Below are 121,896 nucleotides of genomic sequence, written 5' to 3'. Positions count from 1 at the left end.
TTGAAGTGCTTCATCTTAATTTGTACTATTAGACCTGCAGTTTTGAACCTGATATTGTAGCAGAAAAGACATTTTTTGCCTCCCTTAGGAATTGCAGGGTGGGTTTTTTTCATCAGTTCCGTATTATGCTGGAGGTACAATTGGTAAGATCTGCTGTCTACATATTTTAGGTGGCTGTTAAGGCTGTTTGTATTTTAACTTGCACTGGCTACGTTCACCATGGTACTTACTATTCCTGTGGGTCTAGCCACTTCATTGTTTTTAGATTCCATTCAGGGTAGGGCATTTAATCTCTAGAGGTCTGCGTATGTTTAGTTCTATGTGGGTAACAATTTCTTCTTATTTAGCTGTTAAGACAGCTACATTTATGGACACTTAAGCTAACAGGTGCTAACTTTTAGGTTAGAAATATGTCAGCAGGATGTTTTCTACAACAGATGCGGAACTTTCAATATGCTTTTCATGATTTGTCAGACAGTCTGTTTCATCCAAAGTATTTGCTGAAGGAGGTTTTGTTGGAAAATGAGAAAAGGAATTATTTTTAATAATTTTATTTTCCTTTTGGTCATCAGGTCAAATAAGATTACCTTGCTTTCTTTTCTTTATAATCTTCATTTAGGGAGTGATTAATTCATGTCATGGTCCATTTCTATGAAGGAGAAAGTAGGAGATAGCAATAAAGCACTCTGATTTTTTTTCTTGCCTTTTGTGGATTAATGAGCACAAAGAATGGAAGTTCAATTTAGCGTAAAGTGCATAAGAAAAATATGTTCCTATCACCCTTTAGAGGCACATAATATGTGTTCTATACTAGGCTGATTTTTCATTTCCTGCCGAAACAGGAAGGAACATATAAAGGAGAAGCATGCTTACGAAGAAATAAAAGTCTTGTCAAGAGCTGGTTTATTCATACATAGGATGAAAAGTGAGCAATTTAAACCTGCAAGTCAGAATAATAGTATGAATAACTGTAGTGCTATGCTGTTGAATAGCAAACGAGGGCATCGAGAGAGAAATGAACAGAACAGCCTTGTTCTGGTATGCCTGTACCTTTTTACAGACAATGAAATAATAGGGATCACAAAACATTATGCAGCCCTTAGGAACAGGTTTGCTAGCTTTTTCTTCAAAATGTCTGTTTAACTGCTGTAACTTGCTCTGACAGCTACTATGGAGCTGAATCCTGAAGGGTCCCGTGTACCTCAGCATGCCAGTAGGAGTTATCTAGAATTGCAAAAGGCCAGCTGAACTGCGATTCACAGGACTTGCACTAACCTGACTCATCCCATCTGTAACTTGCTCCGATAAGTATGAAAAACAAAACAGATGGACGATATTTGGTACTTGAAATTAAGAATAAACATTCTACAGAGTTTACGCATGATTGAATTCAAGAGTGAGTTTTCTATTACTAAATTACTACAGCTGATGTCAGGCAGAGGCTGTAGTTCTAAATTTTTGGTGATCTCAACTGGATGCCAGTACACACAACCATTTTGTCTTCTGTGTGTCTGGATTTCCTTCCCACACAGATTAGTGTTTTTGAAGGGATAGTCAGTGCTCTGTCACCCTCCCAAATGTCAACAAGAACTCCTGTCCAGACCACAGGTGCTCTGCAGGGCTCCTGGATCTGCTGAGCACAGGTAGTCAAAACTGAGTAGAACATACAGTCATTAGAAGCATGCCATTTGCTTAGGTAGCAGTACTAGAAGCTCTGAATGATTAATTTGGAGTACATCGGCTGCTTGGCCTTAAGAAACTATAAATAGTAAAAAACTATTGGAATTCTGACAATTTTCAAGATGCACAGAAGGCAACGTAAAGAGTGGTAGGCAGGGCAAAACAAAACAAGGAAGTTGTTGGTAAGGCGAGGCAAAGCAGATGTAGGCAAGGGAAGCAGAGCAAGGGTAGGCTAGGAAAATCTAGGCACAGTACTGAAGGCAAGAAAAAACCAAGTGACTCAGACTACCTTTTCTTGGGAAGCAAAGGACATAGTGCCAGTGTTGGTGGAACAGATGTTAAGGTACCATGGGAAGGAATAGTCCAGCAAGATACTTCTGTCCTGGCACCTTCTGTGTGAGAGCAATTGTTGGACATATGCAATATGGGAGGTAGTATGCAACTTTGGCTGGGAAAGTTCCTGAACGAGAATGGCAATGCTCTTTCATGGGAAGGAAAGCACATAGCCCCAGATTTGGAGGTGCTGATAAGACACTGCCTCGTGGAGGTCAAGGGCGGCAGCAACTTTCTGTCCTGGTATATTTGGTATGGAAGCATTGCCTCAATTTGTGCAATTATAGCGTTGGCATCCATCTTTGGAAAGTGGTCTCCTGAAAGATTCAATTTCACATGTGGTTTCCACTTCTCAGAGGTGGTCTTCTGAAATTCTGGCAGCACACATCTTTTGGACAAGGTAAACAGCTACACTGAGTCTTGGTGTGCAGCTGATCTAGTGCCCTGGGCAGGTAATGCCCAGTAACAGTGTTCTGGCACCTCTGTATGGGATCAAGCACTGGATGTTTTGTACTTTGGAGGAGGGGATGCCATTTCTTTTGAGATGAGTTCCTCTTTGGCAAAGAAAGCAAGTTTGGATCTGCACATTGGGTGCTCTTAGTGAATTTAAAGGCTTTTCCCACTTGCCAGTTCTCTGGGTTAGAGCTGTTGAACTGTTTGTGGGAATGCAAACACCAAACTGTTGAGCTTTTTGTCCTGGTACCTTTAGTGTGTTAGCAGTCCCTGGTGCCGTTCTGGTCGTATCCTGACTCTATGAGACTGAAGGCTTAGGATGGTACCTAGAGCTGAGAAGGAAAGTGCCGATATCAGGGTGGGTGCGGGTGAATTGATGGGTGCAGTTGAAGTTGCAGACAGCAAGAGCTTTCTCAGCAGGCGCTTTTGTGAGCTCTGTTTTTGCCAGATGTTTTCAAGTTTGTGGCCAGACTGGGAGAGAGTGAAAAGATTTGTTAGGGCACAGGAGTTCATGCTGCAGTTTGAGTGTGGTGCAAAGAAGAGTTTGCACTTGGAAGAGGAAGAATAGTGAAATCTTTTTGTCCTGACAGAGCTTATTTGAGGGCAGGGACGTTTCCAACTTGGCTCTGCCCTCGGGGTGGTTTCAAGCTGGGCTGGGTGCGCTTCCTTCTTTTGCAGGTCAACAGCGCCATCGTGTGGTTGCTTTTATGAGCGCTGACAGTGCCCCGGAAAAAGCCAAGCTCTTTTCTGGCCGGGACCCATTCGTGTGGGAGCAGCTCGTGGAAGAGCTCTGCTGTAGATCCTAGCTCTTGGAGACTTGAAAGAATGTGATCTTGCATCTAGCAAGAGCAACTTTTCATTGGCTGTTCACAGGTTGCAAAAGAAAAGACAATTCCAGCACGGCCTCTTTCTTTTAGAACCTTTTCTGTGTGATCAGCTGCTCAACATGTAACTCGCACACACTGTTACTGCATCAGACTCCCTAGACACATGCACTTTCTCCCGAGCTCTATGTATCATCTTACTCTCTCACTCATGGAGACCCCAAACCCCTTAAAACATCCAGCATATGCTCCCAAAGAAAAACTCCAAGAACAAAAAGCCAGGGCTGGCCTTTGTATTCCCTTTGCAGTTTGTAAACTAGATGAAGCACACTTGTGACCCGCAATTTCCTTCTCAACTATATATGTACCATCAACATATTCTCTCAAGGTGGCAGAGTCCATCATTACAGGAAAGCGTTTCCAGCTGCAGTTTGGACTGAGAGTGTACCAGAACAGAAAGCATTTACGGACCTTACCCCTTCTCCGAGAAATCTGATGCCCAGGGCAATCACTTTCACTCATCTTCAGTGTGGCCAAGTAGAAACAGAGAGAGCTGACACAGATGGAACAGTAAGGACAGAAGAAATTCCTAAAGTAGCCATTTTTCCTAGCAGCATTTAAATTATGCAAAACGTACCAAGACTACGCACCTTCCTTCTCAGATATATGAACTATCCTTTTTATCCATTCTCACAGATCCATTGCAATCCTCCAGCACTGACCCCCATAAATATGATCTAGAAGTAAAAACCAGTGGCGGGCAGCACCTTCCCCTGGCGCTTCCCTTCAGTATCTGAGTTTCGGAGACCATGACGGCAGGATGCAGCGGAGAAGGGAAGTACATAGAGAGCGCACCACTGAGCTTGCTGTTGCTTACATGCGGAAGGCGATGCTGCAGCCCGGCACTGGCTTCTACCTCCACAGCCGTTCTCCGTGAGAGCAGCTGCTGGAGGTCAGCAACAGAGCGGCAAGAGTGACAAAGAAGGCAGATGTCTGTCTTGGGAGAAAGGCACGGAGCCTCCGAGTGCTGTGCACTTTTTGAAGGCTGCTCGGAGAAGTGGTGCTTTGGGAAAGCCTTCTGCTTTTGACGCCTGCAATGTGGAACAATGAAGAAAGTGCTTCTCTGCACGCTGTGGGACAAAGCCCGACGGCTGCGCATTCCTTTCCGCAGCAGCAAGAACAAGTCTTGGCTGAGTGCGGTTGGGAAGGAGCGCTTGCTGGACTTCTGCAATTCGGTGCGCTGCACACACAAGCCCGGTGCTCTGTGGCTTCATTCTTCGCCTTGCTTTGTCTGCACACAAGAGAAGCCCAGCTATGGCATTCCACTTTGCTGCTTCTCATCATGCATGCTGCACGCAGAGCCACCGTGTGCTGTGCACAGTTTTTCCTCAGCTCGAGGTCAAAGAATAAGGCCTTTTGGTTTCGCAGAGTGCACGTTGTCCATGTAGCTCTTGCTCAGTGAACTTCGCCCGGGGAGAAGCCCTTGCTTGGAGGAGTCTTTCAAAGTGCAAGACATTTAACACAGCAGCCACAGGCTGGGCCACGAGCAGGGGTGGTGAAGAACGTGCTTTTGTCCTGGCACCTTCTTCTGTGCGAGACGTCCATTGGGATCTTTGCTCCTTGCGAGACTTGCAGTGTGTGCCGTGGTGCTTGGAGCTGCTGCCAAGGACCGGGCAGACAGCACCGCCATCTGACGGCGCTTTGCAGCTTCATAAAGGAAAGAGGACTGGCCCCGGCAAGTGGTGCAAGAACAAGTTGCCACGGGTGCCCGGGGCAAACTCCGGGCAACCCGGTTGTCCTGGCAAGGTTCTCTGTGCGAGACGCAGGCGAGAAGCTTTCCCTTTAGAGTCACAGCAGCAGAGAGGCGGAATGCGCTGGTACATAGCTCTCCGAGGGAGAGGTGCAGGGGCCCAGGCGTGTTTCGGCACAAGCAGTGCGCTGGAGTGCTCGGCTGCAGGTACGGTGTTCCATGCGAGAGAAGCAGGCGACTCTTCGCCTCTGGGGCAGCGAAGGTCTGCGAAGTGCTAGAAAAGGCGAAGAAAGAAGTGACGCAGCACCGGGCTTGCGTGCCCATCATAGGGGCCTTGCAGGACGAGGGTGGCTGCCACTCTCCTGCCTGCTGAATTTGCGTTAGAGCATTGGCAAGGAGGAAGTTCAATGACACTTGTGCTGCTGCCTGTTCCCGTCGCTGTTATTCCCCAGAGAACGGTGAATCACCACACAAGTCCAGATTGCAAGGCATGGCCAAGGCAAGGCCCGTTTAATCACCCATAACCTTTATAGCATGGTTCGCAAAAGAGAAATCACATGTTGGCCTATTGGCCCACCACCTCCGGAGGTGATAGGTTGAGCAGTAAGACACCCAAATATTTCCAAATATTTTTCTTACAAGACAGAAAACAATTCTAGCATTCTCATAACAACCTGCAGGTGCAGAAATGGTTTACATTCTTACAAACTCTTGTCCATCCAGTTCTCATGATAATGAAAGCTTTCACAAAGAAGCTGTGAGAAGCTGTGAGACGCTGGATTTCTCTAACTGCTTTCTTATGAGAAAGGCAAGTTTCATAGGAAGAATCCTCTGTCAGGCCTTGCTAGCATCCACATATTCCTCTTCCTGCTCCATGTGGAAGCAACTGTGCTTCCCTTCAGTATCCGAGTTTTGGAGACCACGACAGCAGGATGCAGCAGAGAAGGGAAGTACATAGAGAGCGCACTGCTGAGCTTGCTGTCGCTTATGTGCGGAAGGCGATGCTGCAGCCCGGCACTGCCTTCTACCTCTACAGCCATTCTCCATGAGAGCGGCTGCTGGAGGTCGGCAACGGAGCGGCGAGAGTGACAAAGAAGGCGGACGTCTGTCTTGGGAGAAAGGCACGGAGCCTCTGAGGGCTGTGCACTTTTTGAAGGCTGCTCGGAGAAGTGGTGCTTTGGGAAAGCCTTCTGCTTTTGACGCCTGCAACGTGGAACGATGAAGAAAGTGCTTCTCTGCACACTGTGGGACGAAGCCCGACGGCTGCGCATTCCTTTCCGCAGCAGCAAGAACAAGTCTTGGCTGAGTGCGGTTGGGAAGGAGCGCTTGCTGGACTTCTGCAATTCGGTGCGCTGCACACACAAGCCCGGTGCTCTGTGGCTTCATTCTTCGCCTTGCTTTGTCTGGACACAAGAGAAGACCAGCTACAGCATTCCAATTCCATGGCAGTTACCCGTGCTGCTGCTTCCCAGTCCTCTTGCAGCTCTCTGTGGAAGCAATTGTGCTTCCCTTCAGAGAACACCATGGTAGTAGCATGCAGCGGAGGAGGGAAGTACAGAGTGCACCGGTGAGTCTGGTGGTGCTTAAGTGTGGAAGGCGAAAGTGAAACCCAGCACTGGCTTCTACTTCTCGGGCCGTTCTCCAGGAGAGCAGCTGCTGGAGGCTGCCAAGGGAGCTGCGAGAGTGAAAGCAAGGCGGGCCTCTGTCTTAGAAGAAAGGCACAGAGCCACAGTGTGATGTGCGCTTTCTGAAGGCTGCTTGGAGAGGGGTGCTTTAGGAACACCTTCTGCTTTGACGCCTGCTCCTGGCTGAGCTCTAGCTGCAGGGACTCTGCAATGCTGAACAACTAGGAAAGTGCCTATGTCCACGCTGTGGGATGAAGTGCTACAGCTGCGCCTTCCTTTCTGGAGCAGCGAAGACGCTCTCAGCTGACTTGGATTGTGAACGAGCCCTTGCTGGACTTGGGACACTCGGTGCACTGCACACGCAAGCCCGGTGCACTGCAGCTTCATTCTTTGCCTTACGTAGTCTGGACTGAAGAGAAGCCCGGCGACGGCAATGAACTTTGCCGCTTTTCTGCATGCATGCTGCACCCACCCACGGTGCATTGTGCACAGTTTCTTTGCTCAGTTCGAGCTACAAGGACACCCTTTCTGTTTCGCTGAATCCACGCTGCCCATGCAGCTCTCGCTTAGTGAAGTGCACCAGGGGAGAAGCACTTGCTGGAGAAGTCTTTCAATGTGCAAGGCTTTGACCGCAGCACCACAATCGGGACACGAGGAGGGCTGATGAAGAACGTGGTTCTTTCTTGGAAGCTTTCTCCTGTGCGAGACGTCTACCGAACATCCTTGCTCCTTGCCAGACTGCAGTGTGCATCAGCGTACACTCTGGCCGAGAAGGAGCTGGCAGACAGCACTGCCATCTGACGGGCGCTATGCAGGTTGTGACGGAAAGCAGACTGCCCCTGGAAGGCGCTGGATGCTACGAGTTCCCGCAAGTGTCAGGGGCAAATGCTGGGTGAGCTTGTTGTCCTGGCATGGTTCTCTGTGCGAGACGCAGGCCAGTTTGAATATGGGCAATTCTTTAAGCCACTTAAAGTTGTGACCACCTCTGTGATACACACTTAAGAATAGACAAGCTCCCCCCCAATCTCTCTCTCTCGTTTCCGGCGCTGGGACAGGTGGCTGCGGGGCCTGAGTGGGGGCCAGTGGGCCCAGCCCGGCCCTGCTCAGGCCAGGCCGGGCTGGGCCACGGCTCCAGGATGACCTCCCCAGCAGGGCTGTGGGCAGCCAGAGCGGCTCGGCTCTCCCCCACCCCTCTCCACTGCGGCCAAGATTTCAGCAAAAAGCATCACCGATGTCCGGCAGAGGTCAGGTGACCAACAGTGATAAGCCACAAAGCTGCAAGGCCGAGGTGAGATTAACCCTTTTAGTGCTGTGAAGAGCTGAAAACCTGAGGGAAGAGAAAGAGGAGATGCTTAAAGCTGAAAGTCTGTTGTGAAGCTATGATATATCAGAGCATCCCGTTGTAATTTCATGAAGATATGGGAGGTGGAGTGTTCAACTCGTAAGCAAAAGCACCTGTGCTGAGATAGGCAGATACTGATGCAGCTGTAATTTCATGAGAAGTTTGGACAGGGAGAGTTGGAAGCAATGAGGACTTTTGCTCCAAATGGGAAAGGAGAAACCTCAGTCCCTAGAGATGCTCCCAGAGATAGTTCTAAAGATGAAGATGAGGAAGACCCTTTGCTCCCAGGGAAGGAGAAGGGCCTCTGTTTTTGTTTCTGAATGGCTCAACCTTAAAACTGTACCCCAAAAACTTCAAGAGTGGACCCTCGAAAGCAGTTGCGGGAAAAGCTGCAAGTCAGGGGAAGGGACTCGCATGCGAGCAGAGAGACTCCTCTTCCTAAATGAACTGAACAATATTTGGAAGTGGGCGGCTGTCTCGTTGTGATAATGTTTTCATAGCACAAGCAAGAAGAGACTTCTCTTTCTAAATGGACTGAACAAGGTTATTATGGAAGTGGTAAACAGACTGAACATCTCAAGGGTTGTCTTTTTACACTGTCAGTGGGAGAAGGGAGGAAGGTGGGGGGAGGAGGAGAGTTCTGAAGGTGTGGTAATAATTTTTTTCCCCTCTTTTAGGTCTGTTAATAAACTTCTTTATATTCTTTCAAAGTTGGTGCCTGCTTTGCTTTTCTCCTAATTCTTATCTCACAGAAGATAAGCAGTAATGAGTATTTTGGACCAAACCACTACAAGCTGGTACCCCCGATCAACTTCTAGAAAGCGTCCACAAATCCGCCTGTCTACAAATGATCCATGAAAGGAAATTGAATCCTATGAATCCCCGATGCAATTACCTGTTAAACCTGAACTGATGACCCCTTTAATTCGAGGCCTTCCAGAATCACTCAAACCTACAGCAATTGTCCTTCAAAAAACCATAGCAGCTGTAGGTCCTGTAGAAAGGCTGGATAGATTCCTTGGAAACCTGAGCGACCAAACTGGATCTACTGATCCTGGGTTTACTCCATATTCAACCCCCTCTCAGCCGCCAGGTTCACAATCGAATTCACCTGCTGGTGATCGCAAAGTTTGGACATGGAGTGAGGTTGCAGAAGATCTGATTAATTACAGTAGAAAATATGGACCTATAAAAATCCCAGAGGAAAAATCAGAAAAAACAAAAGGTGTCAGGTACATTACGGCTTCTCATCGTGAAAAGCCAGAGAACGTAAAACAGATCCCTAACCGTCAGCATTGGTGGTTATTAGGTATCAAAAAGGGGGTCCCCAGGGATGTGATGGATGGCTTACCCCTTGATAAATTGAGTAAGGTAGTGTCTAACTGGCACTGCTGAAAACCCATTGAATTCGTCAATTCAACCCAGTGCACCCTTCCCCCCCCCTCCCCCCCAAATCTGGGCAGTGAGTCAAAGCAACCTCTCCCTCAAAGTCCATTCAGTGAGCCAAAGCAACCTCTCCCTCAAACCAGGGAAACTAGACCCTCTGCTCCTTGTCAGTGGGCGAAGAGATGGAGCATGGGTATACCTGAGATTGCTCACTAAAAATAAAACAGGAGATATAATGATCACAGCTATTACAGGTCCTAAACGGGCACCTGTAACTTTTCTGATTGACACTGGGGCACAAATTTCTGTGCTGACAAAGAAAGATGCCCAGAGGTGTGGAATTGTTCCAACAAAGAACCGATATAGTGTTTTAAATGCCTTGGGAATGACAGAATCTATGAATGTGGCCTTAGTCAAGCTCATTTTGCCTGCAGAGGAAAATCAACTCTCAATTAATATGGTGATTGGAGATATTCCAACCAATTTATTAGGGATGGATGCCCTCATTGGGAGGCAGTGGGAGGACTCAGAGGGTCTTCTGTGGTCTTTTGGCACTCCACGTTTTAACATCAGACTGCTCCAAGCCGCACCCTCTCTACCATTCAGCAAAGTAACTAATGTGAAACAATACCCTCTCCCCCTGAGTGCCAAAGAGGGTGTCAAACCAGTGATACAGGAGCTGCAAGAACAAGGAGTAATAGCTAATATTCATTCTCCTTTCAATTCTCCGGTGTGGCCAGTACGAAAGCCTAATGGGAAGTGGAGGCTGCCAATAGATTTTCGCAGGCTAAATGCCAACACAGACCCTCTTACAGCAGCAGTCCCAAATCTAGCAGAATTAATCACATTGATTCAAGAAAAGGCTCATTCAATCATGACAACTATAGATGTCAAAGACATGTTTTTTATGATATCTTTACAGCCAGAAGATATGGACCCTTTTGCTTTCACATGGGAAGGACAGCAATACACTTTCACTAGGCTTCCCCAAGGGTACAAACATTCTCCTACCCTGGCTCATCACAAGTTCGCCCAAGAGTTAGAAAAAATACCCAAAGCTGACAATGTGGCTGTTTATCAATACATTGATGATATCCTTGTGGGAGGAGATGAAATAGAAGAAGTGAGAGATACCCAACAGAAAATAATCTCTCACTTAGAAAGCCGTGATTTGCAAATTCCCTCAGAAAAAGTCCAAAACCCTTCACATGAAGTGAAATTTTGGGGAATTTGGTGCAAAGGAGGTATGACATGTATCCCACCTGATACCCTAACCTCTTTAGATCAGATAAAAATGCCTGAATCCGAAAAAGATTGCCAACATGCTTTAGGATTATTAGTGTTCTGGAGAAAACACATCCCAGATTTTTCCATAATTGCCAGACCTCTTTATAACTTGCTGAGAAAAGGGATAAAATGGGAATGGACTGCTTCTCAAGAAGAAGCACTGCAATTGTTGATTTTTGAAGCAACAGCTCACCAAGCCCTGGGCCCTATTCATCCTACAGATCCTTTTCGGGTGGAATGGGGATTTGCCTCCTCAGGGCTGTCAGTACGCATATGGCAGCGGGGCCCTGAGGGTCCGACGAGGCCTGTTGGTTTTTACTCCCATGGCTTCAAAGATGCTGAAAAAAGGTACGCTACCTGGAAGAAAGGATTGTTTGTGGTTAGCTTAGCTCTCATAAAAGTGGAGAAGATTGCACAACAACAACCAATTATTTTGAGAGGCCCTTTCAAAGTTATTAAGGCAGTCTCTACTGGGACACCCCCACCTGACGGGGTGAACCAGAGGGCCTCAGTAAGAAAGTGGTATGCTCAGATTGAACATAATTGCAACGTCTTCTCAATAACTGAAGGAGCTGTAAAAAATCTGGCAATCCAAGAAACTAAAAACTTGGGTAGCAGCCAAGACAAACCTGCCTCACGCATGAAAGTAGCCCCTCCTTTTACCCCCAGTCAGCAAATCCTTGGTTTACAGATACTTCTGCCAAGCGAGAAGGAAAGGTGTGGAAATATAAGGCTGTAGCCCTCCACACTTCCTCAGGTGAACGAATTATCACAGAGGGGGAAGGCAGGGCCCAAGTTGGCGAGCTGATAGCTGTTTGGAGTGTTTTCCAAGGTGAGGCACAGAATATTTCTCTTGTCAGGCCAGAAATAAGTTCTTAAACCTTCAATGCTGCAGAGTCCATGCAGCTTGAGCACACCCAGAAGGACGCGTGCAGAAAGAAGGAGTTCTTCAAGTACCCCTTCTCTAAGCAGCCTTGAAACTGAGCACAACACACTGCGCCTCGGGGAGCTTCCTTCTCACATAGACGTGCCGTCACATTATGCGCTCTCGCAGCTCCGTTGCCCACTTGCAGCAGCTGCTACCAAAGAAAAAGGCTCCAGAAGTAAAAGCCACTGCTGGGCAGCACTTTCCCCTTGCCTCACGTAAAGCACCAGAAACTGTCCGCTGCACTCTGTATTTCTATTCTCTGCTGCATCTACCGCTGTCATCTCTGCATCTCAAAGCATACACTTTGGCACAATTCTTTCCAGGGAAAGCTGGAAGAGAAATAGGCAGCAGCACAAGTAGCTGCAAGTTGAACTTTCTGTTTTCAACTGCTTAACATGAATCCGCAAACAAGCGAGTGACAGACACGCTTCCTCTTGCAGCCTGTGCGATGCGCACACCAGTTCAGTGCTCTGCCTTCATTCTTATGCTCTTCGTACCATGTCGTGCTTTTATTCTGCCGGAGTCGAACCATCGTCTACTTGTCGCACAGAGCACTGTGCCGGCAGCAAAATGCTCCAGCCAACTGCTTCTGCCGAAATATAGCTGGGCTATGCACTTTCCCTCGCAGCGACATACACCAGCACATTGGGTCTTTCTTGTCGTCCAAATGTAAAGGGAAAGATTCTCAGCTATGTCTGGCACAGAGAACAGGTTTAGGTCAACAAGCTCACCCAGAGCTTACCCTCGAAGCGAACAAACCTGTATTTGCACCACAGTCCAGTGGCAGCCCTCTTTCCTTTACAGCCTGCACAGCGCCAGCAGATCGCGGTGCTCTCTGCACCTGCCTTCTCACTTCCAAGTACCACCGCATACATTACAGCCTTGCAGGGAGCGAAGACGCGGATAGGCGTGTCGCACAGAAGAACGTGCCAGGACAAAAAGATGTTCTTCCTTTCTCCTCCTCCTTGCCCGAATTGTGGTGCTGTGTTGAAAGTCTTGGCCAGCGAAAGGCTAATCCAGCAAGTGTTTCTGTCCTGACGCATTTCGCTGAGCGAGAGCTACACGGACAGTTTAGACTCTGTGAAACAGCAAGAAAATGCTCATCCATCAAGCTGAGGAAAATCCATGCACAGCACACTGTGGCTGCATACAGTGTTCGCACTGAAGAGCGGCAAAGCTCAAAGCCATCGCTGGGCTTCAGTTCTGTCCAGAGCACAGAAGGCGAAGAACGAAGCAGCTGGGCACCAGGCTAATGTAGTCAGTGGAGCAAATTTCAAATGTCCAGCCAAGAGCTGCTTCACAAGCAGATTCAGCTGAGAATGCTCTGGCTGCTTCAGAAAGTAAGGCGCAGCCGTTGCACTCCATCACACAACCTGGCCAGAAACAGGTTCACCCAACCTCTAAACAAGAACCGAACCACATTCACAGCTCCTAGCAGTAGGACCATCCTGGTTTCAACATCCCAAGTGTATTGAAATTTTTCAAAATTCCCAAATGCCACTGTAATTAGCCGAGAGAAGATGTGGGAGAATATAGGTGTGATTGTTAATAGTTCCCACCAGATGGCTCCCGAGGTTCAAGAGATGATGCAGTGCCAAGCAGGCAGACAGGATCAGGCTCATGAACAGCAATTCTACCACATCACAAGCTAGTAATACAAAGTAGAACAAAATCATAACCTCAGCCCAGCCACCAAAGTTGATAAACAACACATCAGGGAACACAGACTGCATAAGCATAACAGAACTCTGAGAACAAAGGCAATAGCCCTGAGACCAAAGAAGGCTTCCATATGCAAGTAAATTAGTAATATTGTTAATCTGCTTCCTAAGTGTGTTTATCATGAAGCTCAGAACTCTGCTACTTTCTACGGAAAATTCCTGCTTTGCCAAGCTGTCATGAAAAATTTGAAAAGTTCATGACATTTGTGGTCTTAGAATCTGATCTGTGTGGATGCAATTTTACATCAGCTTCATCTACGAAGAGCTAAAGAAGTTACTTTATTATGGCAGGTATAGTTGCACAGGTAAAGTAATGCTAATGATTGAAAAAAAACCCATAAATTTTACATAGTATAACATGAAAACTGGATCAATCATAGCAATTATTTCACATGAGAATGAAGTAAAATAACAGTTTTCACTGAAAAAAAAAGCAATTAAACTTATTACTAAAAAAAAAAAAAAGAGCAATTAAGTACCACAGTCGTTCATACAAATTGACTGGTTTTGTCAGCTCAGACTTCCTCCTCTCTGTCAGAATGATTATGTTATTTGGGTATTAATTATGTTGCTCAGGTGTTTGTTAAAGATTTGATCTTTTTCTTCCATATTTAAAGAACAATCATCTGGCATTGGTTGCACTCCTTTCTTGTAATATTGATGTTAGGGGAGGAAGAGGAAAAAAACCCAAAACCATATTTTTGTGCATCTAGTTTTTTAAATAGTGCTCTGTTGTGCTGAGTTTTTTAGTCTGGATTTGGGTGGGTGTAAAAGGAAAGAGAACATCACCTTGCCTTGTCAATCAAAACCTGGAAATCTTCTTGCCGCTTTCTCACTTCTTCCAGTGAAAGTCCTCCTTGATCTAAAGAGCCAAGATATTTCTTTTGCTCATTTACAAATTACAGTTTTATCTGCATAAAAATACAAAAAAATTGTTTCCCCATTGATCAAATCAAACATACACTCTTCACAAATATAGTGCATAGAATTAGATGGTTTGTTGAAGTAAGTTAATATACTTCATATTATTACTTCATATATTTCTCTCTTAAGAAATTCTACCTCCTTATATTACAGCTGAATTGGTCCAGCTTGACACATTGATTGACCTGATGACTAATTTGTTTTGCATGCTCATAAATTGCTCACATTAATATTAATAGCACTGCACACATATTGTCTCTGAGCAGCACTATACAATGAACAGCGATATACGTAATGTCAGATAAATTCAGCTTTTTAAACAGAGAAAAAGAAGTTTAAAACTGTAGTTTGTTTAATACAATTCCTAAAAGGTAATGATGAACTGGTCACAATCTTCCTCAGATTTTCATGCTTCTCCAAGATTCCCCAGCTGCCAAAGGCCTTTATTGGGCAACAGCAACAGTCTATGGACTTCCTCATCTACTTGATTATACAATCTGGTTACAAACCTCATGCTATCTCTTTTAGATGGGGAGGAAAGATCAACAGAATTCTTCTGATGTGGACTTTGTCAGACAGTAAACTGCCTCCCTCAGGAGGCATCAATCCCTATTTTGTTAAAGAATGTCATTGAAAACAAGCCAGTAACTACAAAATATATTAGCTTATTCAACTTGTCAAATTAAAATATACCTCCTCAGAACCACATTAACATGATGGCTGCACTTTTAAAATGTGTCTGTGAAGGTTAAGAGTATCTGACTCCAGCTGCAAAATAATGCATGGCATAGAAGACCTTTTAAGTCTGTATAAGAAGTTGTCCCCACTTGAGCCTAAAATTCAATTCACCCAAACTGTGTTCTAATGAAACTTGAAATCTATATGCTTAGAAGCAATGGGATTTGCTGAATCAGAACTTTCATACTTTGTCTTTATGGAAAGTGAGCTACAGCTGACTTTTGGAGAGCTCTAAAGCTTCTTTAAAAATAAAGCTGCAGCAGCCATGCATTAGAGGGACTGACCAAAAGACAATGTCAACTTGCAAATGAAATAAATATCTATTTCTACTTCTCCTTAGAGTAGAATAGAATAGAATAGAATAGAATATACTGTTTCTGGAATGGACCTACAGTGATCATTGGGTCCAACTCTTGACGAACTCAGGACTGACCAAAAGTCAAGCATGTCCTTAAGGGCATTGTCCAACTGCTTTTTAAACCTTACCGACTTGGAGCATCGGCCACCTCTCTAGGAACCCTCTTCCAGGTTTTCCTCACCCTCTTGGCAAACAAATTATGACAGGTCCACTGACCTCTGCAGAAGGTCCTATGAACACTTCAAGGTAGACTCAAAACTAGAGTAAATCTGCCAGCTAAATGTGGGATACTTCTATTTGTGTTAGACTAGGAGTCACTAGTTACACCAAATCTCTTGAGATTAAAAATATTGCATCACAGTGAAGTACATAAGGTTCAATGTAGCCAGAGTTCACATAAATGCTTTGACAACTCTGAGCAGTTTTAATTTATCTGAATTGCTATGTCTCAGTCAGGTCTAAAAGCACCCTCCTTATCAATCAACACTAGCTCACTGTGAATGGAATGAGGAATTGCATTCTGGTAGGGATGACGAAATGCAGTTACAGTATATTCATTACTGTGAATACCACACTCTCTTTCATTTGCTAAGATGCAACAGAAAGAAGTTCCCCTGTCTAATTGTCACTCAGAATAAAATCAAGAAAGCAACTTGGTTCACCTGAATCTTGGTCTGTTCAGTATGCCATCTCATCCCATAAAATTCAGGTAAATTCCATGATGCTAAAATAATTCCTACTAAAATTAATGCCCATTTATGGAAGTAAATTTAGGTTTTACATAAATCCATTCATTCTAAGACATAATTAATAGTTATTATTTCAAAGTACCTCAGAATATCTCCTCTTACAAGTTAAAAAAATAATAATTACAATTTCTTCATGCACTCCTTAGCTGAATTTAAATACTAGTTAACATAATGAAAAAATGTCATATTAAGAACTACAGATGTCTCTTAAGATGCACCTTATTATCACTATCATTACTACTGTTAATACTAGTTTTCTGTAAGCACCACTGTTACTGACACCTTAATAAGTACTTTACTTTGCTTGAAATAACTTTCACCCAGTCCTACATGTATTTAATAACATAGGGATGCCATATAATGCAATTAGTAATACAAGGGATGTTAAAAAATTGTTCATCAACAAAACATGCAGCAATTCTCCTCTGGGTATATCATGTTTGGGTTTTTTCAATGTCAGACACTCCCGTACTGTGATTTGAAAAGCTATACTGAATATTTGCAGTACCCAGTGTTCACAAGCCTCTCTAAAAAGCCACTCCTGGGTTTCAAAAATAAGTATTTTAATAAAATGCAAAATGTAAAATAAAGAGTGCAAACTAATAATTTCATTGATATCTCCAAGATCTTATTTATCTTTTCACCTACCAATTATACAGCCATCTGGACACAGTCCTGAGTATTGTGCTCTGCTTGGGCAGGAAGGTTGGACTAGATGACTTCCAGTGGTCCCTTTCAACCTTACCCAGTCAGTCATTCTGGGATTCTAGGATTCTGTTACATAGGTACATATTCACCTATTCCTGCATGCTGCTTTAGAGCTAGTTTATGCATTAGACTATGACCTACCTATGCTCAGGAGAGAATACTCTTTCTTCCTTAAAAAAAAAGGAAAAAAAGGTGTAAATGCAGGAATTTCACTTTGTATATTAACAACAAGACTCCAATTAATTCATGCTATTCATGTCAACAACAATTACTTGTGTATTTCAAACATTTCTGATTCTGTAAGTATTCTACGCTTAAATAAATCTCCTCACATACTGGTTGTATACATCAGTGAAGAGTCTCTGAAAGAGTCTGTTGCTCTGACATTGATCCAGCCATACATTAACTAGTGGGAAGTCAAGGACAGGGAGTTTACTGCTTAGGAGACTTAAACTGCTGACCCCAGGCTTTGATTTTCGTTGTTTTCATGTACTGCCTCTTCATTTGGCCTGACCATCTACTGGGAATTTTACTGGTTGTTTTCACAATGTCACTCATCATGATGCAACAGCCTTCCAGAAGAAACATGCAGAAGTCTTTGTGCCCTTTAAAATCTATCTTTCTCAAAGTGCCCCAGCATCCTTCTTTCTTACCAGGCTAATTCAATGGTTTCTAGATCCTGTTACGGTCTGGATGGCCCTGTTGGAATACATACTGAAACTAGAGAGTGACAGCTCCATGTAGCATAATTGTAGATAACGTTGGCCACTCCAAGCAGGCCATGAGGATACCAAGATATTTGTAAATTAAAATAAGCTACTGAATAAGGATGAGAAGAATGTTCTGTAAAAACAGTTACATTCCATCATCAGGACAAGTCTCTTTTTGATACACAGGGAGACAAAGTTAACCCAGTTTTCGGAAGAGAATGAAATCTGCCTGCAGCTCTGTAGTTCTGAAGTCAGTATCTCAGAGTAAGGCAATAAATACTTCAGATTGCACTGACAACATACAACTCCCACCACAGCTGAGGAATCCTGCCACGTTTCTCCAGCCAAGAGACAGATTATCTAAAATACATGATAAAAGCAGTGCCTGTAGAAAACCAGGCCATAGAATGTCTGCATTCTTCGTGGAAATCTTGTCAAAGACAACTGTGTACAAGAAAACCACTTTCGCGGTAAGCTGAACTACCAAAGAAGAAATAATGGCACTTCATACTGTGTCCATCCATAGAAAGAAACAACAAAAACTGAATAGCTATACAGAACCTTAATCCCTAATGAAGCCTTGCTCCTACTGTTTATGCTGGCTAAGCATAAGCAGCTGCTCTGAAAAACCTAGAAGCTGTGCAAAAATAAGGTATCTAGTTAGGTCTCACAAAAATGTCACATTTCTGAACATTTAAATTCCAACAGTAGTCTCTTATACACTAACTAGAGCCAAAATCTAGATCTGCAGTATTTTACTTTGTCTCTTTTTTTTTTCAATAACCACTCATCCCTCAATTACATCTCTGTATTTGTTAACTAATCTTTTTCTCTAACACTTATTTAAGTTGGTTGATTTGGCCTACCTGCACAACAGGATGTGGCTCCCTTACAGAAAGAGAACTGACAGAGAGAGAGCTCATCTTTCCTGATGTACAGCTCTGTATTTTAACTGGTACAGGAATATTTGAGTGGGTGTGGATTTCAAGCTCAGGAAAAAATGCTTTTCCTTATTCAGTAGACATAGTGACTTCCCCAGGCAGTGCACAGTGCTCCATTTCCAAGTTACAAGATGGTCTGGGGCGCTGCTTCTGTCCCAGTCAGCTATATTTACTGGTGCTCCCCAGTCTTATCCTCATATTCATGGCACATTTCAGAGATCAGTCTTCTGCAACAAAGGGAAGCTGAGCATAGCAGTCAGTAACTCCTCAAACAGTTCAGGACAAGAGTCTCAATAATGCATTACTTTGACCACAATCTTCTCTCCTGTTTTGAGCTTACATGAGAATGTGCACTTTCACATCCTGCTTCTTTTTGGATCATGTATGAATTAGATGCAAAAGAACACTAAACCAGTGACATTGAGCAACAGAGGACAGGTGAAGGACTGAAAGAGTTTATTCCTGGAAATGTTAATAAGGCAAAGCAAAGGACACAAAGAATCACAGCTCTTCCCTGAATGCTATGTTTTGCTGTCTCTGCGGTTTTTTTGGAAACCTGCAGAATAAACTGTCTTCTCATCTAGGCAGTGGGACAGACACTGAATAACCTGATACACCGGCTGATTACCTTGAACTAATTTGGCCAGAAAAACTTGTTCCATTTCATGTTCCAAGGATCAAAGAGAGAATGAATAGATGGGTTGTGCAGACTCACAAGATTCCCAGGCTTAGAACTGGTGGCAAGCCCAAAAACAAATGCTGAAAACATTTGCAAGGGAAAAAACTCTGAAAGTTTTAAAGTAGTTCATCATCCATGTCTTTTATTTTGTCCAAAAGCATAGGATCTAGGCTCAGGCTGTTAATAAATGTTTATAGACACCAAGTCTCACCACCAACTTACTAAAAAGTTGTATTCCCACTTACACTGTCAGCAAAAGAGGTCCAATGACACGTCAAGTTTAAAAAGTTCACTTCCATGAGATTCTGCTTTTAAAGGTAACACCTGTATATGGCTTTGTTCTGCATGACAAACAATATACACTTTGAATAGTTCCCCACAACTTTCCTAATATAATTTATGTATTAACGTATCCATTATTTTTCCTCTCACTTGATATACACGTGATTTGTTAACGCCTGTTTCCAATTACTTCATTGCTTCATTGTACTGGGAAATTAATCTTAGGTAAATCCAAAGAACATAATATTTTATCCAGAGAGTTTAAAGTTTGTTTGTAATGTTGCACATTTGTGGCATCTCCTAATGCTCTTTGCATCCAAGTGAGAGCAATGAGTCACAGAATCACGGAATCATTTAGGGTGGAAAGGACCATAGGACTAAGTGCCATGTCCAGTTTTTTCTTGAATACTTCCAGGGATGGTGACTCCACCACCTCCCTGGGCAGCCCATTCCAATATTTAACAACTCTTTCAAGGAATAACTTCCTCCTGATGTCCAACCCAAACCTCCAATGGTGCAGCTTGAAGCTACATCCTCTTGTCCTGTTGCTGGTTGCCTGGGAGAAGAAACTGACCCCCACCTGGCTACAACCTCCTTTCAGGCAGTTGTAGAGAGCAATAAGGTACCCTGGAGCTTCCTTTTCTCCAGGCTAAACAACCTCAGCTCCATCAGATGCTCCCCCTATGATTTACCCTCCAGACCCTTCACCACCTCCACTACCTTTCTCTGGAGATGCTCCAGCACCTCAATGTCTTTCTTGGAGTGAGGGGCCCAAAACTGGACACAGGATTTGAGGTGCAACCTCACCAGTGCCAAGTACAGGAGGACTATCCCGGTCCTGGTCCTGCTGGCCACACTATTTCTGATACATGTCACACCCTCTTGACCTTCTTGGCTACCTGGGCACACACACTGGCTCATGCTCAGCCTGCTGCCAACCAGCACCCCAAGGTCCTTTTCCACTGGGCAGCTTTCCAATTGCTCTTCACCCAGCCTGTAGAGCTGCATGGGGTTGTTGTGACCCAGCATTTGGCCTTGTTGAACCTCATAAAATTGGCCTCAGTCCATCAGTCCAGCCCATCCAAATCCATCTGTAGAGCTCTCCTACCCTCCAGCAGATCATACACTCCTGCCCAACTTGATGTAATTTGAGACCTTTCTGAGAGTGCACCTGATCCTCTCATCCAGATCATCAATAAAGATATTTAAAAGGACTGGCCCAACACTGAGCCTCAGGGAACCCCACTAGCGACCAGTCACAAACTGGGTGCAATACCACTCACCATATCTCTCTTGGCCCGGCCATCCACCCAGTTCTTAACTCAGCAAAGAGTGCACCTGTCCAAGCCATGGGCTCAGAGCTTTTCCTGGAGTATGCTGTGGGAGACAGTGTCAAAGGCCCTGCTGAAGTTCAGGCAGACTATAACAGACAACACCCACAGCCTTCCCCTCATCCAGCAGGCAGGTCACCCTGTCATAAAAGGAGATCAGGTTGGTCAGGAATGACCTGCCTTTCCTAAACTCATGCTGGCTGGGCCTGAGCCCTTGGTTGTCCTGTATGTGCCTTGTGATTGCACTCAAGATGATCTGTTCCATAACCTTCCTGGACACCAAGGTCAGACTGATAGGCCTGTAGTTCCCTGGATCCTCCTTCTGACACTTCTTGTGGGTACACATCACATTGGCCAACCTCCAGTTGTCTGGGACCTCCTAGTTAACCAGGACTGATTATAAATGATGGAAACAGGCTTGGTGAGCTTTTCCAGCAGCTCCTTCAGTATCCTTGGATGAATCCCACCTCGTCCCATAGACTTAGGGGTGGCTAAGTGTCTCAGCAGGTCACCTGCATAGTAAAATTCTTCCTCACATTCAGGTGGAATTTCTTGTGCATCAGTTTCTGCCCATTGCATCTTGTCCTATTAGTTGGTACCACTGACAAGAGCCTAGCTCCATCTTCTGGCACTCCTCACTTTGATACTGACAGACATTGATGAGGTCTCCTCTCAACTGCTTCTTTTTAAGGCTGAACAGGCCTAGGTCCTTCAGCCTAGCCTCATAAGTGAGATTCTCTAGATCCTTAATCAACTTTGTAACTCTCCACTGGAACTCCTCCAGGAGCTCCATGTCTCTCTTGTCCTGCGGAGCACAGAACCGGACACAGCACTCCACATGGCCTCAGCAGGGCTGGGGTAGAGGGGCAGGATCACCTCCTTGACCTGCTGGCAATGTTCTTCCTAATGTACCCCAGGACACCATTGGCCTTCTTGGCCACAAGGACACACTGATGGCTCATGGGTAGTTTTTTGTCCACCAGGACCCCCAGGTCCTTCTACACAGAGCTGCTTTTCAGCAGGTCAGCACCCAGCCTGTACTGGTGGTCGGGCTTATTCCTCCCCAGGTGCAGCACCCTGCACTCATTCTTGTTGAAATTCAGAAGATTCTTCTCTGCCCATCTCTCCAACATGTTGAGGTCCCTCTGAAGGGCTCATCAGTGAAATTGTTGAGGAGGCATCTGCCCCTTCATCCAAGTCATTGATGAACAAGTTAAACAACACTGGTCCCATTACAGAACCCTGGGGGACACCACTAATGACAGGCCTCCAACTAGTCCCTGTGCCACTGATCATGACCCTCCAAGATCTGCTGTTCAGCCAGTAATGAATTCATCACTTCCAGATCAGGCTGGAAGTAATGAATTCTCCAGCCCAGCCTTACAGATGTTTCACAGAAGAGTGAGCTTGGTCTGGCACTGTAATGATCCGATAAGCTTTACATATCCTGTTTTAAAGTCAGAAAACTAGACCACGGGAAGCAGAGTGACCCAGGGTTGTGTCCCCCAGAATATTTTACAGCACACAGAGTATGCCAGAATCTGTTTCTATATTCATCATTTCTGGTGTAAAATACAAAGATGGTGCTATTCATGTGGAAACATAGAGCATAAAGGACACCTGTTCAGGAAGCAATCACCTCTAAGCAGTTGCTACGCTTCAGGATCTCTCTTCCTTAAAGAGGAGCAAACAGCAATCCTGAGAGTGGTGCCTGCCTCACAAAGAGTACATGGGAAAAGATAAGAATTTCCTTAACTCACTTTCCCACCAGCTCACTCATCTGGAAGCAGGAGGAAAAATGAGACAATCACAGACCTCCCAATTCCTTTTGGCACATTGTACTTATTTTCATTGGCATGCATGCCAAAGAATTCCACACACAATTGGAGTGTACTGATTGGAGACAATCATACAAGATTATGCCAGCCTCAAATTTCAGTAAAAACCTTTGTAGACATATACGAGTACTAGTCTGGGAAACAATTGTTAGTGTTGCTACGTAGATTTAGCCTTTCTCTAAGCACAGTGCTTCAGGTACTTCAAACATTTTGGATCCATCTCCTCATCAGCTGCATCTTAGAGTCTGCATTTATCTCAGAGTTAATTGTAATTCTGTGTTATTTGCTAGCAACAAAGTTATTTTTGAACCTTAAAACCAGGCTTGATGTTGAGATAATATTTTCCAAAGGAGAGGTCCTTTGAGGCAAAAGAAATAGTTTGATCTGTTTTCTAGAGTTAAACGTTAAGTTTTTTTACAGCTATTTCAGCACATACTTTGAACCCTGAAAATGCACAAAACTGAAATAATGTTTGAGAGAGAAAATTAGATTTTGATTGCCTGACTTTTTCAATCCACTTAGTCTCCCTTCTACAAGGATGTCTACTTGTTTCTACCTGCTAGCACCAAAAAGCAGAAAAACACTCTATCAAATACAATTTAAAGAATCACTTACTGCCCCAAGAAGTTTCTATGTGACAAAGCAGTAGGAAGTAAACTTGGTTCACCTGCTGATTAAAGCTCAAAGACAAATAAGAAAAATAAGGTGGTAAGTTCAGTCTTCATACCAAGATGCTGTTGAACTCAAAAAAAAGTTCAAAATGTTCCAATTCTCTCTTGATCTACTGAACTTTAACTTGTCCCCCACGATGAACTGATTTTAAACAGAGGGCTCACAGAGTATAACCACTGAACCGAGTATTGCTATACTTAGAATGTTTCTCAACAGGCATGACAGACAGATTTGTTAAACTTGCTACATGTTGTCTTCCCCATTGCGTACCAGATGAAAGTCAAAGCTGCTGAGCTTCCCTGTGACCCCACAAGAGAGCACTACAGATATTCTTTCCAATTTTATTTAATAGAAATTTGCTTATGCATAAAAGAAGAGCCTGAATTTTCCTCATGGCAAATATTGTATAGTAAAAATATACACTGAATCAGGCTTGAATTCACTATTTATCTGACAACAAGTTATAAACACTGAACACTAATAATGTTTTGTGAATTATGGGGATATAGCAATAGAGTTGCACTACAAGGCAATTCAAACCGCCTGACCAATCAACAAATTGGTTCTTTAAAATTTTTTCTTTAATAGCAATGTTTTTCGATATTAACAGCAATTTCTTCTCCTTTCAAGCCTTTTTCTGGCATTATTTTGCTAGCACACTTTATGGACAAACTTTAGGGAGAAAAAAGCACATGCTTTTCTCCAACAAACATCTGTAAGTGCATCTGTTCTTGTATTCCAAATTTGGTATGCATATAAAATATTGTTGATTAGCAATCTTCATTTACCAAAATATCACCCAATCCAAGCCTTTCTCAAAAACCTGTATGTAAGTAACACTGTTGTATTATTCTGCTTCATTAAGTCATACCTGTTTGTTAAGCCAAGTGCAAAGTTCCCTAAATAATAAAACCCAATGGCTATAATTGAAGTGTGAAAATCAGTATTTTCTCTTTTGAAAGTGAGAAGCAGCCTATTGAATGTACTCAGTTCTAAAGCTGAGGAAAAAAGGCAGAAGCAAGGATGGTGTGTTGCCCCACTTACACACAGGGACCAAGTTACTCTTGAAAAATGTGAATGTTTATTCATATTTATTTTGTTTGTCTCTCATAGGAGAACGAAAACCCGTACAAAATGCAGAATTTACCAAATGCTACCTGAAGCTCTTGATTACTTACCATAATCATAAAATTATCACCAACATCCATCAAAACACTTTTTGTTGTCTCAAGTTCTTTTTTATGGGCACACACAACTGCTATCACTTCCCTGACTGCACTTATATTCAACATACCTTTATGCTTCGACAGCTGTTGGCACTTGTCTTTGGAGCTTGGGTTTGGTGATGCATATTGAGACTTCCTCCATCCTGATTTCAATGCAAAAAAAGATTGCATAAATGGCACTTTGTCAAGACAATGCAAAACACTAACATCCATGTCACTCTAAGATATGCCACTTGACATGTCTTTCAGCTTACACCACCCTTCTTTATGTAATTTTATAAACACTAAATGCTCCCAGGAAACATTCCTCACTGCCAATCACAAACACCTCCACTATATTAGAGTAACTGCTTCCAAATATTGCAAATGCTCTTCTACTGCATCACGATGCATGCTGAGGTAACTCTCAGTTACAGAAAAACTCAAACCAACAACCAAAAAAAATCCAAACCAACAATCAAAAAAAACCCAAAACAAACAAACAAAAAACCCAACAACAACAAAATAAACCCCACCAGAGACAAACAAAAACAAGATAGCAATAACAATACAATAGCTGTTCCACTGCCTTGCCAGGAGCTAAAAGATCCATTGGGGAAGGTAGGGGAAGGCTAAAGGCAAAGGGATAGAGAAAGGGGAGTGTGAAAGAGAAAGGGCAGGGAAAAGGTGAGGGGAATGGGAAGAGTAAAATAATCAGTTGGGCCTCGAAATGCAAATGCACTTGAAATGCATCTGCACATGCACCAATGGGGTGCAGATGTACAGGAATTTGCTATTGGGATCTTTGATATCCACGTGCACTAAACATGGCCTCAGGTGAGAACCAGGCAAAAATCTTTACATGATCCAAGAGCAATATACCAATCAGAAGATGGAAGATAACAGTTTTCACTATCACTAAGCCTGGGATTTTCTCCACTTTACCATGATGACTATAATAAGGCACGAGGTGGCAAGTTGCACTTTATACTATCTAAATATGACTAACTTTCAGCTGAGAAATCTGTCCAACCTTATAAACCAGTTACCTGTCTATAATCTGAGCAATTTGGCTATTCCTCAGGTATATTTTTTTCTTTCATGCGAAGGCACCAAAGTTAATCAAATTTACTTTACATTTTTTTAGCTAGACGCTTGACATTAGAACATAGAAATAAAATAAATTCTCATCACTTAAAATTTAGTTATTCTAAAATTCTGTTAGTCTTCCTCTGCAGTCTCAACAAACACTGTTTGCACATAAGATTGGTTTCCTTCCCTTGCATAGCTAAGTGACAAAGGTAACTGCACTTTCAAACTGTTTAAACTACATAACGTTACATCTACATGTATCACATTTTCATTTGATCAGGGACAGCTAAATTTCACGCTTTATCAAATTTTTTACTGTTTTATAACACAAAAAGTACCACACATAACATCCTCTTTAAATGTTAACAGCATGGAAAAGAAACACATTTGCCTCACAATATAGACTCATTCTAAAAATATACATCAAATTAGTCTATGAAGTTTTACTTTTTAGAGAAAGAAATTAAAATATTCTTTTAGACTATTCATCCTGTTTACAGTATTTTTTTAAAGAGTTCAGCAACAAAGTCAAACCTGTTGGGAAAACCAGGATTCAATGTTACCATTCAGGAACCAAAGGTACAGTATCATGTAAGAAGTAAATATCTGTAAGTTGTAAAAAAGCCTACTGCAAAGCAGCACATGAAATTATCTTCTATTATACTAAAATTAAATTACTCCCTCTCCACATCATGTGTGTGAATGAATGCGTAATATATAATTACCTCTTACTGTTCCTAGCCTGGTATCTCATTCCATTAATTTGATTTTTCACAATATGGATACCTCTGTTTGGTCTTTCGTGCTTTTGCCACTACTTACCACTTAAGATTACTTCAAGGCACTAAATGTTTCAGGTTTTTTAGATAATACCCATTTGTTTGTCAGCCACTGGACATACTTGTTTTGCAATACAAAATCTATAAATTCTGGCAGGTTTAGGTTAGTCCTTTGAGTTAATCTATATATACTAAATCTTAAAGTTCAGTTGCAATTTAACAGTTCAAACTTTTAGATTGTTTTTAAAAGCTTATTCTATAGTCACTTTCCAAGTAAGTAGAAGACACTAAAAATAAAAAATTTATTTGAATGAAAGCAATCACATGCATAGGATCCCTTATTACCTAGAAAGAGGTTATAAAAACTGAAAAATCCAAATGAAAAAGGGTGTAAAAGATGGGAGGAAAGTGATTATCTCATGCTTGCATCACTTCAGAATACAGAATGAAGCGCTGTGATCAATAAACTTCATTGTTACCAAGTTTCAGCAAGACAAGGAGAGTTTAGAATCAGCCATGGAATGCAAAAGCCTCAGACAGAGCAGGAATTCTTGCAGTGCAGAAAAGTTTTGTATGTCAAAAGGAGCTGCGGTGTTTTACTGACACCTTAGTAAATTATTAACACCCTGGTCTGCTGCTTAAAAATGTATTATCTATTTATACTGGTTGACGGTGTGTGGTCTGCAGCTTCAAAAGAGGTAGCTCTGACCGACTCAGACCTGTGGACATGAGATGTAAAGAACAGGTAATCTGTCAAAGGGGAAGAGAGAGTAAAATTAATATAGCCGGGTTATGGAATATAGAAAAATCAAGATACGGCATGCTCTGATTTCTTGATTTTCACAGTTTAAACATAAGAACTAATAGCCTTGAATCTTTATGTTAAACCTGAGGAAGGATGTCTGAAGAAGAGCAGAGAAACTGTTTGAAGGTCTTGAGAGCAAGTCTGATGAGCGGGTGAGGGAGCTGGGGTTGCTGAGCCTGGAGAAAAGGAGGCTCAGGGGAAGATCTTATCACTCTCTGAAGCTATTGAGCAAGGCAGGTGTAAGGCTCTTTTTCCAAGTAAGAAATTATAGGATGACAGGAAACAGCATCAAGTTACACCAGGGGAGGTTTAGACTGGATATTAGGAAAAATTTCCTCACTGAAAGGGTTGTCAAGCCCTGGAACAGGCTCCCCAGGGAAGTCAGTGGTTGAGTTGCTGTCTCTGGAGGTATTTCCAAGACCCATAGGTGTGGCGATTTGGGACATGTTTCAGTGGAGGACTTGGCAGTATTAGGTTTATGGCTGGACTCAAGCTTAAAGACCTTTTCCATTCTATCATTCTAAGGGGAGAAAAAGTTAATGTTATTCACCAACAGTTGGTGAGCAATGTTGTTTGTAGAACACAGGATGCTAATTCCCCAAAGTGTACCTTTCAGGGGCTTATGGTATGAAGAGAACTTTGTTTTCTAAAGCAATGGCAGCATAAAGATTGGAGGTCACGTTGTTTGTAAGTGTATGTGGTATCATAATCACAGCGTGTGGCTGTACTTGAGTATTATAAGTGGAGTCCATTTCTCCATCAAGCACTTAAGAGCATGGGAGAAAAGTGTGCCCTTATTTTTTTCTCCCAAACAAAAGGCCATCACACCATAGTGCAAACGGCTTCCTAAATATTTCACATGAAACTGCAGCTGCCAGTGAGGTTATGTTCATGCCAGTGAAAGAAGACGCCGCGAAAGCCTAACAATTCGGTGTGAACGCAACGGTGTTCAGGACAGTAGGGAGCGCGGTTTAAACGGACGGTGATCTTTGTAAAACCCCTGGAGAACACTGTCTAGGGAAAATGCTAAACCAGAACACAGGGGCGGTTTGAGCCCTGCCATCCCTTTTTCTATGAGAGGTTTGTAGGCCTGAAACCCTGCCAGCTAGGACAAGACTGTTTCCTAAAACTTGGTAGTCCCAGCCCTTCCAGCGCCTTTCTCGCGGAAACCGGCGAGGTGCAGCCGGAGGAGCCCGAGCGGGCTCAGGTCAGAAACCCCCAGCACCCAGCGGGACTTACCAGGCCGGGCGGTGCGAGGCCGGAGAGCCGCGGGGCGCACGGCGGAGGCGGCCGGGGGCGACCGGAGCCCGGGCCCGGAGGATGCCGCTCACCCCGGGCACAGCCGGAGCAGCGCGGAGCGCCGGGCAGGGGCGCGGGCTCCGGAACAGCACTGCCCTGCCCCTGCCCCCGCTCCCGGAGCCCAGCCCAATACGTCCGGGACAGAATCCCGTCTCTCTGGCTCAGCGGCCGGTCCCAGGATACAGGCCAGGCTGCGTGTAAAGCTTCACCTCTTTTAAAGAGCTCATCTGCATCGATGAGCAGCAGGTCCAGTAACTAATCTAATCTAATCTAATCTAACCTTGTAATCTAATCTTTTTCATGCAGTCTCCTGTAGTAAAATTCTAATTGTTTGCAAGGCAAACTGAAACATAAACTCGTAAAGCTACTCAAAAAGTGTTTATCTATCTGTCCATGGATTGCTAACACCTGTCACGTGCTGTACTCTGTGCTTGTGCAATGTTCTCATGTTGAGGGATCTCGCTGTCTAGCCCTCCCAATTGCTCAATACATATTTATCATTAAAAGTGAGCCTAACTAAAAAATCCATTAAAGTGAAAGAAAATACTAACAATGAGGATGTGGAACTAGGTTTATTATTTGCAGAAAAGCCTAAGTATTCATTTCTTCACATGATCTAGATGTAGGTAGTTTCTTAATGCACAACTGCTTCTTATTTACCTATATAAGGATGTTTGAACCTGAATGTAATATGAAGTGGACTCAGAGCTCAGGTGGGTCAGGTGAATACTTGAAATATGCCATTATTTCCTCATTAGGTGTGGCAGACATGTAGACAAGAGTCTGTATTCTCCCATGACAGGTACTTAAGTTGATAATTTTGCACAAAATAATTCTGGGTGTTCAGTCCCAGTCTTTTTGTTTTTCTTTCCTGACCCTGCTGTACAAAGGTTACTACAAACTGTCACAACATCTGATCTGCTGGTCATTGGCTATTCAAACTCATTATTCCATTCCTGCAAACTGGTAGTGTTGCTAACAGCTACAGGTATTAGGAATCCTAGTAAAATCTAGCAAAAATGGTCTATTGGTCAGCACTCAACTAGTTGCTCCCAAAAAAGTAGCTGCTTGTCTCTTCACATATTCACCTAATGTATACCAAAAGTCCCATTACCTTCCTTCATAATAGATTTTTTTTTTCTTCTAGGCCTGTCCAGAGTATATCCAGATCCTACGCAGCAAGACAAATTCATTCAGATTTCTTTTCATGTGGGAATCACCAAATGATTTGGAAATTCTTGAAGATATTGGCTACATGTTTCAAGGTACGGGAGAGGGTAAAAGAGGGGAAGACAGCCACCGCTTCTTTTTCCACCTATGAAATTGGTCGTCTAGAAGGGTGGTGTTTGCATGGGAAGATATATCATAAGTTAAACTCTCGTACTCCTGTCCATTTTGTGTTAGAATTAAACACCATTCTAACATTAAGCAAAATCATAAGCAAAACCAATTTCAGGTAATTTCAAAATTGCCATTTAAAAAAATGTCTAAATTTTTTACAGTGCAAACCTGTTAAAGAAATAAAACATTCACAACACAAGGTTGTCCCTAATGATATGTGTAAGAATTAGAGCTTCATAAAAAGGTATATTTGTTCCAAAACAAGGAGTTATGAAATGTAAAAACTGGATTAAGAACAATAAAAGGACTTGCAGCACTGGAAAAATGTATTCTCTTCTGTCCAAATTAGGTTAGTTTTTGTATCCATATGGTAATCATTATGTATATTCTCATAATTTTGCTTACTCTTGTATAATGAAAGCTGTTTCACTTCACTGTTTCTTCAGCACACTTACATCTCTTGTTAGACCATTCATGCAGCCAAAAAATCTATTTTACAATGCTCCAGAAAGGTTACCTCTGCCATATGGTTCAGCAATCACTTCAATGATGAATCTAACACAGATCTTCTTTCACTGACACTTGAGTGTTCTGTTTGTCCTGTAAAATGTATTTCTACAGCAGACCTACCTGTGTTATGGCATGAGACTTTACAATCTCCTACACTCAATGCTCTCCAACATACCTACATCTCAAACATTTTTAAGCTCAACGTTATGTCCTCATTCCTCAGTGACAGGACAAGAGGAAACAAGTTGCCCCATGAGGCTGCAGGTTGGAGGTTTAGACTGAATATCAGGAAAAACTTCTTTGAAAGTACTGAAAGGACTGCCCAGGGAAGTGTTTGAGTCACCATCCATGGAGGTATTTAAAAGATCTGGACGTGTGATTAGGGACATGGTTTAGTGGTGGACTTGGAAGTGTTAGATTAACTCATTGATGAGTTAATGGGACTCATTGATCTTAAGGCTCTTTTCTAACCTAAATGATTCTATGATTCTGAATGTCTGAATAGCTTCATTATCTTAAGAAATACAGGAAGTGTTCAGTGGATTAAATTTAGGGTTGTACATCACCTGTCAGTTTGATCTGGCTTTTAAACATGTCAAAGAAGTAGGAGTTTGTTGGAGTGAGGTTATAAATAGTATTACTGAAACTCTTACCTGAAAAGGCTAATTGACTAAATTATAATTGCCATTTTGTAATGATGCTGTTATTCTTTATACATGTCAGATGATGGATAGAATCCACCAATTTTTAACAGAAACCGGTTTGGTGCAGGTAACTCTATTTTAACTTGATAATCCCAGCAACTCAAAAAGTACTTCTTATCACACACAAAACCTGACCAGGTCACAGATTTTAGGTCATGTGTTGTAAAAGTAAAAAGAGAGAATATTTTTTTCATTTTAGAACTTTTTTCCCCAGGATCTACCCTGAAACTGTTAGATTATGAAACACAAAGTTCATCTTCACACACACAAAGGAGCACAGAAAAACAGGGATAGCCAGGAAGCCCTTCCAACTGAAGAAGTGAAACTGGGGCACTCTGATCTGTCTTCTTCCAGGGCTGCCAGAGGAGGACGATCAGCCTCACTGTCTGTGTGGTAAAAGCCATCAGGGTCAGTCAAGTGGATGGGCTCCCTCTATCACCCTATAGACCAAGGAGGGTTACTGCCTAAGTGATACATCTTGGAATTCTGCCAGGCATTGTATAAGATGCTTTGAATAGGAAGTAAAGACAGGGGAAGGGGGAGATTAAGGTGTTTTGAGGATGAACAACAGTAAGAACATAGAGAGGTAAGGGTATTTAGGGGACTGGTTGCATATGAACAGGTTGCTGGTCCATCTGCTCCTGTGGTCATGCCATGCAATCTGTTGGTCACTGCAGTCTATCCTGTCTGCTTATCAAAATCCATTTCTATTTCCTGGGTGAGACTCTCTCTATACAGTAGTGTTCTGAGACAGTGACTATATGATGATAGCAACTTCTGTAATCATCATATTGTTTCTTGGTACTTTACTGCGGTCACTGGATAAGTGAGTTTTATGTCTTTGTTAAAGCTACTGTGAAAATTTTTTTCTCACATCTTGGGTTGTAGATCCAGGATTATTTGTGACTACATTAATTGACATTTCTACTGCTTTTACACTGAAGAAAATGTTAGTATTACAATGTCAGCTAAAATTGTGTATTATAGAGTTATCCTTTGAAAATATGTATGTGCGGGTAGGAATTAAGCATTGGTTATTAGGCAGGTGTCATACGTGTGTTTTGCACCTCTCTACATTATCTTCCTTTGAGGTCAGCTTCACCCATTTCAGTTTTCATTGTTTCTATTGTGAACATTCACATGCACATACTTAGCCCACATTTGGTTTTTCCCATTCTTAGCTACTTACACCTTAGCAGCACTAAACTGATCCTTCTGCATCAGACTTCCTTCATTTCTGTTTTCAATCACAAGTACAGCTATACTGCCTTTCCAGGACCCCTTTTATGCATGCACACATGCTTCCTGAAAGCACTGCTCTATTCAGCGATGGGTCTGAAAAGCCTCTTCCCTTGCTGATAACGCTTGGAGGATCACGCTTTAAAATAAACTATAAATACCTCCTAGAGCCAGTAGGGTGTTTATCACCTTTCATGTTTATCACTTAGTATTACAGCTGGTAAGGGACCAGCTGTAATAACTTAGCTTTCTTAAAACTTTGCTGAAACTGATGAAATCATTTTCTAAGACTGGTCAGATCTTTGCTTCTGTGATGTTGAATTGCCCTGATACAGGTGCATAATAATAATAACGAGATGCCATATGTCATTTATGTAAAATTTAAATTATAAATAATTGTTATGATGACATCGCTAAATAAAACTTGACAAAATATGTGCCTTTCTGCTCTATAGATGGAAATACTGGCTTATAAAGTCAATCGGAATTCTGTCATTGACTGCAGTGGGGCTAGAACTACACAAAAAGTGTTATAGTTGTCAGAATGAGCCTTAGGAGATCTACAAGTTTTGTTGCTGCTTTTAATGATTTTTGTTTTATAAATGTTTATAAATGCTGATAATTTTATCAGCAGCGCTCCATTGTCTTTGTTAACTTCGATTTGGGAGCAGAAATACATACTTCTCAGAAGTCTTGAATGGAAAGTCTTCTCTAAGTGTAATAAAGAAATGATTCTCTAAATCACTTGCGAAAGCAGTGTGATTCCACCAAAGTGATACAATTTATTGCCAAACTTCTCATTATGATATACAATTAAAACATTTCTACAAAGACATTAGCAGAACAACTTGACTTGTTTAAAAATATGTGCAGTAAGTTGACACCTTTTGGAAAGTACACACAAGTATCTCCAAACAACAGCACTCCAAAGAGTGACAGTTTAAGGCACGTGATTATTTTGCAACCTTTGTTACATAAATCTCTGACTAGACCATGTATTTGTAAAACATTATTTCATATGTTTCAATAACTAGGTTCACAGCTCAGAGAGACAGAATTCATCTCAATTCAGGCAACACTTCTGGGGTTTTTTTAACATTACTAGGTCATAGTGCAGCATAATAAACATTGCTAAAAAGAACTTTATTCATGGAGTAAAATATATAGAAGGAACATCAAATACTTCTTCATCTTTTTGCAACAAGGTAGGTCATAGTTACTTATTCAATAAATAGCGACAGTGGAATGCCCAGCTTGCCTTTTTTTGACAGAGCATGTCACAAAAAAATTTAGAGACAGAGTTTTCAGGGAAGTAAGAACTGAACTGGCGTCACCAGAGGTGAACTAGCTATCAACTGATCATTCCAATCTAATAAAAAAGGGCAAAAAAAGCTGATACTTACAGCCATATCCTCAGCAGCTCTGAATTTATATTGCTGTGATAGAAATTAGTGGTGCTTGACTGATTAAAGCATGCTGAAGATGTAACCAAACACTTTCACCCACACATATGCATACCACAGGAAATGTGAATGTACAGTGAAAGAGTATGCAAAAAAAGAAAAAAGACAAATGATGAACTGTTATAACCTGCTTTTTTGTATATACCCTGGTAGACATTGGGAGCAATTGCCCTGGGAAAAAAGGGAGCTATAATTCACTGTGTTATAGCTATGAGTATGTTCTCAAATGTGGAAACTGGGGACGTGAAAGCTTTCTTTCATCACATTTCAAATTGAGAAATTACAACAAACAAAACCTTGCTGTAGAACCAATTATACTAGAAAACCACTTCCAGGGGCGTAAGAGCTTCAGAGATTATGTGAGATATTCCAGGGAAAGGTCTCTTCGCTATCAGAATGGCCCAGAATGGCCCATTTTATCCTTCATTTGTTCAGCTGTAGTGATGCAACATATAGAAAATGCCTAAGGCCTTTGAAACAGAGAGGTAAGCCCTTTGTATATAGTGTCTTTCCACTTCCATAGTTTGAAATGGTGTGATGTTCCTCTCTGTTTTATAATAATACAGCCCACAGCCCTCTCAAAACCATACAGGATCCTGCTGATTTTTCACAGAGACTACTGCATTTGTAAATACGGTGGTGTCTATTGATCCTCTTTTCTTTAGCCTAAAAGCTTACAAGAACAATAAAAACTTACATCCTATGATTTTCAAAATTGCATACTCTTGTCTGTGCAACATTTATGTGGTGAAAATTCCCATCTGCTGATGACAGTTTACAAGTGTTTCCTTGAGGTAGCCTGCACAAAAACAGATTGGTAATGGTCTAACAAGCTTGCAGAAAACAGTCCACAGTATGGTTCTCTTTCTAACTGCAGGACAGCAATCACCTCTGTATGACACCAATAAGAAATGAAAGTTTTATTTCAAAGCCAACACCTGATGAGCGTCTTGCCAACTTTGGTGTTGGTACTTCAGCATTACACTGTGAGACAGAAGGGTAGGTTTTGGCACATTGCACTTTATCTGTCCTAACATTTGGAATCAGTCATGGTCCTGTTATATATCTATGCCAATTACTAAAATACTTGTTCCAATTATAATATCTGGAACAGTATTAATATGCTCTACTTCACCAAAATAGTATGTTCATATGTACTCGGTTCACAAAAATTGAATTTACATTATTGAATTTTAACAAGACTAGTTCTGGGTAATGAAGCTTTCCAGTTAGAGACACTGATTTGAATGATTGCCCAAGATGACTGCCAAACAGGCAGCTTCTTGTGGATTGATAAAAAAGAACCACTTCTCTGAATTTAGTCTCTGGAGGTTATGTTTTGTATCTGTCTAGGTCTGTATATGGTATTTGCCATCACATCTCTGCAATTTGCACCAGCCTAACATATAGTTTTAGCATACAGGCCAAAGATAGAAAAAAGATGTGGGCATGAGTTTTCACACATTTCTCCACTCTTTTTGGTTGTCTGGGTAAATCTCAATTTTGATATCTGACACAGAATCATCTTAAACCCATTCAAAATCTGGGTAGGTAGAGTGAAACAATCATTAATTCCTATAGATAAAGTTAAATTTAGCAGATAAAGCCTCTGTCCAGGTTCCAGTCTTAAACAATTCAGATACCTCCCTGAAGGTGACACCTCACTTACAAATGGTTTACACTGATATCAAATAGAAAGTAGGAACACATTAAGATCACAGAAGTGGCTAAGCACTCACCTTCTTTTAATGTCATAGAACCTTTACAATTTATACCACTGAAGATTTCAAGCCAAAATTTCAGGACTGGAATCATCCGAGGCAAAATGGCCAGAGGACTATACACTGGCATGTAGTATTACACATCTGTGAGAGGTCTCTGAGTTTTCACTTTCATTTAGTCTTCATCTGAGTTGGCTTTCACTGATGTCTCCAGCTGTCTTAAAGGTGATGTAGATCTAATTCATATGCAGTAAGTGTCTAGTGCAATCGTAAGTATAATTTGACAGAAAAACACAGACAGAAAAAAAGGACAGTCCTAATACAAATAGGTATATACATGCACAGTAGCCAAACTGCCTCTGTAAAATACTTTGGACCATCAACATCCTGAGTCTTTGTGGCACTTAAACCATGTAGCAAAATGCAGAATACCATCTAAGAGACCACTATCCTGATCAGCTATTGAAAGTGATACATAAATTAACAGGATAATCTAACAGTATTTGGAAGGTGTCTTCCAAAGCAGCAGTAAAAATGACAAATATTTACACTTCTGTCTGAGTGAGGCTATTTAAAATAGAGCAGCTTAATTAAGAATATGAAATGAGTTGCTTGTGACCACACAAATTAAAATTCTGAGCTAATTCTGGATGTTCTTTCATTCCAGTGCTACTGAGTTGAGGGAATGAAGGTGAAAGAAGGAAATGGCCCTCCTGGAGTACTTGATGAAATTTCAAGATGCCAGGACTTTCCTCTCCCTGGAAAGTTATTCGCAAGAGTCAATATTCCACAATTACTCAGTAACACAAATATTCAAGAGCAGGAAAGTATTTTTCTTTAGCTTGCACTTATAAAAGGCACTGACTCAATCAGAGTAGACTTAGCAGGGAAGAGGCTAACCATTGGCTTCTCCTACTTTTATTTCATTTAGCATAAATACTTAATTCCATTACTGAAGCAGCAAATGCAGCCTGTTTCTTTTAATGTATTTTCGGCATAATGGCATAATAAACCATTTCCATGTAAAAAAACCACCAAGGATTTACCATTTGAAAAGATTCTTGGTTTAGCCCTCCAAAAATAATAGATTATTTGTAACAGTCTACGTGAAAAAATAACAAGGAGTCGCAATTCCCCCTCACTATGCACCCTTTCATTATGAATAAGAACTTTAAAATGTAAGTGCAGCAGAAAAGCTCCAGTGTTTTCTGACATCACAGGACCCCACTCCCTTTCCATCTGAAGCCATCCTAGAGCAGATCCGATGAACCAGTGGGTTGCTCTCTATTTTTACAAAAGCCCTTTGTTCACCTTCTTCTTTCAAGTAAGTCCTGGCTCACAATTGTGTTTCCTCCTGTTCTAAGGAATGTGGAGGGACATGGCAAGACGCTGGAAGAGATGCCAGCTTCTGAAGCTTAGGATGATGCAGAGGTTTTGGCCTGTGGAAAGAACGTCGGCTTTGTACACGTCTGGCTGCAGCAGACCTGTAATTCCCTTCTACATCAAGCAACATTTTCTTTTCTTGGGGCTCCGTCATGTAAGAGTCTTCCAGCCCTTCAAACATAAGCACAGTATTCTCTTCTTGTGAATTCTCTGACTTGAAGCTAACTTCAGAACAATAACCTGAGTTTACTGTCTCTTTGTTATTCGTATCTGTACCCGATTCCCAGAAGAGATCAGGTACATTTGGGTCACATGAAGCTATGTACTCAGAGACAGCAGAAAGAGATATATTCCCTCTGTTTTCCAATGAAGAATAGTTTTGTGTCCAAGGCATTTGAAGACAAGAGGGGAAGAAGTGGAGGGGATTCACTGAAACACTTCCATTTTGGTTTAGTTGATCATCTGAAGAGGAGTATTCTGTCATTTCAACATCATGGTCCATATCACCTAGAGAGCACAATTAAATACAAACATTTGTTTTCTTTTTGTACACACTTTATCTATTAGTATGCTGGCTATTGGGCTTTGCTTTCGGCTATTTTTATGAAAGTCTTATGAAAGTGAGTGATTTAAGGGTTTTTTCTTTCCTGAAGAGCTCTACTCTGTATCCTGTTCTATCTTGGACAACCTGAAGTGAGTTAATTAACCTTCTTATTCTTGCTGAGTGTCAGGCCAAACTTAGCTCTGTGTTTGGGATGAAAAACTGCCTGTTTCAGATAGTTAGGATATGGAGCCATCGTCTGGTCACTAAGGTGTATCTTTATCTTGAAACAGTCCTGATGCTCAGCAAGGAAATATTTCAGAAATTTTTGAGACAAATTGTACTCTTTCAATCAAGTAGCAGAGGGTTTGACTCCAGGGAGTCAATCTCTTATTGATCAGAACGTATGATCGGTTTTCTGTATACATTAGGTGTGTAGAGAAACTTAACATTTCCACTCTTGGCTTCCAGCTTCCATTGTTTTTTAAAACCTTTTAATTGAATTTTTAGTATCATTCTCCTATTGGGAGAATTTTATTAAGGAGATCATTCAGAGGACTGTTTCAGAGAGTAATCCTATACTTATTAGCTTGGGAAATCTACCTTTGCAAAACACTTATTAGGAAACACAGCAGTCAAAAATCCAGTGATTTTGACATATCAAAGATACCCACAGATGAACTTACACATACCACTTCCTAATAATAAATTGAATTATAAATAAAGCAATTAAATGGAGGAAAAGAACACAGGTTAGCAAGAAAATGTTCTGCAGGTCATATGTCAATATTCTCTGACAATGTTCTCAGTGGGGGAAAAAAAGTGAAGAGAATTTCAGTGTGGATAAGTGTCAAGGTGAAATTTTCCTTTTGGAATGCTGCTCATTGTTCACACTTTTAATCAGGATATTGGACATTAATTCATAGTCCTTTAATTAATCCAGTGTTTATGTTAAAACACCATTTAAAAAATAAACAAAGACACACCATTAAGGAACTGAGTACTGAAACCAAACACAGACCTACAGGCCACTCCAGTAGTGATGTGTGTCCTCTAATTACCCTTGAACTAGCACATCTTCTGAAGGGACAGAAGCCGGAACAGAAGAAAAATGGAACTTCCTTTTCTATTTCTTTTCAAGAGGTTGTGAAATTCTTCTTAGGTGAAAATTAGCAGTATTCACTCTTAGCCTGAGGTGTTTGTCTAAACATAGTTTCATCAACCAGCTACAGAATACTTTCAACTTACTTTTTTTATTGATGCACAAAGGATACTAAGATATACATTTGTGACCATGGATTCCGCAAAAGTGTATTCACGATGACACTGACTTTCGTGTTTCATTGCACAATCCCTGCAGTGCCCTGTGTTCTATTCAATCATAATATCTGAACTGTGGACCTGACCCACCTCGTTTGAAGCACTGACTGACTTGATTATGGAAGGCTGATTTTATGGTGTGGAAAATTTACACACAGCAAAAGTTAAAGGGCAACTGCAATATTCATTTAAACCCAGAGTCAATTTAATTTTAAGCCTCTAATACATTAGAAGCAACAAGATATTTACTGCATCAGAAAGCTATGCCTTTTTCTAGTTTCAAGATAAAGCATGGATTAAAATAAATTCACAGTTTAAGGATAAAGCTCTAATTTCCTCCACAATACTGTTGTGCAATTATCCCCACAAAGACACTCTGATGCATTTTAGTGAACATGATTAATTTTAAACTCCTTTATTATGTAATTTACTGGTACATCAGTAGTGTCACTGAGTAGTTGTAGCAGTGGGGCATTTTTGCTTCCTGGACACTGGATAAATAATCTGGACAAATGTTCAAAACTAACTCAAGGCTTCTTAGCAATAGAGTCAAAAAATTTTATTCCTTTTAGGGAATTCAGGTACCAATTTTATCATCTAGGACTGGCTAACCAGGAAACCTGAAGCCTCTTGAAAACATATGCCCAATATTCTGGTAGTTGGAATACTATTTTCTTGGCATTTAAATTATTCAAGTGAAAACAAAAAGAAGGACTCTTATCTGCTGTAAAAGTAGCAAGGCATTGGACCCCAAATAGTTGAACAGCTCTTCTGCAGAAGGAAAATAGAAGATGTTTTGTTAATCAAATTGGAGGGAAATAAAAGATGTTTAGTTGTACAAAGAAATCAGGAAGGGAAGAGAAGTTCTGAAAGAAGAAAAAACAGAAAAATAAGTTTACTTCTCAGGATTGATAAGAAGTCTGGTTAAAAAATAAAGGTGATAATATCTTTTAAAATATTACATATGTGTTGATTCTGGGAGAAAAGATCTGGGTCGGTCCTCTGGGCCATCTGCTAGCAGGAAGGAATCTGTTGATTTATTGCTGAGCCGGATTGGAGTGAGCCGTCTGAAGTTGTTTGGAGAATATGGGAGCTGCACTCGGGCCCTTTGAGATGGTACTACAGTATCTTCACTAGATAACCATGGTGAGAACTTCATGTAGATGCTTTGGTCATCATCAGCTGAAAATACTGGGTTATCAATTCCTAAAAAAAAAAAATTATGAGTGACAAATAAAAGTAATCAAAATAATTTCTTGATAATACAGCAAGAGAAGGAGAAGGGCTGTTGGTGGAAAAAATGGGCAGATACACGCCGGTATGGATGTGACTAAGTCAATACACAGACCATTACACACACGTATACCTTGGTTATTGCTAGATATATATTGGATTTCAATTAAAGAGAAAAATTGGAGTTCACATGGAACATGCAATTATGTTAGGGATATCTGGAGACAAAAAATAAAATGAATAAAAGAAGTAATCAGTCCATAAATGTTAAGCAAAAAAAAAAGCAAAACATGAAATCACTGCAGAAAATTCAAATCAAATCCATAAAAAAGAAATAAGAGATGGGAAAAAAATGAAAAAAAACCTTCACCATTCCATAAACAGATGAGTTTGAGGTAGCTATGGCAGGCCACAAGATAGTCAAAAGTAAGATACAGGAGCCTGTTCATACAGTTATCAAGTTTGATGAGCTTTTACATAAATATTTTGCATCTTGCCATCCACTTATTTCTGGGTGTCTTTATACATACTCAGACATAGAATTTGTCATGAAACAGTGTCACGTGTAAAATGCATTTCAGGGTGTCTGCCTCAAGAGTACAGACGTATTTCTTCGCTGTAGGCCTCAAGTTACACATGAAGCATACAGTGGCATGCTGAAAAATTTAAACATAGAAGTGCTGAAGAGAAATACTAAATTTTATAACTCCATAAATGGTATGATGTGCTTTCTGTTATATATAGTTATAAGCTTCCAATCTAAAATTTTGGAGCCTTTCAGGGCTGGAAATCAAGGGCATTGAGTGCTCCAGAAATGCTGTAAATCTGCCCTTTTCAGTGACTTTTATAAGCCTGTAAGGATCTGAAGGGGGTGTCAATATAAAAGGAGAGATCTTGCCTGAAAAAAGAAGAACAAAATTTATCACAATGAAGTTCCAGTGCAAGTGAAAAACAATTCCGAAGGACTAGTGTTGACTGGTCTTCTGAGATAAGACAGTTCTAAAATAACATTTTCTGTTGCTAAAAATGCTTAGTGGCTTTAAAACTGGTTTAGGTAGTCATGTTCACAACTTCTATCAGTTTCAAATGTGATGCTCTCCATACCTCCAGATATCCAAAAATCTTTATGTTAACATTAATATTAAGCAAACGTATTTTCAGATAGAACACATAAAATCACTCAATCAAACAAACAAAAACCCCAGGCTAACTCATCAGCATTTCTAGTAGATTTTGCAATATTTGAGGGGAAAAAAAAACCTTTGTAGGTAATAAATATTTTTACCAGCAGGAGTATCTGTGAAATTTTGTTTCGTCACATTAGCCAGGAAATCAACTCCTTTGCCTAGATGCAAAGTCTCATAATCATTATTTTCTTCTGATTCAGAAAACTCCAAATCTGGAGGGGAAAAAAGAAAATTAAAAAAAAGGAAGTGCAATTTGATTAGAGATTTGTATCAGTTCTAATAGAAAATGCTATTACATGCTGGTTTGATCCTGGCATGGTTATCAAAAATATATCTTTAACAAGGATTTTCATCACTTGACACAGGTCAGCATTAGTCATGACTAATTTCAAACTTAATGAGGTCATTGCTGCTTTTACTGCAGTAGAATAAGTTTTGCAATAGCTGCTAAACCACTTTTAATTGGAAGACTGTCTTCCAATTAAACTTTTTTGATTTTAAGTAGATGATAACATCTCTATGCAGAGTTCTTTAATAAGACAATATTGAATGACCTACTAATAAGTATTTGGAAAGCTCTTCCCATGCAAAGTAGTTCTAGAATCTTACACTTGGGGAGCCAGCCTGTACTGTCCCTCTCAGTCAAACAAAAATAACGGTAAATGATTCAAGGAAGATACATAAGGAAAAATATGTTTGCTTGGAGCTACTGCGAAAAGATAAATCCCTCTCTATTTTATTTGAGGTGTCTTTGAGGTCAAGGAGTTGCAGGCATAAACATAAATCAAAGTTAGTTCAGTGGCATTTAACCACATTTCAGTTTTGAAGCGACATGTATTATTTTATAATTGTATAACAAACATCTTAGCACCCATCACATCTTGCACGCCTGACATCAATGCCAAAAAATGGCTAAGACAAGAAAGAATTAGGAGCTTTATATGCAAAACCAACTTTTGCTAGGGGTAGTCCCTAGGCTGATCAACTTCCAATTATACTTCCAAGCCTAACCCATGTGATAGATCCGTTCATGAAGGGTGAAGCGGTGCTAGAACTGACCTGACTATGGCTTCCTTCCAAAGCTATGCCCTCCTTGAGTTATATCATGCTTGCTTAGCCTCACCTCTGATTCAGACCCTTCGAAAACAGTGGACTTTAACTCAGATAAGAATGTCATCTCACCTACTGAATTTTATATGGCTGGTGTTCTAGGTAGCTATATCCTGCCATTATGAAAAAAAGTTAGCAGCTCCGTGTATCTTATCCAAACAGAAACTGAAAGTTCATTTATATTGTAGCCACTGCATTGTTTTGTTCACAGAATTTAAATTTATTTTAAAAATGTGAGCAAAAAAGCCAATTAAAATTTTGTTTTTCATCCAGATTCCTAAAAAAACAACTTCTAAACACTGCACTTAAGCATGAAGCAGATCACCACTCTGAGTTCTGAACTATGACTAGAAGTAAAGTACCTTTTTACTATCAGATTTGCTGTTGCATATCACAAAATCTTTTAGTGATACTTTACTGGCAATGTAGCTGGTAAAATTCGGTTAATGAAAACGGTCTAAGAGTCTTTTTACCTTTTTCCTTCAAAGTAAAATCTTGTACTGGATTTTCTGAAGGAATGTTTCCATTTGGTATGACACTGCTGTTTCTCTGAAAAGAAAGCAAAAAGTGACCAAAAATGCTAATGTCATCAGATAGCAATGGCAGTGACACCCTTTAAAATGATGAGTCCAGCAGAATAACCCTGAAATCCATTGTAATCTTTGCTTGAGACTCAATATGGATGCCACTAGTTTCCCACCTACACTTGTAGTGTGTACAGGGTGAAAAAAAAGAAATTTTGGCTCTTTTTATGCTGTGTGTTCCCTCTTAGTTTCATACAAATTTGGTTGAATGCTCCATGCTGTAGAGCTACCCTGCTACCTCTATCCTACAAAATCTCCCCAGAGCATTGTAGCATGGTTCAGGGTCTGTTGTTTTTCGAGTGATCAGAAGTCTCTCACCCAGAAGAAGAGTCCCAAAGCATAGAGAAGTGCAGAATGTGAGAAGAAGCCCCTTGAGTTACCTCCTAGTTTAATCTCTTCTTGCTTAGGTCCTCTAAGTTCATGAAGTTTTATAGGATAGAGATAAATGCAGGATCATAGGACCCTTCAGAGTCCTCCCTGCCCTTCCCACCCATAAGTTTGCATAATAGGTGGCTACATCTGGCTCCTTGTGAAAGTATTTTACCCTTTTTTGGCCCCGGTCTCGTTTGTGGATTTTATTGAGCTTCTTGGAATGGTTTATTCCTAGTTTGGTACTCTTGAAAGATTCTAAGCGTTTCCTCATTGTCCTATGGAAAATCTCCTTGTCTTGTTTGTCATCTTCACTGTGCATGATCTCATGTCGACTGTACAGGTGTTTGTGCTGTGGCCAGGAAGGGAAGACAATATTCATTTATTTAGAAATACAAATGAAAGCCCTGAATCAATGCATTCAATTAGTGTCATGAAAATGTAAACAACTCCATAAGAAAGAATGAACTAAAGACTACTCTGAAGGCATTAATGAAACTCCTATTTTTTTTCTTCTTCATTAAACAAGTCCAGGAATTTTAAGTGAGTAAGAGTGGACTGTTATTCAAAGTAAGCCTCTCCCTATATGTGTGTCAATCACTTCAGTTCATTTAATCCTGATCAGAACCTTTGCTGGACACAGTTCTGCATTCCACTGGCCCCAGTGATTTCAAAGGTACTAGTTCTTCTAAAAAGGCATGTTTTTAAATGAGAAATCACACAAAGAGCCTGTCTTCCTCAAGTGTGTGGATTTTGCAGTGAGTTCTCTCCTTCTGAGTTTCACTCGCAAGCTTTGGTTCCTATTTCCTCCTAGTTTTAGACTGGAAAACAGTCTAATGCTAGCCTTTTGCACTCACCTCCTGCCTGGGCTTATACAGGTACTGTTGTAGGGTGTGATGAGCGAGGGTATCTTCTGTGTCCCGGATACTTTTCCTCCTCTGCTCTAAAGCTTGCATGTCAAGGCAAACCGGTCCAGCTTTTTCTCTCCTGAAGAAAAACACAAGCAGTGGTTTTTAAAATCAGTGATTGCTGAAGAGGAAGGAAAAAAAACCAGGAAGACAAGGAATGAAATGGAGAAGAGAAGATGAAGTTTAAAAAGAAAAAAAAGGAAGACTAAGAACTGGCTAAATGACAATGAGTGAGCAAATGCCTTATGGGAAATGTGAAAAGATTATTGGTTTTTGTCTTTCCAGGGGATGTAGTATTAATTAATGTCACAGTTTACATGACACATGGTCTGTTCAGTGACAGATTCATCAAAAAGTAAAAGAAGGGGCAATTATTTTCCTTGCCTCTCTCCTTACTTTTTCTGGAGCAGACACAGAAATAGCATCTAGCCCTATATATAATAGTGGGTGAACCAAAGGCAGATGAAACAACTCTAATGTGGATGTCTGCTTCATCTTACCAGCCTTTACTGAAAAAAATTGTGTGTAAAATACAACTATATAAATCCATATATACCCATTTTCTGTGGGAGAAACTATTAATTAAAGTTCAAAAAATAGTGACTGAAGCCCCTGTAATTTGCATTTTTCAGTTTTTTAGCAGTGTTTCGATTTCCTCTCATATACCACCCCGTCAGTCCACATTACTTACAGTAAATAGGAGACAGAGCTTTCCACAGTGCCCGGGAGTGGAGTGCTGAAATCCACATTTACCATGTTGTCTGTACTTGGAGAACGAATAAATGCCAGTGAACCTCTACGTTCTCCCTGGTCATGGAAAGAAACAAGACATATTACAGCTGTAAACACCTAGGGCAAAATGTGTATCAGAATACAGGTAATTTGTGAGACTGTATTTATGCAAATGGAACAAGAAGCATTGGAGGAGTTGTAACAGATAAAAACCATTTTTTGGTTTTATGGTTTCTTTACGTTGAGTGTCATTATCCCAACAAACAAAGCAACAAGAAAACCTATTGCAGTCTTATAAATTGATTTTGAAAAGGTGAATGATTTCTTGTGCCTCAATAGATTTGCAATTTTACTTTGTACAATGTTGCAAGCCAAGTCCATAGGGATATACATACAGATGTTCATGTATCAACACATCACTACACTATCAGAAGCATTTTCAGACACAACACTAAGTTTTCTGTTCTCTACCAGACTGGAAGCAGCAAATATTAAGTGGTGATAGAAGTCTACAAGACTATTAGAAAGAGGTTGTAGCATGGCAAGATGAGATATTGAAGAGGTGAGATTTGAAGAGGTGAGATTTTCTTTCCATTCTAAAACTAGTGTCACAGAAGTGAACTGCTGGAAAAACTCAGTTTTACGTCTTCATAGTTTTCCTTACACAAGTAATCTCCTGTTTAGCTAAAAAGTGTCTGTTGAGTGACATTGTGGTTACACAGGCTGAAACCATCTATGGTTTTGAATCACAGCAGAGAGAAATCACATAGCAGGTGTCTACATTTAAAACAGTAATAATCAAGAAAATAATCTCCCTTGCAGAACAGAGATTTTATCTACATTTCTCCAACTTTAACTGTACTGTGTTCCCTTTACATTTTCATATTCGTGGAACAAACCAAATAAATGCTTTCTTTTGCTGTGGTAGCCCACATATGTATCACAGTATGTGGGCTACCAATGGGCTTAAGAAATATACTCTGGCCTCTGCAGGCAGAAAATTTGAGATTAATAAAATTGAATTCTGGAAGAACATCATCCCAATCCATTTTCTTAAGTGAACCTGACTTTCTTTTCAAATCAAGTTGAATGTTTTATACATACATCATACCATATCATCAGTGAAGGAATTTTAGCCAGAACAAGTTATGAACCATGAGTATTTTAAGTCACTTCTGTTCAGTTGCTCTGGATTATTTTCATTTTTCTTGGCTGAGGTTCTCCCTTCTGAACTGTAAAGATTTCACTTAGATTGAGACTGAACTCTCTCAACTCCTATTTATTGTACAGATTCAGCATAACAGCAGAGCTGAACAAAGAAAAAGATATAAAATCATTTTTAAACTCCTCAGTTTCTTGCAAGTAAGAAGAGAGTGAGTAGCTGGGAGAGGCAGGTCTTTACTTGTCCTGGAAGAAATATCTTCAATTTCAATGTCAGCTTGTAATTCATAGCTATTTAGTTCAAAGATATATTTGAGAAGTGAAGAAAAAGTTGTTAAAGCAGTGTGTCACTGAACCAAATATTAAAGTGAGAATGGTGAAATGACTTTAGGATTCACAACTCATAATTAATTTCTGCTGGAAGAAAATATGTTACAAAACTTCTGTAGAACTTGGAGATTTTCAATTTCTTTGTCTATTATTATCAGATCAGTACACATCTGCACAATAGAATTTATCTGCAAGAAACAATATACACAAATAGCATTTGGACTAAGGTAACAAAAGGCAGTTCCCTTGTGTTTCATCTCCTAAAAAATTAATAATCTAACGTAATCTGTCTTTACTATATGGGATCAAAGATACTGTTGGATAAAAATTCTGATCCTAAATCTGCATGTGTTAGTGATCTATAAAGCCCTTTGCATCTGTTAAAGAGAAGAAACACTGTAACAAATCTACTGAACAGATTCAGCAATGAATCTGAACATGAGTTTCATGGTCATCCGCATCAAAGTCATTATCCAACTTTCTTCCTCTGAGGTGTGACCCAGAAAGTATCACAAGAAAGAAAATTAGTTCTTGAGCTCAGATGGTCTGAAAACCAAATGGATAATTTAAAAAAATCTCAAAAGGAAGAATTTGTTTGTCTTGTGAACTATTCTCCATCTTTCATACTAACATAATTTCTGAATTTCATCTTGTTTCTGAATTCAATCTCCAAAATTTTATGTTTTCTTGGAAGAAGACTGCCTGGCTGTAGCTCATTTTCAAAAAAAGAAAAAAAATCTTACCAGTAGTAGTAGTAGTAGTAGTAGTAGTAGTAGTAGTATAAATCATAGTAATAGTTTTTTATTTAAATTAAAGAAATTAACTGATATATCACCTGTGAAGATTAGTTCAACTCAAGATTATGGGCATGGATAGATTATAATTTCAAAGATCACTTCTAAAATTATTCCATTTAAATCTATTCTTTACACTGTATCAATACTGCACATTTGTGGCCGTTTGAACTAAGGTGACTAGTTTCCTACTGAAAAAATTAGGAATTCTTATAGAATGTGGCAACACTACTCTGGTCTGGGAATGGTACTCCTGCAGAAAGTCAGAAACTTTCTTCCCTTCTCCTTTCAAAATTTCTCCTGTTGCAAGTCTGATGTTTCCCTAACTTTACAATTCTTTAATTGCATTTGATATTTGTAGTATATTTAACCCTAATTATTGAATTGTGGGGGTTATGATTCCATTGAATTAAAGTTACATTCCCTTTTTTTTTTTTTGTGTGTGTGTGTGTTCCAATGATCTGGCAGACTGAGATTAGCAGTCCCATACTTTGGCCACATATGCACATCCTTTGGAAGAGAGCTTCCTCAAATCAGTTTCATCATCACATAGAACCACTACCCTGCAGGAGCCAGACTCTGTTGACACATTTAGAAAGACAGCGTCCCTCCAGAATTCCAGTATCCTTTTCATGTAATGAATATAGAAGCAAAGATCTTCAGTAAAATCCAACAGAAATGTACACTGACATTAAGTACAATATGCTAGTATTTGGCAATCAGGCACAATACTGAGAGTAGTTCTCAAACAGGCAATACTGACACTCAAAACACATTTAAAAAAAAAAAAAAGCAGAGCAGAGATGGAAGTAGTTTTCCTATAGGCATCTCCTGCAATATATCAACTTTAGGTTATATTATAAATTTTAAAAAATCAAATTCCAAATGATGCTATAATATGTCAACAAGTGTTCATAAGTACCTCAGCAACATAGCTAATTGCATCCTTCAAGTTGAGCTCATGGAAAACATTAAGGATTTGGTCTCTTGATTTTTGGGCAGACCTTCTCATCAGTATTTTTCTGAGGAATTTCCTATCAAAATTGGACCACCTGATAATTTAAACAAACTGTGTTAATGGCAACAAGCAATTTTAGCTTCAAAGCATTTTTAATTTAGCATAAATGATATTTTTTGAGCTAAACACTTTGAAAAAGATGGTGAACAGAGGAATGCAAGGGATTTGTGTCTTGAAGCTTTTCGATTAGCATAAAGAAAGTTAAGGAAAAGCCTGGTACAGACTTACACAGCTGTCACAAAGCATTTAATCGGTTCACTTACCCAACACTACTGCAAGAGTGCTATGATTACAGTATCCCATTTCAGAGTCAGCCACACATTTTATACTTTGGGAGATCATGCTACCTTTTTTTTCCACTTCTGATTATATTTAATTTTTGTCCCTCCTTGGGAAAGTGATCTTCTTTTCCCCAGCTCTATTGTAGGAGCCAGACCAGAAAATGAGTTCAGAGTAGCGGTGCCCTTCCAGAAGTTCTACGAGAGGGCCTTATTCATGCCACTGATGTTCTCTGCTCTGAGGGTTAGTAGCCATGTGTATTTTCAATGAATTACACTTCCAAGATTGTCTGATAGTAGGGTATCTGCCCTGTCACGTTTAGGGTTCAGAAGATAAAGGCTGTTGTACTTTCTTCTAACTTCCTCGACACTTCATCTGAAGGGCATGAGGCAGCTCTGGAGACTATTGCTCAGAGTGACTTTATCCATCTTGCCCAATGGCCATTTTGAGTTTACAACTTTTGATTCAAATTGCTTAAACCCTTCTGTATTAAATATTATTCACATAATTGATCACTATTCGTCTTCTCTAGCCAGAACAGCTGACCAGCAGGCTGTAATTCAGGCTGCCACATCTCAACCCATCAGTGAGGATGCTAGGGGCTGCCATTTCCTTATGGAAGCAGCACTTTCATGTACATAGAGTCCAAACAGCAGGCTTAAGATGGTCTCATTCAAAATACATTAGTCATCAAACCACACACTCAACCATGAATCTACAGTAAGCTACTCCTTCTGTTCTTACTCAAGGGGATTACTGTCTGACATGCAAGAAGTCACACACTAATCTGCCACTTTAAAAATATAGTTTCATCTTTGAGGCAATATATCAAAACACGAGATGTATTCACCTGTATTATATATAGCCTACTCAATTTTATTCCCCAAAATTAAACTACAAACTTAGACCAAAAGAAAGAAGATGTTCTGTGTGGAGTGCCTCAGGAAAATTCTTCACTGCATAAATGAATGAAGAGCAAAAGGAAAGGAAGTAGGTTGTCTCTATAACTGGATGCAGGTGAGGAATTCTACTTGAGCTCCAGTACGAGCTAGCTCCAGCCTAGGAGTTGTATTGTATTGCATGAGTATAATGCTAAACTTAAGCTAATAGACTCAGCTTCTAAGAAAGTGTTAGGGGAGTGCTCTGCAGAAAGCTAACACAACCACATGACTTTTGGATTGGAATTGGCATGTTGAGCCAGCAAGAGGTTAGCAGGTCAAAACTGTGACTGTCTGCACCTATGAAATGACCTAACTCCAGGGAGAGAATGGCCTAACTTCAAAGAACACTCTTAAGGATGTCCAGATTTAATGTCCTTTTTTCCCCATTTATTCATCTAGGTATGGAAGTGTGCCCATCACAGGGGTAACTCTTCACATGTACTTTAAAGGAAATGGTGTATCTTTCAACTGAGTAATTCTGCTTCTCTCAAGATGAATCAACTACAAACAGAGGGGAAGGTTCATTATTGGTTTCAGGCTAACAGGCTGAAACTGTCAGAGTAATTTCAAAGCACCCTCTGCCATCACTTTGAGAGTTGTTGAACACATCCTTGTAGAAATAGGATAAACAGCTAGCATATTTGTACGTGAGGTTTTTCAGTGCCTCCACACATAAATAGTGTTCATGAAATGTAGTATTACAAAGAAAAACCAACATTAATGTTCTAGGTGAAAACTTGTGCAAATAGTCAATTCTCTAATCTTGGGAGAACACCCCTGTATGTGAACTGAGGCACCTGCAAAGGAATAATCTGAACTGTGGGAGAGAAAGTAAAGATTCTAGTTGTGTAAGGGGGCAAAAATACACTGCTTTGACATTTGCTGTATTTCCAGTATTTTCAGTATGTAACCTCTTAAACTACATTTAACATCCTTGCTTTCCCTAAGGTCACAGGCTTAAAAAGTTACAATGTACAGATAATATTTCCTAGCAGTATTTAGAGATTACAAATTAGTTACTACTTACTTGTCTCTCAGATAATGATGCCCTATTTGTCCAGAAATGTCCTCTATAGCAGAAAGAATATGATCAAAGGCCTAGGAAAGTGAGAGTGGAATTAATATCTTTACAGAAATAAAAAAGCATAATTAGAAAATAGCTCAATTTATTTCAAGTTAGACCAGGTAACTATGCAGAATAATTTTATGGCTGTTAAAAAATTTTTTTTCCCATTTACAGAAGTACCAGCTACTATAAGCTTTTCTTCAAAGGTCCTGAACTTTCTAACCAGTTCTTTATAAATTCACTAAGTCTTGAATTACAAGTGTCTCAAGGAGAAGGTACTATAAACTTCCATTTTAACATTCAATTTTAAAACGTTTTAGGGACTCATTTTACCATCCATTTCTGCCCTATGAAGCACATCTGCCACTATTAGTGTAGGTGATTATTTCAGTTGAACAATTTCCCCAGTGATTCTTTTTAGATGTTTCAGGAGTTCATACTCCCCTCAGAGTAAAAGTAGGCACCATTCTTTTAATATCCAGGGCAAAATTTCATACTGAGTATACTAGATGGCTGATGGAAATCTGGAAGCTTATAATTCTTGATTCAAACCAAGGCAACTGCAGGTACAGTTTGGCCTTTTTCTGTGGATGGTTATTAACATTTCACTCTGAATGATTACTGCAGAATATGCAGATGCTAGGTTTGGAACAACTTGGCTGATATTTGGCGCTGGTGATGCCTTTTCTCTAGTCCTGTGTCCAGTTCTGGGCCCCTCACTTCAGAAAGGACATTGAGGTGCTGGAGCATGTCCAGAAAAGGGCAATGAAGCTGGCAAAGGGTCTGGGACACAAGTCCTGTGAGGAGCAGGTGGGGGAGCTGAGGTTGTTAAGCCTGAAGAAAAGGAGGCTCAGGGGAGACCTTATCACTCTCTATGACTACCTGGAAGGAGTAAAGTGGGGGTCACTCTCTTCTGCCATGTCTCAAGTGAAAGGAAAAGAAGAAATGACCCTCAGTTGTGCCAGGGGAGGTTCAGATTAGATAATCATAAAAAAAGTTTTCACTGAAAGAGTGGTAGGCTCTGGAATAAGCTGCCCAGGGAGGTGGTGGAGTCACTGTCTCTGGAAGTCAAGAGCTGTCTGGATGTGGCACTTGGGGATAGGGTTTAGGGCTGACTATGGTGGTGCTGGATTGATGGTTGGACTAGACGTTCTTGAAGGTCTCTTCCAACCTTGATGACTCCGTAATGTCATGTAGTCTTCCATCCTTTAACCTATATTTATATTGAAAATTTATGTGTTCTTTTACTGAATGAAAACTTTATAATGTGGTGTGAAAGTGAATTAGAAGAGACTTTGTTTCAAAATATTCTAAAAGGGTAAAGAAATCCAGGGACACACAACATTCACACTGAATTAAAACTGTTGTCATTAATCTGCAATTTCATTTTATAATTATTCTGTACTGGGCAACGAACTATCTTTCTTGATATCTATCTATCGAACTATCTATCTTTCTTGAAAGCAGGCTACAAAACCTGCTTTCATACTTTTTCCAAAAATTAACAGTTTTTAAGAAGGAAAAAATAAGTTTACTTGGACATGCTTTGCCCTAGCATTCATCAGTCATTCTCTTCTTTTAGATGAAGAGAAAGAAGCATATTCCATTTGTGCTCTTCCCCCAGGACTCCCAGCCCCATTGAATTCTCAAGTAAAAGACCAGATCTTTCATATGAATACCCTCTCACAGGACTCAAACCAAACAGCAACTTAAAAATAACTTTTGAAATGTTTGAAGGATTTTGCTCTTGAAATTTGATAGCCCGCTCCCATCCAAAAAAATACATTTTCACTAACAATTTTGTTTTCTCTTAAGGTGCTCTAAAAATCCAAAAGATATCATGGGGTTTTTTTTAAAATATCTTACTCTGCCATGAAGTTTCTCATTCAGTTTTGGTTCTCTGTGTTCAGTTTTCTTCACTTTCAGCCACTGTACCAAAGGTTTGATAGTCAGTCCCTAAGGATTGAAACATGACAATAAATACTTGGAAGTTTTCTTAGACTTTCCTTCAGCCAGTGAAACAGAAATAAAGCATATTTGTGTGTTATATGGTGGTTCTCATACTTTCTCAGTTGATTTTTATTCCTTCTAGAAAATAAAATAATGCAGTACCCTCAGCTTCTGTTACAAAGGTTTGAAAAGACAACAGTGGAAAAATATATAATCTATAGGAAAAATAAGGTAGTGGAAGAGTAGAAGTATTTCCTATGCCATTGAATGGGGTATTTTCCCCACATTTCAGGAGTTTGTGAACACAATTAAGCTTCCTGTAACACATTTCAGAAAAAATTGCAAGCTGGTGTCTATTGATATATTTTCATATAAATTACTGGTTTTCATCCAGAAAATGCTATTTTGTTTGGATGTTAAATACTTTCTTGTCCCACTACTTACTGCTATATTTTAAAACAAGGACTGAGGCTCAGGTAGATCGGCTTAATGACTGTATCTGCCCATTAAAAGCACTGTTCCCTATAGTTATTCACATGAGGTGAAGGATGTTTAATCAGATATTAACTTGGCACTATTAATACCAAGCAGCTAAGACTGAACAATTTTTAGCACAGAGGAAATTGTGTTTTGCCCCATGTGGTCCCATATGAAAACATAAAATAGGATCTTTGTTACTAAAATTACAAATTCAATTATGCTTTCGGTTCAGTGAATCAATATGCAACCTTCAGCTGAGAACTGCTTTAAGCATTCAGTACTTTTGGGGGACTCCTTCTCCTTGAAAAAAGCGTGCTTAAGAAGTTAAGTTACCTGGAAAATAACAGTAAAAAACACAACAATAATAGTTGTGCTGACGAACAGGTTTCTCTCTTTCACTTTGTCCTTATCCAGAAGTGCAACAAGAGCAAAAGCAACGGCTCCACGTAGTCCACCATAAGACATCACCACCTGGTCTATTATCTCCAACTGGACAGTTCTGTAGCGGTTAAGAATCCACGTCTGTATAATGACACCTGTAACAAGCAAATGTCAGCATGTCTAGAAATAACCTTATGGAACGTCAATATCCCGACTGTGTGTAACAGAAATGGTGCCACCAGACTGCCTTTATGCCAATCTACACCATATACTTCCCCCTCTCAATCACTATGTTGCCCACTTTGTGCCTTCTCATTACATCGAGCCAAAGGAATTAGGTGAAGCTGCTTCTGTGAGCCAGCAGCTTTTCTGAGAGTGATGCCCTCTGGCACAGGCACTCCAGGGAAAGTTCTGCCATGTGCTGACCTTCAAAATTCGTCGAGAAAGAATAGATTTTCCAGCACTGTAACCAGTGATATGCACAGGGTCAGTTAACAGAAACAGGTTGAAACAGCACTGATTTTGGGAGTTTGTGTGGTACCCTTTGCAAATCAATGAAAATGACATTTAAGTCATTGACTTATGAAAGGTTGTCTAGTTATGTCACTGTTTTCAGACCTACAGGTGAGATGCTGTCTGCTGCAGGAGATCTAAAGCTCTAGCTGTCTCAATGTATCCCAGAACTCCCAGCATAGAGAGGGAAAACAGCTTCACCACTCCCGCAACTGGCACAGCATGTGTGTGCCACTGCAGCAGGCCAGGGCTGTTAACCAGTACAAAACAGATACTTCTCTTTTTAGAGAACTTCAAACTTGTGCCAAGAGAAGAGTGTCTTGTCACTGTAAGAACGGCCTCCTCTGGAGTGGACCTTGGAAATGCCACCAATCTGACTCCTCCAAGGTATGAGAGCTGCAATTATGTAAGGCCCAATATCATCAGGTATTAAGTAATTTGTCAATTTCTAAGATCAGTTACTTTAGTGGGTGCTTACTGTTATTGCTGAATATTTACTATTTACTTGATCACGTCTATTACAGGATTATTAACCACTCATTCCAGGAATACAAAAAGTGTCAAAGACAAGACATGGAAAACTCTTTTAAACACCTCAGGCACATTAGCAGTTACTGAGAGGCAGCTAAATGAACAATCCTTGCAGACTGTTTAGAAAAGGAGGACAAGGAGCTAGGCACTTCATTCAGCTCAGGAGCTTCTAGACAGAATAAGAACACAGAATCTAGGAAAACTGCCGGCTAGATAGGTGCGTGACCTGCTATTTGAATATAAGTAGAGACAAACAGACAAATAAACTAGTTTAACTTACTCCCAGGTGTATGTACATACACCAAATTGCCATATGTGTTACTCTCTACAAGTACTTCATTCTACACCTTTTTTGTGATTTTAGCAAAACTACATCAGAATTATGTAGCTGGGCAAGTCACGGTGTTTTGAAATGTTTGCAAACTTATATAAACCCCATGAATTGGCAATAGGTGATCCCTACCGGCCACAGACTTATTTACTCAGATTTTCATCAGTCCCTGAGAATTATTTCTTAAGCCAGAGAACCTGCAGTGTAATTATGTATGGTCTGATATCGTGTGTCTAAAACCTCGAGTCAACCATAACATTAGCTTAAGACAATCTCTTTAGTGCCAAATTGAAAGAGCTGAAGGCAAGATATGGCTGACAGGAGTCGCATCTTTTGTTAGGCTGCAAGTTAAAGAACAAAGTCCATTTTACTGGGAGATTTTGCCAATACCATTTGCTGGGTCAACAAAGGTTAGCCACTGAATGATCCATGTTAACTGCTGGGCTACTCATAACCTCACACATCATCAAAAATTAAATCCTGCTATGTTTTCAGCATATGATGGAACTTACTGTAGAGCTTACTCCACTACTCTAACCCAAACCCAGCAATAAATTCAACAAAAACAAATAGAATGTTTTAAAAGAAGCAAACCTAGAACTCCAAATATTTTTGTGGGGAGAGGGCTTAAGAATATGTGATTGCAACAGCAGTACAATGAAAGAACAGGAAGTTCACCCCCTTACCAATAACTCTATATACTGAGATGAAGACCAGAGTCAACAGAATAAAAGCTGTATTCCAAGTCCAGATAGCTGGATCCACAGCTGAAATACCCAGGAACATGAAGATAATAGTTTCTGCTCCACTGGCCATCATTTTCATGGTATATCTTACAGTTGTTGAAGACTGTTCAGATATGTTAGCCTTGACGTATTTCTGACAGCAAATGCCACAGAAGGTTATCCTAGAAAAAGAAGCAATTGTTCAGAAAATATCTGTTGCAGCATTAAATGTTATTTCCATCTGTCTGTCACAAAGGGATAAAACCCCACCATTAATTCCTAAGAAAAGATACACTCAGGAGCACTTATGGAGTCTACCCTAGGTAAAAAGCATATCTCGAACATACATGCTGATATGACCTCAAGAGGCCTGAAGACAGCATTTCATTAGAACATAACAGACTTTAATTCTCTTCAGATTACCATACTGCTTTCAATGCAAAGTTTTAAATCTCGTTTCCATTAGACATTATCTTAAACTAATGATCTGTTTGCAGAAAGATTTTCAGACCTTGAATACAAACATCTACAAACATGACAAGCAAAACTGAGAAGAAAGGTGTACCAGGAATTGATGGATACTAAGAGAAAAAAGACCACAGAGGTACTCAAGGCAAAACAGGCAACATTTAGGCAAACCTTAATGGCCAGCCAAGACTGAGCGAGAGAACAGACAATAGTGACATTCACACGGTGCCCTAGAAAAATATTGCTTTAGTTACAAATTATGGGGAGAGTTGTCAGTAGAAATGGACAACTGTTAAGTTTGAAGTATTATTAGTAACAGAGAGGAAAGAATCATGTCTGTATTTCGCAAAGGAGTTCTCATGTTGCACAGCAGATACTGGAAAACTTGCATTCCTTTTCAAGGCTGAATGACAGTATTTGCACACTATAATCTAGTGCAGTGTGGACATAGTATTGTCCACCATAAACTTAATGAGTGTCATATTCTATAGTGGTTCCCATATAAGTTAGGTTTTCCTTTCAATGTTTTTAAAAACCATATTCCCTTCTCATCCCCTTCATAGGCAGTAATAAAAGGAGACTTACGCTAAGATAGCAGAAAGAGAAAGCATCTCTGCTGTGAGGTAGGACAGGTACGAAATGATGAACACAAATCCAGGTTCAATGATCCTCACGTGTTTGGTAAAACGACTGACCAATGAGAGCAGGAATGCAAAGAAAATGCCAACCAGTGTCCCACCGAGGCTCACCACAAAGAATGACACTGAAAAATAAAACACCTAACACAGCTTAAACTGTAGAAATATAATGGTTTGAACTAGTTCTCTTCCAGAGAGAGAACAGCAAATGGCCAGTAAATCAGAGAAAATTTTGGAGGACATGTCAAAATTCATTTCTAGGCTCAAGGCTTTTGAACACTTGGTATGTGAATGTATCATTCTTTAGAAAAATAAGGCTACTTCTGTTAAGCCTCACCATTTTACTTTTATTCAAACCCCACTACATTTCTGTGTACTGTTTTTTTCCATGTGCTGTAAACAAATGTTTTTACAAAAAGCATATTGTAGAATATGACAAAGTCACTATTAAAACATTTATTCAAAAGATAATTTAGTTTCATGTAATGCTTGGAATGGGAAATAGTGACTAAAGTTTTAGGCAGAATTTCTTGATAGTTACTGGCAAACATTACTTGATGGTTTTCAGTGAAAAGGAGTGAGAACGCCCGTATGCAATCTCGACTTTCCTGGAATGCAGGGAGAGCACAGGCTGAAACTAAGGAAATGCTATTAAATACAAGGAAACGATATTTTGAGTTTCCTCAGAAGAAAAGAGATGTGATAACGTTTCCCAAATACTCAGGAATATTTACTTATTTTCTTAAGACATTTGTCTGTGCCATACAAGTGTGTGAATATGAGTAATAATGGAAAGGGCTGAAAAATAACAGTTGCCAATAGCATAATAATAATATTTTGTTTAAAATACTGCATATATACATAAATTGTGTGATACAGAATTCACTTCTACGCACCTATGCCTTTGAGACATTCAATCCCCGTCACATTCGGTGCGCCTATTGCAACAAAAGATTCAAACACGTTGTATAGCACCTGGAAGGAAAAGTAGACTAATTTAATAATTGCTCCTGAATTGAGCCAATTAAAATAATCTCCTTAGGGGCCTCAACATTATGAAGTCTGAAATTGTGTTTGACTGAGGGAAATTCTGTCTGGAGGGAGAAGATTTTGCGGATTTTATATTTTCTCAAAATAAAAGAAATGCGGTGGCCTAAGAAGAAACAAAAATTTAGAAAAAGACAAACAAACACCTCACAACATTACCTTTCTTACTTCAGTATGTTCCCTATGTATAGGAAGCATTGTTACATATAGATGTGTTTTCTAAAGCACTTCTCGCTGTAAAATACAGGTCTTTGAAAGATTCATTTAATCACATGTATAAGATAAATAAGATACTTAATAAGACAATAATAAGATGATAATAATAAGATACTGAATTGAAATATGTTGAACATATATAAGTTGAACATAAAAGAGAATATAATAATTGTGCTAAAACTTTTAAAATAACTGACTAACAGTAACAGAGCTGAAAGTAAAGAATTCACCTTATCCATACCTGTGCCTAAGGAGGTTTATATATACATAAATTGTGTGATACAGAGCATCATTTTTGGCACATGCCAATTTAATCTGCTCTTATTTCCTCCAGTGGTGGAGAAGAACTTTACTATGGCTTTCTCAGCTTTCTTTGTTGCAGGTAAACTTGATAATTCTTATTGTATTCACCCAGTCACAGTATACAGGTTACTTTTTTTCTGTAACAGTAGTCTTTTACATATTTATGTTTAAAGAATGCTATACCATCCACTTTTTCTGTCTTCAAGTCTTTCCTTTCTCAAGGTAGTAACTCCACTGTTTCAAATTTCCTCAGAGGCTGAGCTTTCTAATTCTGGATCATACTTGCTCTTCTGTTTTTTCTTCAATGAACAATCAAACTTTCTTTTATTTGTAGACTGTTTGTGTTCATTTCACAGTAAAAAAAACTCCTTTCCTTCTCAAAGCCAGGGATGTTGATACTTGAGTTCACCAGAGGTTTATTTTAATATTTGTTTCTGGCAATACCCCAAAAGTATTAATGATACTGATATCCAAGGGCAATTAGGTTTCTCTGGAAGCCATACAGTCATTTTCAAACTCATGTGAACAGTTAGGCTGCTGCTAGTGACTTTGCAGTGCCTTGCTTCCTTGGCTACAAAAAGTTACGTCACTGAGCCTAATGAACATTTCTTACCCTTCCTTGCAGACAGGCAGAAGCAGGAAGAGGAAATGATGCAAAAGTGAACTGAAGCTGCACAGAACTTGGTTGCATAGCATCTTTCTGCCTTAGGATTTCCTGGTCCCTGACCACTAGCACGGCACTACAAAACTATTGACTGTTCTATTCTGGGAAAAAAAAAATTGTGTGAAAAGAAAAGTTGTTTCAATCGAAATAAAAATATCAGTAGAAATCTAGGATTCTTTTAAGTCTATTAAAGACTTTCTCAATTAAAAAAATGTTTGCAAAAAAAAAAAAAAAAGCAGCAAACCAGAAACTTTCTAAAATGTCACACAATTTTTTTTCAAATTGACTCTTTGTTATATATCTGCTTGATAAACATCTGATCAAAGTAAAACTGAGGGAGCAGGCATAAACACTTTGAAGAGTATCCTCTCTCACTGGCTGAGGTATGCATATAAATTACGGGCATAACATAAATAAAGAGTATGTGCATTAAAAAATAACAGCAAAAGAAGGCTTAAAATCCCTGGAACTAATTTCATTAAGTCATGAAAGCCCTACTTAAACACCAAAGGCAAATATAATATGCACCCCTGAAACTTCATTTGAAGTGTCCAACCCAGGACTGTGTGTTTTGTGTCACTTACCAGCTCCAAATCGCTTTCATGCTCCAACATCTAATCTTCCCAATACAGTGTTTGTAAGCAAGACAGAAAACACCATGACTACTCTAAAATAGCCCATGAGTAGATACACTCAGAGAGTAAAGTGTTTCTTTAAAGGGGAAAATGCACTTCAGAAGAAATCCCCTAGAGTTTGGGTGACTTTGGGATATATAATTTACTTACCACAGTTACAGCATCATTCAGAAGTGATTCTCCAAAAACAATGATGAACAGAACTTCATTGACGTGGACTTCTTCAAACACTGCCAGAACAGCTACAGGATCCACAGCGGCAATTAAGCTGCCAAAGAGGAGGAAGTCCAGCAGCCCAGAGTTCAGTTTACCTTCAAAACCAAAGCAAACAAATTATAAGCAGAATCATCTCTGTATTATCAATAGTAATGACAGACTGGGATATTAGAGATAATGCCAAATACTGGAAAATAAAGATGTCAAGGTATCAACTGGAAAGTGTGTTACGATGACTACTTTAAAACATTCTGCACTGAGTCATGTTGTATCCTACAAATTTTGTTGGATTCAGCATTGGCCCATGTGGATCAAAGTTGTTTCTGGGAGCAGGACCAGTACTGGCCTGTTCTTGTGGCAAGACAGTTCCAGATTTAAACTGGCTTTCCATTTGTGTGTGGTATGGTTTGTCTAAGTTGACTAAATTATCCCAGGATAACGGAGAACTCACAAGATGTTAAGAGGACCCTACCTGGACTTCTGCAGTAAATGTTCCAAAATATTTCGTATCACAGATCAAATTTGACTTTTGGTCACTAAGAACTGCTACAGCGGTGTTTAACTGAACTCAGTGCAGCTGAACACCAATTGCGGCCTCCTTACTCACTGATAGATGTGGTTAAGCCACTTGTTCCCAAATTAGGATTCATGAGGCTGTTAAATTGTCTGCAAGTGGACCATAAAAATAGATGAAGGACCAAAATGTACCTTAACATATTTGTGTTGTAGCCCCTTAGGAATTTTGGCAATGATTTCAAAAGTTTTTAAACTACAAAACTCTGGTGACAGTGTAACCCAGTATTTTTTTTTAACCTTCTTTTAGTTATTAAGGTTATTTTGTTCGGTTATGCAAACAGACCAAGACAAACATTCACTGTCATTTTAAAAGTATCAGAAAAGACAGACCCACAAAAAATGCTTTGCTCAACTTCCTAAATACCTTGCAAAATCTATCTTCTTCATGAAATCAAGAGTGGTAACCCAGTCATTTTTTCTGGGGAAAAGATTTCTGATCAGTAAAATTCCCATTCTGTTTGTTAATGGATGGAGGAGGAAACAAGGTTCATTAAGAAGTGATGGTGCCAAAAATTATATGAGGAAGACCAAAGAACAGGTTGAGAATTCATTCATTAAAACACAATGCAGAGCCCCATGCCTAGAATTATCAGGCATGATTTCTACAGGTAAAGAAGAAATTCATCTAATTAAATGGTTTGGAAGCATGAGTCAGACAATGACAGTCCATAGCTGTAGCCACAAGATCAATAGTGCCTGTAAGGTACTTCCAGAACAATATGGCCACTCCTCTAGAAAGAACTCTGGAATATAATTTTCCAAATTCAAAATGTGCTTAGAATGTAATTGAAACAAAAACCAGATTCCAAATATTTTTTATACAAAATGGCACAAGCTTATTTACTCAAGAAAAGGATACTTATATGGGTAGTCAGAGAGATGAGAGGACAACACCCTGTTATATGTGACAAAGCCCAGTAATCTGGTGGAGCTGCAGATATATATATTCTCTTAGCTGCTATATGCCAATCAGAATATCAACAAGGATTTCTATATAGTTTGCAGGGATCTTGGTACAGCCCTGAAAACAGAAATTCATAGTTTGCACAGACATATAACTACCTTATTTTTTCAAGAATATAAATAGTCTTGTTCACACTTGGACATATTGGGCTGTGAACAAGGACTCAGACTATCTGTTTTAGCATGAGTGTGGGGTTGAGGCAGTGACCTTAAGTCTGTGCCAAGAATTGTGAGAGCAGCCTTGAACCTAAATCTAAGCAACGGTTCCACCAAATGTTGTCCTTCTCAGGCAGGCCTAAGGAAGGAACAAGCCCAATGACAGTAACTATCAGATATCAGGGTATAATAGAACACAAGGTTTGAAAATAAATTGGCTCACTGAGATTGCTTATCTTTTATGTGTTAGCAATTATAATTATTGGTACATTCTTTGAAGATTTGCAAAGCTAGTACGTAAGTATTTATGGGGAGATTAGGACACATCTATAATTCCTACAAAGCTGTCAAGAGGCCTGGAGTTTCTAAATCAGACTTCCATTTAGACTAATAACAGAAGTTATTTTCAATTGGTACCATGGCTTCTTCCAGCTCATCAGTGACACCTGGTCAAGATAAGCTCACTGGGCCCAGTTTAAGACTTTTAGACACACTGAGCATATTGCAGCTGTGACCTAGATTGTACAGGAAAACCTGTTCTAAGCATTAGTCACAACCACAATACTGTATGTGTTAGTTTCCAGCAGACAGTGAACAGTTCACTGCAATCAGCCTGGAAGATCTAGTATTACATAATTCTTCCTATTCTGTGGAAGCAGACTGATATGGTTGATGGTTAAACAGTTAATGTGCTAATATTTTTATTTCACTTCTAAGGAAGGATTTCTTCGTCATTATCACTTTCTCCATTTTCCTTCTGCAAATTATAATATCTGCAATGGTCTTGAATGCCAACAAAGAGCTGCTTTTAACTTTATTTATGCAGGAAAGCTATGCAATCCAGTTTGGATTATGCACTCTTATTCTGATGGACAATACTACAGGCCCATCAAATGGTGAAGCTAGAAATCATTTGGTATTAGCTCATCTTAGTCTGTAGTGGATTTACATTTCTACATTTTAATGGCATTACTTTTAGCATTATTCACTTCAGTTGTAGAACAAGTGGAATAGAAACAAAAATATGCCGTAGAACTTCAACCAGAAGGTACTATGAACTCTTCTAGAAACTGAGTATATCAGCATTCTCCTATCTTCAGCAAGTAACAACGGCAAGGTTTTTCTCAAAGTGTGGTGGTTAGATCTTGTTGACCTCTTGGAGGTCAACACAACTGATTTAGTGGATTAGTAAGTCTGTGTCATGTAGATATTTTAGACTCCTGCTCAGCTTTGCTGGAGAATGACATAGTTTGAATCAGGGACAGCCTTGTCTGGCCTTTTTCACAGCTGAAACTAGAACTGTAGTAGGTCTTCATGGCAAAGACAGGTCCCCACAGTATACCAATAATGCACTTTCTAAACATTCAAGTTCTCCAGACATGCCAGTTTATTGTTTGCCTTTATTAACACCCCATATTTCTCTTGTAGAGCTTTAGCTGTGACCTGTGGTAGGGGATGATTCTCCTGTGTAGCTGTAAGCTCAGAGGTCTAGTATACACTGTCACTAAAAATTTGCATACTGATGAAGCAGAAAATGTAACCATCAAATCCAGCTTTTGCAGTTAGTCAAGAGTTGTTTACAGATTGAGAAGAGAAGAATAATTTAGGTGATTTTTTCACCTAAAATAATTTTTTTTTTTAAACAGTCAACTTTTCCACTTCACATGTTGTAATGCGTGAATGAATCCTTTCACTTAAATGACTTATAGCAACATATTTTTTTAAGTAATTATTATACATTTTATTTCCCAGAACAGGATTTTCAAAAAATATTTTTGGTCATATTTTTTAAATTGTTCCAAGCATCTTGGATATTTAAATAAAGAAATCCTTTTCCAATCTGCAGTAGCAATATCCCTGTCATATATATTCTTCCTGAAAACCTTATTTTAATTATAAATGTGATATTGTGGATGAAATATATTGTTTAAAGCACAGTAAACCTCTTATCTACCTATAAAAGTCAAGGGTGTTTGCATATGAGCTGTCACCTTTGTGTCTTCTAAAGAAAATGTTGTTGCTTCTAAAATAAGAATTATAATAAGGTAAATATCTAAAATGTATCTATCGTAGTTGTCTATATTACAAACATCTGCAATTGCATAACATGAGTCTTAAATGAAAGTCTGTAGAGATTAAGTACCGCTGTTCTGTGCCTCTTCCAGCAGCCCTGTGCCCTTATATCACAGTGTAATTAAGACAGAGTGTGTCTTAGAGTCATAGAATGGTTTGTGCTGGAGGGGACCTCTTACACCCTCCAGTTCCACTACCTGGGACACCTTCCACTAGATCAGGTTGCTCAGAGCCCCATCCAACATGGCCTTGAACGCTTCCAGGGATGGGGCATCCACGGCTTCTCTGAGAAAAGCACAAGCAATTGGAAACCCTCACTTTTTGGATTTGTGGCATAGGAAGTTGTGCGTCACCCTCCCTTTCAAGCCCATTTGGACTGCTCCCTTTAAAACGGCTTCTTTTTTTCTTTTTTTCTTTTTTTTTTCAGTAAGACATCTGCTACTTTGTTCTGTAAAACTTCTAAATCTTCAGTTAAAATTTCCAGACTAAGAAGATGCAAAAGAGATGTGTAGATGGGTCATGCATATATACCCACCCAGTAGCCACTTAATACTAAATAACACTTATTATAAAATAACAATTACATTAAATAACATTAAATACATTAACAACGCTATATTAAATACTAAATAACAATAAAAATTAAATAATAATAAATATAACACATAATACTAAAGCTGACTTCAGGAAGACAGTTTCATTTCACGGTAACTTTTAAGGTTTCTATCACAGCAGAAAGAATTCAGCCCTTCAGTGTGTATTTTTGTCCGAATGTCCATTAGCAGTAGGAATCCTGAGCTTTATCCTGAGAGTGTACGCACGTGTTTAGAGCAGGACAATATAAGAGACATGGATTCAAGTAGCTTTTTTGCTTTCCTTAGGTAAGATTTTTCACGTCATTCTTAAATTTGACAAAGGTATTACAAACTGCTCCCATTAAAATTGAATTTTTCTGGTGGAAAGAGTTGTTAAATTGTAACTTACACCCATCTAACAGCATATACAGTGGCATTCATAACTGTGCCTTCATAGATCAAACTTACCCATTACTCCTGTCAGATAGACACCATAGAGAGATAAACCGGTTGTAGCAGCATTCCAGACTGTCCCAATGACAGCATACAAAAGGATGGAGCCAAGATTTCCAAAGAACAACCTATTTGGCATAAAATATCCAGCATCCAAAACAATGGGGGGCAGCAAATAGAAGAAAAATACGGTTGGTGTCAGGGAGAAGGAGGCAATGTGATCTGCTGCCCATACAATGCCACCGAGGAAAAGACCGAGGACAATCAGCAGAGCACTTTCTGGAACCACCCGAGTGACTTTGTGGGACAAGTGGAAAACTGCAAGGAAACAGGAAAATAGTTAATCAGAAATGAAATGGAGAAACAATTTGAGCAACAACTGTTGTTAATTGGCAGTTTTGACTCCACACAAACTTTTTGCTCTCATTGTGATCAGACCACAGTCTGATGCATGGGATACAGACGCTTATAGAATAATAAAAAAAGGTCAATCTTCAGATTTTATCCAGCATGTTTTAACTTACATGAAGCCAATATTCCATGACATTTATATCCTTCCTTGGATTATCTTCTCTTAACAAGATCTGTTTAGGAAAAGGTGGTGTTCTGTGCAAAGCACTAAGTGCAAGACTGAAAAGAAATGGGGGAAGTCCTGGAAATGTATAGCATTATGGTTTATTTCGGTATCTAAAAATACACATGCAGCCTCCTAATAATTGTCTTTAAAAATAATCAGTTTACTAACAGGCTTATTGGAAAATGTGAGAAGGATGCTGAAAGAACTAGTTTCAAGACAACAAATTTATGAAGAATATTCTGATAATGTAGCCTGCAGCAGGAACAGAATGAAGCTTATATCATGGGAGATCCCTTTTGAGCCTTTCCTTCAAAAAATCCCTAATAAGGATTTCTCGCAATTCAGAGGCTTTCTGAAGGAATGGAGTCTTTAGTGGTTCTTTCAAATATGTGTTTGTGGAGAATGGTTCTGCAACAGGCTGCTTTCTTTTGTATAAGGTACCATAAAATTTGTATGTTACGATAGTCTGTAAAATCTGTTATTAAAGACAAACTATATATGGCATCTATGATAGCAAAACATGTAATGGTATGGTGTGGTCAAACTATTAAACTAGCCAATAATTAGAAGGAGGGAAAATTACTGAGTGCCATGAGCGAATCTAAAGAGACAGAGAGATGGCACAACCAGACAGAAAAAACAGAGTGACAGAAACACAACTAAGACTGCAAATACGTGTGGCAACCTATATTTATAGTGCATTTGTTAGGTATCAGATAAAAGAAAATAAAAAAACAGAGAGAAGAACAGAGAGAAGTCAAGTCTACAAAGAAAGATGGAACAAAAAATAGGAGGAAGAGGCGAAGTGTTTGATAATAAGTAAGCATGGGTGGTTTAACTGACTTTCTTGGGATTTCTGTGAGCTTGTCCTTCAGTTTATCTTAAGTAATGATGTGTCCCAGATGGCCTGAACCCTGCTACTTTGTGAAACTGACCCAATACTTGTGCCTTTACTTGCACAGCTTTGTGTTGAAAATGTGAGTTTCACTTCAGGAAGAAAATTTTAGTAAAAGCCACCAAGTTTCTCCTGGTTTGAACATCAACTGTGTTGAAGCTGTTACAATGCCAACACAATTTAGCTCAAAACTAGCTTGGACAAGAACTGATGGGTTCATTAAGAATTCCAGACTCTTAAGCCATAGTGGAAGAATATTTCCTATGACCATGCAGAGATCTTAGACCCGGTTAGTTTACTGAAAGACCATTGTTTTTCTTCCCATCCAAGTATTTGTCCTAGTCAAACATTTACTAGTTACCTTTTAGAGTGTTTTAAGGGCCACACTCCTGAACTGTCAGCTTTTGCCTTGGCTGCATCTACATAGGCAATGTTAGAAGCCCCATCCATCATTACAGCAGCCCCACAATAATGTGGTTCCTTAAGCTACAGAACCTTCATGGTCTCATCAGAATAGAAAACATGAAAGGAAAAGTGACCATAGCCTCTATGCCAATAATGAGCATGAATGTAGACATTCCTGAGAGTTTGCAGACAAGGCTTGAAAACATGTTAGAACACAGCTAAAAAGTGGGATTAATACAAAAGCAATCAGACATGAAAACAAACTGCATTCAGTGAAGCAGACTAAACCACAGCAGTTTTCTATGTCATCTGTGTCATGTAATCAAGAGATGAATAACACTTTACAAAAACAAACACTCTGGGTTTTCTCAGTTAGTTTCCTCTCTTTGTTATAAAATCCCTTGGGCTTGCGTTAAAAGAGAAGAAGAGAGAGGAAATTAAATTAAGATAAATAAACTAGCTACTATTCCATGTGCACAAATTGTGGCATTTAGCTTCTCAAAAGTCTTTCCTACTAGTCATTCTTGATTCCTTGAATTTCCAGTCAGTGAATTATCAACTAATTTATCACCTCACAGAGAAGGGATTATCTCTTTATCCCTAAAAATGAATGTTGCTGAGCTAGTCTTACCAACCAAAGTCTGTTTTTCCTACTCTTATGTTAGCAGATAAGCCATGCCTACAAGAAGTTAAAGTTAAAAATTTAAAATAAACCTGTGAAGACTTTTCAGAACTAGCCATTTGGAAAAAAAACAATGTCCAGCTAAAAATTAATATTCTGTAGAATTCTCCCCTTTACAATCATAACCAGTTTTGAATGCTGGGAAATCAATCTGATTTTGGTTATAACATTGTCTCCTCTTAAAAGTCTCATTCTCCCAGTGAATCAGTTCTATCTGTCTCTGTCCCCTTTAACTCCAACCCACTGATTATCTGTATGAGATTTTAATACTATCAGCAATAAATTCTTCTACTCTGTTAAAGGATGCAGGCCATGGACAGGAAAGTTATTGCATAAATGGGCTCTAGAGAAGCCTCTTTTCATTTTTATATTTGGCCCAAGCAAAATCTGAAAACCAGACTGTATTTGTTTTAAGATTACTGCCTAGCTAACTCTTCAGGCAGATAGAAAGCCATATGATTAACAGAAACATGTCTATAAACATAGACATATGCAAAAGGAAAATACCACAACTGATGAAGTTCAATAAAACAGCTTCGGACAGAGATGAAATTGGAACTTAGATTAATGTTTGAGTTCATATTTGCCCCTACACTGACTGAATTTTTTTTTTTCTGGCTATGTGTATAAAATATATTTAATCAAGACTGAACATTATGAGTAGTTATTATATTTGTAGAAATTGATAGAGATAGATTAATTCCAAATTCACTCCTTAATGTTTATTTTTACAATTCATTATTCTGAAGTAATGTCCCCAATACATTATGACTGTATTACAAATTCACATAATGATAGCACTTCCATTTCATAAAGTTTACTTTTACTTGTCTAGAAGAGATCCAAAAACTGTTCTACAAAATGAATTGTGCCCCCCATGACAAAGTAGAATTGGAAGCTTTAATCACATCTAAATGTCTAGCATGACTAGGTGTCTCACCTGACTGAGGAGCAAAATACAATCCAGCAAAGTTTGTAAACTCCTAATGGATAAGAAGTTTAGTTTGATTCTGACGTGAAAGAAATTTCATCTATCAGGAAGGATAGCATGAAGTGCTGCTCAGATAAACTACTTTGTGATGGACCCAGAGATGAAATTGTCTACTTTCACTGCTGTTAATAAGGAAAAGTACATTAATATATTTTAAAGAAAAGACGGAAAGAGTAAAGGAAGAATACCTGCAGACATTTCATGGCATAAAAGAAGTAACTGTGCACAGGGCAATTTTGTGATCTGTAAATTTTATCAACATTATTTATCAAATTATTATTTAACATTTTAACATTTAACATTTGGAATTCATCTACCTAAGTCTAGAAACAGTATTAGAGAAAAAGTTAAACATACGCCTCCCTTCCAGTACATGCTACACCTGGTTTGAAAGTGGGTCGCAATGGCTACCAGGTAAACTGGGTTTAAATTCAAGCTGAGCATCACTGAATTAGAAGGTTTCTACAAAATTAAGAAGCAGTTGCACAGTATAAACATCCTGTGATTTTTTTCAGATGCTTCCTTTGAGATCCAGGAAAAGGGACTGTGGCATTTAATCCATCTGATGAGAACGACAAAACAAATTAGCAACTATGATGTGGTGGCTGGAAGCACTTTCTTTTGACTCAAAGAATGAAAGATACTTTAAGAAGTTGGGGTTTATGGCCTTCTAAAAATTCAGTAACTTAGATTAAATCTTTTAGTGGAATTTACAGCATTCAGTGAATTATTTCTTGCTTTCTAAGACCATCATGACTGCTTTGGAAGATGTGATTCAACAGAATATGTTTTTTCTCAGTTATTCAAAGAAATGAAGACAGAAAGACTGGTTAAAAGAAAGAAAAAATTAATTTAAAAGTAATAAAGAAGACATACTGGACAATTAATTTTCAAGTTGTATTTGTAGACACCTAAAAAAATTTTCCAAAGTAGGGTTTCCACTTTTTTTTTCAAATTCTCTCTAACAAAACCTACTTTTAATCAATACTGATTTTTTCTTATCAAAGGAAACATTTTAATACCTTAGGTCTAGATTTTTTTGCATTACTTCCAGCTGAAATGAACAATGCAAGATAGATTTACCACCTTTGAAAATACAGCACTGCAAAAACAAAAATCTGAAACTACCTATTTAAAATACTGCTAACTTTCAGGATTTATGCAGTTATTTCAACACTATTTCAAATGAATAATTACATTTCCATTAACTTTGATAGTGTAAAATCCAGTCTCTGAAAACGCTGAAATTATTTTTGCAGCTGTTCACTGTTCCAGTCAATCACAAAACCTACTGCACATGCACAGTACACAACATGTCACCCAGAGAAATCAAGAATCGACCTATAGTAACAATAATAATTCTCTGCTGGATTTTTTTCCATGTATCTTTGGATAAAATCCAAGGACTCATAAAATAATTTAGAAAATTAAAAGATGATGAGCCTTATCATTTCCATAGTTTCTGTGAAAACATAGATATGAATCTGCAAACATTTCTAAGCTCCTCCTATCAGGGTTAGTGGCATTTGTGAGGTCTCCCATATGCATTTCTACTAGTGGTTCAAATATGCACTGACATTATCTTATTAGTCTATTTTCCAGTTTTGGCTTTTTATTTTCACTTATAAAGTTGAAGTTAGCATACTTCATCAAGCCATGGATTTCTAATTGGCGCTCCAAGACTTGATTCCCTGTAACTGGTGAAAACTCTTGCCATTGACCAAAGTGAGAGCAAAACACTGTATGCTCTTTTGTGCTTCTTTACTTTTCAGAGGTGCAAATAATAGTATCTTATCTCCAAGGCAGCACACAATCAGGCTTTTTTAATAGCACAACAAAGAAACTTCTTAAGAGAAGGCATAATAAATTACACAGAAGAATATTCTGCCCAAAGGGAACTCTTTCCTCTAAATATCTTCCAGTAGTTGGACATTGACCGGCAAGCTTGAAATTTTTGTATCTTATCTACCTGTTCATGTTCTCCTTAGCATTATAAAGGAATTCAATTAAAAAACTGTTTAGTTCTACCCTGTCTGCAATATTTTCAGTGGTGCCTTCTGCAAATACATGTTATTATTAAAAAAAAAAAAAAAAAAAATTCCAATAGCATACCCGGGAAAACATCTGCTTTATCTTGCTTGTATAATAGCTCAAAGTATAGTCAAATACCAGTTTGTGGCCTAAATTGTATCAACTGTAGCTGGTCAGTAATGTAGTTCAAAAGACACTGGAAAGTCTTGATCCATTGCTATCATGTTGGTCTACCTGACTAAGACATGGCCAAACCCTCTAAAATATAATACAGAGCATGCATTTTCAAGAAAGGATCATTTTGCTTCTCCCATGGCTAAAAGGCAGTGGATCCCTGGCCACCCTCTTGCTCCACAGCCCCACACTTCAGTTGCAGCCGGGTAGTCAGTCACAGCTCAGACTAAACAGCTGCATCTGCCACACCAGGAAAGAAGCAGCAGTGCTGCAGAAATGCATATGACCTACACAAGCCCCTGCAAGAGATTGCAGCATTCATAGTGTGTGTAACTTTGTGTAGAGATGGAGACAATGTTGTATTTTCTATTATTTTTCCCCTGTTTGGTTGTTGGGTTTTTTTATCTGCAAACTCCTTGAAAAGACTAATGTAGATTAGATTCGATTGTTTGGAGATTTTTTTTCCCATTAAGCTGTGTAAGTAGCAGCCCTGACATCTAAAAAGCAGCTGAGCAGTCACTGTTTTAAATCACTTCTCACTCTTGGTTTACCAAGAGTCTCATATAATCACTGAGCTTAATTGGCTTCCTCTGGTGTGTGCCATGGTCCTCTCATGATACTGTCATTCCCAGTATCAGTCCCAGGCTGGCATCACCTAGTCCAGACTAACATTGAATTTTTCTTATAAAAAGGACAATACAAAATCCTTAGCAAACTTCCCCATTGCAACATTTTAGAAAATTGCTTAACAATAATGACCATTAGTGTTTCCCTTTTTAATCATGCTGGGGTTTTTTATAAGTTGTTCTCTTCGACTCTACAGTCACCTTATCTTCTGTTTATTGGGCAAATTTATTTATACTTCTACCACTTTAATTTCAAATTTCTTCAGAAGTTTTGCTGATAAGTCTAATCTCTACTTACTCCACTCTTTACTAAGATAAGGTTTTTGATGTAATTTCCTGTTTAAAGAAGTTTTACTTGTTTATAATTCTCTTTTAATATGGCTCCCTTTACTTCTCAACAGTTATGCCCACCTACTAGTTCCCTGATAAACTTCCTGCACATGCTATACTTGATTTCTTTATACTCTTAGGTCTTTCATTTTCTGCTCTATCCTTGTAATTTTTATTATTTTCACAGATGCACCAGTTTTGCATCCTTGTGCATTGACCTCGGTTGTACTGGATCTCTTTGTTAAGATCTCTTTCATGACTTAACTTCCTGAGTTTCCTACTTAAGCAAACACAGCATTTCTTGCCTGCATAGCTGTAGGCACACCTTTCAACCAATTACAGCTGCTTATGTAGCCTGCACAGAATATCTAGGAATTCTCATCAAGAACCATAAGTACTAGAAGGGCTATTTTGTTGTGTATCCAGACCTTCATTATCACACCATCATTTCAATGATCCTCATTTCAGAGGATTATTGCTCCAGTTAAGTCTATGTGAAGGAATGTCACCAGCCCTCATCACAGTTAGAGACTTCATTCTGATTTCTAACCTGAACTTTTTTACAGCTATTTTATATCCAATTTCCTTTGTGAGAGTGATATCAATTTTCTTAAATGGCTAGTTTGCCCTAATATTAATTCCTTCATGTCCTGTTATATAAGCAGAGAGGAAAACATACTGTCTTTTTATTGCTTGTCTCTGTTTTTTAAAGTAAACTGCTTCTTTTCAGTCTTCAGCTCTGTCTATTTCAATCTGAGTTCACCTTTGTGGACTCAGAGCCATCAGAAATATAGACTGCATTCTGCATGAGTCATAGTAGAAGCGGGTCCAACAGCATTAATCATTTCCTATCACGATCTATAGTTCAGCTACGTCCCGGATTCATTATCACACTGGTGACTCACAGTCACCCTGTATTCACTTTGCACAGATGTACCTCTCTTCCCCTTCCCATTCTCATGTCCATTCATGTCATGGCCTCTGAGTGAAACTGCCCTTGGTATTACTGTATTACATCCCTTCCCCTAGTCCTCAAGGTTATATATTTTTCCTTGTACAATAGCCAGACCTACATGAATACTGGTAATGGCTGCAGAAACGTGTCATTAGAAATCTTCAGTAGGATGGCCCACCTTTTTGTGCAGTGATAAATCAAAAAAGAGCAAAACCAAAAGCCCTGCATAACACCAGTCCAAAAACTAAACCCTAGTGACTTCCTGTGACTGAAAAATAATCTTCTTATAGTTTCATACTTATAGTTTCATTTTTATATCATCTTTTCCTTATCCACACAGAAACTGTTTTACCCTGTCTTATTTGCAGATGAGTTTAGGCTTAAATCAAAGAAAAAAATCTTCCATTGTGTTCTATGAGTGGTTCAGTTGAAGCAAGGATTCCAAACATTAGGGAGCTGCATTTCTAGTCTGTCCAGGAAGTGTTTGGGCAGACTCATCAGAACTGAAGCTGATCATTATTACCTATATTTGCCTTTCTAATCTTTATCAACAAAGTGCGTTCAGTTCTTTTTTTCCTGGTCAGGGGACTGATACCATATTCTATAGTCCTTTGGATTCTGTTCTGTGGACCTTGCAACAACAGAACTAGTGTTGTGAATTGATGTTTCCCTTTTGAATTGTTTATATACAATGGGCAAAAATCTCTTTAGAGAGAGAGATTTTAAGAATTTCTTCCATCAGTAATCCTTAGACAAACATGAAATTATTTTATTAATCAGTACCTTATGCTTTTACCCAAAATTTGAGAGATTTATTGAAAAAAACATGGAGTTATTTTATATCTGAAGAAACTCAGATATATAATACACATATATTGTACAACAAGAGGTAAAAGCCACTTTTGGTATTGGATCTTGGTACTGCCTTAAAATATACTACAATAGCATTACTATTAATATTATTTATACTTAATCTTGGACACATTTTTCCCAAGCAAGGCACGAAAGTCCTTCATATGGAAGGACTGGTTTGAGTTTGGTTTAATCCAGCTCAAGAAAGCTTTCTTTATTTGTCACATATGTGATGGTCACCATTTACAAAGCATACAGCATTGTAATGAGCTCATTAAGGAGGAGATTTTAGGTAGCTGTTCTCTGTAGGTGAACAATTAACAAAATATGTTAGCAATTAAAAATGTAATCAACACACAGGTCAAGGTTCCCAGCTGATAGGTCATAACATAATAAGATAGCCCCAAGTCAAATTCAAAGAAGTGTGTGAGTAAGCAACTATTACCTCTATAAGCACTTAGAACATAATGAAGTTTAAACAGTCAGGCACAGTTTATCATAATTATGCCAAATAGTTCTTTTTTGAAGGAGCAGTCCCACTGCAGTGCAAGTGTGGTAGCATTTGGCCCTTATGGAACTGAACGGCACTGAAAGAAAAATGGGAACAGTCAAAAATAATATTTCAAAATGAGAGCAAAGTACACATTAGAAACACCTTGAAGTATAGTAGAGGATATAAAACAGGACAGTAAAAGAATCATAAAACTGCTTCACTTGCTATGTAAAGGTATTAAAATTAAGTTGCAATATATTGCAACTGCTCCAGCTTAACAACTGTCTTCAGAGATTCACTGAAATTTATTAACAGATAGGAAAAGCATTTTTTTATTTTTAAAATACCAAACTATTTTCCAGTAACATGGGTTAAATAAAGAAATGCCAAGAACTGAGTTTCACACTATGAGTTTTAGAACTTTTTTCCTTTCAACCTCCATTTTAATATGATAAATTAATTGTAACAAAGACACCCCCATGGGAATGTTTTGGCATTTGCTCATACAGATAAAAAACTGCAAGGAAATGGGTTACTAGTAACATATGGAAGCAGTCGTTCTGTTGTATGATAAATTGTGTAAGGAATTACCAAAGCCTGAATAAAAAAACAGAACCAGTTCTCCCTGGTTGAGGTCTACTGTACATGAAGAAATAGAAGATAAGGAAGAAGTAACTTAATGAGTACCAATCATAGGCTGAAACTCTGAAAATGTCCTTACATGATAGGGACTTTCTCTTCTTCCCCTGTACTGCTTCCAACAGGGCATAGTAAGGATTGTTGCTGTTAGGAAGGGCGTAAGGGACATAATTAAACCCTAAGGGCTACAGCAAATAGCTATGTAGGCTGCTACAAGTCATGGGGTAGGAAAGTACTTTTTTTCAAGCACTGGCAGACTGGCTTGCTTCCTGCCCCTTACATTCCACCCTGGTAAGATTTTAATTAATACAACTGGAATAGCATGGAATTACAGTGGAAGTATTCCTGATTACAGCAGTAAATTAAATAAGCATTAGGGTATTCGAATTCACTAGTGATGCCCACAAACAAAAAAAAAAACCCAACCATACAAACACACATTTGTCAAGTAGCTCTTGCTTAAAACTGAAAATTAACTTAAGTTGAGAGAATTAACAAAATATGCCAGGCTAGTTTCCATTGGAAGTAAATACTACTGCACCTCCTGAAAATCTTCAAAGTTTTTCCAGTCATATATTGGAGGAGAGAGTCTTCAGCGCTTGATAAGAGAAGAGTTTCATGGTGGATTACAACTCTTGCACATAATTTCAAAAACTCAAATATATTGTTTATATGTACTGGAAATTTGGTCATCTCAGATTTTCTAGGTGAGATTTTTAACCAAAAAGTTAGAAATAGTTTTAAGAGAAACACACCCTATTGACATGAGGTGTCCAGAATGTCAACTGATGTAGTCTTTTCCAAGCTCAACACAATTCAGCAGTGTGCGCTCATAGCCCAGAATTTCACTTGTATCTCAGGTTGCATCAAAAGCAGCATGGGCAGCAGGGCGAGGGAGGACATTCTGCCCCTCCACTCTGTTCTGGTGAGAGCCCACCTGGAGTTCTGCATCCAGCTCTGGGGTCTCCAGCAGAGGAAAGGCATGGACTTGTTGGAACAGGTCCAGAGGAGGCAACTAAGTTGATCACAGGGCTGGAGCACCTCTGCTATGAAGACAGAATGGGAGTTGTTCAGCCTGGAGAAAAGAAGGCTCTGGGGAGACCTTATAGCACCTTCCAGTACCTGAAGGGGAACTGCAAGAAGGCTGAAGAGGAACTTTTCCCATGGACACATAGTGAGAGGACAAGGGGAAAATGGCCTTAAGTCGAAGGAGGGTATATATTAGGAAGAAATTCTTTACTGTAAGGGTAGTGAGGCACTGGAACAGGTTGTCCAGAGAGGTTGTGGACTCCCTATACCTAGAGGTATTCAAGACCAGACTGGATGAGGCTGTGGGTAACCCAGTCTAGTGGAAGATGTATTTGCCCGTGTAGGAGGTTTGGGACAAGATGATCTTTAAGATTCCTTCCAACCCAAACTGTTCTATGATTCCATGGTTCTCTAATTTTATGGCGCTGTGGAAGCATCTCAGTGAATGGTTTATGATCCCAGAGCTTTGTCAGAAAATGAAGAAGCAAGTAAAACCTTTTGTCTTTAAGAATGCTCTTGACATCAGTTGTCACTTACCTCTTTCTCCATATACTATTATGCAGAATACATTATGGAATTTACTTCATAACAGAACAGCTCTTTTAACATTAGTAGTGCTAGTCAGAAAGAATATGGTAAGGAAGTGAGCAAGGTGATATGTGGGGAAAGAAAGAGGCAACTATTCTCATGTTACAATAGTTACACAGTACTCTGTCTATTAAGAAAACACCTTTTTCACCAATCAAGCCTGCGAGTTTCTGGGTTAGGCAACAGAAAACAGAAGACACGACATGCTTTGTTACTGAATGCATTCATTCCTGCCCATAAGAAAGTAAATTTGTTCAAAAATCCAGGTGATTTATTTTCCCTTAGACTTAAGAAGAGCAAGGTGCACTTTAGTTTCTATCACTCTCAATTTTTCCTGCAAATGGCTCTGAGATACTGCTATCATTCAATGTGCTTTAGCATGGCTTTTGATTTTTGTCCCTACAGCTTCTCCAATTAAGTAACATGTTAACTCTCATACCTTCATTATCTCATTTGAGAGGATGTACATGATGGCAACAGCAGGAAGAACTGTGGTTTAATTAGTGTCCTTATACAGCAAAATGTAGTACACGGAAAATAGCTTTGATGTTTTGAAATGCAGTAGGAAAGTGGTAATACAGCAGGTTTTTTCAGTTATGCATTTGTGTTTCGTAGCGCATGCACAGACAAAATGAGAACGGATAGTGGAAGTTCACAAGGAGATTAGCTTAACATTATTTTCCACAGTGGAGAAATAAAAAGGAAGGGAACAAAACAACTGGCTAAAGCTCTGTTTGAAGCCCAGCTCACAACACAAACATTTTGGGTACTTGAGACGGCTGTTTATTTCAAAAAAAAAAGAAAGGTAGAAACCAGATACAAATCCCTTCCTAAGTAAAAAACATCCCAGAATGTTGCATACATAGACTAACCATGACTCTATTCGATGATATATAGTACAAAATCGTAACATAGGATTCTTTTCTTTGTACAAGAATATGTGTTTTATATTGTCAGATCCCTTCCAACATGGGAAAAAGATTTTGCATATATTCCTAAAAGTGTCTGTGCAGAAATTAAACTTTGGGAACAGTAAGAATTAAGTATGGATCATATATTACTAAACTACCCACAGCAGTGTCTCTTTTTGACTTCTATTACCACATATATGAGAATTAAACTTCAGCAGAATCCTAAAGTAGTCTGAGTTTGAAGGCACCTTTAAAGGTCATCTAGCCCAATCCCCCTGCAATGAGCAGGGTCATCTTCAACTAGACCAGATTGCTCAAAGACCCATCCAACCCAGCTTTAAATATTTCCAGAGACTGGGCATCTATCACCTCTCTGGGCAACCTGTTCAAGTGTTGCAGCACCCTTATCATAAAAAATTTCTTCTTTCTATATAGCCTGAATTTTTTAGTTTACAACCATTAGTCCTTGTCCTATCCCAGCAGGCCATGCTAAAAAGTCTCTCCTAGTCTTTGTTATAGACACCTTTTAAATACTGAAAGGCAACAAAGAGGTCTCCCCAGAGTCTTCTCTTCTCCAGCTGAACAACCTGAATGCTCTCAGCCTATCTGAATAAAAGAGATGCTCCAACCTTCTGGTCATCTAGGTGGCCTCCTCTGGACCTGCTCCAACAGGTGCCTGTCCTTCCTGTGCTGAGGACCCCAGAGCTGGACACAGTGCTCCAGGTGGGCTCTCACCAGGGCAGAGCAGAGAGGGAGAATCACCCCACTTTGACCTGCTGGCAGTGCTGCTTTTGATGCAGCCCAGGATGGGATTGACTTTCTGGGGTGTGAGCACACATGGACAAGCCACATCCAGTAAAGGAAATTATATTATTTACTCACAGATATATTATAAGACCTACCTGAAGCAACACTGCTTCATACCAGCTATAAAATAAAAAATGCTAGTGGGTTAGTCCTGCTTTTGTTCTGAACTAGACAGTGTTATGAAGATCCAAAATCCATAATTTTCTTCTAATATTGTTTTTTGCCAATCATCTCTTGAAATTGTGCACCCAAATATACTGTTAGACCTGATTTGAAGGCAAAAAGAGATGAACAAATGTTGAGACAGAAGGCAATTTTCAGCTGAATTTTTCTTAAATTTATGGAGTTTCCACTTTCTGCCATGTTCTTACATGCGTGTAAGTAAGCATATGATATACAGTAAGTATATGTAAGCATATATCTATTACTATTTTCATTTCTGTTTTTCATTTCTGTTTCTATTTTTTCAGCAGCTGCATCCATGTGATGATTTATCTACGTTTCTATCATATCATTAACTAATAAGCAGTTCCCTACATATGGGAACAGCTTTACTAAGCTGTTTTTAACCCCAGGTAAAGATACTATGTGTCATGGTTTAGGAGTGATGCTCCCCAGTTTAGTGCTCCCACCGAGACTCTCCAAACCATGCTGCCACTTGCTGGCTCTCCTGCTCCCCAGTCCTCCTTCCCCTTGCGGCAAGCTGGAGAGGACGCTTGGAGGCACAAAAGGGAAAGAGCACAGATTGAGATAAGAACAATTTACTGGAAGCAATAATAAAATAAGACAAGGAACAATACTAATGACAGAGCAGTACAAGAAAAAAGATGACTGATTTGCATGATACTGCCCACCCCACACAGAAAACCCCTGGCAATACCCCGACCCTCCCTCTGACTCACAACTCAACCCAAAGTGAAAACCCTCCCGCTCTCCCCAGAAAATGACATGAGGGGTATAGAATCACCTCCTAGCCATGCCCCTCCTGCCTACTGTGAAAATTAACCCTGTCCTGGCTGGATCCAGGCCTCTGTGTTTTAGGCACTACAGCAGAAACCCTACCATTGGCTGTAGTACTACTTTGCCCCCTGTAATCAGAAAGCATTTACCACGAGGGCATAAAGGCAAGATTTTACTGACTTTCAACACATTCCTCCAAAATGCAACAGACAACACACGCTACACCAGGCAGCAAGAGGAAAATATTAGACCATTCCCCCTTACATTTGCATATGTCTTTCCTGACACAAGTGCTTCAGTACCCACACACAAGATAAATTCCCAATAGCAGTAGCAGGTTTATCTTGGACTTTTAATTGCTTTTAATCTTTACTCATAAATCACAATAAACAGAAGGAAACTTCATACTTCCTCCTGCTGTTTTTACATCCTCATACTTTCAGACACCAAACAGCATTATTCAAATGAACGTGCGTTAAAAATTATGGTTTTTAGTAAGGTCAGCTATGCTGTATTCCTTAAGAAATGCTGAGGAATTAAGATGCTGTATTGAGTGCCTGAAAGTAATCATTTTGGCTCAAAAAAGCTTTAACTTTTCCTTTAATTATCATTTTCTTCAGTACAAGTATTCAAGACATGAAAACAAGATGTACTTCTGTTTACTGAAAGGCTAGGGAATATAAGGTTCAAATAAGATTAATGTATTATGTACTAAGGAATTGCTGCTCTCCTTAAGTCCATGGTAAATGTGACAGCCCTTTTTATTTAAGCTCGTGTAGATTGATTGAATTAAATTGAGCAGGGAAGGGGGAAGGAGAATTACAAAATTTTATTTTTCACTGACTTCAATGCTGTATTTATCATAGTGAAAAAAAATAAATTGAAGTTTCTGAACTTTCTATGTTCTTTATTTCTAATAAAAATTTTGAAGGAGTGTTGACTTTTTCCCTAAATTTTGTCAAGGACAAAGTAACAAAACCAGCACTCTTTTTCCAGACACTTCTACTTCATAAGCAATATAAGTTTTCACTGCTACAAGTTTCAGGCTCTGTTATAGATGCTACACTTGGATATCTGGCCTGAGTGAGCTACTAACCTATCTTTTATTCGTGCCTTGAATCAGAAGACTTTGCTCCATGCAGCAATTGGCAGATCCAACTTCAAATAGCCCAGAAGATTTATAGAATCACTGGGAGCAGATAAAAGGTTGGCTCCCTCATTTGAAGGAATACTTAGCATAACACTGAGCTGAAAAAATTGATGCTGCCTATTCATCTTGTCTAAGAAATGCTGCCTGTACAGCAGATACACTGTACTCCACAGGACAGCATGTAGAGCTACTGCATAAGTCCTCCTGAGGACAGATTGCCCAAGATAAAAAGCAATCCTCCCGAAGCTCTACAGAGCAAAGTCCCAGAAATCTTACACTGTTAACTCAAGTAAGATATTATGATTAACAGACATCTTGATAGAATCTGTCAGGCAGTAGTTTATGACAAAATCCTTTCCATTAATAGAAGATATTTTAATGAAAACCTTTAATGATACTCAAATGCTTATCTTCTTTGTGATAACAAAGCAACAGAAATCGAGAATTTAATTACTACATTTATATATTTGTTAGGCTTTGAATGTAAATATGGAGATTCTTTCTGCTCTTTTCCTGGCTCTTTCACAATCTAATTCCAACATTTTTATGCTTACATAATAGCACCCTCATCTGTAACTTCCATCCCTCCCTTCTCCTCACACCTTTTATCCTATTTTTTTCATTATTGATCAGGGTACTTCTCAATTCAAAAGTGTTCATTTTTTTAGATGTAAACTATCCTACTCAGCTTGTTACACCAGAAAGATTGTGCATGCAACTTAAATTAGTTGTTTGCCTATAAAGTTATCTGTGATTGCTTTTCTATGTGGCTTCTATGGTAGCAAGTGAAGCAAGGAGAAACATGAGAATAAACACAGCATTTAAGCAATAGTTCTACTTAGAAAGTAATGCATGATCCTCTGCTAATGATCATCCATGGCAGCTAATCTGAGCAAGTAACTGAGTTCAAAATATCTTTATCTACAATTCAATAATGTTTCTTGACAAAATACCAGTTCAATAGCTGAAATGTCCTCTATTCAGAGTCAGAATTTTCACAGCCAAATGAATATCATTTGGGGAAGGAATGGAAGACCATTTTGGCCATAACTTTAGGGTTCTTTTTTTTGGAGGACAAAGGCAGTCTTCTTGAGAAAAATCCCATTAAAAATGGACAAACTGAGATGAGGTTGCAAAGTGCCAGTGTTGCAAGTGGAAGATGCAGAAGTAATAGCTGCATCGTACAGAGGAGAACCACAGACGTGTGCTTTTCTGGCATACAGCCTGCGTGCAGGAGAGAGATTTGTAGGAAATAGGGTACACTACATGTTCCTGCTGACTCATTTAGCTGCTGCTTGAGCTTGGTACTAGCAGTTAACAGATCTCATTGCATGTTCCCATCAAGTAATACTACTGAGTAGAATATCAGTTCATTCTGGAGAAAGCTTTGGCTAAAATAAGAGGTGAAACTCACACTGTATCAGCTAAGAGAAGGCAGAAGGGTGAGTGACATATGAGTGAAAGTCATTCATAACAGAAAATTGAAGCCACTCTGATCAGAAAGTGCCTAACTTAGAGGAGAGATAAACTTTATGCTGGTACCTTACCATTCCTTTCTTTAATTCATGATGGCATGACCATTGTGGCCACTATACAGCCACCATGTATTCTTCTCTCCTCTGTAGTGTGCAATTTTGTACCAGCTAACCAAAGTATACCAACTGCATAGAGAAATGTTGCTTTCTTTTACCAAGTGAGATGTAGATAAAGGTCCATCCATGTATGACCACTGCTAATCCAAGGATCTGCAGCTCTAATTGGTAGAGCAATTAATTCTGTAAACAAACACGTGAAGGACAAGAAATTCCTCAGGACTAGCCTGCATGGCTCCCTACATGAAAGCGCTTGACTAACCTGATAACATTCTACAGTGAACTGATGCACCTGGAAGATGAGGGGAGAGCAGTGTCTGACAAGTTTCTAATGAGCCGTCAATAAGGCCTTTGATGCTGCCTCCCAGAACAGCCTCAGGCTGTTGCTGTAGGGGCTGGATGGACAGACAATGAGGTGGATTGAAAACTGGACGAATGGGCAGGCCCTGAGGGTGGTGATCAGTGGTGCAAAGTATAGCTGGAGGCTGGTAACTAGAGGTGAACACCAGGGATCAGTACTGAGCCCTGTGTAACATCTTCATTAATGATCTGAATGATGGGGCAGAGAGTACCCTCAACAACTTGGCTGATGACACAAATTTGGGAGGAGTGGCTGATAGGCCCGTGGGATGGGCTGCTATCCAGAGGGACCTTGACAGGCTGGAGAAATGAGGTGACAGGAGCCTTGTAAAGTTTGGCAAAGAGAAGTGCAATGTTCTGCACCTGATGAGGAACACCCCATACCAGTATATGCAGGGGGCCACCCAGCTGGAGAGGAGCTTGGCAGAGGTGTGAGGGTGGCCAGACACTGGCACAGGTCGCCGAGAAGTATTGTGGAGTCTTCATCCTTGAAAATAATCAAAAGTTGTCTAGACATGATCCTGGGCAATGAGCTGTAGGCCACTCTGGGTGAGCTGGAGCATAGGACCAGATGCTTGCGCCTTCCAACCTCAACCAGTCTGTGATTCTGTGAACTCTATAGGAGACCCAGTATCTAACACTTTTCCCCAGTTCACTACTGTCCCAAATTCATTCCCAGAACTAAATAGGATGGAATAGCTTAGGGCCAGAACAATTTCAGTAGAAAATCTGGTTATTTAATTCAAACTCTAGACTACTGATAGACAGAAGAGTAAGCATTCAAAGACTGCTTCCGTCATTCTGGAATGAATATTTGACCACTTAAACCACTAAATAACATTTATTAACTCAATTTCCTAAACATATATCTAAGCTGCCAAGGACTGAAAAACTACATCTAAATATTCACCAGTTTTGATATTTCACTGGAGTAGGAGGACTGTAGTATCTCCATACTACACCGATATTTAGTTTTATGTATGATCACATAACTCTACCTCCAGTACAACTGTTAGTGTATCAATATTAACATTAACATAACATTAACATAAAGCCACCTTATACCAACTGATATCACCTAGTCCCTGGAATATTATTATATCACCAAACCAATGTAACAATATTAATTTTAATAAAGGAGCTAGAAAGTCTCTCCATCAGTTTACAATCTGTTTGCACCTGGGAGATTTTCATTGTGAAATCTTACTGTCTCAAGACATTTACTGGTTTCTTAATATTTAATATTTTCCTCAAAGCTCAACTTATGAAACTGGCTGAATCTATAAAGCTTCTAGTTTAAACTTTTTTTCCCATTTTATGTATGTAATTGAAGCAGAAAGAATCATAGCCACATGTTTTTGAAAATCAGTCTACAATCTTGTGTTGGGTTGACCCTGAGTTGATGGACAGTCTTTAAGACCAATTACGCTTCTCACAATTTACATATTTAAACCGCACAGAAAGGCGGGACTTCCCCTTTTGGTCGGAGCTCGCCTGCTGGAAGGTGGGGGGGGCTCCGAGCCTCCCGGCCCCGCTGGGCCGGGCCGGGGCCACTGCCCCTTTCCCCCTTTCTCAGCACCACGGCACGGACCCTGGGTCGCTGGGGGGGACTGTCCCAGAGCTGCAGGCAGCTAAAACCAGCCATGGACTGCTCACAGCTAAACCCATCCAGCGCAGCTTCTGGGGACAGGCGGGTCCCTCTCCTCTCCATGCGGAGCCGGCGGAGCCAGCGGGAGCCGGCAGAGCCTCCTGTCTGCAGCCAGCACACTTCATGCTGAACTGAAGAGGACACCGTGCAGCCAGCAGCACAGAGGGAGCGAGGCTTTCCCCACCGTAAAGCCCGAACAAGAACACCCTTCAACATGGCGGTTTCAGAGTCAGAGAGAAAGAGAAGTGAGTCACGTGGGACGGAGCTGGAAATGGCGACAGGAGAGAAGAGGGCGGTGCCGCGATTCTGGCGCGCAGCTTAAAAGAAACCTTCTTGCATGCCGTGGTAAGAAACCGTAATACCACAAACTGTTTGTCTCTTTAATCCATTTGAAAAACATGGGGGGATGGAGTATCCTCGTGTGCCTATGAAGTTTGTGAAGAGTGCCTATGTCAGGCTATATAGAAGTAGTGAGAGGCTGTTAGAGACTTGTGGCGAAGAAAAGCCTCTGTGTGCAGGCCAAAATAACTTATCCTTAAAAAGATGAATAACCCCATGTGATGGCCCATGTTTTGTAGTATGAAAGAACTGTGAAATTCTTCATGGGAGAGATGTTCTACACACAGCAGACTGTTTGTTTCCGGGCGGGTGTGCTGTTGGTGGCAGTTTGGGAACCACGTGCAACTGAAGGAAAACCTTTTCTTCCTTAAGCATAAGAGAAAGACTTTTCAAGAACTGCAACACTGACTAACATCCCATGTTCTGTTATCCCTTGTGTGAGCTGGATAGAAGGAGAGAAGTGCTGGAAAGGGGGGGGGGGGGGGGAATTTACTTTAATTTTGTTTTGTTGTTTTCTCTTTACTTTTAATTCTGTTAGTAATAAAGCTCTTTCATTGTACTGCAACTGTTTAAGGTTTGTGCCTGCTTTGCTTTTCTCCTAATTCTTATCTCACAGAAGGAAAATAAGTAAATAATGGATATTTTGAATCAAAACCACTACATTTAATTGGTGTTTCTGCCCGGTTTCGAACTCAACCCGCTACAAATCTACACTGAGATTTTCTTCCCTGGTGTGTGACTACTGCTATCGCAACATTTGGCTTTGACAAAAATCAAGGCACTTTTTTCTTTCAATAGATAAAAGCAGAACTTCCCTCCTAAGTACATTTTAGTGAATCCAGAATTACTGCTTCTATTTCCAGTTATTGGAAGGAGAAAACTCTCCAGATCCAACTACTTAAAACCCCTGTTATTGTGCAGGCCTTTCAGAATACCTTCCAGTTTTCTTCTTCCACGAATGAACATTAAATATTCGTGCCTTAATTAAAAGTGTTTCCACTTGCTGTCTTGCATTCCATCTTGGTCAGATCTTCCTTGTCAGCCTGTAGTTTCAGTATTTATGACTTTACAGTGCTTTACAGAGCAGCCAATTGGGTATCAAGTCACTCCTTCCAAAGGGGTAATTACTCTGCAAATTGCTTTACAAAAGGAAACAAAATATTGCAACACAGCCAACCCACCACGCTGTGTGGTTTACCAAGACTGTTTTAATGGTCTCTAGTTTTAAATGGTTGCCACTTGTCAACAAACTGACTAACAATTAAAGCCTCTATTTCTTCAGGCCATTAGTTTAACTGCACTACTGCAGAAAGAGGAGAAAAATCAGAGTCATTTCCCTGAAAAAACAGAAGAATACTTAGATAAGAAATATTCTCCTATGACTTTGGACTCAACATCTTGGAATAGAGCGAGCCATACGAAAGATACAGAAGAACTCAGTAATCCATTACCCCTTTAATTCAGAGCAATTAAAACCGTGGTAAGTACCGGGGAAAGAAGCCTTTTAGTTGGATTCCAGACATTTCTTAAAGCAAACTTGTGGTAAAACTACTGATTTTTGATGGGCTTTTGGCTGTACGTATCAAATCAAGTAATACTTCAAGATTTCCAGTACCAGCTTCCTTGCTAAGCGTCTCTAATACACAAAGGTCCACAAAAACAAAGGGGGACCTCCAAAGCCTTTCACTTGTAGAACCTCTGTACACCTCAAAGGGTTTTCTGCTTGCCCTTATTTCTAGAGGGGCTGTGGTCTGCTGCATTACCACATGAGAGATTTACAGTCGCTTCGGGGGTTTGTAGATCACTCTTGGTAATAAGTGGCTTTAGCTCTGAAGACAGTAAATCAATGGTTTCAACAATCCTAAGACTACAATATTAAAAGGATTCCATTGTTCTGCAGAGAACGCCGAGCACTTTGCACACAGGTGCCTGAAAGTAATTGATGGCAGAGATCCTTTCTTAGGTATGCATGCCTGAACTGTATTCAATTCAGGGCCATTCTCAAAATGCCATTGTTTTCTTATGTAATTCACACAAGTTGCCATTGTACATTTGCTATTCGTCAGGGGATGTAATCTGAATCTTGTCAAATTATACTATCTTGATATCTTCTTCCCTGCTCTAAATAATTAAGACTTGAGACTTGCAAGACTCGGAGGGGGAGGGGGAAGAACATAGATGTGTGTTACAGGGAGACAGGAAGTACAGGAAAAGGATGAGTAAGGCACAAGAGTAAAATGGAAATAAAATGTGGGAATAGGCAGTCACTTATAGATGATAAATTTAATAAAAATATGGCTCACACTGTTGTTCCCACGATTGGAAATGCAAAGCTATTATTCTATGTTGGAAATGTTCTTTTCAGCTGCCTAAAACATATAAAATGTTAGATACAAAAGGTAATTCTTTAGAAGACAGAGATTTTACAGTACTTAACATTCCTAGCTCACAGGTATTCTACACAGAACTTTGCAAAAGGAAATACAGCATCTTACAAAGATGAAGACACTGCAGATATATAACAGTTGCCAGCACAGTTTTATAGTGTTTCTATGCATATCCGGGGAGGAAATGCATGTGCCTCTGTTCTAGGTGTGCTAACCTGTTTCAGCTTCTACTGACTTCACAATAAAGGTAAAAGATGCAGTTTTCCCTTCTTATCTTTGTCAGGACATGGGGGAAGATAGCCAAGTCCAGACGTCCTAAGTCACAATGCAAAGACTTTTTCCATATTATCACCTGCTAATGAAAGCAGCTTTTAACAAGCACTACAATCATGACAGTTTAAACTTCGCAGGATCTGGTGATATCGTCACCTTTCAATCTCTAACTCCATTTTCAGTTAAATACACCCAGTAAAATTCTGCTAAGCATCCTTCAACATTTCTTCCTAACGATGTCATTTACCGAAGAATTGCCAACAGAAGAGCTGGTCCCACATTTTTTATTTTATTAAAATAATACCCTAAATCAGTTTTTCTATGTAACTGACACTTTCCAGGAGCTAGAGAGCCAGGAGGAGGAACTTTGGAGTCAAATGCGCTTTTGTTTTGACAGTTTGCTTTGGAGGGAGGGTTATTGATTTCTTCAAAGAAAATATTGCCCCAGGAGTCTAAATTAGATGGGTGGTTAGACCTGCATTTCACAGTTCCTTCCCTAGCCCATCCCTAACATGCTTAAAATTCTCCACAGCAATTGTTTGTGTTAACAAAATACTCTAAAGAGCTCCTTTCTCAGGGTAGTTTGAGACAATGTGAAGGAGCCCAGGCATGCAGAAACCAGACTGTTTGTGGGGACCAATATTTCTAAGCTTAGAGATGCATTGTGCTCTGCAGCTCGTGTCCTCCTGAGGTCTCAAGAGCTGATGGACTCAACAAGTCCATCTGACACAGTATCTTCACCAGCCTTCTCCTAAGTGTTTGTTCACTGTTATTGAATCACTTCTTCCCCTCCTCCAAAGCATTGTGGTATTCCTGAAGACAGATTTACCAGCTGCCCTGGATTCAAATTTCACTCCCACTTTTTAATTTCTAATATAAAAGCCTTTAGAATTTGTGTGCAACTACACATAAATAAAAAACTAAAAAAAAAGAGCTTTTGTGACATTCTTAGACTCAGCATAGCCTATACCAATAAAAACAGCTGGCAAGAGGTTTGACTCAGATGATGAAAAGGCTGTGTACCCTTCCTCATTCTTGTTCATAGTCACTCACTCTCCCACCGTTTCTTCCAGTTGCTTATCTGCACACACTGAGCAAATCCATGGGGCCAGACAGACAGAAAGAATGCTTTGTAGGGCTCTTTTTTTACTTTGGGACAATTACCTATCCTTCTGTAAAAATGTTGAAAAAATGTTATAAAGGTGTTATAGTACACAGGAGGATTTTAACTGCAAGAAGGAATTTCATTATTTCCCCAACATAACCGCCAATGAAGATATAAATAAAATCCCTCTCTGTTTCCTAGGATTTTGAACACATATAGAAGCCTGTACTGGATATCCCCCAAGTGGAAAGCATTTTTTTTTTCTTTCTTTCTTTCTTTTTTTTTTTTTTTTTTTTTTTTTGCACTTGACATGGCCTGAGAAATACCCTCAAAAAATGGCATACAATGTTCAGCATTAAAATATTTCATCTCTTAGCCATTTTTAGCTTCTGAGCTCATTATTCCTTTCCTTCTTCTACTTGTTTCCAAAGTTTTCTGATTTTCCACCTACTTTTACGTCTTTCTGTAGAGGCTTTACTGCCAAAATATTGTTTGTATCTTCTATGCATCTGTTTATTCAAAGGTTATTTTCAATATGTGTTCTGTGAAAGACATATAAAGAAGAAGGAGAGCACATGGCCAAGTGAACTTAGAAAGCACGTGAGAGTCTGGTCAGTGTACAAGTGTCTTTCATCTTAAACCAGAACTATATTGTGTAAGCATGTTGTTTAAAAATGGCACATCCTTTACCCACAGGGCTACAGTAGGAAATGTCCGTACTGTCTGTAGCTATAAATGCACACATGTATGCATTTGGACGTTATTCTTTTTCAGTCGTATTGCTTATTTCATCTGGATATACTGAGATACCAGGAAGTGGACATCTAAGTCCACTAGGAGGGTTCTCAGCTGTACCTCATGTACCTTCTTCGTGTAGATAAGATGCTTTTCTGGCTTAGATTTACACATGTAAGTAATTTATTGGCCCTATCCCACAAGGATACTCCTCTGTAGAGATAAGAGAGCCTATCAAAAGAGGAAATAAAGATCATTAGCCACAGTGGGACATTGTGAACCTTAAGAATGTTCCATTTGAAGTGGAAGAATGAAGAGCTGAAATATTTCAGATTAAGAGAGTCAAATCAAATCAATTAGAATATGTAGAACAGTAGATCAAGATGCATCAGAAGTTTCATAGAAGGCACAAACTTTTTATTTTCTATAATGCATGAAAGCCAACTGCATGAAAACTCTTCTTCCAGAGTTTCATTTGTAGCAATAATTAGAGTTGACCAAAAACTAGACTAAACTAAAAGAGCAGTTTCCTTCTCCAAAAGCCCAAAACACTAGGCACTTCTTCATGTATTTGGGATACTTACGAGATTTAACATACAATAGTTTATGTTGCAGAATACCTTGTACATGACATGAACATCAAGCCCCAGAAAGCCTGCAAAAATCTCTTAATACAAAAATGCTTCCCCCCATCATGTAACATCATGAACTAAAACTTGTTTTTTACAAAAAACACAAACTTCCACACAAATGCAACAAAACAAATCTAAAAAAAACCCCAAAAATAACAAAAACCCAAATAAACACCACACCACTAAGGCAATTCTAATTCAAGAGAAAGCAAAGTATTCTCATACACATTTATGCCCAGATACCAACTGCAATTCCTAGAACACTTTCTGCTGACTCACTTGTCTATCATCCATCAGTAAAATAACTCTCCCAGTTCCTGTAGCCATGGAGAAGTGAGCTTGAATGTATAAGAACAGCTCCTCCCCTGCTGGAAAACCCACAGCAAAACCAGTGTTTTGACTCCACTACAATTGCCCTCCTTCAGGTAGTAAAGGAACCCTAGGACAGATGTTCTATTTTTTTTTCTCAGTTATTTTCTGTCTGCTTTTTGAATATGCAAACCTTCTCTGATCCAGCATAGGGCTTCTGCAATTCAAAATCTCATCGATTTCTGACCTACTTTCCAGAACCCTTGACACACCAAGGCAGGCAGAGGCCCCAAAAGCTATTTTTTTCAGTTCCGTTTCTCACAGACCTACATGAACACCCTCATGATTTCTTCTTTAAGAAGCTGTTGAACAGTGAGTGTACATTCTTGCTTTTCTGTGTGTTATTTGTAACTGGTGGGAAAAGCAGAGGCATTCATAGGCTCTCAGGGGAATACAGCAGTTATCCATTGGTTCTTCAGAAACCATGTCCAGAGTAGTATGGGATCACAAATACAAATGTAAAGAGAGAAAAGAACAAAGCTTGAGAGCTTTAGGGAAGAAAAGCGATGGAGCTGATGATAGGTATGATCTACTAATAAGTGACATGCTCTGTGCAGCTGTGAAAGAAGTACAAAGAATTTAAAAACAGAATCAGCATCACTCAGCTCCTGACAACAAGTGCTTTATCAAGAGTTTATATCAAGGACTTCATGGTAAAATGGCTCATCTTAATCTCAACTAATCTCAATCCAGGCCATTGCAATTTAAATATAGTACAATCTAACTGTCCTGTTCTTAGGTTCATTGGGTTTTGGACATAAAAAGATATGGTTGTGCACCACTAATATTACACTGTACAACTGTGCCACATGTACAGAACAGCAAAGCCTGAATAGCACAAGGCCTTAATAACTATACTTCCTTAGAAGAGTATCTCAAGAAGAAGGTTCAAACAAGCAGCCTGTTTATTGGTTTATTCAGCACAATTTTATAGGTACTCAGTGTTGTCAGTTTTTTCCTGTATATGGTTTCCCCAGCTTTCTAATTGCTAAAACTCATCAATAAAAGTCAATTAAAACATAATTGTCTGTTATGTAATCTAGGTGATGCAGCAACTGTCTGAATACAAACTATTTGCATGGTGGAATCAAACAGGTTCAGATAAAGGTATTTAGTTATATATCTATGGTTAATCAAGCAAAACCCAAGATGCAAACATTGCTGGAAAATGATGTACAATATCACCCCTACTTATAACATACTACTCATTTTTGAAATGCTTTATTTGGGTTTGGAGACAAGTCTCACAATGCTTATCTTACGTGCTAGACAGAATATACCTAAGTACACCTTTTTACATCTTTCATTCTCTGTGGCATGAAAAATCCATGAAATGTGATTCTGGTATACCAAATTAGTATTAACAGTACAAGTTCAAAAAAGTCTTTAGTAGGATTTTTGGCTGATCTTCTGAGATGAGACTGGTTATAGAAAAGATTTATTGAAAATGAAAATGGCATTTACAGTGTCAGCCAAACTGAACATCTGTTTTTAGATCCGAAGGAAAAAGGACTGAAAGTAATACCATTAATCAGGTAAAATGCATTCCAATTAAACAGTGACTTTTCTAGTTCAGCAAACTGCATTATTGATACAAGATTGCTTTTGGAAAAGTCACAAAGCTCAGAACACAAGAGTTGGAGCATTCGTATAAATTCATTTAAACTACACTGAAGTTAGGCTAAGTCCTGGCTTTTCATTTATTCCACTTCACTTATTCCACTTCACTTATTGAAGAAAATTATGGGTGCTCTAAAGCTTGTATTTTTTTCAGCTACATCAGATGGTCTGATAATACATGTTACCTTTCTCTATGAACTATGCTCTTTCACTAATTCAGCAATGCACATCAAAGCAGACAACGCTGAGTTCGTATGTGTAGTTTTCAGTGTTTATTTTTGATGTTACCAGCTGATACAGCTAACAATCATAATCAGGAGAAAAGCATATCATAAATTGGAATAGGTATTGTGTAAGCAATAAAGCACGATTTCTGTTTCACTTTTGCAAAAAAAGTTTTTCCTGGGAGCAACAGGAGTACAAGGTCTCAAGGAATTGCAAGGGTTTACAAGGAGTCAGATGCAGAAGCCACAGTCACTGTCGGTGAAAATGAATTAGGTAACCCCTCGAGGCTGGGGAAAATCACACTGCTAAGCACCGTGTAGGGCAGTATTATGAAATCAGGACAGAGTACAGTAAACCCCCTAAAAACGGGTCAGCGGACCTATGATAAGCTTTCTTCATTTACGTTGGATGGGAGAGGGCAAGGGGGAAGGGAAAGGGAGAGGACATGTATTAATATGTAACTCCGGACTCACCGATTTTGGCCAAGCTGGCCACAAGTATCCAGAGTGCAATGATATACGGCTCCTTGACGTGATCCCATTTGAAAGAGACGATGGCAAAGCTTTGGCTGCTATTTTTAGGGCTTTCCGAGCTTCTCTGTCCCAGCGCCGCTGGGAGAGCCATCAGCCCCAGGAGGAGCGCCACTCCAGATACCTGCCTCATCTTCAAGCCACACAACAAAATCCTGCTTCCCCTTCCCGGAGAGATCCCGCCTCTTCGGAGGTCCTTGGGGGCGAGGTCCTTGTCCCTTCGCAGAGGCGCGCCGGACGGCTGAGGACGGCGGGACAGCGGCGCGCGCGGCCGGCAACGGGAGGGTCCCCTCCTGTCCCGTCCCGTCCCGCACCGGCTGCCCCAGGAGTCGCCTTGCGCGGAGCGGCAAAGGGCGGGTCAGGGGCTCCGTGCACAAGCAGATGCTTCGAGCTGGGGTCCCGCTGCTCGCCCGCACCTGCCTTTATCAGGCTGCTCCCGATCGGGCGGAGGCGGAGCCTCCCGCCGCTCCCGCAGAGGCTGCCGTGCGGGGACGGCGATGCCCTGACTGACAGAGCGCCCGGGAGGTCGGCGGGCAGCTCCGCTCGGCCCCGCTGGGCCCGGGGGCTGGTCGCAGGCTCTGGGCTCTGTCCGCAGCGGCCGTGGGCAGCTGGGCAGCGGACAGCAGCGGCCCGGAGCTGGGGCGCTCCCGCGGGCATGTCCTAAGGGAGCTCGGGGTCCGCGCCCACACCGTAGTCGGGTGCGCAGGACATCCACAGGTCTCCGTTCGGGCGCTTTGGATGCTTTTGTATAAGCCTCCCTCCTTCAGCCCCACTCTCCCGGCAGGTTGTCACTGAGCAAATGAGGAAATGTCACTGAGGAAACTTTTCTGCTTCTCAGCCTCGAGTCCCCTTCTGAGCTCGATCTAGCTCACCGAGTGCACAGCAGCAGGTTTCTCAGACCAACTTTTCCTTCTGTTCACCAGAGAGCACCTCTTCTCACCGTGTTCGATGAAAGGACACCAGCAGGCAACATTTGGCTTTCCACTTCTGCTTGCAGCTGCTTGTTAAGATGTGCTATATTAAAAACTCTGTTGTTTGTTTGTTTGTTTTTTAATGCTTACACCGTGAGACCTTTTAGGAGGTTCTACTCTCCCCCTAAAGCCTCCTTTCTTGCTGATAACATTTGCCTGCTATCACAGATGGTCCACGTTATTTGCTGCAGGCCGGTGGACCCATAATAATCATCACCCTGCAGTAAAAGGGCAGCAAAGCATCCTGTTCCCGAAGGGCAGAACTTAGGACACCCTTCCACACAGCAGCAGCAGCAGCAACTCCTCTTCTCTCTTGTGTGCTCCAAAACAATCTGCGTGCAGTCCACACCTTCTGTGACTTTCTGTGGAAAAACACTACTTAACATGACAGCTGGTTTTATCAGGAGGTACAAAACAAACAGGATAAAGCTCTCCTTTAAAATTATTGGAAGACAGAGAAATTATTTTGGTTATTTCAATCACTAAGGAGAAGAGCTACGTACTTTTTCATAGTCATCTGTCCTGCACAGACACTATAAATCAATTAGCTAGTTAATTAAATCTATAAATTTCCATGGAATGTTAATGTCATTATTACCTCAAAGCAAGTGCAGGCCCCAAATTGGACCAACTGTCTTCAAACAATGAAATATCTTAAGGGCTTTATTTCCTTTGTCTTCATTATTTAAGGGAAAGAAAATTATGTGGGAATTTTTTAAAGTAGGAGCGAATCTGAAGACAGAATTGGCAACTCTTTTTAGGAAGCACGACAGACAAAAAAAAAGCTCCTTTATATTCAGTAAATGTTGTAGAAAAAGACCTGAAGAATTCTTCCGTGTCTAACAACAAATTCTATCTGCATTATTTTTATCTTTTTCAGAGCATGTCTTGGGCACTCAAACGTTTAGAATTTGCTCCTAAGTTCTGTAACTGTTCTACAAATGGCTGTTGCCAATGCCTGAGTAACAATTTTGTTCATTGCCAGTAGAGAGAGAAAACTGCAGCTGGAAGTAGGTAGCTGCTGATCATCTGCTGCTGAGCCCTGTGGAGAGTAGTAGTTCCCAGTCATTAACGTGAATTCTGTTTGCTTGCATTAGGAGAATGAACTTCAGGAGAGACAAGCTGTCAGCACTGTTTTTACTGTCACAACTTATTCCAAGTATCCTCATACACTAATTAAACATTTCAGCTGCAGCTAATAAAAGGGCACCACAACTGCCAGTGTTCCATCTTACATTCATGATTCTTCCCAAATCTAGTTCCACAAAATGCTAACTGGGTTAGAAAATATCTTTCTATTTAAAGTGCTGAAGCTAGCCATGTTGTTCAGATGGTTGTTATTAAATGTGTCATAGACCAAGAATACCTGCAGCAGAGCTAGAAAAATGAGAAAGCCTTCTCTGGTGGGTCTTTTCTAGAGATAAGCAGTGGCTTGGAGGAGCAGCAGTTGAGATCATGCCTGTGATTGCCTGTAGGCGATGTTCTACCCATGACAACAGTAACCAAAGTTAGATGCCAATTCTGAGTTTGCTGGTGGAGGAAATCAGTATTAAGGAAAAAAAGTTGTGAGTACCATTTTCTAAAAACAAGGTTTACAACACTGTTAAAATGCCAACACTGTATTTCTTTTAACAACAACAAGTTAATGGTTCAAAGTTTATTTGTGACTGCTTATGGATCATTTTTAAGTTGACAGGGTATCAAATGACTATTGATATCAGGGAATTGTTGTGTAATTCATTAATATTTCAGTAGGACACAGAGAGGACAGAGGAAAGGACTGACAATCATGAATCTCCTACAGGTACATCAATATATGCTAAACCAAAAGTTCACTGAGTACACATGAGCTCATGTACAAAATATGTACTTGTACAAGAATACATTTGAATATAAGTATTTATTATTAGAGTCCATTTTCTTGTATGTTCTTTATGGAAGCCCTTACATAGTTTCCTATAACCTGACTCTGTATCAGTAACAAAAAGCATTGGTTGAGTATTATGCTTGCAGTAAAGATATCATATCACACAACAGCTGATATTTCCTGACTTCCAGAAAGACTGCTCAAGGAAAATTTCTACCGACTATAAAAATAATGGTGTTGTGTCCTGAGTCTTTTTTTTTTTTTTTTAAGCAACTGACTGAACTCCACATTGTCATTTCTGGAAATATTGTGTAAATAATGGCTTAAAGGAAAGAATTATGAGTATCTTCGTGTGTTATACAAGTATCTTATATACCCTTCACATGATCTGTGTCCTGCAAAGATTACTTCTTGGCGATTTTATCAAAGCTGAGGTAAAAGAGAATTTCAGTTAGAAAAATCCTTAAAACTGTATCCATTTTCTCCAGAAAGCACACACAGTATTTCAATTCTGCTAATTTAGATGTAGAAGTTACAATTAACTTTTAATATTAGCATTTGCCACAAATCTGTTTAAGGTGATGTGAAACTAAGAAGCACATCCCTGTCAAACTGGGAACTCTGATGAAAGGAAAAATAAATGAATAAATAGCAAAGATTTGGCAAATCAAGCGTGAAAAATCTCCTGATGCAACATGAACCATCATAAATCACTTGTTATGACTCCTGTCTTTCCTCAAGAAAACACACTCTTTTTATATTAATGTCTGTTAAATACATGAGCAGGTTAATATTTGAATGGAATATAGTTCCAGTATATATTTTTATGCCATAATGCCAACTGTATAGTTAAATAGAACAGTAATTATTGTGAATGCCATTGTACCAATATAACTGTATGATTTGGTGAAAATTAATGTGGTTTGTATGCAGATGAATGCAGAACCACATTAATTTATAGCGAATTTACTTGATTCAACAGCTGACATTTTACCAACCACTCTCCAAGTGAAATGAGTGCAGCTGTGCAAGTTTATGCTGCAAGGAGTTGGACAAATACTGCTGGACTAAGTGATGTTGCAGAGCACTATGTTACAACATTATAAAAATGAACCTCTGAAATTACATTAGAAAGTATAGTAATTCAGCCCACACACCTACCAGTTAAAGTGAATAAGATGAAGACTAGGGTGAGGATGAATTAATCAGAGAGGTAGTTGGAAATAGGTTTGGCTGGGAAGTAGGGTGGAAGAGGATATTAGCTGAATTCTTCATGACTCATTTCAAGACAAGATTCACTTTAATGATAGTAAGTGAAGGGGATTCTTACCAGAACCTTCATTTTTAGCCTCAAATGTTTCTGAAACTGGCAGACATTTTAGGCAGACTGTGAGATTTTTCTGGTGTGTTGTTGTTGCTATCACTGTTTTTAATGAACCCCCACATTTATAGCAGATTAGAAACTAATCTAGGAGGAGTAGTACAGTATGAATTACAAACCTTGACACAGCCCAGGACCTTCATTAAGGAGAGTCCTGTCCATAAGGGATTATATCTGTGTGAGCTCTCAGTGCAATAAACAGTGAAAAGGGAATGGGACAGAAAAAGAAGTTGTTACATATCACCAGACACCTGATACTTTTTATCATTTATGCTCAGGAAAAAACCCCACATATTTTTATAAAATGCCATGTGTATTAAAAGTACTCTTTCTTTCAGTTCCACTTTCAAGGAAATTTCTTCTATTGTTTATTAGGACTCTTTTGGGCTTGCTACAAGTCAAAGGTGACCGAGATTTCCACCTGTGACAGTCTGCACCTTCCACACTTTCCCTATTGTACTCATCTCATTCCCATGTTATTGACATCCCACTTGTATTTCTCTGTTCTTTGTTCACCATGCTTCTGCTCTCTTTCCTTTTCATGCATGTCTTCTATCAATACTTACCAAAAATCCCTAATAGTGAGAACTAAGGAACACCCAAAATGCAATTTGTGTATGATGTTTCAACCCAATACTTAAGATACGATTCTCTCTCTATCCCTTCCAATTCAGCTTTGTCATTTTTCACCACATATCCTCCTTCCAAGTACTCACATCAGCCTGACCAACACAAGTGCTTATACTAGACACACGACACAAGTGACTACTGGTTTTCTAGTCATAATGGAGATTGTATTTGCTGATCTTAAAAAATCATCATTTGGTTTTATGCTAAAAAAGCTGGGGGAAGACTGGGACAGAAATGGTAACCACAGATTTCAGAGACCTGGTGGACAAAAAAGGAAAATAAAGGAGCATCTCGGAATTGTTTCTGTGTACAGGTATTCAGGTTCCTGTAGCTTAACCCGAGAGGAAAAGCAAAACAGATTAATTTCTTAGGAAAAACAGAAAGACTCTTAAATAACAAAGGCAGCTAAGTAGAATAATTTCTATTGCTAGCATGATAATTTTACACTTATTTCTTATAAGTAGGCTCTGATGTTTCTTGGTCTTAATTTTTGGCTGATCTGTGGAGAGGGAGTCTTTCCTTTTCCAGATTCTCCATACACCATGCCTCTGTGAAGTCCATCATTCATGCCTCCCCTGCCTAGCTAAATGTGTGCATGTTCACATGAAAAAGTTCAGCTGATTTCACCTAAAGCCACTCCTGATTCAATACACCATCCCCAGTGCTCCTGTTTTGGCTGGACATAGATTGATTGTTCAAAATCACCTGTGATACCTGAAGGTGGAGACACCCCCCACCAGGCTCCCCAGAGTGTGTCCCGCTGTCCCTGCCCTCCATGAATTATGTGCTGAGGTCTGCTCATCCGGCAGCAGCTACTGCCCTGCAGTGATTCATACTTGCTTCAACTGGTAGGTCATGGGGTGGACGTGGATGGTTTAACCAGTATCTGAAAACCCAGCCACAGGAGTAAATTTACCTCTCTGTTGCAATCCAAAACTAATTCCAGCAGAAGGAGTGGCCCTGTGGTCTGCCTGGCCTTGAGGGCACTCAGTCACCTGTGTGCACAGGGCTTCCTTTAAGCATCTTGGATCTGATGATAGTTTAAAGCTATTCCTACCTTTAAGATGCTTCCCAATGGCAAAACACCCAACCTAAGCCTTTCCTCTGTTATTGCACATAAAGGAATTTTCCTGTGAAATATTTCTACAAGGCAGTTGAGATTTTGTGAGTGCAAAATTTCTTTATCTAAATTGTGCTAAAGGAAAAAGTGAACCTTGGCTGAGGAGCAGCAATAATATTGTAATACTTAGCAATTACTTTGAACTTAAATTACATAAACCAAAGAGTCAAATAAATTAATTATGATGCCAAAAAAACCTCCAACTGCCAACACAATTTATGGCCTAAGGTATTGATTATGGCAATTTTATCAACAAAAAAAGACATAAATGGCAGGCGATACTACTTTGTTGTTGACGTGTACTTTAAAACCTGTTGCTATTTAAGAACAATTAAATAGTAGTGGGGATTTTCATTAGTTAATTCCAGTTTACTAAAACCCAAACATTTAAGTGGACCATACCTATTCTTATAAATCTGTCTTCTGGAAGTCTTCACACGATCAGAATGGTGTTCCTGGCTAAAGTCACAGAGGAAGGAAAAACTTCAGAACTGACAACGTCAAGAATCTGCCTAGTTTAGTGCAAAGACATAACCTTGAATTTCATATATTTCAGGTGAATGCCCTTATCATGACTCAGAAGATGTTAACATCGTTCTGATTTTATTTTATTCTGCACTGAAGCAAAAGCAATTGCTGAAACTTCAATTTTTGAGGAAAAAAAAAAGAAAACTACTTTTTCTCCAGTTTGGGTTATTAAAACCAGTTATTATATTATTACACAAATCTGCACTAAAAGTTACAATCAATTTGGAGAAGTTTGTAGGTCTTATTTCAAATGTCAATTTAAAAGGAATGCTGTACTTGTTTCGCAGTCCATTGGACAGCAGTGGAGCGGAATGGGAAGAGACAGTCTGTCGCTACTGGTGTAAAAAGTGACAGAGATTCTTTGAAGTCGAAGGGCACTCCACTTTGAATTGAGGGAATCTGAACTGGATTGCTGCTTATCTCACTGAAGTTCCAAAGTCCGCAAGGTGGAGAGTATACATAACATGCACTTCCACATTACCAAAATAGCAGCCATAAACTGACTCAGGTCAGTAAATGAGTAAGTAAACAAACAGGAAGAGGGATGTTGTCCAAATATGCAAAATTATTTGATAGTATTATATTTAATAACCAACTACATCAATCTGCTATGGGAAATTTTTGGCATCTGGATGCCTTGATTAGAAATATTATTAGTGAATTTTCAAGAATACTATTTAGAATAAAAACATGAAAACTTTAAAGTGAAAACAAGAAAGGAAATGACAAGAACATTATTCTCATGAAGCTGTATAAATAAAATTAAGCAGTGGATCCAAGCTTTTTCAGACTAATGTATTTTAAACTGCTGTTTCCTATAAAGTCACACTAGTGGAAATAGAGAAAAATAAGCTGAACAGTTGCAGAGAAGAAGTATTAATTTCATCTCATACATGAAATAAGAATCTACATAGTAAACACATAATTTGGGAAACCTTTCTAAATTTTAACTGTTGTACCACCTTGTTCACACTGTTTGATATGATGACACAGGCATGCATCCAGTTTTGGGAGCTGCTGAAAATTTTCTTCCTGGGACTAAGGATTCAATCCTATCACTTGGCCTCTGGGTGCACATTCTTACAATTTTCCTTCTATTTCCTTGGTGGGGCCTTTGATAAGCCATTTCTGCTCACTGCAGTGCTGAAGTGAGGTGACACTAAAATCAGAGGTACTTGTTCTGAAAGGCCATCACTAGCTTAACCTTGGTTCAGGACATCATCAATCTTTATGGACTGTACTCTCGTCTTAAAATGTGAAGAAAAATTTGTGGAAATGCAGGTAATACTGAAGAGAGATACAGAAAGATGAGACTATGAGGGCTGCCCTGGTCACTAAATCCAGGGACTACAGGCACCACGTTGCATATTTCCTGCCACACATTGTCTTGAGAACCTTATCTCAAGTACTCTCTGCTGGTTAAGCATATCCATATAATTTCTAGCCTAAACTTAATCTGAAAGTTCACAACCTATTTATTCTTGTGTGAGTATTGTCCTTTAACACTGTTTCTTCTTCTATTGTTTTTTACCCTTTAAATCAAATCATACACTTCAAAAGAAGTTTTAATTAATCCTTCTTGAACAGAGCCAACCAGGACACACACAAGTGAAGTTCTGCTAAGCTTTGTAGGCTGGCAACAATACTTCCTCATCACAAAAATATGGCCTGAAGCACAAGTGACTGGTATTTGTTCCCAATGGGTACATCCCAGAACTTATCACAATACTCACCCCGAAATCCAGTAATATACCCAAGTCCTACTCTTTTCCACTGATTCCAATGAATGAACCTCTAGCTGATTACTGTATTGCCATTGTATACCTTTCTTTTCATTATGTTAAAACTACCTGAGTCCTCAGTATCACCATATCCTTTCAATACAGTCTTCCTTTATATGGATGATGACTCCAAAGTTTGCATTATCAGCAATCATTTGTGGATGCTAAAAGCACTGATGAAAATATTAAAGAAGATGAGCTGCTCCTCTTTTGGCCTTCTTTCAGCCTGATTCTCTCTCTGCTTTTTCAATAGTCGTTGTCCCCACAGATCCTTGCAGTCTACAAAAAATAACTTAGCACCTTGACAAGATGAACACTGAGCATGTGGTGCTCCTGCATTAAGTTGAGGTAAATATTCACATGTCCTAAGCATATTCCCTGCAAGAGTGGGAAACCAGGATCATACTTGGGCATCACCAAAATTCTACTTTTCCCTATGCCTCCTGTCTCATAAATGTCTTGCTTTAATTTTTCCTTCTCTGAGTCCTAGAGCTCTTGAGTGTCTATAAAAGCAAGCATCAAGAATTATTTTAGAGATCCAGATAAATTTATAGACTTACTGTTCTTGATATTAATATGAATATTAAGACAGAGTAGGAAACAGTGCATAACTAAGCTTTTCATTTTTACTTCTGCTTATTTATATTTCACTTAACTTTTACTGTGAAAAGAGGAATCAATGAGAAGTAAAGCTAACATGTTCCTTATTGAGATTCAGTAAAATGATTTTAAAACACTTGAAACTATGATCTCAATATGCTTTACTTATTTCTCCTCTTAAACAAATATAAAATTGCCTTAATCTATTTTTACGTGTCCAGATTTACTTTCTTTTATAACTACTTGTTTGAGAGAGGCAGAGAGACAGGGAGAAGAGAGATACATTTTTATCTCACACTACTTACATTTTGGTGTCTGTGTTATTTAATTAATTTGGATTAATTATTAGTGATAAAACATAGTGCATAAGGGCACTGCATCTTTCATTACTATAGGCTGATCATCAAATCTAAAGATGAATCAAATTGCTTTATTTATTCTGGTATATATAGTCTTTAGATAAGATTGAATACTCTGGATTATCAATGGTGGTAGTTCTACAAGAAATATTAGTAAACATCTGTGTTTCTTATTTTTCTCTTGAGCAAATGTGTTTTCTTTCTCTCACATAATGAATTATGGTAGATTAAATTTTGGTCTCTTTATTAAAAAAATAGGTTTATCATAATTTAGCTTATGGTATTAATATGGGGCACTATTCCTAAAATCATATTTACTTTTCAGTTATATCAATGGAAGTATGTTTATAATGATTTGTAGGCTGTGGGAGAGAGGAAAGAGGAAGAGGCCCAAATGTATTTCAGCAGAAGTAAGTAATTGAAATTCCTTTATTATTCTCTAGCTGCAAGCTACGGAGAAAGAAGTCAATCCCAGTTAACTGCTACCAAAGCACCTTCAAAACCTGCAGGCTGCTCAAAATTGTAGTAGGAAGTGGAAAACAACATTCAAACAAAACTCCAGGAATAAACACACAGTTTCCTTCCAACAAGAAGTACCAGGGGCATACTCATCCTGCTCTTGAACTCCTTACTAAGCAACAGGTACTTGCCACTGTAAGAGAACTAGGTGACTGGTTTGAATCAGGGTGACCTTTCTTATATTCTTCTGTTCATATCTCATTTAGCTGTAGCAGTGGTGCTTATCAGTAACACTTAACGTGAAGCTTCATGACCTAGAAAATAATCTAACAAAGGAAAAAGAAGCTGAACAGTGTCAGTTTCTCATTATAGGGGAGGTTTCTGAAAGGTCAGAAAGTTTCTGAAATAGAAAGCAGTGGTGTATGAGCAATACAGCTTAAAAAAATTAAAACCACCAGCAGGAGTTGAGTCTAGACAATATTTTGAATGTCGAGGTTTTATATAAGCAAGAGACATTTTTAATAAAATTAGGAGACTAGAGCATTCAGTGATTTTATTATTTACTTGAAATAATGTGGCTCATGCCCACAAGAATTGACTAAGCTCTTTACCACTCCCACCTTTAATTATTAGGATTGTAGTCATGGACTGAGTGATTTTTCTCCTGTTCATGAGTTTTATTATCCTACAATTTCACAGAATATTTCCTTGTTCCTGTTATTGATAGGAAGAACAAAAGATTCCACCATCTTGTTTCTTGTGTTATTTTACCATATGCGTTTAGCACACTGTTACTCACTTTTCTCTTAAACCATGTAATGCTTTGAACCTTTTCTTTAGATGTAAGAATTTTTGCCATGCTTCCCAGATTCATCAGTGTGGCTTCATTCTGAATTACTACTTCAAAATTTTGGAGTTGGATACAAGTTAATTTAACCTTACATGATATACCTCACTAAAGTTAGGACCGTACTCACTTCAGCATTCCCTAATCAATGGAAAGACACAGGCAGTCCATAGGGAAACTCAGGATATTCCAAAATAAAAATTAACTTCTTTCTGGACATGCCTCTTAATGTTAAAAATAGGGTTAAGTGGTCTATTTACAGAATTCAGCTATCTCAATGATACTCCTATCAAGTGAGAAGAATGTGGACTGAAGTTACAGTGAACAAAATATTCCAAATAAGATTGTAATTTCTTTTTTCCTTTTCCTATTTTTTAAGTAATTCTAATTTCCGTTATATGCTTGCCAGGGTTGTTTGATTTGTTGGTTTGGGGGGGTTTTCTTGAGTTGCCAAAAAATGACTACATACAACCTGTCCAGAAGATGGTAAGATTTACTTCCAAATTTTCTGAGTGGTTCCTCACAGTTATGTGAGTGAACCTAGTGGTTCCTGACTAGTTTCTGTAACATAATGTCACTTGGATATTTTTAAGTGTAGTAAATTGGAGGCTACTACAATTTAAGTATATTTGAACTTAAAGCATCTTTAACCAAGGAATTATTGATTTCAATAGGCTTGATTTCTACTGTTTCAAAAGTTCTTAATCAATTGCTACAAAGAAAACCATATCAGCTGAACACTTGTTTTCAGAAGCACTATTTGAAAGCTAAAATCCCTTTGCATTTTCATAGTTATATAAAAATGACTTGTATTTTCTTTTGAACTGATGAGAGTATGATCCTATTATAGATCAAATAAGACATCACTTTAGTTTGCAAACTGAACTGTAGTCCTCAGTAAACTCAAACTTTGGCAATGTAACAAATGCAACAACAACAAAGCCACTTCTACATGTTGTTCTTCCTTGCAGCTTTGAGTAACTTCCCATACATCAAACAAAAAGGCTAATATAATCTTGGTCATTCTTCTCCCTCTTGGGGGCCTTTGTAAATTGTATTGCTTTAGGAAATTGAATACAGTGACCACCCCACCAAAGATATCACAGACGAGTGGGGAATACACACTAAGCAAAAAGATCTGTTTACTTGTAGGACTTCTTTTTCCTCCTACATGTTACCCTTTCAAAGCTATATTGTTATCTAGCATATTTGAAATGTTTTAGCAGAAACTGAAAGATTCCATTCAAAAGAAAAAACAGAATTTACTGTTACGTCTTTTCCTCGGAAAACTTGCTTTATTGCACTTAATTTTGTTCTGCATATATATGCACACACATACATTCCATCATGACCATTAAAATACTTTTTATAGAAAATACATTTGAAAGCAGATTGATAGCTCACGGCAGGAAAGCAAATGGCTATTCTGCACCTGGGACTCTGTGAAGGCAGGCAGAAGTATTTTTGCTTGTAGAACTTGGTAATCTTTTGCCTGGGATCATAAGTGTATCTAGAAACAAGGGCTCTTCTCTTGTGGCTACCTTTGAATTTCCATTAAAAAATAATTCATGTCATTTTTAACTATAAATAACAAAGATGGAAATGGTCAGCAAGTATACAGTAATCATTCTCTTGATTTGCCCTAAAAAAATTTGGAAAACAAAATTAATTGGTTTTTATTCTTTTCCTGCCATGAGTGCTAGCTTTTTGGTATCTATCTATTAATAAGGCAGATTCTGATTACAAACTTATACCTGAGTCGAACCCAGAGTCCATTTCAGTTTTCACCAGCTGTTTGTAAACATTGTGGGATAACTTGATCTGAAGCTGATTGCTCTGTACCGAGTTCATTTTTGGCAATTAAAATTGATTAAGAATTAAAGTGTTCCAGTATTATTCCACTGGACATAGGGACATAGTAGAAAATGAACTTTTCCTGTTACTGATTGTAATACACAGGAAAAGAAATGAAATTGCACTGATCAATAGGAACGGTAATATTTGGAAAACAAATTTCTATTATACTAATTCCGAATGTTGATCTCCCAACACATATCGCATAAATCTTCCAATTTACAGTAGGTCTCTCATTAAGTACAACTTGTTATTCTGGTACAGTACTGTGTGAAGAAATAAGTGAGCTAAGATTTAGTGTAATAGAGAATGAGTTAATGTCAAAGTGTTTCTGCCCAGACTATGTCTAAAACACAGTCTATTCTGAAGCAGATGTGAAGTACAAGGAGTTGTCAAGTTCCCTGAAAAGCAGTTTGCTTACTCTTGTTTACATTTGGCTGGAAAAGGTCTGACATTCTCTTCTGTTATTTGTATGCCCAGAACCTGAAGCTGTAAGGAAAGTGCCCCAGGTGCCTTGCAGCTGCTCAAGGAATTTAAAGTTCACTAGCTATCAGTATTCTTCTAACAAATTAATAATCAGAATTGACAGGAACAACAATTTCTCTGGGAAACCTGTGTGGGCATCAAAACCTGTCCTCGGGGTAGATCCGATCTGCAGGCTGCCCAGAAGCCACAGACCCATGAAATCTACACTAATACTTCATGACCTCCAAAGTGTAGAGGGAGATTAGACTCCCAGGACTTTCAGTGCCAAAGAAGAAAAAGCCAATTGATGTTCTGCATAAAGAAGTCAGTATTTTTCGACAAATTTTTGTTTCACTTAAAGGTTTATTACTAACTGTAGTATGAAGAAGACTTGCCAGTGAGTGAGAACTGTCTATGAAACTTCCTCAAGAGATCCCAGGAAAAGAGAACACTGCATATTCCTCTCTACTTGTAGTGGTTTGGTCCAAAATACTCATTACTTGCTAACCTATGACACTATTAAGGGAAGTTGAGGTGTAAGCTTACTCTTCTTTTGCATCTCCTCACACACTGAAAAACCACAGAGCATCACCAATGAATAGTGAAATATCTCAGTGAGATACGGATGCAGAAATGATCACAGTGTCATTATTTAACAATTAAATAACTATACGGTATAGTAAGAGCTGGCAAGGCTTTGCTGGCATTTCAGGTTTTGTCAGCCTGGATATATGGGACTAACTGTGACTACAACTATTCTCACTTTCACACATCCCAGGTTTTAGGGATAGTTCTCAGCGTGAATGACTCCAGCTTTTGCTGTCAAGATGTAGCCACAGGACATTCATTTACAAAACTTCTGAGAGGAGATACAAATGAGAGAAAGTCAGAAACCTGGTTTTCAGGTATTAAGGGAAGGCACAGTATAAGCAGTGTGAGTGGTGAAGAAAATTGGAAAAACCTGAGATGAAAAGCAGGGACATGATGAACACGGGGCAAAAGAAAAGCACAGTGAAACTTTACTTGGGACAGCAAGAAAATGCCCTGAAATAGAAAGAGGTGTGTGTGGTGGCCTAGGGACCATGGTTCTGGCAGACACTTCATGTCTTGATGACTGTCCATAATTTGATCTCACTGGGAAGAAGCTTTACACCGATTTTTGTATTTGGAATGGATCTCTTGCCTCTCAGTAGGTCATGGATGGTGGATTTTGCAATGCTAGAGACTGAAGCTGAGAACAGAGGCAGGCACAACAGGAAGAAATGGTTTTTGCCATTCCCTCCGTATCACTGTAAGATTTGTGATACTGTTGTCCAGTTATTACAGTTCTGCAGCTGAAGGAGCATATAACATTATCAGACTTTGATGGGGGAGAGAAGTAACAAAAAATCTCTTTTTTTGATCGATATTTACTTTGTCATGAATGTAAATGAGGAGGTGAATATCTTGGCAGGTTTGATGAAGCATGCTATCCATGCAAACTCTCTTCAGACCCAAGAAATCATACTTTTAAAGGCACAAGCAGGATTCAGTAATACAGAACTAGTCTTCTATTAAGAAAAGTTGCATACTACTTCTGATATTCTACAGGAAGGAAAGTTTTCTTCAAAAGTCAATACATACATCTTTGATTCTTTCTTTTTTATATTAATTTAAGCTTACTGTAACTTCATTATTTTCAAGAGGGTGGATGAACATGCTGTTGTATGTTATAGGAAAACGGCTTCTTACTGAATTTCCCAGTCCTTGAGTTCTTACCAGCAATAGCTGATACCATTTCCATCCCATCTTTCTCCTCTATTTAATATCCTCCTGAATTGCTTCTGTTTGCGTTAGACAAGTAGGCTTTGCTCACTGTTTTTTCTACAGCTGTGGTTCATATCTAAGGTAGCTCAGGAGCCCATTAAGAGCAGCTATTAATTAAAGCAAGATAATTCAGCCATCCCATTCACACACTTCTTTGAATTTTGTGAACGGTCTACTTGCATTTGGGATTTCTCATCTCGTTTACTCATAGCCATGAGGACTTGTCTTTAGCAAGCATTGTTGTTCAAACTCCTTTTAGCTGCCACTCCCAAATTCAAATTGCATGCCTGAATATCACAGCTATCCCAACAATCTGGTCTTGTTTTTCTGGACAGAAAAAAATTACATGAGTAAGCCATTTCTAGTCAAGAACAAAACAAAACAAAAACAGGACAGCATCAATTATAAAGGGATCAAGACAATGAATGGATGAATTTTATATGATTATTAAAAACTGTGAAACTGAAAATTGCAATGAGAACAAAACATTAGAAAATTAAAATTATTTTTCTTCTACTACTCACTGATCAAATAAAAAGGGGTCTTACATTATAAACAATACTAAGTACAGATATTTGCTAGTCACTGTTCACCCATCCATTTCAGTCTAACGGCTTTTCTTCTTAAAACTAGCTTAAATTTCCTTAGGCAAAGCCTGCAGTATGTTTTTGCTTTTCCAGAAGCAAACTTTGTTACTCCTGAGACTCCTCCTATTCATCTGACATCTCCTATTCATCATAGTCAAGTCAGAATTTTGAAAAATAGCAGTAGATAAAGAAATTACTGCCACTGAAGGAAGAGGGATGTGTACATGGTCTGCTACAAGAGAAATGAAATAGCACGAAGAACCATTCACTTAAACCTTTTTCAGTGGTAATGATTCCCACCTGTTGCTTTAACAGATTAAGAGCTCAAATAACCACAATCTAAGTAAATCTATCTCTTAAAACAACTTTAGATGGATATTATGGACATATTCTAATCAGACTGAGATTTTGAGTGAATTACTTCAAATCAAGTCTTTTGGCTCCAAGAAGCCCAGACAAATTGAAGCACACTGATGTTGGTATTCATGTACACTCAAACCTTTACCTTAAAATAATGTGTAAAAGTGTCTTGACATATGTAGGTGTGCTGGGGGAATCTGCAACTGAGAAGGAGAAACATTTTCTCAAACTGCAGCACAGAGACACAGAAATACTGATGAGTGCTTTTACATTTGCCAAAAGAAAAAGGAAAAAATAGTTTCTTTCTGGCTTCCAAGGCCAAACAAACTGGATGAGCTAATGCTGTTCAGAACTCTCACTGTATCCCTGCACTGTGCCGCTTAACATATCTGCTTCCAGCAATGTGGGCTGCAGACAGCAGAACTGCACTCTGGCACAAGCAGAGTCTGTCTATTTGGGTCCTGTATTATATTTCATCTCTAGTGCCCATGTGTCCTACTCCCGTGAACCATTCATTAACAAACAAGTGGGAATTACTTGTACAGAACATTTATGGTTGTCTTTATACTGTGCCCAGGAGGAAAACACTTCAGTGCATTACTTCTACAGGAACAAAAGTACACATAAACCAGACAAAACACATTACTGCATTTCTTAAAGTTAGTACCCAGACCCTTGGATAAAGATGGGCACATGCAATGTGTTCCTTCAGTACTCATTAGTAACTGGTTAGTAACTCACCAGAGGACATTAAACCATAGTATCTTTGTTGTTAAACTACATTTAGCTGTTATGAAGGCTCCTGTGGAGTGGGGCACTTCTAAAAATTACTCTCATTTTGTAGACACATACACATTCTTCCTCATGACAGGATTGTTAACAGACAATTTACAGTTTCTTTTTGTCTGGGCCTCTGCTGGTATTTTAGCAAATCCGCACAAACTGGTACAAGATAAACATATTTGTCATTCAGTCCTACCCTTTTATATTCGTGGGCAGACTTCCTATAAAGGCCATTTGCCAAATGGGGGTACTTAGTTGTTTAATAATTATTTTGACATCAAAGTGAGACAAAAGAATAGGAAATTGCCCTCCAGCTGCTGTAAAAGACCAGTGCATGGATATTCCCATTAGGAACATGTCTCTGTGCATTATCACCTACCACTGTGCAGAGTTGTTTACCACTTCATTACTTTCTATATTTCAGGACACTGGAATATTAATGTTGTCAATGAATCAGGGAGTTCTATTGGCCATAGCCTATCATTAACCAGGGAGAGCAAAGGGCCATTTTATGACCTTTGGCTCCTATCTGGGAATCTCTCTCTGAATAAACTGAAGTAATACATGTGGAGGCTTAATAATGACTTTCGGGAAGTTCTGGGATGCTCATTTTCATATTGATTATATCTATTTGTGTCCTGTAAGTTCCTTTATTGATTATTTTCTTTGTGTCCTGTAAGTTCCTTAATTGCTAGTATTAGAAGACATGACATTATGTGAAATCCTCTCCAGCCTACTTCTCAAGAAAAATATTTACTATGTGCTCAAAGCTTAACAACTACGCCTGGTAGACATGTGCAAACTGAAAAAATACAGGGTAGGCAGTCCACTGCTTTCAGTGACCATCAGCTTAGGACGTCCAGCAAATTGCCAGTGACACTGCAGTTATTAAGATGTAGGACTTCCTAATGCCTGCCCTAAGCTATACAGTAACTTTGAAATACAGAATAAGCAGGACAAAACAAGTGCTGAAGCAAGTCAGAAGCCTATATATGCTTCCTAGTTTCAGGCAGACATATATTACAGGGTAAAACTCCTATAATGTAGAAATGTTCCACAGAAACCTTGCAGAAAATTATGGCAAAGAAGAAATTATTACTGAATACTCTAAGTAACAAATAGCATGGGTAGAATGCATTCACATTATTTTTCAGCTTTATTTGGCCATATAAATAATCAATCAAAAATTCCTAGAACCATTGCCCCCATATGCGATGTATTAATTAACTGCACTATATAATGGCACTAAGATATACTACAACATCCACATTGGCAGCCAAATTAAAATCTGAGAAAATATGGGAGAAGTCAAGATGCTAAATTACGTTTAGCCTCCACAACCACATACATATAGGAAGCAGAGCAGAATTGAAAGCCCATTGCCCGAATCATGAATGCTTTAATGAATATACAATCCTTTAGAAAATGCGTCTTATAAACAGAAAGTATTGTGCAGCCCAGGCTACCACCATCATTTTGCATCAGTTATATGCCTCTTCAACATTCAAAGCTCAGCCCACCTCTGGGAAAGCCAAAGCAGCCAAAAAAATATGCCGTGAAACTAAATGTCATCTGCATCTTTATGAAACTAGAGCTCCAGAAGCCACAACATTTCACCTACAACCAGGTACAATGATGCAAAATTGATTCAAGAATATCTGAATACTGGTCAGGCTTTGCTTTGCACCCTTACAGTAGAAGACAGGGCCACCACCCCATTTCTTGGCTGACTGCATACAGCTAAGAGCAGAAATAAAAGCCTGAATTTGCTTCCAAAAGATACTCTTGGGCACAGCCCTAAGCAAAGGTTGGTGTTTAACCTTCCAGTGGGAGTCACAGGAGGTAATGTGTCCCAGAGCCACACCTCAGGGGCCAAACTTAAATACGTTGTTTCCTCATTGCTTCAAGGGGGTAATAATTTACTACTCAATCAGTAGCATTTCCCATCACCTTGTGGCATGTCTGATGTGAGGCTTAGGCTGCTTCTCTTCCATGTTTTCTGCCGGTCTCCATGCTCTGAAAGGGTTGTGAATGTTACCATGGAAGGTTGCCTGCACACAGAAAGAAATGAAATTGTGCATGAGAAAGTCTTTCTTCCACAATTACTTTTGTAAGTGCCTAGTCCAGATAAGTCACCAAGGAACTGAATCTCCAATTGAATTTATGTAGACATTATCCACAAGACCTGGCACTTTCCTTATGGTACTTACTCATCTTTTCTACATAATTTAGATTTACTGCTTCTTTGTAATTCCTTATTTTACCTGATTGAGGCAAAGAAACAGAAGGCAGTGTTTACATCCTGGAAAACAGTGATCAAATAAGGCTTGGAGGGAAGAAAAGCATACTTGCTCTGCTCCTGTTATTTATTTCATATAAATAACCTCAAAAGAATTTATATGCTGGACTTCATTTTATTATATGTACAAATAGTCAAAAAATAGTTTGCAAAATCTTAGGAAGAAATAATTATTGAAAAATAAAAGAGAAAGCTTATAAAAGGTTGTAGACTCCACTAGAACCCATGAAATAGTTGGAATCCTAAAAGTATTGATATAACTAAGTTTTTTCCAAACCTAGCCATATACCTTAGCATAGAAAAATTTGCCTTACTTTTTGTTTTGTTGGTTCCTTGCTTGGTTTTCACTTCGAAACTCATCAACCCATAAAAATTCTCCTGCCATGAAGAAAAATTTGCTTCTCTGTTACCAGAAAGACAGTGTAGGTGCTTCAATTCTTTTTCTATAAAATCTGAATTACTTTGTTGTTTGGGTTTTGTTTGTTTGTTTTGCTTTTGGTTTTTTGTTTGTTTGTTTGGTTTGGTTTTGGTTGTTGCGGTTTTTTTTATTATTTGCAGTAGTCCACATGCATTATCATTTTTAGGCTAAAGGATTAAACTAATTTGAAGAATGGAAAGTAAAACTATTCAATAAAGTTTTAGGGCAAAAAGTCTTACAGACATACACCAATTTCTCATTTCCTTTAAGAAAAAGCTGACTTTAGACTCCCTTTCTATCATGTTTTACTGATGAACAAACTAAGCTAAAGAACTGGCTTCTCTGACTCGTTCCTATTAAAATAAGTTTTGTTAGAACTCAACACCTGCCACTAGTTTTAGAGTTTCTCATTATCCTGAACTGCAATTCCTTTACAGACCTGCAGAATGAGTTCCTGGGCAAAAATTGGCCCAAATAGCAAAAATTGGCCCAAATAGCAAAAATTGGCCCAAATACAACAGGATTCATAACTGGCATTGCTTCTAGTCTCTTGTGATAGCCCACTTGGAGTACTGCCTTCAGCTCTGGGGCCCTCAGAAGACAAAAGACATGGATATATTTGAGTGGGTCCAGAGGAGGGCCACAAAGATTATCACGGGGACAGAACACTTCTCCAATGAAGATGGAGAGAAAGGCTGAGAGAATTTGAGCCCTTCAGCCTTTAGAAGAGAAGGCTTCAGGAAGAGCTTGTGGCAGCCTCCCAGTGCCTCAACGGGGCCTACAAGAAATCTGGAAAGGGACTTTTTTACAAGGGGATAATTACAGGACATGGGGTGATGGCTTTGAACTGAATGAAGGTAGATTTGGATTGGATATTAGGAAGAAATTCTTTGCTGTGAGGGGTGGTAAAATACTGGAAGAGGTTGCCCAGAGAAATTGCAAATGCCTTATCCCTGGAAGTATTCAAGGCAACCTGGTTTAGTGGAAGGTGTCCCTGTCCATGGGAATTTGGAACTAGATGATTCCCAAGGTCACTTCCAACCCAAATTATTCTACAATTCTATGATTCCTTTTAAAACCCAAGTAATTTCTGAAATTTTGGAATACTGATCTTGTCCCATCTAGGTGTGGCTCCCTTCAAGATGCACTGTGTTCATTCACTCTTACAATTACATGTAAGGATTTAGGCCTTCCTTGTTCTTTCTGTTGATCCTTTTCATTCTCTTCATCTTGTTCTTATCCTTTGAAATTTGAAAATAGCTGATGAGCCAAATAATGAAGACGGAATATGAAGTCTCAAGTACAATATGGCAGGATGTGTTAAAGTTTTAACTTAACAATACATGGAAAAATATATGGTCTGATATTACAATTTACCTTCCTTCTAAATCTGTAAAAGGAACAGAATTAACTGGTACGAATAAATCTGGCATAGTTTAGTCATATACATGTTCATATTTGCACCAGAACAAAATATACTTTAGACTGCTGTCCTACCCATCATACAGACTTCATGGCAACTGGATAACCAGTACAATTATGGCATTGCATAGTTATGGAAAGTTATATATGTGTAATAGTTATGAAAGTGATTTGTAACCAATAGGTGAGGACAGGCTTTATAATTAGGCAATTTAAAATACACTAATTTTTATTTCATTTTTCTGTAGACAGCTGATCTCCATCAACAACAATCAAGGAAGGACACCTTTTGTTATTTATTTTCAAGAGTTTACCAACTTAGCTGAAGTGGGAGAACCTGTAAGCCTGGGCATATCTGGAGTAGGACCATTCTTAAGAAATGCACCTTCAATTCATCCAGTTCTGAAACTTTTGAATTTCTGAAGTAAAACATGGGCATATGACCCCTTTCTGAATGCAAAATGTATACAATACATTACTATTGTAATTTGTGTGCAATATAAAATCATAGAATGGTTTGGGTTGGAAGGGACCTTAAAATCACCTTGTTCCAACCCCCCTGCCATGGGCAGGGACACCTTTCACTAGACCAGATTGTTCAGAGCCCCATCCAACCTGACCTTGAACACTGCCAGGGATGGGGCAACCGGAGTTTCTCTGGGCAACATATTCCAGTGCCTCACCATCCTCACAGGAAATATTTTTTTTCTAATATGGGGAAAAAGTCACTCTCCAACTTTCTTGTAGCCTCCTTTACATAATGAAAGGCTGATCTAAGCTCTCTCTGGAGATTTCTCTTCTCAGGGCTGAACAACCCCATTTCTCTCAGCCTGTTTTTTAGGAGAGCTGCTCCAGGCCCCTGATCATCTTCTTGGCCCTTATCTGGACTCACTAACACTACTTTTATCATGCTCATATCAATGACCAGAAAAAAAAGCACAAAATAGTCTTTATTTTGGTGTCTAACTCACGCCAGGGATAAATCTAAGTACCAAAAGTACATCTGGATGTCCGGAATGTTCTTCCATTTATTTGTCTTTCTACAAGCACATAAATTCTTTCCCCATACCAGACTTGGTGCATGACAGGAAGTAGTATATTAAACTTTGCCTGATCTGATAGCACACAATGGACTGGTAACCTTGAAACCAAGATTCTTCCATTAGGTAAATCATCATATCCCTGTTCACATTCCAGTAAGACAGAATTTTCTTTATTTATTTGCCATCTTGAGATGAGCAAAAGTCAAATTCCAACCATTATTGTTCTGCTTTAAAGCTTCTCTCTTATAGAGGTGTATAAGGGAAAACATATTGTCAAACTCTACCATTTTTTGGGTGGGGGGTTTTAAGTTTAAATACCTGAAGTACGTAAGTTTGGATAATAATAATAATAATAATTCAACACTTAGTACTCTGAATTTACAGAATATAGTGCTTTGGGGAAGCTATAGCTACACTTACGCTATGAAAAATGACTTGAAGAGGCTAGGCCAGAGGGAGAAAAAGACTGAATAAAATTATAAATATCAGCTTGTATTTTATGCTGAATGTATATATTAGGTTGTCTGCAACAATTAACGTGCTGTATTGCTGACAGTTGTCACACTGCAGGCAAGATGATGTCTCCATGAAGGACTATGCTTGAGAAGCAATGGGATGGCAAATTAAAGTGGTGATAAAGAAAAGTCTTGCTGGCAAGAGATCTTTTTCTGATCTAACATACTGAGAATCTGGGCTCACACAGAAAATGAAATCAGATTAGGATGAGGTTAGTGTTTTAAAGATAAGATCACTTGAAAAAATTCTTTGCTAAATTTATATTTCTGATTTTCCAGAGATGCTGTCCCTAAAGGGATTTACCTAGAAGTACGGGAATTTGACCTGTAATTCCACTGATGGAAACAACAGTGTTCCATATATTCTTACCTGGCTATCTGCCCTACAGGGCACAATGTCACACCAGTACACAGTAGGACTTGGTCAGCCTCAAACAGATCTGTCCAGCACATTTCAACCTAAATTTCTATCCCTCTGCAACATCTGCCCGCTCCTCACTTGCTAGCAATTTTTCTAAAGTAAGGCCAAATGTCCCAGAGTTCTTAGCTCATCTGTCACTGTCTGTCTGGATCTCTCACATGTATGGGAAAATGTACTCTGTAAAACAAACCTTATGAGTTCATCATGAAAGAAAACTAATAAACATGACAAACAAGGGCTCAATCCCATTTGTGTAGAACAGTATTAACATAGGAATTCACTAATTCATTATTTAATTAATGAGGTTTCTAATTCAGATGGTCTCTAAATCATAACCTGCAACTCATGCACCTATGAACAAAGTAGTTACCTAGCTGATGGTGAGAATGTTTATCCTTCCTCCTTCCCCATGATGCAGGTACTCCCTGTATACCACCAAGAAGCATGAAAATTTTGGGAGTCCAGCTGCTCAATCAATCCACCTCAAATTTTGGGGGGCTAAGCTGATGTATTTATACCTTCCAATTTGGAAATCTGGTCTATTTCCATCCATTTTTACTGGATTCTGGGGAAACTTCCAGACAACTGCTAATGCAAGGATTCTGCAGGAGATCACTAGCTGTGGGTGACAGTGACTGCACAACAACCTTTAGCCATTTCTGCCCAATCATACCCTGCCTACATGTTGCCCTCATTTTGAGCTAATGGCAGCACTCCCAGCATGGCCTTAGCATGAGCTGTGTGACAGCCAAAATTTGAGCAAGGTTTGACTGAACAGTCACACTCTATTTAGACAGAATTTTCTGATCATTATTCTGCTGTCAGTGGTAGGGCTACTCAAAGAAAGGTCTACATATTTCTCTACTTCAGACATGAAAATATTTTGTGAAAAAAAAATTAAAAAGAAAAGTTCTGGAGATCATTTTTAGAAATGGGACTCCAGTATACATTCTTCCTTTTTTTCTGGCAAACTGTATTTACTCTTTAGTAACAGAGTTTAGCAATATGCAGCCTAATGGTATTTAATTCATGCCTATTTTCATTACCAGTTGGTGCTGGTGAGTGCAATATTTGCATTGCTATATAGATTAGATGTAGATAAAAATAAAGGATTTTAACCTTAATAACTGAACAGTTATGTGTAACTTTCCTCCAGAAGAAGAGTTGTGTTCAAGCTGGCCTCTTCTTAACAATGATTGCGCCATTCTGCAAATTTGTTTTATAAATTCTCAAGCATGCAAGTTAAAGAAATGAGAAACACACATTAGAACATGCTCTCTATTATCTCTGTAGAATAATCACTGTGCTTGTGTTGGGGTTTTAGGAGCTCTCCTGGTTTTTTGGGGGTTTTTTTGGTCTGTTTGGTTTTTTCCTGTTAAAGGAATTTTCCCCATACAGGCTGCTAGGGGGAAAAATTGCTGGGTACTTCAGAAAAACAAAAGAGCTACCCACTGAGGGTGGGGTGCATCTGGCTACTCTTTTGTTTCACCTGGGTATGTGGACAGTCAGTCGCCGGCATTTGGACAGAGAGAGAGGCTGCTTCTTCGGCTGCTTTTTCCTTCTACCAGAGAAACCCCAGGATCCCAAGCCCTCCTTCCCTGCCCCACTGGGAGCCGGGCTGTGGCTGCCCTGCCCCCACCATTGCTTCGAGCCTTCATTACGTTGTAGCCGTGCTCGCCCTGTCTGCCCAGACCTCCAGGGGGTTCCCACCACAGCTCTGCAGTTTGGATACATCTCGTCTGCCACCCAGGATTTGTGCTCGTCCCTGCCGTTCCAGCCTGCTGTTCCTGAGGATCCGGCCGGACACTGGGATCGGCTGCCCAGGGGTTGATGAAGCCTTTGTCCCATTGTTTTCCCGGGATCCCAGGCCACCAGTGCCACGTGCTCCCCGAGCTCGCTCCGGAGCGCCCCCTGCAGCCGCGGGGGAACCATCGCACCTGCCCTGCTCACCGGGAGCCGCCAGCGCCCCTGCCGGCTGCGAGCGGAACTGCACCCGAGGGGAAAAGGCCTGACAGCCGAGAAGGCTGGGACTGGGTTTGTGTTTGCTGTTACTGCCATAGTTATTGTTGTTTGTTTGACTGGTTATATATATAATAATAAAGAACTGTTATTCCTATTTCCCACATCTTTGCCTAAAAGCCCCTTGATTTCAAAATTATAATAACTTGGAGGGAAGGCGGGTCGCATCTGCCATTCCAAGGGAGGCTCCTGCCTTCCTTAGCAGACACCTGTCTTTACAACCAAGATAGATCTTGGCGCCCAATATGAGGCCTGAGGGCATTAAGAGAAAGGGGTGAAAAAGGAATAACAGTTCCTGGATAACTTAATTTTGTGTGCTGAATATAGGAACCTTGTTAGGCAGCACTATGTGGTCTACTTTACCCTGGTTCGGGTGGCAGGTGGTCGTGGTTATATTCTTCCCCTTTCCAGCTCCTTACCTAAACATGGGTCCTCTGACTAAGGCTACCATTGCTGTTATCCAGTTTGCACTATGGGTCGAGAAGGTGAGGAATTCATGGGCTTTTAACTTCCTCCGGAATATGGGCACGTGGATAAAGGGCTACCACACACTAAGTGCATGTTTTTGGGGTTATGTTAGAAATGGTACCTTCTGTGAGGAAATGACACCAGGGGAAGTTTTCTCCCAACCCCTCAACCAGTTCTTTGGGCCCACCCCACCAATTTTCTAAGGGTTTATATTTCCTCTGGGTACTAACCAACTGGTACTGATAGGCCTACTCTATTTAGCATTCAGGAATAAGTTGAGATTGGTTTGGATAACTACCTAGACACCAGCCCCAGAGACTAGAGATCCTACCCCAGAGCCTGATCCTGCCCCAGAACCTGACACAGCCCCAGACACTAGAGATCCTATCCCAGAGACTGATCCAGCCCCATAGCCTGACACAGCCCTAGACACTAGAGACCCTGCCCCACAGCATGATACTGCCCAGCAGCCCACCTCAGAAATGGACTACCCGAACTGGGTGGGGGTACTGGTGAACAGGATGCAGGGAATATGCCAGGAGATGGGCCAGGTGCGCCAGGGGATATGTCAATTGCTAAGGGAATACACCTCCTCAGCTAGTGAAAAACCCTCTCCCTGCCTCAAAGAGGGTGAGTCCGATGGTGCAGCAGTGGAACCCACGGATGTTACAACAGTCCAGGTTTCAGCTGAACCACAAGGACAATCACAGCCAGCAGCAGTCGCCCCTGTGCAAAGGAGGAGGTATAAAACCAAATCAGTATGACCAGTTAATGATGATGGGGAACCAGGGCCCTCACAACCAGCAGGAGAGTCAGAGCCGGAAATCATCACCGAGTCCCTGTCATACGACAGTCTCCGTAGTATGTAAAAAAACATTGTGCGAAGGGGACGTGAGCCTTATACAACCTGGCTGCTTCAGGTTTGGGACCTTATGGGCATAGGTATGCAACTGGATAGTGGTGAGGCAAGGTATCTGGGATCGTTGACCCAGGACCCAGGTGTGGACCAGATATTTGTGAGGGAGCCAGGGCCCCTTTCTCTCTGGGACCCCGATAAGGTCAGGTGCACAGGACAGATGATGTGGAACCTGGCAAAGATAGGGCCACCGCAATACACCACCTTCATTGCAACGACTGAAGCCGAGAACAACTGAGAAACAGTGGGCTCTGTCGCCAACAGGCTCAGGAATTATGAGAGTATGGTCAATGGTCCACTGAAAGCTCATGTCTCTGCTGTGGTTAAGGACCTCAAAGAGGAGATGAAGGAGATGAGGGAGATGAGGGAGGAGATGAGGAAGATCAGTGTGGCACCAGTGCAAGTCACAGGCCCCCAAGTCAGAGCCCATCATCCCCCAGCTAGAGAGAGAGGGTACACCCCATGAGCTGAGCTGTGGTTTTTTCTGTGCGAGCATGGGGAAGACATGAGAAGGTGGGATGGGAAACCCACCTCTGTCCTGGCAGCGTGGGTGCGTGAACTCAAGGAGGGAGGCACTAACCGAGGGGGTTCCGCTAAGGTGAAAGTAGCCTCAGCCTCCTGTGACCGAGCTGCCAGGTATTACAGAAGAGAGGATGATATGTCAGATCCCCTTGAAGGTACCTCGAGCATGTACGCCCAGAGAAAGAATGATAACCAAGGCTAGAGGGGCCCTGCCTCTAGCCAGGAAGAGGCACAGGAGAACCGGGTTTTCTGGACAGTGTGGATCCGATGGCCTGGCACATCAGAGCCACAAGAATATGATGTGCTGGTTGATACTGGGGCACAGTGTACTTTAATGCCATCAGGACATGTGGGGGCAGAACCTGTCTCCATTGCTGGGGTGACAAGGGGATCACAGCAGTTGACCCTGTAGGAAGCTGAGGTGAGCCTGACTGGGAAGGAGTGGCAAAAAGCATCCGATTGTGACTGGCCCAGAGGCCCCATGTATTTTGGGCATAGACTTCCTCCGGAATGGCTATTACAAAGACCCGAAAGGACTCAGGTGGGCATTTGGGATTGCTGCTGTGGAGGCAGAGGGCATTAGGCAATTAACACCCTGCCTGGACTATCAGAGAATCCTTCTGCAGTTGGGCTCCTGAAAGTGGAAGAGCAACGAGTGCCAATTGCCACCTCGACAGTGCACCGCCAGCAGTATTGGACAAATCGAGATGCTGTGATCCCATCCACAAGATGATCCGTGAGCTGGAGAGCCAAGGAGTGGTCAGTAAGACCCACTCACCCTTCAACAGCCCTATCTGGCCTGTGCACAAGTCTGACGGGGAACGGAGATTGACTGTGGACTATCGTGCCTTGAATGAAGTGACACCACCACTGAGCGCTGCTGTGCCGGACACGTTGGAGCTCCAGTACAAGCTGAAGTCCAAAGCAGTGAAGTGGTACGCCACTATTGACATTGCCAATGCATTTTTCTCCATTCCTGTGGCAGCAGACTGCAGGCCTCAGTTTGCCTTCACCTGGAGGGGTGCGCAGTACACCTGGAATCGACTGCCCCAGGGGTGGAAACACAGTCCCACCATCTGCCATGGACTGATCCAGGCTGCACTGGAAAAGGGTGAGGCCTCAGAACATCTGCAGTACATTGATGACATCATTGTGTGGGGGAACACGGCATCGGAGGTACTTGAGAAAGGAGAGAGAATCATCCAAATTCTCCTGGAAGCTGGTTTCGCCATCAAGAAGAGCAAAGTCAAGGAACCTGCCCGAGAGATCCAGTTCCTGGGAGTAAAGTGGCAAGATGGATGACGTCAGATTCCCACTGAGGTCATCAATAAGATCACAGCAATGTCTCCACCAACCAACAAGAAGGAAACACAAGCTTTCCTAGGTGCCATAGGTTTCTGGAGAATGCACATTCCTGAGTACAGCCAGATCGTGAGTCCTCTCTACCTGGTTACCCACAAGAAGAACGATTTCCACTGGGGCCCTGAACAGCAGCAAGCCTTCGCCCAGATCAAGCAGGAAATCGCTCATGCCGTAGCCCTTGGCCCAGTCAGGACAGGACCAGAGGTGAAGAACGTGCTCTACTCTGCAGCCGAGAACAATGGTCTGTCCTGGAGCCTCTGGCAGAAGGTGCCTGGTGAGACTCGGGGCCGACCACTGGGATTCTGGAGCCGAAGCTATAGAGGGTCCGAAGCCAAGTACACTCCCACAGAGAAAGAAATCTTGGCAGCTTATGAAGGAGTCCAAGCTGCCTCAGAAGTAATTGGCACAGAGGCACAACTCCTCCTGGCACCCCGACTACCGGTGCTGGGGTGGATGTTCAAAGGAAAGGTTCCTTCCACACATCACGCCACCGACGCTACTTGGAGCAAATGGATCACCCTCATCACGCAGCGCGCCCGAATTGGAAACCCAAGTCGCCCTGGGATCTTGGAAATAATTACAAACTGGCCAGAAGGTGAGACTTTTGGGTTATCTTCTGAAGAAGAAGAGGAGCAGGTGACACGTGCTGAAGAAGCCCCACCATATAACGAGCTACCAGAGAGTGAAAGACAATACGCCCTCTTCACTGATGGTTCCTGCCGAATTGTAGGTGCTAGCCGGAAATGGAAAGCCGCTGTATGGAGCCCCACACGACAAGTTGCACAGGCTACTGAAGGAGAAGGTGGATCGAGCCAATTTGCTGAACTCAAAGCTGTTCAATTAGCTCTGGACATAGCTGAAAGAGAGAAGTGACCAAAGCTCTACCTCTACACTGATTCATGGATGGTAGCCAATGCTCCGTGGGGTTGGCTGGAAAGGTGGAAGAAGGCAAACTGGCAGCACAGAGGAAAACCAATCTGGGCTGCTGAGGAGTGGAATGGCATTGCCACTCGGGTAGAGAAGCTATCCATGAAGGTCCATCATGTAGATGCTCACATCCCCAAGAGCTGGGCTAATGAAGAACATCATAACAACAAACAGGTAGATCAGGCTGTGAAAATAGAGGTGTCCCAGATAGACTTGGATTGGCAACATAAAGGAAAGTTGTTCCTAGCTCGATGGGCCCATATGCCTCAGGCCATCAGGGCAGAGATGCCACCTCTAAGTGGGCACAAGATTGAGGGGTGGATCTAACCATGGACAGTATCTCCCAGGTGATCCATGATTGTGAGACATGCGCTGCGATCAAGCAGGCCAAGTGAGTGAAGCCCCTGTGGTATGGTGGGCGATGGTCCAAATACAAGTATGGGGAGGCCTGGCAGATTGATTACATCACACTGCCTCAAACCCACCAAGGCAAGCGCTATGTGCTCACAATGGTAGAAGCCACCACTAGGTGGCTGGAGACCTACCCTGTGCCTCATGCTACTGCCCGGAACACCATCCTGGGCCTTGAAAAGCAAGTCCTTTGGAGGCATGGCACCCCTGAGAGAATCGAGTCTGACAATGGGACTCATTTCAAGAACAGCCTTATAAACACCTGGGCTAGAGAACATGGCATTGAGTGGGTGTACCACATCCCTTACCACGCACCAGCAGCTGGGAAGGTTGAGCGGTGTAATGGACTGCTTAAAACCACCCTGAAGGCACTGGGTGGGGGGACTTTCAAAAACTGGGAGGCGCATTTAGCAAGAGCCACCTGGTTAGTTAACACCCGAGGCTCCACCAGCCGAGCAGACCCTGCCCAATCCAAACCTCTACAAACAACAGATGGGGATAAGGTTCCAGTGGTGCACATGAGAGGTATGCTTGGAAAAACTGTTTGGGTTAATTCTGCCTCAAGCAAAGACAAACCAATCCCTGGGGTTGTCTTCGCTCAGGGACCAGCTTGCACCTGGTGGGTGATGCAAAAAGATGGAGAGACCTGATGCATACCTCAAGGGGACCTTGTTTTAGGGTGAACTACCCATGGCTCTGTACTTGTATCAGTATCTGCATATATATATGTATATAATTCGGGTGATGCATGTATTTATATGGTTCAAAAGGGTTACGTTTCACGTAACATGTTAGCATGGGAAAAATTCAGGGTGGATAATGTTGGGGTTTTAGGAGCTCTCCTGGTGGGTTTTTTTTGTTTTTTGTTTTGGTTTTTCTTTTTCTGTTAAAGGAATTTTCCCCATACAGGCTGCTAGGGGGAAAAATTGCTGGGTACTTCAGAAAAACAAAAGAGCTACCCACTGAGGGTGGGGTGCATCTGGCTACTCTTTTGTTTCACCTGGGTGTGTGGACAGTCGGTCCCCGGCATTTGGACAGAGAGAGAGGCTGCTTCTTCGGCTGCTTTTTCCTTCTACCAGAGAAACCCCAGGATCCCAAGCCCGCCTTCCCTGCCCCACTGGGAGCCGGGCTGTGGCTGCCCTGCCCCCACCATTGCTTCGAGCCTTCATTACGTTGTAGCCGTGCTCGCCCTGTCTGCCCAGACCTCCAGGGGGTTCCCACCACAGCTCTGCAGTTTGGATACATCTCGTCTGCCACCCAGGATTTGTGCTCGTCCCTGCCGTTCCAGCCTGCTGTTCCTGAGGATCCAGCCAGACACTGGGATCGGCTGCCCAGGGGTTGATGAAGCCTTTGTCCCATCCCTTCCCAGGAACCCAGGCCACCAGTGCCACGTGCTCCCCGAGTTCGCTCCGGAGCGCCCCCTGCAGCCACGGGGGAACCATCGCACCTGCCCTGCTCACTGGGAGCCGCCAGCGCCCCTGCCAGCTGCGAGCGGAACTGCACCCGAGGGGAAAGGGCCCGACAGCCGAGAAGGCTGGGACTGGGTTTGTGTTTGCTGTTACTGCCATAGTTGTTATT

At 40.0% G+C, this 121,896-nt stretch overlaps 2 protein-coding genes across 3 annotated transcripts; both read right to left on the bottom strand.

Annotated features, from left to right (window-relative positions):
* Positions 1–10,604: 10,604 nt before the first annotated feature.
* On the bottom strand, positions 10,605–29,563 carry LOC116436046 (protein shank-like). Its single transcript, XM_032092929.1, has 4 exons — positions 29,554–29,563; positions 28,380–28,666; positions 24,554–24,628; positions 10,605–11,037 (listed from the first exon to the last, which is right to left on the bottom strand). Exons 1-4 carry the CDS (start codon positions 29,561–29,563, stop codon positions 10,996–10,998), a joined length of 414 nt encoding a protein of 137 aa, XP_031948820.1. The 3' UTR covers positions 10,605–10,995.
* A 7,660-nt stretch (positions 29,564–37,223) lies between these two features.
* SLC9A3 (solute carrier family 9 member A3) lies at positions 37,224–91,567 on the bottom strand. 2 transcript variants are annotated; one of them, XM_032102349.1, is made up of 17 exons: positions 91,121–91,567; positions 64,283–64,585; positions 59,406–59,566; positions 57,287–57,365; positions 56,338–56,515; positions 55,246–55,466; positions 53,137–53,339; positions 52,240–52,329; positions 50,335–50,405; positions 47,992–48,121; positions 44,744–44,859; positions 44,002–44,131; positions 43,320–43,496; positions 42,665–42,740; positions 41,180–41,293; positions 39,624–39,867; positions 37,224–37,307 (listed from the first exon to the last, which is right to left on the bottom strand). In XM_032102349.1, exons 1-17 carry the CDS (start codon positions 91,308–91,310, stop codon positions 37,304–37,306), a joined length of 2,487 nt encoding a protein of 828 aa, XP_031958240.1. In that variant the 5' UTR covers positions 91,311–91,567; the 3' UTR covers positions 37,224–37,303. The 2 variants fall into 2 exon arrangements, with proteins under 2 accessions (XP_031958240.1, XP_031958230.1); XM_032102339.1 differs by lacking the exon at positions 37,224–37,307 and having other exon boundaries at positions 39,620–39,867.
* Positions 91,568–121,896: the final 30,329 nt, after the last annotated feature.

The sequence above is a fragment of the Corvus moneduloides genome, chromosome 1 (genome assembly GCF_009650955.1).
Source record: "Corvus moneduloides isolate bCorMon1 chromosome 1, bCorMon1.pri, whole genome shotgun sequence".
Lineage (NCBI taxonomy): Eukaryota > Metazoa > Chordata > Aves > Passeriformes > Corvidae > Corvus > Corvus moneduloides.
Note: the sequence above shows the minus strand (reverse complement) of the source record. Positions and strands in the feature narration are given on the sequence as shown.

Coding starts and splice junctions, on each gene's coding strand:
- LOC116436046 (XM_032092929.1), bottom strand. Junction 24,629..28,379: donor GCCTCGCACCGCCCGGCCTG/GTAAGTCCCGCT, acceptor CATTGAAATCAG/GATGGAGGAAGTCTCAATAT. Junction 11,038..24,553: donor ACAGCTGTCGAAGCATAAAG/GTATGTTGAATA, acceptor CCTTTCTTCCAG/GTAGCGTACCTTTTTTCAGC.
- SLC9A3 (XM_032102349.1), bottom strand. CDS start 91,310: ATGAGGCAGGTATCTGGAGTGGCGCTCCTCCTGGGGCTGATGGCTCTC. Junction 53,340..55,245: donor CTCAGTATATAGAGTTATTG/GTAAGGGGGTGA, acceptor TGCTTGTTACAG/GTGTCATTATACAGACGTGG. Junction 42,741..43,319: donor GAGACCGGGGCCAAAAAAGG/GTAAAATACTTT, acceptor CTTTCTTTTCAG/AGAAACAGCAGTGTCATACC.